General features: G+C 48.2%; 6 protein-coding genes, 1 long non-coding RNA gene and 1 pseudogene across 12 annotated transcripts in view; 5 read left to right on the top strand and 3 right to left on the bottom strand.

Annotated features, from left to right (window-relative positions):
- Positions 1-18,472, bottom strand: part of AURKA (aurora kinase A) — a 20,828-nt gene extending 2,356 nt beyond the window's left edge. Inside the window, exons 1-7 of the mRNA XM_039236899.1 lie at positions 18,406-18,472; positions 14,604-14,650; positions 10,619-10,898; positions 9,071-9,125; positions 7,819-8,010; positions 6,268-6,406; positions 1,819-1,967 (exon numbers count right to left, since the gene is read on the bottom strand). Of these exons, the coding sequence (XP_039092830.1) occupies positions 1,819-1,967; positions 6,268-6,406; positions 7,819-8,010; positions 9,071-9,125; positions 10,619-10,898; positions 14,604-14,645 (857 nt within the window). The 5' untranslated portion in view covers positions 14,646-14,650; positions 18,406-18,472. The remainder of the gene's footprint in view (positions 1-1,818; positions 1,968-6,267; positions 6,407-7,818; positions 8,011-9,070; positions 9,126-10,618; positions 10,899-14,603; positions 14,651-18,405) is intronic.
- A 116-nt stretch (positions 18,473-18,588) lies between these two features.
- Positions 18,589-29,653, top strand: CSTF1 (cleavage stimulation factor subunit 1). Of its 2 annotated transcripts, none has more exons than XM_039236898.1 (6): positions 18,589-18,790; positions 21,774-21,974; positions 23,852-24,129; positions 24,276-24,473; positions 25,513-25,903; positions 28,847-29,653. In XM_039236898.1, the coding sequence occupies exons 2-6, from the start codon at positions 21,806-21,808 to the stop codon at positions 29,104-29,106; spliced, it is 1,296 nt and encodes a 431-aa protein (XP_039092829.1). In that variant the 5' UTR covers positions 18,589-18,790; positions 21,774-21,805; the 3' UTR covers positions 29,107-29,653. The 2 variants fall into 2 exon arrangements, with proteins under 2 accessions (XP_039092829.1, XP_039092828.1); XM_039236897.1 differs by lacking the exon at positions 18,589-18,790 and adding an exon at positions 18,872-18,955.
- Positions 29,654-35,678: 6,025 nt separating this feature from the next.
- CASS4 (Cas scaffold protein family member 4) lies at positions 35,679-72,584 on the top strand. 3 transcript variants are annotated; one of them, XM_039236874.1, is made up of 8 exons: positions 35,681-36,066; positions 36,541-36,745; positions 57,423-57,845; positions 63,819-63,917; positions 64,846-64,926; positions 65,843-67,153; positions 68,811-68,888; positions 71,500-72,584. In XM_039236874.1, the coding sequence occupies exons 2-8, from the start codon at positions 36,710-36,712 to the stop codon at positions 71,908-71,910; spliced, it is 2,439 nt and encodes an 812-aa protein (XP_039092805.1). In that variant the 5' UTR covers positions 35,681-36,066; positions 36,541-36,709; the 3' UTR covers positions 71,911-72,584. The 3 variants fall into 3 exon arrangements, with proteins under 3 accessions (XP_039092806.1, XP_039092805.1, XP_039092804.1); XM_039236873.1 differs by having other exon boundaries at positions 35,681-36,084; XM_039236875.1 differs by lacking the exon at positions 68,811-68,888 and having other exon boundaries at positions 35,679-36,084.
- A 7,419-nt stretch (positions 72,585-80,003) lies between these two features.
- RTF2 (replication termination factor 2) lies at positions 80,004-119,639 on the top strand. Of its 3 annotated transcripts, none has more exons than XM_039236866.1 (9): positions 80,004-80,149; positions 83,887-83,981; positions 84,662-84,755; positions 86,475-86,614; positions 89,987-90,065; positions 115,579-115,692; positions 117,890-117,944; positions 118,059-118,148; positions 119,232-119,639. In XM_039236866.1, the coding sequence occupies exons 1-9, from the start codon at positions 80,081-80,083 to the stop codon at positions 119,408-119,410; spliced, it is 915 nt and encodes a 304-aa protein (XP_039092797.1). In that variant the 5' UTR covers positions 80,004-80,080; the 3' UTR covers positions 119,411-119,639. The 3 variants fall into 3 exon arrangements, with proteins under 3 accessions (XP_039092797.1, XP_039092796.1, XP_039092795.1); XM_039236865.1 differs by having other exon boundaries at positions 118,059-118,154; positions 119,235-119,639; XM_039236864.1 differs by having other exon boundaries at positions 118,059-118,154.
- Positions 98,638-105,340, bottom strand: LOC120234862 (beta-1,3-galactosyl-O-glycosyl-glycoprotein beta-1,6-N-acetylglucosaminyltransferase 7-like). Its single transcript, XM_039236863.1, has 4 exons — positions 105,276-105,340; positions 103,584-104,610; positions 102,322-102,417; positions 98,638-98,850 (listed from the first exon to the last, which is right to left on the bottom strand). The coding sequence occupies exons 2-4, from the start codon at positions 104,548-104,550 to the stop codon at positions 98,642-98,644; spliced, it is 1,272 nt and encodes a 423-aa protein (XP_039092794.1). The 5' UTR covers positions 104,551-104,610; positions 105,276-105,340; the 3' UTR covers positions 98,638-98,641.
- LOC120234905 lies at positions 101,951-102,086 on the bottom strand (annotated as a pseudogene).
- A 3,747-nt stretch (positions 119,640-123,386) lies between the features above and the next one.
- Positions 123,387-125,217, top strand: LOC120234889 (protein FAM209B-like). The gene is made up of 2 exons (XM_039236901.1): positions 123,387-123,702; positions 124,859-125,217. The coding sequence occupies exons 1-2, from the start codon at positions 123,454-123,456 to the stop codon at positions 125,120-125,122; spliced, it is 513 nt and encodes a 170-aa protein (XP_039092832.1). The 5' UTR covers positions 123,387-123,453; the 3' UTR covers positions 125,123-125,217.
- A 4,794-nt stretch (positions 125,218-130,011) lies between these two features.
- LOC120234848 overlaps positions 130,012-130,336 on the top strand; it is a 35,065-nt gene continuing 34,740 nt past the window's right edge. The window contains exon 1 of the long non-coding RNA XR_005529218.1: positions 130,012-130,143. This is a non-coding gene — a long non-coding RNA (uncharacterized LOC120234848). The remainder of the gene's footprint in view (positions 130,144-130,336) is intronic.

The following is a 130,336-nucleotide window of genomic DNA, read 5'->3' as shown; positions in this document are numbered from 1 at the left end:
TGTGGAAATGTGAACATGGACCAAATAGTTATTGACAAGGCTGTTAATTTTCTGAAGAGCATGAATGGCCATGATTGCAGGGACAGTGTCCTTATTTTTAGGAGATACATACTAAAGTGCTCAGAGAATGAAGCACGATGTCTGCAATTTATTTCTGAAAGTTCACCAAAAAACGGACACGGCCAGTATGGCAAAACGTTGGCGCTTATAGAACGAAGGCCCTAGACAGACAGGGGAGCAGCCAATCGCCAGTTCAGCACTTCTCTGAGTTTTTTTTTAAAATATTTTTATTTATTTCTAGGAGAGAGAGAGATAGACAGCGTGAGCAGGGGAGGGTCAGAGAGAGAGGGAGACACAGACTCTGAAACAGGCTCCAGGCTCTGAGCTGGCAGTCAGCACAGAGCCCGACGCGGGGCTCGAACCCACGAACTGCGAGATCATGACGTAAGTGAAAGTCGGACGCTCAACCGACTAAGCCACCCAGGCGCCCCTTCTCTGAGTTTTTAACGAAGGCTGGAAGTAAACTGAGGCTGGCAAACATCAACTAGGCGCACACACCACGCAGGTTTTCACTGCTCTCTTTCCTTCAGTTGTCCTTTGCCACTGGCTCTCCCATGGGGTCATGTGGGCGCTCAGCTCACCGCGCCCCGCACCCCGAGGGCACACGAGCAACCCCTCGTCACCACCTAGAGGGACCGGTGCTGGAAAGAGAGCGAGTCCGAAGGCTCCTCCAACGACAACACACCTGGGAGCTCTTCCGGTTACTGTGTTGGGGAGGTGGGGCCAGGTGACCATCAACACCCACATGGTGCACCGTCCTGAGGACACATGTCTGTCCTATCACATGACGCCATGGGACAGATTAAGGCCCAGATTAGCCCTGCAATTCCATAGAGCCTACAACTCTTCATTGTCATTTGCCTCACTAGGTGCCAACAGCTCCCACTAGTGACAGCAGCTTTTTATTAAAAATAAATAAGAGACAGGCAGAGAGAGAGAGAAACTACAGCAACAGATTCACTGTATTGCTGCGAACAGTTAGAAGTGATCTAGCAAACCTAAAGCTCCCCACCCCCACCATGTCATCTATTTTAAGGCTACACAATTTTTTTAACCGCCTTTAGTTTTTAAAGGATTATGGCTATAATTTTTGAAGTCCTTCACCAAGGTTGACAATCTTAGCAGTAAATGCAGGTTTTTAATGCCCTACCTCACATGAGGCTTCAAAATCTTAATCAGACCTAAATTAAAGTAAAACAGTAGAGAATATTTTAGCTCTTGTTTGCAAAATTAATTTCTCTGTACTAAGCGGGGACAAGAAAGGACTATGCTATGACAAAAGCAGACTACAGAGAATCTTTAACCACCACCCAGAAAGTTCCAGCCAAACCAATCTGGATAAAATTTGTTTTTTAAAAAGTCCCCAAAGAAGGACGCTCTTGGCTCTAGATCTCCGTGTGTGCTGTCCTCCGAAACTGGGCTCCTGTCCGGGAAGCAGGGGGTCTCTACCCCACCACTGCTCCAAGCATCACCCCCCCAACACAGCCTGCACTTCCCGTGTCCTTCACTTGTCCCATTCGTCGTCCCCTTGTTCGGAGGACGTTAATCATCTTCATCGCAGGCCTAGGACACAACAACCCCAAACGGTCGGAGGATCAAATATTCTCCAGAACACTTATCAGACCTAAGCTTCTCCCAAGTATGTGCGCCTGTTACCAGCCCCAGCTCCACATTTCTAACCTTAAGTATTTGACTGTTTAGTTCCTGAAAGTTCGCAAGGCTTCTGCTAAACTAAGTTCCACCTGTAAGGTTACCTACCTGGAGGACGGGGCATGTACCGACCACCCAAAATCTGCGATCTTAAGCTCTCCGGCTGATCCAAGGAGCAGGTTCTCCGGCTTAATGTCTCTATGAATGACTCTCTTCGAGTGACAGTAAGACAGGGCATCTGCCAACTCTGTGATGTACTGTAGAAACAAGGCGTGTGGACAGTCTGTTATTTATTTTTGAGAGACAGAGCACCAGCAGGAGAGAAGCAGAGAGAGAGGCAGACACCGAATCTGAAGCAGCTCCAGGCCCCGAGCTGTCAGCACAGAATCTGACGCGGGGCTCGAACCCACAAACCATGAGATTATGACCTGAGCTCAAGCCAGACACTTAACCACAGAGCCACCCAGGCGCCCCTGTATAACACAATTTTAGACGTTTCTTCTGAAAGGAAGCCCAACATCGATTTTAACATGTTTTTTAGGTTTTAAGGCAAAAGCCAGAAACAACAGAGGACTCTTAAAAAAATAAAATTGAGGGGTGCCTGGGTGGCTTAGTCGGTTAAGCGTCCGACTTTCGCTTAGGTCATGATCTCGCGGTTCGTGGGTTCGAGCCCTGCGTCGGGCTCTGTGCTGACAGCCAGCTCGGAGCCTGGAGCGCCTTTTTCAGTCTGTGACTCCCTCTCTCTCTGACCCTCCCCTGCTCACGCTGTCTCTCTCTCTCTCTCTCCTAGAAATAAATAAAAATAAATTTAAAAAAATAAAAAAATAAAAATAAAATTGAACCAAATTCATGTTTGGCATAAAATACAAGTTATTTATTTGCCAATACAACAGACAGGATATCGAAGGATGGGGTGGGGGGGGCGCTGATGAGCTAGAGCTACTAGTAGCAACGAATTATAACCGAAAAACTGGCAAACTAGGGAGTCAGACATGTAAACAATTAAAAAATTTTTCAATTTTCAAGTAAAGTCCATTCCCATTTTTTTAAATTCCCATTTTTAAGACCAAGATCAATTTATACCGCAATTATTTCTTTGAAGCTCAAGATTTACTCTAAGTGGAAAAATAATCTTGAACAAAAAAACTAAAAGCAGGTATATTTGCATGTTAAATAGCGCGTTAAATCTGGGGGCCTGTGTATTCATCAGGCAGCTTACAAAGCACAAACAGCACATCAGTCCTTTGGTTAGTTTTGTTTTCAGCTCAGCCAAAGAGACCTCTGGCAAGTCCAGAATCTGCTTTAGCATAAAGATAAGAATTGTTATTAGCGTATTCAAGGAATGTTTAGCTCTGGCTGAAGTTTTCTGGGTTTTTTTTTTTTTTTAGATTTTTTTAAAATGTTTATTTATTTTGGAGAGAGAGACAGACAGTGCAAGCCAGGGAGGGGCAGAGAGACACACACAGAATGTGAAGCAGGCTCCAGGCTCCGAGCTGTCAGCACAGAGCCCGATGTGGGGCTCGAACCCATGGACTGTGAGATCATGACCTGAGCCGAAGTCAGAAATTTATAATCGACTGAACCACCAAGGCACCCCTTGCTTAAAAAGGTTTGCCAAAGCAACCGCTGGACAGAACTGAACATATTATTTTACACCAAAAAGTTCTACTCAACAAATGGCTGTAGAAAGCAAATATCATGGTCAGAAGAAACATTTTTCTTTTCTTTTTTCCCCAAGCAAAAGCCGGAGACCAAAATCTAGACAATAACAAACTGAAAGTGGAAGCAAAGAGAGCTCTTCTACACCAAAATGAGCTACTGACACACAGATCAGACACCAGGAGTCTGGAGGGCAAGGCATTTTCTCCGCTCAGATCGAGGCAAGGAGCTAGTAGCTCAGCCAGGGCTCTCCAGCAGCCGCCTTCTTCACGCCTCCCACTCACACTGTGAATATGGGAAAAGGTCCCTAATATTTCTCTACAATTACTTTTAATTGAATTAATCAGAAAAGGGAAACAAGTGTGTGTGTGTGTGTGTGTGTGTGTGTGTGTGTATATATATGAATGAATATATATATTCATTCTAACTACTAGGGAATCGAGAGAGAACCAAGCTTTTCTTTCCAGTAACTAGCGTTTACACCAGCATAAACTCCATCTGGACTGAACAAAAAGTAGTAGTTGAAATATTAACCGCCAATTAAATAAGACAACTAATCTGGTTTGCTAATATTTTAAAAGTAAATAAGATGAATCTATTTCTACTTACCCAAAAGGTAAACATTTAACATTAAGTTTAAAATAGTACATCCATTTTCCTGAGACCAAACCAAAGGGTCATTCACTACTCATGCTGTGATTTCACAAGAACAACCACCTGAAAGAGACTATTTACATCAATGCCAGAAAGAATGATTGTAATCAAAGTAACCATCCATCATCTGCTGATTCAACCAAAAACTGCCCAAAGACTCTCAAACTTCTTCAAAGAAGTAGTTTCATCCAGATAAGGGAGAAGCACAATCCATACGGGGGAAACAAAAACCTGTCAAGATTAAATGCAAGTAAGAGAATGAAAAGACAAGCCACCAGCTGGGAGAAAATGTTTATAAAACACGTGAGATAAAGGACCTACATCCAAAATATACAAAAACTCATCAAACTCAAGATGACCAAGAACCTGATTAAAAATGGGCAAGATAGCTGAACAGGCAATGCAAAGATGACATACACATGGCAAATAAGCACATGAAGATACTTCTCATTGGTCACTAAAGAACTGCAAATTAAAACGAGCTTACCAGTACACCTAAACTCCAAAACACTGACAGTACCAATCTCTGGAGAGGAGGAATGGGGGCACGTTCATGGGTGGAAATGCAAAGATGGTGTATCTACTTTGGAAGATGGTTTAACAGTTTCTTAGAAAGTTACACATAATCGTACCACACAAGCTAGTTTTCAAATCTGTTAAAAATTTAAGCCCCACAAAAACATACATGCAGATGTTTACAGCAGCTTTATTCATAATCACCAGTAACTAGAAGCAACCAAGATACCCTTCAATAGATGAAGGGATGAACTGCACTGCAGAATGCTGCAGAATATTATTCGGCAATAGAAAATGAGCTACCGCACCCTGAAAAGATACAGGTGAACCTGCTTAAATGCATTTAGTTGTTTCCCCACAGGGGTAACTGGTTAATCATTCGGATACCACTGCACATGTACACGGGAACTGAATAAACAAATGGTTGATGGATGGCAGAATCCAGGTTTTGCAAGGCTGGAGTGGGAGGTTACAGGTAAACAAGGGGAGCTGGGTAGAATGAACCATGAGGTAATGGACTCCTGTTTTGCTTAATATAGATACAAGTGGGTAAAAATACAGATACATACGTATACATAGATTAGTCCCTGTTCTGTCAGCAGAGATCATGGAGAGAAGACATGACACCCCCCTAGCAATGAGCTCATCTTGCACCCAGATCTTGGTTTCTAATACCATATTCCGATAAAAGGAACGAGGGCTCCTTGGAGAAGAGGCATAATCTAGGACTGGGATAGAAAATCTACAAAATGAGGCGCAGCATCCTGTAGGGCCAGATGCAGGGCAGCGCTAAGACACACCACGCACACAATGGAAAGAGTAGGTCAAAACAAAAAAAAGCCCTAAAACGGGAGCCATGGGAAAGGGAGCCCAAGGGCCAAAGTTGGAGCAATTTGGGCAGCAAAATGGTGCTGGACTGTAACTCAAAGTAGAAAATATCCATGAATCCACATTAATAAATGACTGAATAAATAAGGGAGAACAGACAAATCTCTGATGCAGAAGAATTCTAAACAATTTATGTCGATAAAGGTGGGGAGTGACACATAAACCCTACTCCCTAAGTGTGGGTTGTGCATAGCGACACACTTAAGAACACAGCATGCAAGAGACAAAGAGTAACTTTATAGCAAAGAAACCTAACAAACATGACCTCAGCCAGGTGACCAAGGCCAACACCCACAGTGATGAGCCAGGTTAATAGTAGATGCCCCACACTAATGTAACATAAATAGGAGAAAATAAGTCTGCACGATCTTCACATTCTGTAAATCTAAAACTATTATAATAAAATCAGCTGGCTGTCTGACTACAGTCATGATCTCGCAGTTCGTGGGTTCCAGCCCTACAACAGGCTCTGTGCTGACAGCTGGGAGCCTGGAGCCTACTTCAGATTCTGTGTCTCCTTCTCTCTCTGCCCCTTCCCCGCTCACACTCTGTTTTTCTCTCTCAAACATAAACATTAAAATAAATAAATAAAGGGCAACTATCCATATATACCTTTCTACAGAAAACAGCTGTGGAAACATACCAGCCACAGTATTCCACCTGGTCCTTGACTTCATCTGCACGTTTGGTACAACAAAGGTATTCTGATTGTTTCATTCAAATATTTGATCTTATGAAGCAATCCTTCTTTAGATGAAACACACTGGACTATAATGAAAGGCGCGTTGCTGTGTGGGGACGGGACGGAGGGAACAGTCGGGACAGCACATGAAAACTTACGGTAGCAGTTCTCTGCTCGTCAAACTTGGACAGCTTCTGAAGCTCCCGGTAGACCGCTCCAAGAGGTGCGTATTCTAGAATTAGGTAAACTCTGGTGGCATCATGGAAATAACCATACAGTCTGAGAATATTTGGATGCCTGCAACAAAGGACGAACCCTCTGACACCTGCTTTATGGAGAGGATACAAGGATACGTACTAGGTACGTCAAGCCTCTCATGTAAAACCAGGGAAAATTAGTTCTGGTCACAGACCCCCCCCACCACACCCTTCGCCCACTTGAGAGTCTGAATCTACACCACCTATTCTGGGGGAAAAAAACAAAACCAAACATACATCCGCTTATCAGTTGACAAGCATTGCAAGGTATATATGGACCTCGGTTTTGGTTAAGACTATTTCCTTCCTTCAGGCCATCTTTATTATTAGGGGGGAAAAGTCAGCTGAATGTTAATTCTCTGCCCATTGGAGAGAGAGAGAGAGAGAAAGGCATAGCCTTCCCACAGCAGTTTGATTCCCAAGCCCTAGGAGACACAACTTAAAAGCAGTGTTTGCCAGCAGCAGACATGTGCCGCTGAGGACTTCGGGCAGCTGAGAACACAGCCCAGGATGGCAGCCCTTCGGCTCTGGCCTGCTGCAACCAGGGAAGGATGCAGGCCTGATGCAGACGGGTTTTTAAGTATTAACAAGTGATTCAAGCCTAAAATACGGAGAGCAAAAAAAAGAAAAGAAAAAGACCCATTGGTCAAAGTCAACCTGTAGGCTGCCAGTCTGCAACCTCTGCTTAGAACTCAGAAGTACCGGAGCACGTACTTCTCTGAGTACAGCTCAGGTCATGATCTCATGGCTTGTGGGATCGAGCCCCACGTGGCGCTGTGTTGACAGCTCGAAGCCTGGAGCCTGCTTTGGATTCTGTGTCTCCGTCTCTCTCTCTCTCTCTCTGCCCCTTCTCTGTTCATGCGCTCGCTCTCTCTCTCTCGCTCTCTCTCTCTCAGAATCAAATAAACATTGGGGTGCCTGGGTGGCTTAGTCGGTTAAGCGTCCGACTTTCACTTAGGTCATGATCTCGCGGTTCGTGGGTTCGAGCCCCGCGTCGGGCTCTGTGCTAACTGCCAGCTCAGAGCCTGGAGCCTGTTTCAGAGTCTGTGACTCCCTCTCTCTCTGACCCTCCCCTGCTCACGCTGTCTCTCTCTCTCCTAGAAATAAATAAAACATTAAAAAAAAAATTTTTTTAAAAAGAATCAAATAAGCATTAAAAATAAATAAGCATAAAAAAAGCTGAGAAGTATCATTTCCCTTCATCTCGTGCAAGTGTGCGTGCACGCACACACACACACGCACACACACCTGGCTCATGTAAATTATTTCATCAACACAGCATAAACCTCCAAGTGATTTTTCAGGACCACAGCACCTGTCTAGACAAATCCTTGAAAAATGACAAACTAAACCACTCTTCACAGTACCACGGAGCAGGCCCTCCATGGTTTAATTAACTCTTAGCGACTAGGTTCTGTACCACAATCTCTTGAACATCAACCTGGAACTTACCTAAGGTGGGACTGGATTTCTACTTCTCTTCTCAGCTGATGCTCGACTCCTGCTTTCTCCAGTTGAGCTTTAAATAATACTTTAAGAGCCAGGATAAACTTGCTTTGTTTTTCTCTCGCCAAATAAACATTACCAAACTTTCCTTTACCCAGTGGGCGACCAATTTCAAAATCTTCCAAAGCCCACTGCCTTCTAGGAAAAAATGTGAGTGTTTTAAAATACGAAGAAAACAAATCTTTTCTAACAATTTATTAATGAGTAGTGGATAGACCTAGAAATAATGTTATATTTAATGTTGTGTTCAGTAGGAACCCTCGGTAAGAACCAAGCTAATAACTACGCTTGGTCTCCAGAGACATTAAATCCCCCACTCCTCTACCTGACAATGACTGTAAGAGTCAGTGACAAGGAACAGTCTGGGCTTTTACAGCTGAAGCACTAATGCAAAAGTGTCCCAAGGCAGTACTACACTCTGAATTACAGACCTGTTACCAGCACCACTAAAGACCACAGGAATGGTTAAGTAAGTACTATCTGTGGGCCTCTAGCAAGCTAACCACAGCCTCCTCCTGCGGCCTAGAGGTACTAAGTCTCAGGGTGGAGAATCAGTCTGTGAAAGCAGGAGGGTTGGATCCTACGAGGCAGTGGGGGGTGAGAACTGGATTTAGATTCTCAGAAAGCCACTGTGAAGTAGCCAAACAAAAAAGCCCGTGGGTTCACTCCTGGCTCCCTCTCCGACATTCTGGACATTGCTTTCTACATTCTCGAGTCTAGACAGTTCAGAAATGGAGAGCAAGCTTTTGGAAAATATCTGGGGAAGACGTTATAAAGAATAATTTGGTGAATACTGTCAAAATATTCACATAGTCATATATACATGTGTATATATATAGTTTTCCAACACAACGCATTTTCTTGCACTTTTGTATAAGAATACAAATTAGAAACACACCCAAGCCATATGTAGTGGTTACTTTCGAGGGTAGGGAGGAACTTATTTTACCCATGTCTGTAACAGATTCATACAAGTTGTTTCTAACTTTGGAAAGCAGTAAGAAAAGCGGGGGTCACAAGTAAACATCATTAAAATTCCCTTTTTCCAAAGGTCAGATTTGGAAACATTCATATTGCCTTAGTGAAAATATAGAGCCCTTTCTTGCTTTTCAATGAGTTCTCATAATTAAACTTGCAATTAAATAGTATATTCTAACAGCATGATAGCACAGAACTCTAGAAGTAAGATAAAGCTTACTTTTTTGATTCTTCATTTTTCTGTTTTGTTGCCAGTTGCTTTTCAGAATTATTTCCTATATAGAATAAGTTAAAAACCTGTTTTTAGAATAATTATTACTTTAGAATAACTATACAGAATAAATTAAAAACCTACAAACAGAAATGAAAGAATGGTCACCAAAATCTTTAATGGTGTGCCCAGAATGGGAGCTTTTTATCTTTAGTTTTCTTTATAGAAAAAAGATCACCACACCCTAACCTGACTCCCACCAGGTGAAGTCTTTTACAGATTTCTAAAGATGAGCAGATATATATACAGCGATGCCCTCCAATGCTTTAAAGACTCAAGACTATGCAGATTCTTCTGGAAGCCTCGGTTTCCAAACGAAGACCTTCTAAGGCAGAACTGCCAATCTCTCCATCCATGATAAGCGCCCACTCACCACCTTCGCACCCCCACTAGGTGGGCCAGCCGACTCTCCAAATCCCACTTACAAACAAACAGCGTGCAACAAAACCTAAACCGGCCACCTCTCTTCATTAGTTGCCAAGGGGAAATAGAAAACTAGAAGCTCCTGATTCAGCAAGATGTACCATAAACCAATTGCACAACAGGGTACTAAAGTCATTATTTCATCAGCTGGGGCTGGACATTTCCACTCCAAACCCCGCAAACAGCAAATGTGCTCTGTCTGCTCAGGCACCTGACAGCAGTCCCAGAGTGGTTTTTTCCCTCTGCGCTTCGCCGTCTCAGTTAATGCAGTCAGTATAACCACCATCTGTATGCCCAGCTCACTGCCCAGTTCTACCCAGCGTGCAGCCGAGGTCAGCCCTCGGATTTGCCTGCACCCCTCCATCCTGTGTCTGTGGGCAAGTTAAGGTTTCGGAGGCTCTACTCCCTCGTCTGTAAAACAGAGCTGGTCACCGGCCACCTTCAGAGAGTGGCTGCGAGGACAGAGGCAGATGACGTGGGTGAAGGTGCACTGGGCACGCCAGGCTGGGAAACAAGGACTATTACCATCCTCCCTGCACCGCCCACTTCAGGTCGCTGCCTTCTCTGACCGAGCCCCCCGCAGCCTGCCTCCTGTCTGCTGCCCGAGTGCGGCTGTGCTTCTCTCCGGGTCATGCCACACATCTAGAGCAAGCTTTCTAGAAGGCCAGGCCCTCCTCTGCTGGAAAAGCTTTCAGCAACTTCCCCACACACAGGGGATGAAGGCCCACTCCTCGACAAGGCCACACCTTCCACCGTGGCCTCACCCAGCCGGCCTTGGCCCCTCAAGGTCCACCTGCTCCCCCGACCACCCTCCACACTCTGACTCTGGAAGTTTCCAGTTCCTGAATCGCACCACGAGGGTGGGAATCAGGTTCTCTATCCTGAGCACAGGGCTGGCCCACAGGAGATACCTGCTACTTCAACCGGACATCGGATTTTTCTCCCAATCCTCAATAAAAATGTCCCAGCTAGGGGATGTGTAAACGCACATCTGTCCACCACACCCACCCCCCCTTTTTTTTTTTAAGCAACTAGAAGGAATAACAATCCGATGGTCTCCGAAAGCTGCCTTACCGGGGGCCGACGGCAAGGGCTGCTCACTGTTCTGGGGATTAGTCAGCGGCCTAGAGACAGGACGAGGGCCACCGGTTGGCTGCAGTGGCTTCTGCTTCAGGTTCTGGACGGGTTTGTGGCTGGACGCAAGCCTTTGTGCTTGGGAAGGAATTCGCTGAGAGGAATTTGAAGGACACAAGACTCGCTGGGCTTGGCCGCTATTTGCAGGTAACGGATTCTGAGAAGGAAATTGCTGGCTCACCGGGACGCGTTTTGGACCATCACCAAGTGGAATCGTAGTCTAGGTGAGGAGGGAGAAAACAAAGGTCATGGTCTTCAAAAACCAAAGTGGGTCTTTTAGGCGCCTGGGCGGTTAAGCATCTGGTTTCAGCTCAGGTCATGATCTCACGGTTGGTGGGTTCGAGCCCCACATTAGGCTCTGTGCTCAACACTTGCTCAGAGTCTGGAGCTTGATTCGGATTCTGTGCCCCCTTCTCTTCCTGTCCCTCTCCTGCTCACGCGCGCGCTCTCTCTTTCTCTCTCTCAAAAATAAATAAAACATTAAAAAAAAGGGGGGGTATTTTGAGAATTCCACAAAGTCTGTTTTCTAGTGTAACAAAATAATGAAGGCCACTGAGCATACATGTAAGGGGAAGGCGATGTCCATCAGTGCTCCCAGAGGATATGGTTGGTACCCGGCTGAACGGATACCAGAATGATCCTCCTACCCACCCCAACCCCCACTCCCAAAAATCATGCTCCCATAAACAGATGTTCACTAACTAAACTTCCACCTTCCATTAAACACTTCCTAAGAATTCTCCATGACTTGGGAATTATTACTCAACAAAAAGCTATAATGCAAGAACTTTATACCAAAATCCCAATTCCATTGAAATTTCTTTGGCAATATCATACATAGGTTTAGAAAGAAGATGAAGAAATATGTCAAAATATTCAACAGTGGTTATCTGGTAAAGATTTTTGTTGTTGTTGTTGTTGTTATTGTTTTGAGAGAGAGAAACAGTGTGCAAGTGCAAGTGGGAGAGGAAGAGAGAGAGAGAAGGGGACAGAGGATCCAAACATCTGAAATGGGCTCAGTGGGGACAGAGAAATCGAACTGTGAGATCATGACCCAAGTCGAAGCAGGATGCTTAACCAACTGAGCCACCCAGGTGCCCCTCGATGAAGATGTTTTAGAAGATCATGTGGGGACACCTGGGTGGCTCAGTCGGTTAAGTGTCCGACTCTTGGTTTCGGCTCCGGTCATGATCTCACAGTTTGTGAGTTTGAGCCCACATCGGGCTCTGTGCTGACAATGTGGAGCCTGCTTGGGATTCTCTTTCTCCCTCTCTCTCTGCCCCTCCCTTGCTTGTTCTGTCTCGCAAAAATAAACCTTAAAAAAAAAAAAAAAAAAAAAAAAGATTTAAAAAAAAGATCGTCTGAATTTTTTCATTTGCCCGGTTTTCCACAAAATACTTATTACTATTAACTTTTCACTAATGTTTCTTGTCCAAGTGCTTACAACAGGGATCTCAGCCAAAAGAACGAAGGCAGCACGAACAGGCCCTTCAAAAAGCTATGCTAAAATCTATTATCTACACGCCTGTAAGCAAGGGATCATAAGCTTAAAAAGTTGTTAATTCTAAGACCCTGAACTAATCAAACTAAAACGGGTGGAAGACTTCCTCCAGCTGCATCAGAGGAAGCTTCCTCACGAGCGATGAGCGATGGAACGCTGCTGGAAAGGGGGAGTCGGACTTCATCACAAGCTCACCGGGTAGGACGCTTCACAAGAGACCGTTTCCAGCTTCCAAGTAAAAAATCAATGGCTTCTGAAATTAGCAACGTCCACAACACAGGAGGCATTCAGGCAGTGACAAACATTTTAAACAGCAGTTTCTTCAAATGGTCTTTATCATAGGAATTGGGAATCAAATACAATGACTCAAGTTAGACCGTTTTCTAACTGGTCATTTTAGACTTTCAGCCAGTAAATAAAGAAGTATCCATTTATTTGAAAATGAAAACTTCTCAAACCTCCAAAAGACAAGAAACAACAAGTGCTGGTGAGCAGGTGAAGAGAAAGGAACCCTCGTGCGCTGCTGGGGGGGGATGCAACAGGTACAGACACTGTGGAAAACAGTACGGAGGTTCCTCAAAAAGTTAAAAATAGAACCACCCTACGATCCAGTAACCACACTACTGGTTATTTACCCAAAAACACAAAAACACTAACTCAAAAGGATCTATGTACCCCTACATTTATAGTAGCATTATTTACAAGAGCCAAGTTAAAGTGGCGCCTGGGTGGCTCAGTTGGTTAAGCATCCAATTTCAGCTCAGGTCATGACCTCACTGTTTCTGAGTTCAAGCCCCGCACTGTGCTCTGTGCTGACAGCTCAGAGCCTGGAACCTGCTTCACATTGTGTCTCCCTCCCTCCCTCCCTCCCTCTCTCTCTGCCCCTTCCCTGCTCATGCTCTGTCTCTCCCTCAAAAATAAACAAACATTAAAAAAAAAAAAAAAAGACCAAATTATGGAAGCAGCCCAAGTGTCCACTGATAGATGAATGGATAAAGATGTGGTACAGATATACAAGGGATCACTACTCAGCCATAGAAAATGAAATCTTGCCGCCTGCAACGACACGGATGGAGCTAGAGAGTATAATGCTAAGCAAAATTAGTAAGAGAAAGACAAGATACTGTACGATTTCACTCATCTGTGGAATTTAAGAAACAATCAACGGGGGGAGGGGAGAGAGAGAGAGAGACAAACAAAAAGACAAACTCTTAACTATAGGGAACACACTGATGGTTCCCAGAGGTGAGGTGGGTGGGTGGGTGTGAATCAGCTGACGGGGCTGAAGGGGACCCTTATCCTTACGAGCACTCCTACAGAAGTGCTGAATCACTGTATTGTACATCTGAAACTAATGTAACATTGTGTGTTAACTACACTGGTATTAACATAAAAAACCTGACACGCCTGGGGGCTCAGTGGGTTGAGCATCTGACTCTTGATTTTAGCTCAGATCATGATCCCAGGGTCATGGGATCAAGCCCTGAGTTGGGCTCTGTGCTGAGCTTGGAGCTGCGCGTGGAGCCTGATTAGAATTCTCTCTCCCCCTCGCATGCACTCTCTCTACAATAAATTTTTAAAAACATTAAGTTAAATTTAAAACTTAAAGAAAAACTTCCAAAAACAAGATCCCTCCCCGCCCCAAACACACACAAATCAAGCAAGATTTGTATTTTTATGCTGATTTCCCGGAAGAAAGCAAATCTGGGGCTTACTTATATTAAGAGATCTTTACAGAAAGACTCATTCACCCAACTACTCCACAAATATCATAAGCCAAGGGTCCTCCCGGGTGAAGCCTTCCTGGATTCTGACCCACCCCAACCTTAAGGGAGCCCCCTCCACGGGATTACTCAGATCACACACACATACGTATTCGTGGAGGTGCAGTACCAGCTCACCTAATTCCCCACAAGGGCTAAGTTCTTTAGTCAAGGACCATGCGCTTTCCATCAGGGTTCTCCCGGCATCTGACACAGAACCTGGCTCAAAGTGGACTCGCAGACTCCCAGGAAGTGCTCACATTAAAATGCAGCCCAACATTCCGATGAGCTTACCATCCCCTGAATCGTGACTAGAACACACTATGGCAAAGCAATTTAATTTCGGCCAAGCAAGCAAATGCAGGCAAGGATCAGGCCCCTACTGTATCCGTTATTATCCTGTACACAAAGGAGGAACAGATACATGAAGAGCTACTAGAAGACAAAGCAGAACGAAATAACAGGTGACCATGAGCAACATGTTTTTGAATGCCAAGAAAGGGGACTAACTCATCCAGGAATGTAGGAGAATTTAACTTCTCCTACATGAACTTCTGAGGTTACACTCCAAGGTGAGGGTGAGAAGAACTCCAGATCTAAAACCAACGCCATTTGGGTCTGTCTTCTAAATGTGACTGAGATTACAGATTATTCGAATTACCTTCACAGGCCCCGCAATGCAGTTCTCTTTAGATTTGTCCATGATGCCTGAAAAGAAAAATAACCACCTTTAAATTCCACAAATCCTCATGCTTCAAGGTTTAGTTATACGGGGTCAGGGCTACAGCTCCTGATGAAAAAGCTCCACAACACAATTTACATTCTTTTCTTTGTCCCTGTGAGGCTGATAAGGGAGTCTTCTTTTCTCAGGTGACATGAGGGGCAGGTAGGGGGCCTCCAGCCAACTCCACTCCCAGAGTCCTCCAGCTCCATCAGTGCAGGAGCCCGCTTCAGTACCTGCTGCTTTTATTTTATTTTGTTAGTTTATGTCTGAGAGACAGAGAAACAGTGTGAGCAGGGGAGGGGCAGAGAAAGACTGAGACACAGAATCCGAAGCAGGCTCCAGGCTCAGAGCTGTCAGCACAGAGCCCGACGCGGGGCTCAAACCCACCAACCATGAGACAAGGTACCCATGAACTGCGAGATAATGACCTGAGCCAAAGTCGGATGCTCAACCGACTGAGCCACCCAGGTGCCCCCCTTTTAAAAACAGGTCCCCTCTTCCCTATAACTGACTCCACCTTCGACAGCATCTCTGCCCTCCCGTCAACAGCAAAGCTCCAGAAGAATCATGGACACTCATGGCACCCACATGTCTCTCACCCTCGGGCCCTCCCCCATCAGGATTTCACCCCACAGACTGGCCCGCTGGGGTGGCCAGCTCCTGACTGACCTCTGCTGTTCCCAAACTCAGAAGTCCATTCCACACCCTCAGCTCCCTTGCGACCCCAGCAGCATGTGACAGGGTCCCTTCTATTCCACTCCCAGCCTCACTAGCCTGCAGGCTTGTGCCCACCTCACCAGCTGTCCTGCCGCAACACCCTCTGCTGGGTCAGCCTCACTTTTGCCAACCTGAGAGTCTGGGGCGACCGAGAAGGAGTCCTTGGACCCCACTCCTCCACCCTTGCCCTTCCTAGGGCACCTCAGCCAGCACCGGAGTTCTAAACCTCTTCAGGGTGATTTCAATTTACACCTTCTACCCGAACCTCTCCTCTGACTGCCAGACTCCTACCTACCTACGTGCCCAGAATCCCCCACAAAGTCTGCCAAGCACCCCGATCCCAACACATCCAGACACACCCTCTTCTCTCCTCCTGGCTACTCTTTCCCTCTGCTCTCGGGAGCGGCCTGAGCTCAGGCCCAGAAACACGTTTCTTTCTGCAGCTCATTCCCTCTGTGCGCTCATCCGTTCTCCAGGCTCTCAATGCCATTCACGGGCTGGGACCTCCCCCTCCAGACCTCTCCCCAGGCTCCTGCCACCCACGAAACATCTCCACCTGTAATCGGAGCGGCACTGCAATTTTAAAATGTCCCCAACTGAATGCCTGCTGCCTCCCCGCCCCCACCTCCCCAACCCTGTTCTCACAGACGTCCTCCCCCGGGCTGCTGGCAAACCCATCCTGCCCGCTGCTAGGGTCCCCTCAGCTTTTAGACGGTGCCTCCTCAAACCTCGTACCTAATCCATCGGCACATCTTAGAGGTTCTACCTTCAAAACCACCGCTCACGACCTTTAATACCACCTCCTGATCCAACCCATGCTGCCCCCCCTCAATTATTTGCAACAGGCTCCCAATGGTCACCCTGCTTCCCACCCTTGCGCCATCACGGCCCATTCCTAACACTGCACCCAGGGTCCCATTAAGGAGTCAGCTATGTTGGCCCTCGGTTCGGAAGCCCCTCACGGTCCCTCAAAATCCTCCTTGCCTACGGTCTCATACAGGCGACGCTGACCCCCTTTGTGGCCTTGTTTCCTCTTCTTATCTATTGCACACCAGCCCACAGAGCTTCTTTCTCTCCTCAAAGCAGTCCTGGCCACAAGGCCTTTGTACTCTCTCTCCCTTCTCTCCTAGCCGTTTGGCTCTTCCCTCAGACGGAAGTGTAGTGTGCTCCTTCATTACATTCAGGTCTCCTTTCTGAGCGTCTCTATTTTTCTTTACGGCCCTTAACTTCTTCCAGAACATCATGTGTTTTCACATCTACCTCCCCAGACGATATCCAACTACCTGCCCAGTATCTCCAAGGAAAAGTAAGCACCATGAGGGCAAGGCCTTAGTTCCCCTGTGTTCACTGCTGCCTCCCGGAACATGCCTGGCACACAGTACGCACACCAGTGTTTGGGGAATGAGTTAACCCACTAAGGAAGCAAAATCAGTAATGAAAACCGTTTACAAACACGAGGCCCACGCTGTGAGTCAGGTGCAACACCGTGTCAAGTAAGTAGAACATAAACTCCAAGAAAACAGAAACCTTTCTGTATTCTTCTAACCCAGGTACTCTCTGAATTCTAAAATCCAATCAGAAAGCACCTCTCCACCCCTACACTTCCACATCCATTTCACAATTAAGCAAATAGCCCCACCCTGAAGACGAACCACAGCTAAGAGTCCTTAGATCAAACCACTGAGTTAGTAGAAATGACAGAAAGGAAACAGGAGTTACAAGCTGGTGTTATGCAAACATTAATTTCACACAGGCTCTAACGCTCTCGTCACTCTCCCTAACAACTACCAGCAGGAGATCAAGGAGATCACACGGGCCTAAGGACATCCAGTCAATAGTCTTCCACAGAAGCTAGAGATTGGCTCCGATGGAACACGCTTTGCCTTCTCAGGGAGAGAGAGAATAATAACCGGAATGGAATAGGAGGATCCAGAAATTCCAGGGCGAGCCCCGAAGGCTGCTTCCCCAGCGATTCCGTCTACGGCCGGTGCTAGAGCCACACAACCCGATGACCTTCACGAGACCTTGCAATTCAAACCACATCCTGCTATTCTAAATACAAATAAAAACTGTAAGGTTTTATATCATTGTGCATTTAGAAGGTTTTGTCTTCTGTCTTCTTCAAACCTGCTAGTGTCTGCATAGACTTGGAGGAGTGGAAATGAACACGTTGCTGAAAAGTGTGTAGTTCAAAGAACAGGGAAGGTGAAGGGGGAGAAGGAAGCGATACAAGTCCAGGGCACTATCTCCATCTGCAGGACACTGGCGAGACGTGGAGACTTTCGGGCCGAACCACAGACCTAACAAGTCACATCCAGCATTTTACCATCCCCAGACGACCGGTGCGCGCTGGTCTAGGTCACCGGTTGTCCGTGAAGCATCAAGAATCACCTGCGAAACTTGACAAACTACAGACACCTGAGTCCTATGCCCAAGCACTTCTGATTCATGGGGTGGGTCTCTATTTTTAACAAGGACCCTCAGAAATCCCGATAAAGGCGGTCCAAGGTCTGTGGTTTGAGAAGCGCGGAGCAAGGAAAGCCTCTTCGAGGAGGCTTTCATTTATTCCTCCGAAGTAGCCCCCGGTACACCAACCGCACACCTGTTTTCTTTTGAAAGCTGTCTCGCCAGTCCGTCGTCGGGCGCCCCACCCCCACTGGAACGTGACCTCCCCGAGGGCAAAAGCCCAATTTTTTTTTTCTTGCCCAGGTGCCGGCCGGATACGAGAGCCCCTTCCGAAGGCGCCCCCACCCCAATGCCACCGCAGCCCCATGCCCTCCGGGGGTGTACCAACCCCCAAGCGGCATCTCACGGGGCGCCCCAGGAGCAGATGGGAGGGCGCTGCGAAAGCACGGGGGGCAGAGGAGAGGGGCTGGGAGGATGCAGGGGGACAGCAAGAGGAAGACGAGGGCGGACGAAGGTGGGGACCCAGGGAGCCCCGGCCCTGCCACCCGCTCCGAGGCCACCCGGGCCCGCCGCCCTCGCCCGTCCGCCTCACAGGGCAGTCCCAGGGTCTACGAACCCGCAGGCTCCCGCCTCCGACCCAAAGGCCGCCGCGTCCTCCCGAGAGCTCAGCCGTTATGATTCAAAGTCTTCATTTTAAATAGGAGTTAAACCCTCTAAGGCGAAAGCTCATTGGCCCGGGCTAGAGAGGCACTGGCTTCTGATTGGCTCGCAGCCCCCACGGCCTGCGGCACGTCCTAGGCGGTGACAGCACGCAGGCGCGCTTGCCCCGTAAGGCCCGGAAGTGGTGGCGCCAACGGCCCGCCCGACTTCGGCCGCTCTAGCGCCTGCGGTGCCCTCCAGGACCCGACATTTGTCAGCGAAACAGCATTTCCTCGGCGCCAGTCACGTTGTCGCGCAAAAGGTAGAGTTGGAGGAGGTTAACGAACCACTCCAACGCGCCAGTAAGTAAGATGGCGAGAAGGGGGGGGCGATCGATAGCGCGGCGCTCGGCGCTTTCCCCTGTGCGCCTGCGCGGTGGACGTGCGCTCGGAGCGATCGATCGGCCTGAATTCGTGCCTCCATTTTTTGGGGGAGAGAGCGGGAGATCGAGAGAGCCGGACTAGCGGGTACTGGGGGGCTGGGATGCATGGAGAGCGGCTGGTGCGGTCGGCTGGGGTCTTCACGGGACCCCAGGAAAGACGAGCGAGGCGGGAAGGCCCGCTAGTGAGCGGGGTGGCATGCCCCCGAGTCGCCAGGCTCGGCCTGCACACCCCTTCCTCTTCCTCGAGGGCCTCGCTCCCACCCTCACTCCATCCGTGGTGCGCTTCTATGGCGGGACGGTGGCGGAACCCAGTGGGCGGGGGGGGGGGGGGGGGGGGGGTCCGTGTTCTCGCCCTGGTCCCCCTTCCAGTTCCGGGTGCAAACAGGTCTAGGCCCTGCTCTTCCTGACCTCGGGCCTCACCTGCAAACTGCGGGCGGTAGTCAGGCACTTACTAGCCCAGCGAGCGAACGCTCAGGGAGAGTGGAGAAGCGGGGCTCGTCCTTTTGTTTCTTAACCTGTGAACACCCCGTGATGCTCCTGGCATCAGTGCAGAGACGGGATCGAGCAGTGATGAAGTTCTGGGATCTGGTCTGGGCAGTCCTGGCGGCCACTTGACGAGTTACTCAGCCACGTTTTATTTTCAGTTTCCTAACTTCTTTGTGCCGGTTTCATCGTCTCTGTCGTGCCCTAGTGGTGTCTGCACAAGCACAGATTTGTGTACATTTGCTTCTACATGTGCTTAAGTACTTTGATTGAAAATCATTGATTGAATGATTTCATGCGGTGAGCTAATGCTTGTAAAGTGCTTAGCACTTAATAAATGTTAGCTGTTGTTATTAACACCCATCAGTGCAGCACAGGACTCAAGCTCTGGGGTCAAATACCCTGAGTAAAGATCCAAGCTGTGCCATTTACAAGCCCTGTGATCCCAGGTAAGTTAACCTCTCTGGGCCTCAGGTTGCCTATCTTATCTCTAAAACAGGATTAGATGCTATTCAATGAGGTAATGCATATTAGTTGCTTATGTGATGGGTGTTCTATACCGCACTGAGCGTCTCATTTTAGCTAGTTTGTCATGAAACTTTTAAGGAGCACTGCAGGGACGCATTAGGAACAACACAGTCCCTGGAGTCCAACCCTCTGTATTCTAGTCCTGGTTTCTGCAGGCACAGTCGTGAGACCTGGGTCAGGTTGTTTTCCCTCCTCGTCTTTAACAAGATCACAGGGCTTCCCTGTGAGATAAAACATAAGGAACACTCAGTGAACAGTTAACCGTTCTCATCAGTAGCTTCAGTTATTCTGAAAGAGTTAGAAAACATGGTTCCCCACGCCCCTCCTACAACACAGCCCTCCTTCCAGGATCAGTTCCTGTAAAGGACAGCAGTACTGGTGTTACCGCACACTCTGCTCCTTTCTGGTTTTCGTCTCTCCCTCCCTGTCTCTCATCCCCTTATGCTCTGACTTCTGATTTCTTGTCTGCCTTCGACTTCTGTTCTTTATTGCCGTCCCCAGGCTCCTGTGCCCTTCAGATAGCTGTCCAGACATACATACACATACGAATATTGATTTTTGAAAGTCAAATTATTTAATGTCCACCAACTGGAGTTTTGCGGGGTTTTTTTGCATAAACCAGAAACCGTCATCTACAGTTTTCATTTTACTTTTTAAGAGAGAGCTGAAAAACTCGTAAACCAATCCAAGTGCACAGTCCTTTAGATTTTTGCCCTTTTTTTTTTCCCCCGAAGTTTGTTTATTTTGAGAGAGGGAGAGCAGGAAGAGGCAGAGAGGAGGAGGGAGAGAGAATCCCAAGCGGGCTCCGCAGTGTCAGCATGGAGCCTGATGCAGGGCTGGAACCGAAACACCACGAGACCATGACCTGAGCTGAAATCAAGAGTGGGACACTTAACTGAGCCACCCAGGTGCCCTTTTCCATTTTTTATGGTTGTTTTGACCATATCCCATTTGCCAATATTTTACTAAGCAATTCATCTTTGAATCTTTCCAAAGCATTCAGCTTGATTTAGTTTTCATAGCTTAGTGGCTTCAGGGGCGCCTAGAGAGCTCAGTCAGTTAAGTGTCCGACTCTTGATCTCAGCTCAAGTCATGATCTCACAGTTGTGAAATTGTGCGCTGCATCACTCCTTGGGATTCTTTCTCCCTACCCCTCCCCTGCTGCACGCTCTCTGTCTCAAATAAATAAACATATATATATAAAGACCATATCTGTTTTTTTTAATGCTTTTTATTTATTTCTGAAGAGAGAGAGACAGTGTGAGCAGGGGAGGGTCAGAGAAAGAGGGAGACAGACTCGGAAACAGGCTCCAGGCTCTGAGCTAGCTGTCAGCACAGAGCCCGACATGGGGCTCAAACCCACGAACTGTGAGATCGTGACCTGAGCCAGATTCAGACACTTAACTGACAGAGCCACCCAGACATCCCATGAGACCATACCTGACATTCGTAAACATACAGCTTAACTGGTGGAAACAGTGTCTAGACATTCACCAATAGCCATCTTACCTGTTGCACAAAATGGTCCGTGTTTTCTTAAGAGAAGAAATAGAAGATTCTGGGATGGCAGTATAGACTAAAAATGGCAGGTGGGCCGTATGACAGAGAAGAATAGTTGATGAAAAGAAGTTCTGTAAGTAGTTGCTAACATGATTTGCATAGTGTCTGTGTGCCACTGTGCTCACTGCTCTGCATGTACCATCTTTTTTAACCTTCGCTAACTTGCCTAACAGCTGAGGAACCTGACCTCAGAGGCACAAGTTTGCTGACCAAAGATCATGGCAACTGGTAGAGCTGGGACGTAAGCCCCGCCGGTCTGCCCAGATCGCCGTGTTGCTTCTGTGATTTCTCATGCCTCTGCCCTTCACCATGCCTGTATTCTCACCTTGCAGCTGCCCAGGAAATTGCCTTCCTCTTCTCCAAGATGTACAGAACCAAAGTGGGCTTGAAGGACCGCCAGCAGCTGTACAAGCTGATCATTAGCCAGCTGCTCTACGATGGCTACATTAGCATCGCTAACGGCCTCATCAATGAAATCAAGCCACAGTCTGTGTGTGCGCCCTCGGAGCAGCTCCTGCATCTCATCAAACTAGGTAGCTTGGGGATGCAAACTCATGAATTCCTTGACGGGCTTTCACATGTTTTCACAGGCAGAGTTTTTCAAGATGATTTTTGTCCAGTTTTAGTGCCTAGTATGTGTCAGGTACAGTGCAAGGTACTGAAAGAGTAAAGCAAACCCCAGATTCTGAAGATTTCAAACCGGTGCTAGCCTTAGGCTCTTGAGAAGAATTATCTGGAGCATTCTGTCATTGTATTATTGACTTCAGATTTCAGTTCAAATGTCATCCCAGGGTCCTTTCTGCTTTTTCTAAAATAACCCACTCTCTTCCCCACACCTTCCCAGTTACTCTAGAACAACAATCCCATTTCCTTCATGGCAGAATCACTGTCTGAAATGTGCTTCACTGTTTCAGGCCGTTTCCCAAACAGTCTGCACCTCCCCAAAAACGGACAGCAGGCACAGGATCTTCGTCTTGTTCAGCAGTGTATCCTGGTTCCTGTCTGGGTCATAGGAAGCACTCTATAAAATAGAGAAGTCCCAGTATGTTTATACCGTTTGACTTAGCAATGCCAGTTTTTATGTAGGTTTTTTTTTTTTAAGTTTGTTTATTTTTGAGAGAGGGGGAGACCGTGTGAGTTGGGGAGAGGCAGAGAGAAACGGAGACACAAAATCTGAAGTAGACTCCAGTGTCTGAACTGTCAGCTCAGAGCCCGAGGAGAGGCTCCAACTTGGGAATGGTGAGATCATGAAGGCCGAAGTCAGACTCTAAACCAACTGAACCACCCAGGTGCCCCCATGGTGTTTTGTTTTAATTAAAATTTTTTTTTCATGTTTATTTTTGAGAGACAGAGAGAGACAGAATGTGAGCAGGGGAGGGGCAGAGAGAGAGGGAGACAGAATCGGAAAAAGGCTCCAGGCTCTGAGCTAGCTGTCAGCACAGAGCCCAACATGGGGCTGGAACTCACAGCAATGAGATCATATCCTGAGCCAAAGTTGGGCACCCAACCGACTGAGCTACCCAGGCTCCCCTGGCAATGCCCCGTTTTGAGAATTTGTTCTGAGGAAACAAAACAAAAACAACTGAAATACCCAACAATAAGGAATTTGTTGTGAATGTTCTTATATCCATCAAATTGGGTCCAGCCACGTGATACAGATAACTATTACACTGGCCAGATGTTTATTCTGTCTGACTAAATGAACAAGTAAGTTACAACATATCATATGGTGTGGTTCTATTTTTGTTTCAAGAATTGTAACACCTGTGCATGGAGAAAGGTCCAGAAGAATTCATTCCACCATGTTAACAGTAATTATCTCTGAGTAACCTAATCCAAGGTCATTTTTATTTTTGTGTTCATTTCTATTCCTAATTTTTCTTATATTAGTAAACATACTGTTTATATGGTATGTATAGTTCTTTTTAAATTTAAAATGCATTTTCTTGAAAAATTTGTATATTAACATTTTTTCAAATATGTTTCACTAGTGTTAATGCTAACAATGTATCCTTCTTAATGAGCCCCAAAGCTGCTACTAACAGATCTCAGCACTAACAATATGAAAATCCAGAATGAGAAAAAATGGGCAACTTAACTATAAAACTGCTTTTTAGAATTTCTGTGGTTGTAGGTAAAGTGGAAGATTTTGGAAGCAAAACTTAGGGGGAGATGAAACGACCCTATTGGAGGCTGACCTTCCCCAGTCAGTGTTACATTGCCTGCAGTGTTGTCACTTACAAGCACCCAGGTGGATATACATGATTTTGTGAGGTGTCAAGTGTCATGCGGCTCCAAGACAGAGGAAGTTGACACTGGCAAACATCTTCCCCAGTTTGAATCCAAGATTTTGCCTTGACTTTTAAAATAACATTTTTTCATGCACTTAAATGTTTTGGATTCCTTCTAGGAATGGAAAACGATGATACGGCAGTTCAGTATGCAATTGGACGTTCAGATACAGTTGCCCCAGGCACGGGAATTGACCTGGAATTTGATGCAGACGTCCAGACCATGTCCCCGGAGGCTTCAGAGTATGAAACATGCTACGTCACATCCCACAAAGGACCCTGCCGTGTAGCTACCTACAGCAGAGATGGGCAGTTAATAGCTACTGGATCTGCTGATGCTTCCATAAAGATACTTGACACAGAAAGGATGTTGGCCAAGAGCGCCATGCCAATAGAGGTAAAACTCCCTGTCACGTAGTCCTGTCTGCCTTTTGTTGTTCATTGGGAGAGTGAGAGACTACTTTAGACCTGCTTTAGCTTAGCGTGATCGGGGACTTTGACTTGGATTTTATACTTGGAGCATCTGCTTTCTCGTCGGTCTAGGTCATGATGAATGAGACGGCACAGCAGAACATGGAAAACCACCCAGTGATCCGAACGCTTTATGACCACGTGGATGAAGTCACGTGTCTCGCTTTCCACCCGACAGAACAGATCCTGGCCTCTGGTTCAAGGGATTATACTCTTAAGTTATTTGATTATTCCAAACCATCTGCAAAAAGAGCCTTCAAATACATTCAGGTTAGGAATATTTAGAAAGAAGCTGTACATTTTTTTTCTAAAAACAAAGAGTTGGTGTTGTAGGACTATTCTTGTTTTTATTTATTTCTGATTTTTTTAATGTTTTTTATTTATTTCTGAGAGAGAGAGAGGCAGCTTGAGCAGGGGAGGGTCAGAGAGAGAGGGAGACACAGAGTTGGAAGCAGGCTCCAGGCTCTGAGCTGTTAGCACAGAGCTTGACGCGGGGCTCGAACCCATGAACCGTGAGATCATGACCTGAGCCGAAGTCGGACGCTTAGCCGACTGAACCACCCAGGCCCCCTTCTTCTTGTTTTTAAAGTAGTCTCAGGGATCATCTTCTAAAACGAAGCCAGCAGCAAGGATACACGCTGCAGGCGGCTCGGGAGTCAGAGTGCACTGGCACATGGTCCCCATGCAGTCAGGCACCCACTTTCTCTCGTCACAGCTTATGCAACAAGGGGTCAGAATCTGTATCACTCTTTCAAGGTTGCAGATCCCCATTTAAAGGCAAAACACAACCACTTCACCGAAGTGTCACTTAACAGGAATCAAAAAACTATTCGGTTGAAACTATCAGACGTTTACTGGAAAAGTGACATTCGGTACTCTGTTTTGAGTATGCAGTTCAGAAATATTAATGTGTTCGTAGTGGCTTCCACCTTTTAATAATTTAACTGAGTATTTTACTCAATAGTTGGAGCCGTAGGACAGGTTGAAGCTGCTGTTCACATGCACAAGTTGTGTTTATCTGCATTCGTTAACGTGTGAAAGTATCCTAGCTTGATGTTCCATTCTGAGTTCACCCGGTGTCCGTTTGCAGATCCTGAGGCTCACTTTCCGGGTTTTCCAATACCGTCACACCAGTAAATAGTTTTTAAAATCTCTGTTCAGTAATACGTTCACATGTTTTACAAAGTTCAGTGTTCCTTCTACCTTGTAACATCTGGTCATTGTTTTATGTATTCTTTCCATCAACCAGATATTTTCCACATTTCCTCTGCATTTAATCATTCACCACTTAATGTGTGTGTTCCGACAGGAAGCTGAAATGTTACGCTCCATCTCTTTTCATCCTTCCGGAGACTTTATACTTGTTGGGACTCAGCATCCTACCCTTCGGCTTTATGATATCAACACGTTTCAATGTTTTGTCTCTTGCAATCCTCAAGATCAACACACCGATGCTATATGCTCTGTTAATTACAATCCCAGTGCCAATATGTACGTAACCGGTAGCAAGGACGGCTGCATCAAGCTGTGGGATGGCGTTTCAAATCGATGCATCACAACTTTTGAGAAAGCGCATGACGGTGCTGAGGTTTGTTCGGCCATTTTCTCCAAAAATTCCAAATACATTCTCTCCAGTGGAAAAGACTCTGTAGCTAAACTTTGGGAGATATCAACAGGACGAACGCTGGTCAGATACACAGGTACGCGAAAAGTTGCTGTTACTTCACATTTCCGTAGCATTCTTTGGTTTCCAGAACTCTTAAATCCCCACAAGAGAGCCACGCAATGAATGTCTGCATTGAGCAAGGCAGATGCTCTCCCTCTTTTAGACAGGAAACCGAGGCTGAGAGATTAAGTAGTTTAGCCCAGGCTATCGTGGTTAAGAGCTAGAACAGACCCTTGGTTTCTGAACTGTGCTTCTCAGTATGTTACAGCTTAAACTAGATGAGATCTCATTCCAGCAACATGTGAGAGTCTGGTGGTCCTTCCATAGACCAGGGGTCTGCCCTTTTCCCTCAGAAACATGAAAGGGGTCCAGAGAGAAGCCCGAGTCAGTGGATCTCAGTAAGTGTATGCATTTGGGAAGGAAGGTGGAGAGGGAAGACCTGGGCCTGTCCATAAGAGAGCACGGGCAGCCCTGACAGTTCCTAGGTAGTGACTCTTCTCAAAATATCATCTAATTCTTCTTATCTCGGAGCAGCAGAGGCTGTTGTTGGGTAGAACACCTCCAGGAAACTTCAACTAGTTTCCTGTGTTGGGAGATGTTTGTGTCATACACTAAAATCACCATGTCCAGAACTTTGAAACTCTGCAGGAACGCAGTGCCACTGTAATTGCTCTCCTGGCTGTGACGGTAATCGCTTCTCCTTCTAGAGAAGATTGAAGAGGCAGAGACCTCTGAGCCACTAGGGTGCAGCGTAACCCACCTCACAGCCGCCTTCTAGTGACAGTTTGCGGCCTGCCTTCCATCTCTGGCTTCTGAGCCAGACCGTCCATACAGCTAGCAGGTCTTTGGAGGAGACATTTTTGTCCTAATTCTTGGTGACTTTGTTGAAGCACTTTTGTAGGGAGCTAGCTAGAAAATTTGTCTCTGATTATTACTGTTAAAGGACTGTGTGCTTGTTGCAAAAAGAAGATCCAGCGCTGATCAGAGTAAAAGTGGGAGAGCCTGGTCTGTGTTCAGCAGTGACAGCCACTGTCTGGGTGTGGCGTGTGTGGAGGGCAGGCTAGACCCTCACAGGGCTTCTTACACTCCTTCTGTCCTGTGAGTGGCAGCGTGTTTTATGCTTGTACCCGGCTGCCAGGCTTGCTTTGGCCGAGAATTGGGATTTGATTTTAAAATGAGATTCTACTGAATTTATATGCAAATTCCCTCATTTTCTAATTCACAGCCTGAGACCCCATCATTTCAGCATGTTTAGGGTCTGTGTTTCCAGTTTTAATGTTGAGTTAGAATTCAGTGGGTTTTTGAAGTAAGGAAAGACAAGGAAAAGCTATCAAGCATCAGGAATTCCAGTGTTCCAGTGTAAAAATTCAGAATACTAAATAAAATGGTGAACTAGGGACACAGGGTAGCTTGTATAGCAGGCGCATGTCTGATACTGGGCAGTGAGCTTAAGGAGCGATAGGTGACCATCAGTTCTCTAAACCTAAGAAATGCCCATGGAAGTATCTTTTTGTGCTCCTCAGTTGGTAGGAGTTTAAAAGATGATATTCTCTTGTATTGAACAACAGTTGGGGAAATTACATATTTTGTTGTTAAGGGGTGTTGATTGGAAACTTTCTCAAGGGGAGGTTGGTGTCACGTATCACATTTTTCAGCATATGTATATATTTTGGACTCAGAAATTCAGCCTAAAAAGGTTGTTGGCAAGCACATCCGCGCACAAGAAAGACGTCCGTCCCACCGTTATCTAGGTAGGGGAGCGCTGCAGACGGCAGTGTGCACACTTGTCACACGTCCTTTTCACAGCGTGCGGCCTTTAGAAATAAATACAGCAACGTCTGGGAGCACGTGTGTAGCTGACGTGCCCTGTACCTCAGGCTGGTCCTCGCAGCCATCTCGTGGGCTGCGTTGTCCCCCAGGAACAGAAGAGAAAGTTAAGGCTTAAAGGTGCTACGTAGTTTGCCTGTGTTCACGTCACTAGTAAGCATTGAACCCAGATCTGGCGCCAGCGCCTGTGGTTTTATCCATCAAACCGTATTCCGTGTTTATAGATCTCTCCTACCTACTGCTGAGTAAAAGGAGCAGGTGATGTGAGCTCTGACTTCTATAAGTCACAAATGGCCTACAGGAAGGATAGTCATCAAAATACTGACTCCGGGTGTGGAATTGTCAGGAACTTTTTCTTTTTTACACTTTGTATGATACTTTAAGCATAAAATCTGGATTTTCATGGTCCTAAAAAAGCCGAGAGCTTCTTTTTGGAGGTGGATGTTCAAACACCCCAGCAGCTCTGTTCTAGGGATTCAATCCTGAGGAAACAGTGTGTCCTGTATGAAGAATCTGTCACAGCATCACTCACAGCCAGATACAAACTAAATGCCCAGCAGGAAAAGAAGTACTAAATAGCGATGGTGCTTCCAGACAGTGGTGTAGTCTGCAGCCGCTAAACACCAGGAAAAATGTACCTAACAAAAAGTTGGTTTAAACTGGAACAGAAAACACCTGTATAACGTGGTACCAATTTTCTATTTTATTATTATTTTTTTAGTGTTTTATTTATTTTTTAGAGAGCGAGAGAACACGGGCACGGGAGGGGCTGAGAGTGAGGGGGACACAGGGTCCGAGGCGGGCTGTGTGCCGAGAGCAGCGAACCCGATGTGGGGCTTGAACACCCGAACTGTGAGCGAAGTTGGACGCTCAACCAGCCAAGCCACCCGGGTGCCCCGGTATTTTTTTTTCCCTTAAGATGTTCCCAGGCCTGGAGGTACATCAGAACGTCAGCGGAGCCTGAGGTGGTAGGTCGGCGGCGATTTACTCCTGCATACTTCCCCGGAGTGTCCAAAGTTACACAATAAGTGTGTATTATGCGGTCTTTACATCGAGAGGATAACGGACGAAAGCCCGCAGTGTGAGGGTCCGAAGTGCCGCCCCGGGGAGCCGCCCTCCACCTGCCCCCTAACCTCTCGTATCTGTGCAGGTGCTGGCCTGAGCGGGCGCCAGGTGCACCGGACGCAGGCTGTGTTCAACCACACCGAGGACTACGTGCTGCTGCCGGACGAGAGGACCATCAGCCTGTGCTGCTGGGACTCCCGCACCGCCGAGCGCCGGAACCTGCTGTCCCTGGGCCACAACAACATCGTGCGCTGCATCGTGCACTCGCCCACCAACCCCGGCTTCATGACGTGCAGCGACGACTTCCGAGCCCGGTTCTGGTACCGGCGATCGACCACGGACTAGCCCGCCTCCCGTCCCTGGGCTCCCTTCCTCGGGCCTCGCCCCTGCCCCCCGCCGGGTCCCGTCACCAGCTTCGGTAGTGAGTCACTGCGCCATCTGGCGGCCGTGCTGCCACCTGTCCGTCCTCGGATTTGTACAAAAGGATCTTTTTTTACCTTGATGTAGAATCATGGTGGGAAAAGTTGGAAGCGCAGATCTGTGCGGTTGCTCGCGTTCACTGATTATTCCAGTGTGATTCTCGTCGGTTTTGTAAATACAGGACTCGCCACTTCTCTGGACTCGTGATCATTTGAGGAAGGCTAGAGCGTTAAAGTGCTTTCTAGATCTCAAGCGGACCTGTCGTGAGGGATTTTCACCCGGCGGTCCTGCCCGCCCCTGTGCCTCCTCTGCACCCTCCTTGCGTATCTCCCTTCCGAACAGTTGAGGCAGGTGAGCAGGCCTGCGGCTCGGATCCAGATCGCCGTGCCACCTTGAAACCAGTTTAGAGAATCCGCCAGCCCCAGCCTAAAATGATACCATTCTGACAATAAAGCTCAGATCTGCAACCTTAGTCTTATACCTTTTTCACTTCAATAAAATTAATGGCCACTTTTTCCTGGAGATTTCTAGGAGATGTATCTTTCATTGTACTTCCCACCTTCTTTCATTCCCGCAGTGCTTGTCTTCTGTAAAGGTCTCTGATAAGGTTCTTGCCAGTGGATGGAGCGCGTAATTGAAGATAAGCATAGTGAGCCCGCTGCTGCTCTTGGGCCATAGCTTAATTCACAGATGATTGACTTTGTTCTTACATAATTCTAAATCTTACTTCTCAGTTCTCTTCAGCATGAATTGCTCACTACTCATCGTGGATGCACGTGGCAACTATGTTCTGGGAAGATTTTTGCAATTAGCCATCTGATCGGGGTTTTCTCTTTCTTGAAATTTTATAGAAAGTGACAGTATTTCTCTGGATTCAGCTCAAGCTAGGTCAGGGAACCCTAATGTCCCTCTGAAAGATTGACTTTGGTCTGTGTTTATCCCCAAATGCAAATACCTCACACTCTGGGTAAGAATACCTAGAAATATAACCTACGATCATTTGATAAAAATATTAACTAGATTAAAGTTAAAGCAATTGTTTCATGTTACAGGAACTTTCAAGTCTTCTGAAGTTCATTGCCTGAAAATTCCGTTAGTCATCCTCCATAAGGGTCATTTCAACTCTTTGGCCTGTGGACCCGTTTGAAGCATTCTTCATGTGTTGGATCCATTTTCCTTCAGGTTTCCAAAGAGCTATGTTTTTTGGTCTATAGTGAGTTTAGACTTAATTTTGTTTGGCGTCCTGATTCTTCAGTGTTTGCACTCGGCCGTCTATGGGTGCAGCTTTTGGAGGAGAAACCTACTGAGTGGGAACAAGGATAAAGGTCCCATAAAGAAATTACCAACCAAAAGTCCTCACTTCTTTCTCTGGCTTTTGTTTTGCCTTCAGGGCACGGAAGCACAGCCGAGGCGAACAGTTCCGGTCCCTCTCCCTCTCCCCTAGCACGTGCGCCCGGAATGGCCACGTTGCATTCCTGATTTAAGTGCCACTGGGACTTTTTAACTGTTCATGAATTTAAATAATAATAATGCCTACTTTTTCCAGTTTCTGGAATAGTCTCAGCCATGGATCTGAAGTTTCAGGACTTCTGTCTACAAGATCAAGATACTTCTGTGTGTTTCCAAAACAGACACATTTTTGTCTTTTAAAAATCACACTAACATTCTGAACTGTTAAGAATGCCAGGAATTACATGGACTCGGCATCAGTATGTCATTAACTGCCCCACGTAACACCCTGGCTTTAACGGTGAATCATAGGAACGTAGAACTTCTATGTTATTTTTTAAAGATATGTAATTTCTAAAATAAACTTTTTGTATATAATGATAATTTAACACTAGTTCTTTTTTTTTTTTTTTTGGACCTTGCTTTGAATGTTTACATATTTGAACGTGTGTTTTCAAACAGCAGTCAGTCGTGACTTTGGACTGGAACCTTTCATGCTGTTCTTTTAGTGTTTCATTCTAGAAGTCGGATTTTTAGAGCAGATCCCCTTTAGCCTTGTATCTCTTCTGCTCTACGAATCTAAAAACTAAAAAATTTAAAGTATAACTCCATTTCTTTTGTTGATTCTGAGACACCAGTCTTTTGCCTTAAACTTTGGTTTCCCCTCAGAAGGGCAGTGATGTGGGGAAGTGGAGGCAGTCTCAGCTCTGTGACCGACCAGTTAGTTAAGCAAGTCATTTCCATGCTCAAGTGCTTCATCAAAATGGTCCCTAGCGTGCACTCAACCAATGAGGTGCTTTTTTTTTTTTCTTGTAAACACAGCACGATAGAAACAGATTTGGGGGAAGAGGAAGGCATTTACTTTTGAGGGACTTCTGCTTCTGAAGATACAGTGGACCAGATACTCAGAGCCCTTTCAGTATGCACCCGCATAGACTTTATTTTTAATCTCTAAATAGACGGCTGAGCCAGCAAGAAGTCCTCAGGCAATTCCTGGGAGGCAAAAACAAGCAGATAGCACAGATCTAGACGATCAGGACCGGTGGGGCATCCAGTTGAACCAAGGACTTCTGTCGCTCCCCTGGAGCCTAATGATTTCTGAGCTCTGGCCACACGGTGGGAGCTTTGGTAAGATCTAGAAAGAAAGCCCAGAACCCAAAAGGTACCCCCCTCCCCAACCCGAAAGGGTGAACTTCCCAAAAGCCCTGCCTCCGGGGAAGAGGACACCTGCCTGCCCCGGCCCTGGCTCAGGTTTGTGGGAAGGGTCTTCCGAGAATCCCGTCTACAGGCTCTCTGTCCAAGTAAGGTGGGAACGACTCTCAGCACCTATGTGGCTTGGAGAAAACCAAACTGAGAATTTAAAGCAGCTCCCATTGACGGTGGCCAAGAACACCCGAGAGAAGCCAGCAAAATTAAGGAAGAACAGCTCTTTCCCCCAGGCCTCCGTTCTCACAGATACAGCCCTATGAATCATGGGCTCATAATCGAGTATCTGAGGAAACAACCACCGTGAGGAGAAGCCATAGAAACTAGAAACGAGTCACTTGGAGACTTGGAATCCTCAGATGCACAATATGTGAGTGTGTCCGACAGGATCTCAAATGGGACCGAAGACAGAGACTTTAGGAAGTGACCAAGTGGATTTAAGCAACAAAACCTTTTGGGAAACGGTCCTTTCTGTAGCTTTCATTCCTCATGCTTTTGGCCTTTCCCTGGAGCTTTTCTCCTTTGTCTTCCGACTGCCTCGGTGGGCGTTCTAGTCTGTGAAGCCTCTCCCACTCGCCATTCGGAGAGTTTACTCTTCACATTCTGGCTGCTCACCCCACGATGACACCTTGGCGTGGGGCACCATTTTCTGCCCTGGGTTTTCTGCTCCCTTTAACACCTGGCCCTCACCCAGTGGTCCCCTCGACACCCAAAACATTTCCTTTGCATCCTGTGTCTCAAGTCTTGCACCGATTCCTTTTCCCTCTCAACCTTGGGATCGAAATTCAGGCTATGAAACTGAGTCGTCATTGACCATTATTGAAGCTGTAGAATCCCAGTCTTCCCTGTTTTATCTATGCATTAGGGAATTTAGCTGAATTTGTTGACAACTGATGAAATTCTACTTTGACCAAAAGAGCTGTACTAGAGTTATCTTCATGAGGTTACAACCTACCAGATTATCGGATAATTTTAAAGCCGCGCAGTCTGACATTTCCTGCCAAGCCTTTAATGCTCTGCACATTGTTCCCCTGGTGCCCAGCTGCACTTTAAAAGGTCAGGTATTGGGGCTCCTGGGTGGCTCAGCTGGTTAAGCATCAGACTCTTGATTTGGGCTCAAGTCATGATCTCATGGTTCACGGGATCCTGTCAGCCTCCACGGTGACCGTGCAGAGCCTGCTTGGGACTCTCCCTCTCCCTCTCTGTCCCTCCCCCACCCTCAAAATAGATAAACATTAAAAAAAAAAAGTATTGAGTGCCTAGCCTTCAAAGACTGCCCTCAGGAAGCTTCATAGCTAAAAGTCCATGTGAAAACAGTTAAGACATACCAAACGACAGTCCGTGTACAAAAGCAGTCTTTAGGAGTGAAGTGATCTTTATTAGGAGCTTTTGGTGTGAAGTGATCAGATGCCCTACATTTTGAAGAGAAAATTCATCCAAAATGCTGTGCTCAGTAGCATTCATCAAGGGGCAAAATTACCACATTAGAGTCTCTCCACCTGGGTTCCCTTGAACTCTAGCTGTTTCAGCTTTCAGTCACTGGGATATTACGAAAGCCACCCAGTTTCCTGGAATAGTGAAATCTTGCAATGTTTGTGCACAGAAGGACGCATTTGCTTTAAGAAGTAAATACAAACGTCTAAGGGCTTTCATTCAGAAAAATGACAGGACCAAATACCAAACTGAGAAGCCAAGCCCCTCATTCACAAAACACCACACTATGTGCCCAGGCAGGAGTGAGCCTGTTTCACTACAGGATCAGACCTACGGCTTTTGTGTCTTCATTGTTTTTGGGGGTTTTGGGGTTTTGTTTTTGTCTTTTTGTTTTTGTTTTGAGAAAGAGCGGTGAGGAGGAAGAGAGAGAATCTTAAGCTCCACACCCAGTGTGGAGCCCAACATGGGGCTCAATCCCGTGACCGTGAGATCATGACCTAAGCCAAAACCAAGAATCAGACACTCAACCTACTGAGCCACCCAGGTACCCCTACATTCTGGTTTTTTTTTTAACTTTAGGTTGCCCCCCCCCACCCCCCCGCCAAAAAGAGGAGGAGGCGGCGCGCAAGTCAGCATTCCAATCTGGGCTGAACCCAGGTCAGCCCTTCAGTGTGGGGAAGAATCACAGTCGGAAGTTTGCCAAGGTGGTGGGAACAGTCCAAACTGGACCAGGTGTGAAGTCTACCTTTTTTCTAAGTGACCTGAGTCCAGAGTCTGCCTCAGTCACATCACCGCATGACCTTGAGCAAGTCTGCCCATCCTTTCATTTTTGCTTTTTTTTTTTTTTCCCAGATATATGCGAGAGTCAATCACCCAGGAAAAGAGTGGTTGCCGGGGGCCAGGGGAATGAGGAGTGACCAACGGGTACGGGTTTTCTTTCTAGAGTGATGAAATATTCTCCAGTTAGATAATGGTGATGGTTACACAACTCTGAAGATACTAAAACACACTGAAGTGTACTCTTTAGAAGGATGCATTTTGTGGTATGTGACTTGTACCTTAATAAAGCTTTTATTTTTTTAATTCAATGTCCATAGCACAGTACAATGAATTTCCATGTAGCCATCACCCAGATTCCCCAATTTGCTACTTACTCCTAGCTAATCTTTTTTTTTTATTTATTTTTTTATTTTTTTTTATTTCTAGGAGAGAGAGCGTGAGCAGGGGAGGGTCAGAGAGAGAGGGAGTCACAGACTGAAACAGGCTCCAGGCTCTGAGCTGGCAGTCAGCACAGAGCCCGACACGGGGCCGGAACCCACCAACTGCGAGATCATGACCTAAGCTAAAGTCAGACGCTTAACCGACTAAGCCACCCAGGCGCCCCTACTCCTAGCTAATCTTATTTTATCTATACCTCTATCCACTTTCCCCTCTCTTGAATTCTTTTGAAGTAAATCTCAGATTTTTATCTGTAAATATTTCAGTATATATCTCTGAAGGATAAGGACTTAAAATTTTTTTATAACATTTTTTTATTTTTGAGAGAGACAGAGCATGAGCGGTGGAGGGGCAGAGAGAGAGGAAGACACAGAATCCGAAGCAGGCTTCAGGCTCTGAGCTGTCAGCACAGAGCCCGACATGGGGCTCGAACTCATGAACCGCAAGATCATGACCTGAGCCGAAGTCAGACACTTAAACCGACTGAGCCGCACAGGCGCCCCTAGGACTTTTTAAAACAGAATCATAAGATAATAACATCTAAGTATATATAGAAGCATCAAATTTCGGTTAATAGATACCCACCCTGGAAACATGAACCTCAGCCTTAGCTCAGTAGTGCCTCCATCTTCTTCATCTGCTATTTTGTAGACGCCTTTGGCTTACAGATATGACTGGCTGTATGCATCACAAGAGTATTGCGTTAATGACTTATTTGTCTTACCTATAAAGACAGCATAAAATCCTTCTGCTAGTCCACGCTGTCTGTCATTCACAACTTCAGCCCTTATGACTCATTACTCTTTCCTCTGAATCTTGCTTTCCTTAAATGGAACTTGCTAATTCCATCTCTCTTTCTCTCTCTCTCTCTCTCTCTCTCTCTCTCACTCATATTCATGCTGTTACAACTAGGAAAAAGCTTTGCCTCTATAGTGATCTGCCTCCGCCTCTCACATCTTGCCTTCCTCATGAAGACTTCCCTAAATCACTCCCCATTCTCCCATCTCTGCCTTCCCCTCTAGGGATCTCCACTTTGAACTTGGCGCAAGTCAGTTTGTCTCCATTCTGTGGGGCAAATGTTCCCTCCCTGTTATCTGCTCCCGTCAGCAACACTTCAATTACTCAGCCCCAGAAGCTAACTTCCAACAATGACAACAATTTAAAATATGGATTGTCTCGGCCAGAAATCAGTCAGCCTGCCATTTCCAGGAGTAAACCCCTTCCTGGTGCTCAGACTTGTGAGGACTGGCTACACAGCAGTGGATGCCCCACAGACCAGACAGTGAGCGCTGCACTTGCAGGAAGGCAGCGATGGGAGAGCCCACCGAGGCAGGCTCGGAAGAATGGGGACCAGTCTGTTTCAATGAAATAACAGTGGGAATGTGCTCTGCAAGGAGTCTGCCTTCCCGTGCATCTTCTCTCAACGCTGAGGACGCTGAACTGCACGAACTAGTGCCATAACTTCAAGTTCACACAGGGGGTGGATGAGATTTAAGAGAGAATATGATTGTACTGAGAGGTGCCCAGCACAGCCCTGGTACAGAGTCAGCACTCAGAAGATGTTCGCTGTGGAGTGTGGTGAGCAAAGACCAGGAGGTGGGTACGGGGTGAGAGCGCGGAGCAGTGTGCCTCCGAGGAAGGAGGAGTTGGGACTGGGTCCTTTAAGGCATTCTCCTTGACTTGTTTTCCCCCGGCTGCTTGCAGGACAAGTTGAGGAAGCAGGAAGAAAGAAACACTGACCATGGTCACAAATTTAACCCAGTGGCCTCTAATCAGGAAAATGAGCTTGGTGTGTCGGGTGGAAGTTGTTCACAGTGTTTGTGGGACGAGAATGCAGAGCGCTCGCACACCGAGCTTTGAAAGCAGGAACTTCGCCCTATAAAGCAGAAGAGTGGGTTTTTTTTCTTCGCTTGTGGTTTTGCATAGCAAATGTGTGACAATCATCTCTACTTATAGACCAACTGAGATGTCAGGCATCGAAGAGTGAGTGTGGCCTGGATTTCTGTCCCCTCTCCGTCAGCCCTTTCATTTTACTCTTATCGTGCTTTCCAGAAACTTTGCCTGCTGGGAGAATCGTTGTGACAATTTCCCGTGTTGTCAGATAGCTCCACAGAATTCAGTTTCTGAGAACCAGCCAGAGGCATGCAGTGACATTGCATAATCCCTCCTCTGAAGCCGGAGATATTAGCCGGAGAGCTCACGGGAGCTGTTTCACACCAGCATGAAAGGAGCAGAGATCATGGATGGAGCACCCAGGGTGAGTGATGGGGGCTCTTTGGATGGGCGGTTCACAAAGCAACCCGTTATGGCTAAAGACAATAACCGACTTTACTTCCAAGTTTCTAATGAAGTCGAAGGGTGAATACCAGTAACATGTAAGTTTGAGATGGAACAGTTTAATAGAAGTCTCCGTGTGGAAAAGCTGTGTGCTCTAAAGCCCCTGACCAGTTGGATTCAGAGATGGATGAAAATGACTTCCTCGCAGAAAGCAGTTTGTGGGTCTGATAACACAATCCATCCCTTTGGGTCCACTCACCTTCTTGCCAACTTCACAAGCAAGAAGCGAGTCTCGGCCTCCGAGCTCACCCTGACCTCTCCTCTCTCTGGAGCCTCAGATGCTTAGTGTCACGCCCAGGTTGATTCTGTGCTCCTTCCCCAGAGCAGAGTCCAGATCTGGCCCTTAGCCTCCCATGCTCCTACAGGGGGCATTCTGCATGCTGTTTCCCGGTAATTTTGTACTGATCCGTGTGAGTGAGGCTCAGGTCTGTGGCATGTATCAAAAAAGTTTCGCTATCTAGAAAGTTGTCATGGCTGCTTAAAAAGAAAATTAGCTCAGACAGAAAGAAACTAAAGCTCAGGATTATCTTGCTAGACCTTTTCTAAACCTTAAGTTGTACAGGAAAGAAAATGAAACAGTTACTAAATGGGAAACTTGTTTGTATGAAGTAAATATATGCTATTGATTGTTAAAGTAATAATAATGGATGTCACTAGTGGAATTTACCGCCGAGTAGCCTGTGACGCCTCTTTTATGGCTTGTGTATAAATATCTAAGCTACGCTAGAATTTTGTACCCACACTGTTTCTTTGAAAAATGTTTAAACCATTGGAACACTGCGGGGGGGGGGGGAGTAATTCAGTAACCCCCTGTGTATCTTTCACCTAGATTCACTGATTCTTGGCACTTTGTCACATTTGTCTGCATCTATTTGTGTATATTATACACACACACACACACACACACACACTTTGTTGTTGCTGTTGTTAAACCACCTGAAAACAAACTGTAAGCATAATGAGCCTTCACCCCTAAAAACAGCAACATGTGTCTCCTAAAAACAAGGACATTCTTCCACACAACCCCAATGTGATCCCACACAAGAAAATTTAACGTCGACTTAATAATGTCCTTCTAAACACTCAATCCGCATAAAGGCAGTAAGTACTAGGGCAGGAACTCACGTCTTCAACTCCTAGTCTAGAGGCCGCCTCAGCTCAGGGTTTCTCGGGTCCCCCTACAGAATGGTCAATGCCCATGTCAGATACAACACTTTTTAAAAGGCTTTATGCAAATAGGAGCAGTAACTGAACCATTGTCGGGCTTCTTGCCTTTTACAATTAACAATACATACCAGAGTTCTGTGTATGTGAGCACAATTGATCTCCTTGATTATCGCTAATTGCTGTTTTATTAAATGGTCACACACTGCTGTCAGGGGTCATCCTCTGTAAGTGGTTCTCAGCTTTGGCACATTTCACTTTGAGGCACCTTCATGTTCAACCAAGGGCACCCCGGAGCCCCTCTCATACCTTGAAGGTGGGCTGAGGACAGCAGGTGGCGACCACCAATTGCTCTGTCACGCTGTCCCGTCCGTGGCGCTGTTGCTTTTTGTCACCCGACAGTTTCATGTCGGTAGAGCATTCACCTTTGTGTAGTTGTGTGCTTTTCATTGGGTTTTCCCTGACATCTTATAAACCAAGAGAAAATGGAAAAATAAACATGATGATGTTAGTGACGGGACATGCTGGGCTCCCGCGGCGCGGTTGCAACAGACATTGAAGCCGTCACATGTGGCCAAGTAGCCAGGCTAACACCTCATTTGTTGGCTTACTGGACTGTAGCTGATTGATTCCATGTCCAACTCCATTCAAGAAAGTCAAGTCTAAAAGACCAGGTGTATAAGTGATTTTATTATATGTAAACCTTTGTTTCGGATTTTGGGTAGTTTGAAAAAGTGCCTTGTTTAGGAAAATGGAGTCTGCGTGTACTTTAGTGATGCAATCCCATTTGTTACAAAATGCGTTGACTTCTGAATATGCACGTGTGTGTGCCCACGTGTGCACACGAATGCACACCATTAGAAGTGATGTTGAAATTAGCATCTTTGTCTCACTCGGGGTAAATGTCTAGGAACTGACGGAGGATTAGAGAGTCAGAGAAGCATGGTATTTGTTTTCCTTCACTTTCCAAGAATGTCTGAAATCTGATTCTATTTTGTTATTTTTAATTTTTTTTTATAGTTTATAATGTTTATTTTTAAGAGAGAGAGAGCTTGCGCATGCACCCGCGCAAGTGGGGGAGGGGCAGAGAGGGGGTCAGAGGGTCCCAGGTGGGCTCCGCACTGACAGCAGAGAGCCTGATGCGGGGCTCCAGTTCACAAACCTCAAGAGCATGACCTGAGCCGAAGTCAGATGCTTAACCAACTGAGCCCCCCTGAAATTCTATTTTAAACCTACTTTCTCAAAGTATTTTCTGTACAACCTATACTTTCTCTTTTGTAAATACGGCTGTATGCTCACTTGCTTTTCTGAGGGAGTTTTCAAACAAGTGTCTTTCCCCTCGTTACTGAAGAGAATTTATCAAAATAATATTTATGTTTTAAGCATATTTACATATTCTCAGGTATTGTTAACAGTCCGGATTCAGTCTCAGTTAAAGAGCAAATGTCCTTTAGCCGTCGTGCATCCCAGCTCTGGGGGGAGTGGTCCTAGAGCCCTTCCGGCGGGGGGTCACAGTAAAGACTTAGAGGTAGAATCATCACCGACAGACCCAACGGCGATCGATGCGTCTGCTGGCGCAGCCTCCGCGGACTTCAGGGCTCCTGGGCAAGAGCGCTCAGGACCTCAGGGCCTTGTTTGTGGGCGGGAAGAAATCGCAGGCTCTCTTCGTGCCTTTAGCACCTCTGGGAGCAAGACATCTTAACTCAGTCCTTGTGGAAGAAGGACAAGTGGGATTGTGTGCAGAGAACTCACCAAGGCCACAAGGTGTGCCTGACCCCCTCCCCACAACCCCCACCACACTGCCTGCCCCTTCCCCCACCTTGGGACGTTTATCTAGGGGGCCGGGTCCTGTGGGTCCTCCCCACCAGCATCTTCCACACCCACTCGCTCACTCGCTTGCACGCTTGCCTCTCTGGACCGCCCACCCAAGTCACCTCCCACACCCTCCCTGGTCTTTCTCATTCTCCGTCTCGTCTTCACTTATCAACTTCATTTATCAACGGCTGAAATCATCTTTCTCAATTGTCCCCTTTATCATCACGTGTCTTCCCCTCTGGAGAGTCAGCCCCACCAGGGACAGAGCTGGCCTTTCTCATTCAGTGCTGCGTCTCTGGGGCTACGGCAGCGCCTGCACTTAGTAGGTGCTCAGCAAACACTTGGAGTGTGTGTGAATGAATGGGAGGTTACAGAGAGTGCAGACGGAGCTCTTGCGACATCACCCCGCCCTGCCACAAGGTCAGGCACGGCACTTCCTAGTTGTCACAGCACTGGGAACCGAGGCTGCCCCTGACTCTAAGCTCCCTAACCCCTACCTGGCCCCAACCTGAGCCACTCAGCCTAGATTCTTGAGAACCAACTCCCTTCCTGCTCCCATGGTCAGATGTTGCCTTATATCTGAACCTTTGCAGTTGAGGTCAAGGTCACAAGGACCTGTGGCCTCCCTCTAACCTTGCCCAGCAGCTCCATCCCTTCACCTGCCTCACAAGACAAAAGAGCCCAGACACAACAGCCAGCTGGAAAACACAATTCACTGCCCATTGTTTAGCCGTCCTTCCAGCACGTAGCTATTGGGCCCTGCGGTTCAGATGATCAACACATCGCTGATATTTGAGTGCAGTCAGGAAGTCGGTAAATGCGTAAATGGACACAATGATTTCAGGTGGTGATAACCGCCATGAAGAAAATAAAACAAGGCGATCTGATAGAGGTGATGGACAGAAAGGGCCTCTCTGGAGACCTGAATGAAGACAGAAGCAGTCAGGGCAGAGGAAATAGCAAATGCAAAAGCCCTGTGGTGGGAATTAATTCAGCATGTGGAGTAGCCATAAGAAGGCCAGTGTCGTTGGAGCACAGGGACCGAGAGAGAGAGTGAGCAGAAATGAGAGCGGAGGGGTAAGCGGGACTCTGTTCCCATAGGACTTTGTCAGTCCCGGAAGAACGCCGAAGTGCATTCTAACTGCAAAGGAAGCCACTGGCCTATTTAAAGCAGGGGATGACATGGTCTGGCTTATGTTTTAAGAGATCACTCAGCTGCTACAACAGAGGGTCTGTGGGCAAGGAGCAGAAGCAGTGCGATGTCAGGAGACCTGGGCGCGCGGCCTCTCTTTCCGTGTTAGATGCTGCCATGCTGTTCTCAATGGACACGGGCGAGCATTGCTTGCCCCTCTTTTCAAAAAGGAAAAGAAAAAAGAAACTTTTGACATTTGAGACTGTCAGGAGATGTGAACAGAAAGAATAGTAAATAAAGGTGTAAATGGTTTTGTTGAACTACGTGCGCTATACACCTTCGGTCTTTTTTTTTTTTTTTTTTGGAAAGTGATGTTTGTTTTCTACCAACCCTATTTCCATTTTCCGTTGAGACAATATACCTTTCATTCGTCCCACAAATATCGAGTGGCTGCTCTGTGCCAGGCACCGTTCTAAATGCCACAGAGAACACAGTGTCTAGGTCCCTATCTCAATAAAATAAACTGTCATTTTAATTAATAGAAATGTAATATAAAAAGCATAATATATAATATAATATAAAAACATTATATTATCACTTCTGTTTAAAAACTTTTATTTTCTTAACGTTTTAATTGCTGTAGAGCTCACTACTAAAAAAAAGCTAAGCAGACCACCATCACGACCCCCAAAGTCACCAGGCTAGGCAAAGGAAAGTGGCCTACATGATGATCAAATGGGGAAGCAGCCGTAGAAACAGAACGTGGTCATTTTGGAAATAGAATGACTAAGGGAGGAAATGACAAGTCCCTGGAGAGGAAATAACTTCAAAGGAGGAAGGTAGGAGGCTGGTAACAAAAATATGCCGTACAAGTGATATTCGACTACCCCAGCATGAGCTGTAAAAAAGGGGAAATAAGCAGCTCAGGAGCCCTTTCCAAATGCATTGCTCATAAGCCATCTGTGTATTGGATTGGAGGAGGACCCCGGTGTCCACACCATGAGAACAGTCAGCGCCAAGAAGGCAGTGTGCCCCGTACCTGGGTCAGCAGCTCAGTTTATAAGTTACTGAATGTACAGAATTGTTCTTGTTTTCTTTAAAGCGTTGCTTCTCCTGAGAATCAAGAGTGGCTTTTGTGACACACCTGTTACAGGCAGTCTGTCCTCTGGGGAGGAGAAAACGCCAGGAAAGCGATGATAAGGCAGCAGGAGCCGTTCTCCCGTGGACACGTTTGCCCTCTGGTTAACAAAAAGTACAAAGGGCTTTGTGCGATGTTCGCTTCGGGTTCAGAATTTAAACTCGCCCCGAGGTTGAAAGAGCATAGAGTCAGTTACAGATAGTGAGTACTTGAACTTGCTTCTTGACTACACACGTTGCCCCAGGTGAGGGGATCCACGAGCATTGTGAGATCATGGCCGGTCACACATACCTATCTCTAACGTTGCATGTGGTCTCCCAGGTAAGACTTTTTTTTTAATTATAAATTCTTTTTTTTAGGTTTATTTACTTTGAGAGAGAGAGAGCATGTGTGCATACGTATGGGAGCAAGTCGGGGAGGGGCAGAGAGGCAGGGGAGAGAGAGAATCCCCAGCAGGCCCCCACACTGTCAGTATGGAGCCCAATGTGGGGCTCGAACTCACACACTGTGACATCTTGACCTGAGCTGAAACCAGGAGTGGGATACTTAACCAGCTGAGTAAGACTTTTCATGGGTTTATCTGTAGCCCATTATTGACAACAACATGAATAAGCCCAGTGAGCCAGAATAGATTCATACCAGCAGAATGGGTGGACAAGAGCTTGATGTAACAGGTGGCTCCTTGCTTTGCTGACACCCCTAAAAATGACCCCAAGGAACGGAGAATTTGGTGAACAGGCATGAACCTTCACTTATTTTTCTGTGATCCATTAAATGGTTTGGACCAGCTTTGAATCCTTCCTGATCAATCAGATGGAAACAAAAAGTGGCGCCTTGCAGGGCCCTTGACTGTTGGCATATAAGATTATTTCAGGTGTGGTCCACAGAGAACATATTTCTAGTGTTGGCTGTGTATTTTATTTTTTAATGTTTCTTTAATTTTGAGAGACAGAGAAAGAGAGTGAGTGGGAGAGGGGCACAGAGGGAGGGGACAAAGGATCTCTGCAGTGACACACAGAGCCCAACATGGGGCTTGAACTCATGAACTGTCAGATCATGACCTGAGCTGAAGTCACATGCTTAACCCACTGAGCCACTTAGGCGCCCCTAGGTAATGCATTTTAATGTGCATTGGAAAAAACTAAGAGGGGCACCTGGGTGGTTCAGTCAGTTGAGTGTCCAACTCTTTTTTTTTTTTTTTTTAGTTTAATTATTTATTTTGAGAGGGTTGGGGAGAGCGTGTGAGCTGAGGAGGGGCAGAGACAGAGGGAGAAAGAGAGAGAATCCCAAGCTGACTCCAATGCAGGGCTCAATCTCACAAACTGCAAGACCATGACCAGAGCCGAAATCAAAATCCAGACACTTAACTGACCGAGCCCCTCAGGCACCCACCAACTCTTGATTTCGGCTCAGCTCACGATCTCACGGTTATGAGATCAAGCCCCGCATCAGGCTCTGAGCTGAGTGTGGAGCCTGCTTGAGATTCTCTGTCTCTCTGCCCTTCTCCTGCTCGCACGCCCCTTCTCTCTCTAAAATAAGATTAAAAATATTTTCAAAAATAATAATAATTGTCAAATTAATGAAGCACTAATAGTGCATTCTAGCAAGGTCCCCATGAATAGGGGAAGTATATTCAAACATGTTGATCCAGTTAAGACCCAAGCCTATTGGAAAACCACAGTATTCAGACATCAGGGAAGAAAATATTTCATTTCCATGGAGTGGCTTTGGAATTTTTTTCTGGCCACAGTCTCTTCCTCAAAGTCTCACAAGTAGCCACGGAAGTCCTGTGACGAGTGGCTTCTTCATCTGAACCATCAGGATGAATTCAAGGCTGGTGAAAGTTCCACGTTCCCATGGAGAAATCACTTAACCCTTGTGCTCATTCATAGCTGCTGCCATCATCCAGGGCCGTTTTCCTGGGTGTTAGGAAGACAAGGAACCGTTCTTTAAGTTTTTCTTTTTCGCTCATCTAACTTCTCATTCCCAAGGTCACCAGGGCTATTCCCTTCTTTGTCCTCGGTGCCTGTAGATAAACCCACCACAATGGTTATTTGCACCCAGAAGGATGGGAGGGAACCATGGAGCAGACCAAGGGAATGCGTTGGGTGGCCGGCCCCTTCCACACCCAGGGCTGTCGGGTCCAGCCCAGATCTGCTTGCAGAACAGCTGTAGAAAGAGCACTGTTCACGCACAAGTGTCTTAGCCCCCACCTGTCGGCACTCCGAGACAAACTCCTGCGGAAGACCTTCCCTTTGCAAGCGGCTTCTGCCGTGTTTTCCAGGACGTGGAATGATCACCTTTAAAAATAATCTCTTTAAAGGATCAAGATGAAAGGGAACGTGAGTATCTGAGTTTCTCTCTACTGACATCCATTTCTTGCAACTGCCCAACTGCCTGGGCCTCTTACTATGCGAAGGGGTCCGTTACTTGTTATTTCAAATGTTCCCCCTAAGTTAAGGAAGCCCGGAATGATGTCCCTCCAATAACGATCAGAGTAATTGAAAGGTACTCTGTGTCCCGTGTTTTGAAACCAAAAAGAGAGAATTTATATTTTGTTTAAAAAGCTGTATTCTGCTCAGTTAATTTTTTTTAAGTTTATGTGTTCCTCTAAATGTAAAAGTAGGGGCTCCTGGGGGGCTCAGTCGGTTAAGCGTCCGACTTCGGCTCAGGTCATGATCTTATGGTTCGTGGGTTCGAGCCCTGCGTCGGGCTCTGTGCTCACAGCTCAGAGCCTGGAGCCTGCTTCAGATTCTGTGTCTCCCTCTCTCTCTGACCCTCCCCTGCTCATGCTGTGTGTCTCTCTCTCTCTCTCAGAAATAAATAAAACATTAAAAAAAATTTTTTAATCTAAAAGTAATTGAAGGAGGGAGGCTGTTTCAGTATCTCACTTTCAGTTAAATGACTTCGGATCCCTTTGTCCACATTCTGGAGACTTTTCATTCGAGAACTTGTCCGCTTTTACAGAGGCTTTGCTGGAGCAGACGCTCACGGGTGCCCCAGCCTCTCTAGTGACCGACAGCAGCTTTTCCTCAGCCTTCTCTCCTTTACCCGCTTTGCTGAGTCTTTAAAAACCAGCTCCAAAAGACACAACTCTTCTCCATGTTGCAGGATGATGTAAGAAATTACTTAGCTGTCACTTCATTAAAAAAAAAAAAAAGCCTAAATATTTCCGAGACCGGAATGCGGATTATTGAACCAGAGCCGCCTCAGGCTCTACAGCACCGCAGACGAGTTCTCTCACTGCATCAGGCACGACAGAATAACTGGACCCCGTTGCAAATCTCAGGGCAAGTTCTGATTATGAAATGCACCATTTTGCCATCTTCCTGACCCTTCGTTCCCTAAGCCTGGCAGAACTGTACTCGGTTCTGTACCTGGTGGCAATGTGCTGCTGTGCAAAGCTGCTGAAATCCATGAGGGAAAAGAAAAGTTAAGGCAACGGCTTCTTTCTTGAACAACTCTTTCAAAGAGAGATTCCTTTTTTTTTAAGTTCATTTATTTATTTTGAGAGGGAGAGAGAGAGAGAGAGAGAGAGCACAAGCAGGGGAAGGCGAGAGAGAGAGAGAGAGAGAGAGAGGGAGGGAGAGAGAATCCCAAGCAGGCTCTATGCTGTCAGTGCAGAGCCCAACACGGGGCTCGATCCCACAAACTGTGAGATTGTGACCTGAGCCAAAACCAAGAGTTGGATGCTTAACAGTCTGAACCACCCAGGTGTCCCCAAAGGGCGATTCTTTAAGAGGAAGGAAAAGGAAGGCGGACAAATGGAAGACAGGAAACGAGAGGGAAAGAGAGGAGATGGGAGGCGAGGAGAGAAAAGGAAGGAGGTGGTCCCATCTCAAGAGCACCTCAGTAGACAGCCCCGTGGGGAAAGAGGCAGCAGCAGGTTTTCCTCACCGCCCCTCCCACCCCCCACCCCCCCGCGAACATTCCAGGCTCGCAACACCCGCCCCAAGCATCTTGTCACAGCTCTTCCCAGTTTCCTCCGTTGGGAGTGTGACCGTGTGTGGCAAGCTGCTTTCCGCCCCAGCGAAAACACGTACATGCTTTACAAAATTCTAACTGTACCGAGGAGTGTGGACTGAACGCATGTTTCCCTTTAGTCCCAAACCTCTATAATCTCCTGGGCTCTGGTTCCCCTGGCCAGAGGGAAAGCCCCAACCCACATGTCATCTTCCAGAAAGATGCTATGCCCATAACAACATAAATGGGGACATACCATATGCACAGTTTGTCGCCCTGATTAAATTAAGGCTGTATTTTTGGAGATTGTTTCATTTCAACTCATATAAACTCTACTTTATTCTTGTTAATGGCCGTATTTTATTCCATTATAAAAGCATATCATTATGTACCAGTATTTACATTTAAGCTATTTCCTAAATTGTTTTTTAAGTTTATTTATCTTGAGAGACCGATGGTTAGCAGGGGAGGGGCAGAGAGAGAGAGAGAGAGAGAGGGAGAAAGAGAATCCCAAGCAGGCTCCATGCTGTCAGCGTGGAGCCCGATGTGGGGCTCTATCTCACAAACCGTGAGATCATGACCTGAGCGGAAATCAAGAGCCGGACGCTTTAAGGACTGAGCCACCCTGGTGCCCCTAACTGTTTTCTGAATTCTTAGGGCAGGATCTAATTCTGATAAATGGCCACACAACTTGCACAACTGAGTTAAAATGTATTTATCGGTTTACCATTCCTCTCCCCCGGGCACACACTGTCATTCACTCATCTATGAAAATGCTCATGCCATCTTGCAGCTGAGTCAGTGCCAAGCTCTGCAGTTTGTGGGCCAAAAGGACAGACTCCAGGGTCACAACCATCTGTGTTCCATTCTCGGTTCTGTTCCCTGCTCTCTGAGCAACCTCAGGCTACTCAGTCACCCTCTCTGTGCCTTAGTTTTCTCATCTCTCAAACACGAGACTAATCACTGTCCCTGCTTCATGCAATGGTGGATATCAGGGGAGATAATCAAGGCTAATTACTTCCTGCGGCGCCTGGCGCAGAAGTTCATAAAGTGTGAGCTCTCCTCATCTGTGAGCCATTGACTAAATCATAAACCATGAACAATAACACGATGCCTGACTTAACAGGCATCCAGAAGATTAAAGGGGAGGGGGCACCTGGGTGGCTTAGTCAGTGGTTAAGCATCCAACTTCAGCTCAGGGCCTGACCTCATGGTCCGCAAGTTCAAGCCCCGGGCTGGGCTCTGTGCTGACAGCTCGGAGCCTGGAGCCTGCTTCGGACTCCGTGTCTCCCTCTTTCTCTGCCCCTCTCCTGCTCACACGCTCTCTCTCCTTCGAAAATAAATAAACAAACAAACAGAAAAAAAAGAAGATGAAGAAGAAGAAAGAGATTAAAGGGGATCTTTCTTCTCTTTGATTGATTACAGGAAGTTACTATTAGCTGACATACACCATGTGTGAGAAAGCTGCACTGCTGTGCGGGGTTTACAAACAGGGAATCCTTTCCAGGCCACCTTTGCTGTAGCTCCTTAAAAGCACTTCTCCCCTCTCTGGTCTGGCCAGAAGTTAGACACAGAATGCTGTTGCCCGTCCATGCCTCTTGCAGAGATTTTGTCTCTTCCTCAGGGTTGTCCTTCCTCTTTCTTCCCTTTTTGGAGAGTGTGGGTGGGAAAACAGAGGTGGTAAGGGGATTTTGCCTACGCTCTTGGAAACTTTTTTTTTTTTAACATAATGTGCTTTTAAAAATAATGGAAAATAAACAGGCACAAACCAACCCACAGCACCGTTCTCTCTGCTTTGATCTCTCCAAGCCTAGCTGTATATTTACATCGAATGAAATACTTCCTGTTCATCCGAGAGACGCTTGTCACTAACAAGGATCAAAGGGCTCTCTCTGCTCTGGGTCAACTTCTGAGGTTCCGAGTCTGGCTTCAGCTGCCCTGTAAAGATGTATGAGAGAAGCTTTCACTGGTCTGACAGTCAAAGCTCCTACATCCAGGGAAAGCCTTTGTGAACTTCAGGGATTCATATTTGCCATATGTCAAAGGCTTTGAAATATTTACACTGTATGCTTTTTTTAAAAAAACTGTGGTTTATGTATTATTATTCTCTCATGATCCTCAGAGGGGAAGTAGGAACGATTCTGCCACCTTCTCCTAAAGTTAAGAATTCTTGGAAACAAGTCATGGAATCTATGAGAAAGAAGCTAAAATGCTCAACGTGGGCATTTTTCAAAGAAGGAATTTAGTAGAAGACAGGTGCCCGTCTCATTAGTAAAGAGGTTCTATGATGTTGTCAGAGCCGGGGTCCTGCCTCACGTGCCATCTCTATCGTTGTCTGGGGCACTTACTTATTACTTCCTGCTGTGAGCTGGTGACCTTGGGGTACGGTTTATGCTCCCAAGGAAACGGTGATATTCTGGCCACTTTGAAGGAAACCATCTCGGGGTCTGTTGCATCCCCAGCTACGAACTTTTTAATTTTAGAAATACAAGAGTCCAGAGGGTGGGGATAGCGTGTGTATCAGCTGTGATGCTGATCTGACCCTTGTGAAGGGGGGCAGGGGGGAGGAGCAAGCAGGGAAGGGCAGAGAGAGTCTCCAGTCATGACCAGCTGGTACACAGTCTTGGCCATAACATAACGGGGCCGGGTAGATGGGGGGCGACTCAGGGCAGATCACCTGTTAAGCGGAGCCCTGCACTGAGTCAAAATGCTCTAGCCTCCTGCCCATGAACTTTGGGTTTGCAAAGGAAAACAGCGTGGGGTGTCTATGACCCCAGCAGTGGGCTGGACCCAGCAGGAGAGCACGTCGCGTGGCCCAAGAAGTTATATTCTAAAATCTGTGTGAGCGTGTGCCACCGTCTCCAGCACGGGGCCAGCCTCGCTCACATCCACTACTGCCCTGCGCCTGTAATCAGGTGAGCTTGCTGCCGCCAAGGGATTTCTTTTAAGCAGCTTCCTCTGCAAGGACATGCTTTTAGACTTTAGCAGATCAGAGCAAGAGGTTAACTTGGACTTGGAGGGGCTGTGCGTCAAGCTGGCCGGGCCGGCTGAGGAATCCGGCAGACTTGAGTCGAAATCCCCACACTGCCGCTGGCTGCTGTGGGACCTTAGGCAGGCCATGTGATCTCTCCTAGGCTCAGGCACATAACGCTCTCCGAAGACAGCATCTCCCAGGGTCCCCTGTCCGCTCTAGCGTTCTGTTTCGGCAGCTTCGCTCTTTCAAGTGAACTAAAGAAAATAAAGATGGAAAGTAAAGCAGAAAGGCGAGCTGGGCTCTTGCAGGGTCGCGAGCTGTGTCCACCTTCCTGATCCAGAGAGTGATGATCGGTGGAGAAGCATAGAAATGAAGCTTCAGGGGCGCCTGGGGGGCTCAGTCGGTTGAGCGTCCGACTTCGGCTCAGGTCATGATCTCACAGTTCGTGGGTTTGAGTCCCCCGTCGGGCTCTGTGCTGACAGCTCAGAGCCTGAGCTGCTTCAGATTCTGTGTCTCCCTCTCTCTCTCTGCCCCTTCCCTGTTCATGCTTACTCGCTCTCTCTCTCTCTCTTTCTCTCTCAAAAAATAAGTAAACATTAAAAAAAAGAAAAAAGAAATGAAGCTTCAGCAGGTGGCTCCTGACGGGCTCATCTCATCTGGTTCTGCCTAGACCGGTGGCTGCTGCTGGCTCCCAGTGCCACTGCAGAAGACGGAAAGTACGAGAACCAGCGGTCTCTGCTTCTTCCCTTCCCTGCTGCATCCTCTTCCCTCCTCCCTTCGCCGGCACTTATGCTCCTGCCCTTTTTTCTTTTTTAATTTTCTGATGGTTATTTATTTTTGAGATAGAGAAAAAGAGCACATGAGTGGGGAGGGGCAGAGCGAGGGAGACACAGAATTGGAAGCAGGCTCCAGGCTCTGAGCTGTCAGCACAGAGCCTGACATGGGGCTCGAACCCACGAACCGTGAGATCATGACCTGAGCCGAAGTCGGACGCTTAACTGACTGAGCCGCCCAGGCGCCCCATCCTGCCCTGTTTTCAAGACTCGCCTCAAAGATTGCCTGCGATCCTTCACCACCTCCTCCCTACAGCTATCCTAAATCCAGCCTGCACCCCATCTCCCACCTGGACTGGGCGATTGGCTTCGATGAGCCCCTCTGGCCTCCCCGTAGCCCCCCACCAATCCCTTCCACCCAGCTACCAGATATAAACATCAGTCAGTATAGAATCAAGCCCCAGATCCCTTGTTTACTTCTCTCCAGCCAGCCTGGTCATCTTTCAGTTCCTCCGGCTCATCACTCACTTCACACACACACCACACACACACACTCCGTCACTCCAGCCCTCACACATTTCTCTTCCCCTGCCTGGATGATCTTGATCTGACTAATTCGTACTCACCCCCAGAGCACGCCCCCTTCTCCTTACACCAATATTTCTCACAACTTCCTGTATTTTCCCTCATTGCCCTTAAGAGAAGTAGAAACCCTATACTGATTTCTGTGAAAATCTGATGGGAGCTTATCTCCGCTACTAGGACCTACATTGGCGTCAGATCAGGCACTGTTTGTTCACTGCTCTGTCCCCAGCAGAGCACTGGGCACGTAGTCAATGCTTAACACAGTCTTCGGGAACGAATGAATGAATGCATGCATAAGTGAGTGAATGAATGCATGCATGAACAACATCCCAGATTTCTCCAGTTGGAGCTGGTTACCCCCACAGCTCATTGCTGACTCCACACAGATTCACACATTGCACCGGCAGCTGTATGAAGGTCTCCCAGAAAGGCAATCCCAGTCTTTGCTTTTGCTTCTCTCTCCCAAGTGCATGTTCTGTTTTCCTGCCCCTCTTCCAGCTGTTATACGAAGAAGGGCATTTGCGAGAAATGCCCTTTTTGGAAATTAGTCAGGAGGGGCACCTGGGTGGCTTAGTCGGTTAAGCGTCCGACTTTCGCTTAGGTCATGATCTCACGGTTCGTGGGTTCGAGCCCCGCGTCGGGCTCTGTGCTGACTGCCAGCTCAGAGCCTGGAGCCTGTTTCAGTCTGTGACTCCCTCTCTCTCTGACCCTCCCCTGCTCACGCTGTCTCTCTCTCTCTCTCCCCCCTAGAAATAAAAAAAAAAAATTAAAAAAAAAAAAGGAAATTAGTCAGGAATATTTCTTCCACGGCATGCAAACTCTAACTCCCAGTGTGCCCGCGGGGAACAAAAACATAAACATATGTCCTCCTTAAAAAAAAAAAAAAAAAAATTAAAAAAAAAAAAGGAAATTAGTCAGGAATATTTCTTCCACGGCATGCAAACTCTAACTCCCAGTGTGCCCGCGGGGAACAAAAACATAAACATATGTCCTCCTTCATCTCTTAACTATCTATGCACACATTTCCAAAGTCACACCCTATTTAAAAAATACCCTGTGAGTGGCCTCGGAGATGATCGCAATTGTTGTTAGGTTGTCTCGTGGTGAGCTGCCGGCTGCTTCCATGTGTTCTCTGTAAAGAGCTTAATACAGCGCCAGGAACATGGGTGCGCGGTGAGTGTTTGCTGCTGCTGTTTCTTCTTCCCCCCACGCTGAGCCAAGTCTGGCTTGCCCTGAGTGGATCCTTTCTTCAGCGTGCCTAGAACGTCAGCATCTCAGTCCTGCATGGATGCAGAAGGAGGAGGCTAGCCTTATGTGGGTGGCCAGGGACACCTCGGCGGAAGGTGACTTAGACTAGGGACAGCCTCTGCAGGAGGTGGCTTTTGAGCGGAGACCTGAAGGAGGAGCCAGTCACACAAAGATCTGGCAGAAGCATGTTCTGGGCAAGAGGAATAGCAAGAGCAAAGGTCCTGAGGTGGACGTAAGCTTAGTGCATCTGGGAAAAGTAAAACAATGGCTGAAGGAAAATCAGTGGGCAGAGTGGTGGGCCGGGGTGGGGGGGGGGTGTTACCAGTGAGAGTGTAGGTTTTGTTCTAAGTGTATTTCTAAGTGACTGGGGATTTTTAAACCAGAAACCAACATGATCTGGTTTATGTATATAAATATTTATGTGTATCAATGTCTGGAGAACGGATGGATATGAGGAGAGCTGTTAGGAGCCAAGAGGCCTTAGACAAGTTGTTTCACCTCTCTGACCCTCAGTGTCCTCCTCTGTAAAATTGAGGACAAGAAAAATCACCTCTGAGGCTTCTAAGAATTCAGTGATATGAGCGCAGTGCCCCCAACACAGGATAAGACTTCATTCAATATAGTCTACAGGTTTCTGTTTTAAAAACATTTATTTATTTTTGAGAGAGAGAGAGAGAGGGCACAAGCAGGGGAGGGGCAGAAAGAGAGGGGAGCAGATGTTACAAAGCAGATTCCCCACAGTCATCACAGAGCCCGATCCGGAGCTCGAGCTCATAAACCATGAGATATGACCTGAGCCGTGGTTGGATGCTTCACCGACTGACCCATCCAGGTGCCCCAATATAGTCTACTGTTTTCTAGGGGAAGACCCCCCAAGATTCCTCTCTGGTGTTTAATTCTTCTTTTGGAACAGAAACTTTGACGAGCTTCGTTATTAAAACCCTGAGACATCAATGGATTGCACGAGGTGTCCGTTACAACGCCAATCATAACAAAATCCCATGTGAAAGGGAATCATGCAACAGCAACACACGCAGGACTTTATTTTGCCGGGAGGTCACGTCCTGTAAGGCATGCGCAGTTGCAGACGGCAGGCTGGAAGCACGGAGTAAGCCTTGTCTCCAGAATTAGACCGGGCCGTTCATCTTGCCCCGTGGGGTGGTTGATCGTATAAGCCCGCTGTGCTCTGAAGGATAACCCACTGCCTTTCACAATCTCACATCCATCAACTAAGCTGCTGCCAATCTGGACGCGCCCAAGCAGCTGCCATATTGCAACAGCTGCCCCGCCTGGACGTGCACACTATCTTATTTCTAGACAGATAGATGCAAGCACATCTCAGAGGCCAGCTTTCTCTTTTCCGGATGTGTTAAGTGGATTTCATGGAATTGTGAGGATGGGTTGGAGACTGTGTTTTTGTTTTCTTGCCAGTGTGGGCAGTTGAAGTATAATTTTCAGAGAGGTAAAATCATGAGTCTCATGAAAACATAAAATGAAGTCAGGTCAAAGATTTCAGTAAACAGATTAATGAGTGAGAGAACCACTGGAATGTGAAAACTAGGTCAAAGAGCATTTGAGAATCAAGGTATTTGTAGGCCATTTAATAAAGGAAAATTAAGGGGTGCCTGGGTGGCTCGGCTGATTGAGTGTCCAGTTTTGGCTCAGGTTGTGATCTCCCCGTTTGTGAGCTCAAGCCCCGCATTGGGCTCTCTGTTGTCAGCGCACAGCCTGCTTCGGGTCCTCTGTCCCCATATCTCTTTCCCCATCCCCCGAATGCCCTCTCTCTTTAAAAAAATAAACGTTAAAGAAATAAAGGATTACTAAGAAAGGATTGCAGGGCTAGTTAGAAATCTGGTGAAAGTCTGACAAAATAACACACCACAAACTTTCAAGCTCTTTTCTTACCTTACAGAGATTATTCGCCTCTTTAACAAGAAAAAAATCTGCAGAGTAGCGTGGGAACTTCACTAAGTCCTGGTCTTTAATCCATACTCATTATAAGGCTCTACAACTGTGTTCCCTCTCAATCCTTCATCTCTGCCAGATTCTCTGAGCTGAGCACCCAGTGCATTCGCTGGAAAAGCACTTACAACATATTCGAGGGACAGTAATTGAGTGTGCCGATTAGCTAGGCCCTGCAGCCCATTTTCTGGACATCTCAGTGGTCATTTTCACTGACAGCCACCTAAGGGGAGGGGCAGAGAGTCACAGAGAGCCTCCTTTTTACTCTGCTCTAGACAGAACCAGGGACTCTCATCTTGGTGCTGGGTCTCTAACTCGCAAACTTGAACACAAGCGCATTACACAGCCTATGCCCAGGCAGACGCCAAATAGATGATCACCTACTTCATGAATTCCATGTGAATGTTGTCAGTGCCAACATGGAAAAGCACCGAGCAAAACAATGGAGAGAACTAGCTTGGTCTGGGGGAGTGTGAGTGTTAAGAAATCCTTTTGTGGGACGCCTGGGTGGCTCAGTCAGTTAAGCGACCAACTTCTGCTCAGGTCATGATCTCACAGTTCAAGGGTTAGAGCCCCACATCGGGCTCTCTGCTGACAGCCCAGAGCCTGGAGCCTGCTTCGGATTCTGTGTCTCCCTCTCTTTCTCTCTCTGCCCCTCCCCTGCTCATGCTCTGTCTCTCTCTCCTCTAAAATAAATAAACATTAAAAAATTTTTTTAATCCTTTTGCAAGGAAGGGACCTCTAAGATGAGTCTAGAAAGATGCGTGGGTCTGACTAGGCGCAGAGCTGCTGTCTTGGGTGGAGGGTGTAGCCTGTGTGAAGGACTCAGGCCCCAGTAAGGGTGGTGCCCGTGCAGGGTGATGAGGAACTGATACCCTGAGCCTGGGGAACATAGGCGAGAGTGGAATCGCAAAGGGGCCTGAGGGCTTGGGCAGAGTTTGGGCTACAGGGAAGCCACAGAAGGCTCACAAAGTGGACCATCCCATGATCAAAGCTGGTATCCCCGAACTCAAGTGCGGGGAACGGTGCTGTTCCCCGTGAACATTCAGCCAAGGTTGGCTGCACTTGTGAAGGAAAAAATGGCCGACTAAGGGGACACTGCATGAGCCCCACCTCCAGAAGGTAAGCGATGTTTATTAGCCCCATCTGGGCTCTCTGCTTTTCATTGTCACTCTGTAAACTCTCCTTGTCCAGCCAGTGAGACCTGCACCACCCCTGTCAGGTGAGGGTTTCTGGTTCATCAGGGATGGGAGAGAAGACGCCCCCAGGCAGGGATGCCCTTCACAGCACACATGCCCCTAATGCTTCAAGACCATGTTCCTTCTTTTAAAAATGAGTTGGGGGGGGCACCTGGGGGATTCAGTGGGTTAAGCGTCCACCTTTGGCTCAGGTCATGAGCTCACGGTTCATGGGTTTGTGCCCCGCGTCGGGCTCTGTGCTGACAGCTCGGAGCCTGGAGCCTGCTTTGAAATCTGTTTCTCCCTCTCTCTCTCTCTCTCAAATAAATAAACATTAAAAAATAAAATTAAATAAAAAGATACTGAAGAAAGCAGTTTATTGCCACAGAAAGGTGTTCATAATCTATTATTAAGTGAAAAAAAAAAGATTGTAAAACTGTAGCATATGATCCCATTAAGTTTTAAAACACAACTGACTTGGGGGCGCCTGGGGGGCTCAGTCAGTTAATCGTCCAACTTTGGCTCAGGTCATGATCTTGCAGTTTGTGGGTTCGAGCCCCGCATTGGGCTCTGTGCTGACAGCTGAGAGCCTGAAGCCTGCTTTGGATTCTGTGTCTCCCTCTCTCTACTCCTCCCCTGCTCATGTTCTGTCTCTCAAAAATAAATAAACATTTTAAAAAATGTTTTAATTCAACTGACTCAGGACACCTGGATGGCTCAGTCAATTAAGCATCCAACTCTTGATTTTGGCTCAGGTTATGACTCACGGTTGTGGGATCAAGCCCCACATTGGGCTCCAGGGTGGGTGTGGAGCCTGAGATTCTCTCTCTCCTCTCTCTGCCCCTCCCTGTGTGCTCTCTAGACAGACAGATAGAGAGATAAAGGAAATACAACTGACCTAGGTGTATACCTGTGAACCAATGTGCACAAGATCTGAGAGGTCGTGAACCAAAGGAGTGACAGTGATTACCTGTGGCAGGCATTTCTGTTTCCTTCTATTTGCTTATCACTATTTATACTCCCTCTGTAATGACTTTTTGTTACTTTTGCAGTAAGAAGAAAGTTCCATGTACAAAAATTGTTGACAATCCCCTAGGATCTCAACTGCAGGAGATTTTATGTGGAACTTCTCAGTGCCCGTTTGTCTGCATTCTACTTAATGCTTCTCAGATACACACATCACAGTGTTTCTCTAAATCCACACTAACCCCCATGTGTTTAAGGTGATATTTTTAGCAGCTGGACATCCAGTTCCATTTTTGTCACAGAAAAACTTTATGCAAAAAAAAAAAAAAAAGGCCACACTTCTTCATAAACATGATGGATGGTTGGTTATCTTTCCTCTGTTTTATTTATAAACTGTATGTACTGGGAGCTAATAAGCATCAAAAGTATAATTAACTAAATTTAATTGAAGAAAGAAAAAAGCACCTCGAAGGCTAAATACTAAGATGGTATGAAAAGTTACCTCTGAGTGGCAGGATTATGGGTAATTTTCACTGACTTCTTTTTTCTTCCCTGCATTTCCCAATTTTTCTGTGCTAAGTGTGCACTGATATAGTAACAGGTGATTACATTAAACCCCACAGAAACAAACTGCCTTCATGTATTTCAGCAAAAAGTTCAAGTAAGAAGGAGGCTTATTTACTTACCCATTGCTGCAAGGTGATTTTCCTTTGAGGATCAGGTGGTTACAGAACGGGCGTGAGTTCTGAGAATTAGGGAGACTGACTGGGTTTGGTCTGGGCTGTGTCTGGCTTGTGACCATAGATAGACTAGTCACTAACCACCACGTCTCTGCCTCATTGCTCACCAGCTAGTGGACATTTACTGAGCATCTTGTACACACCTGAGTCTGTCCTCGATGCTGGGGACAGAGCAACAAATAGGTGAGCTGTGGTCCCGGTGGTCATGAAACTTCCCATCCAACCCAGGAGAAAGGTAACAAGGACCAGACAAAGAGCACTATTATCGATGGGACAGTAACAGCCAACCTTTACTGAGTACCTACTAAATGCCAGACCCTGTTCAGTGAGCTTTGTGTACATAACAACCCATTGAATTCTTTTTAAAATTTTTTAAACGTTGATTTTTGAGAGAGAGAAAGAGTATGAGCAGGGGAGGGGCAGAGAGCGAGGGAGACACAGAATCTGAAGCAGCTCCAGGCTCGGAGCTGTCAGCAAAGAGCCCAACGCGGTCTCAAACTCACAAATCGCAAGATCATGACCTGAGCCAAAGTCAGATGTTCAACAGACTGAGCCACCCAGGCGCCCCATAACCCACTAAATTCTCACCCCCTTAGGGAGATATTACCATTAGTCCCATTTTACAGACAAGGAAACTGAGGCCCGGAGAGAGTAGCTAATTTGCTCAAAGGCACACAGCTAGGAACTCAACTATATGCTATGCTGCACTCACATGCAGGCCGTGGTCATCACAAATTAAAACAGTGCCGCAGGAGTACGTTCGGGAGACTTGACAAATTAGACTTCTCTGAGGATATGACCTTTCACCAGAGCCCCGAAGGATGGGTAGGAATAAATCAGGCGAAGAGTGGGGTGGTGGAAACCCATGCCTGTGCTCTGGTGCTTCTAAGCCAGCGGTGTTGGTGGAAAGGTTTTTGGCAATGGTAATAACGATGAACTCTTTCTCCTCGCGCCCCCAGGCCCTCCTGGCCAGAGCACTTTATGACAACCACCCAGACTGTTCCTACGAGCTGGCTTTCTGCAGAGGAGACATCTTGACCATTCTAGAACAAAATGTGCCAGAAAGCGAGGGCTGGTGGAAGTGTTTGCTCCATGGGCGACAAGGTCTGGCCCCTGCCAACCGCCTCCAACTGCTCCCGGAGGCCCCCGCAGACAGACCCTGCGCCCTCTTCCTGAAAGGTCTGGAGGAAGCTCTCACCACCTCCGAGGAAACCTACCAGGTGCCCACCCTGCTCATGCCCCAGGCTCCAGGCCCCGTATACGAGCACATGAAGAGCTGGGTGGAGGGACCCCTGCCCACCACTGCCCAAGTCTACGAATTCCCTGACCTGCCTTCCAGAGCCAGAATCGTCTGTGAAAAGACCCTAAGCCTTCCGAAACAGGTAAGCATGCTTCCAAATGAAACAGGTGGGTCACAGGGCACACAGACCCAGGGGCTTCCCTCTCCCTTGAGTTCTTGGTGTCCTTCAGGAGATCCAGTGTGCCAAGTGGGGACCTGGACTAGGCCTGATCGGGTCACCTTGTATTTGGCCCCCACATCAGTTATCACTAATCTTCCTGACACGCCGGTGATTCCTGTGCTCTCCAAGACAGCCACACTCTGCAGGAAATCAAATGCCGCGTGGAGTTGTCCACGAAAGTACTGTGGACTTTCACGGCAGTCTTTTTGTGCGCCAGGACTCCCAGGGATGGGTTCAAGGGCAAGAAATCACTCAACAGATTTAACACCTATGTGCCTCTCAACCAAGAAACTGGACTCCCAGAACTGCTACAGAAATATACAAGAAGGCAAAGCTGTATCTGGGTGAGGAGGCCATGGCCATTATAGCATTTTTTGTTTTGGCTAAGTATCATGGACGCCTATAATGTTTGCTGATGGGGAGATGGGTTACACAAGTTTTGGCGTATTTGGCATTCGTGAAAAAAAGATGAAGTAGTTCTTGGAGGCAGAGGAGGAAAAAGAACCATTTAAACAAAAACCAACCCCAAACTCAAATGATCCGTGTGTACTTGTGTGTGCAAGCTCCTACACTGAAAGAATGCACAGCAACAGTGGTTCCCCTTCGGAAGTGGCATCGGTTAAGGGGAAAGTGAAAGAAGGCGTCCAGCAGGGACCTTTATTTCATTCACTACTGTGTCCGCAGCACCTGGGACTGTGACTTGCATGGGTTGGTACTCGGTATATACATGATGAGGAAATGGATCTGTGTGTTATATGCGGCACATATTACAACTGCGATTTAAAAAAAAAAAGTCAATTAAAAAACAGAGGAAAAGAAGCACTAGGTAAATGCAGAGCAAAAACTTTTTTAAGAAGGAAAGCAATTTAAAAATCTTTTTAATGTTTATTTTTGAGAGAGGGAGAGAGAGACTGGGAGGGGAAAGGGCAGAGAGAGAGGGAGACACAGAATCCAAAGCAGGTTCCAGGCTCTGAGCTGTCAGCACAGAGCCCGATGCGGGGCTTGAACCCAAGAACTGCAAGATCACGACTTGAGCTGAAGTCGGAGGCTCAAGCACCTGAGCCACCCAGGCGCCCCAGAATGAAAGCAATTTAAAGAAGAAAGGAGAAAAATAATGTATTGCTTTCCCCCAGGCCCAGGCCGTGAGGAGGGGCTAAGCATGCAGAAGAGATTTGCACGTCTCCGGTCACTGTGGGTGTTCCCTGCAGTGCACACTTTGCTCTCCGCTCAAAGGACACACTCCACCTGGCCAGAGCTCTGGGCCGCAGGGGTCCTGGCTAAGTGTGTGTCCAGGAAGGGCACCCCCCTTGATATACGTGCCAGGGTCCTTGAGAAGCTCCTGTTGACCCCCAGGCCTCCTCCACACCACTTCCAGTGCCTTCAAAAGGAATGGTGTTGGCGTCTTAAAATATTTCGAATACTTTAGATTTTCTAACCCCCGGGCTGCCAGGCGGAGAACCAGACGGCTGCTACACAGAACAGCTGCTACTCAGGGCGCTGGCTCCAAAGCCCAGGAGGGATGCTGCTCGAGCCTTCTGTGACAGCCCCTTTTCTGGAACAACTGGCCCACGTCGGAGCCTGGCGTGTTCAGCTGCTGTCTGAGCAGCTGACTCAGAGCAGGGCCGTGGTGGCTGTTCCTCCGAGAACGAGTGGCCTTTGCCAAAGTTAATCTGAGTCCCCAGCACCACCCAAAAGACAAACAGGTGTGATGACTGTTGTTCATCAGGTACCCCGAGCACCCAAGCCAGTCCAGGCTCCTCTGACTGTAACGTTTGCTACATGGATGAAGAGACCGGGGACAACATGGCGCCTCATAACCATGGACTTAACATCTAGACTGACATCGCGATAAACAGAAAGACCAACTTACTCTCTAAACCTAACTCAGAAAAGGGTCAGAGACTTGTCCTTGCCGTGAAGCGTGTCTGTGATTGGAGCTCGCCCGAGTGAGGCTGTGGCGGTTGACAGAAACCACAGCCACCGAAGGGGAATTCAGAAGCCACGGGCCCTTGGCCACTCGAGTAGGGCCTCTTGAGGCGGCCCCAGTAAAACACCTGGGGAACTTTCCTGCCTTTTTCTCCTGCTTCAGTTCCATCTGTGGCTGCCCCGGGTGCATTTTTGCTCCCTCTTCCCCTACTTTTTGTTTGTATGGCCTTCTCTGTGGGGGGGGTGGGCGGGTGGGGGGTCTCTCACAGCAAGAGATGCCACCTGTGGCTTGGAAATCAACAGTGCCGGGTCACCTAGCTTCTGGGGCAGCCACGGCCACACTGGGAGAGTGGACACCTCACAACAGCCCTGTTTACCTGTCTCCCTCTATCATTTCTCAATTGTCAAGTTGAGCCTTCTGGTGATTCTAATGCCACTGCTTCTTCTACCACAAGAAGGAAAGAGCTAGAAGAAATGGATGAAAACCAGTTGAGAATCTTCTGATCCAGGGAAAAGCAGACTTCTTAGCCCCGCTCACATAATCGGGGGCGGGGGGGGGGGCGGTTAGCCCCGACTCTGCCGCATCCGGGGAAATGCATTCCGGGTGGAAGCGCTCGTCTAGTGCTCTGGGACTAGGCAAGTCCAGCGCTGGCTTTGAGCTGTTTTCCAGCAGGCCTGGAACCGGCCCTAGGGGCCCACTTCACAGACTCCCCTTATCCCTGCGCTGACTGTCCCTAGATTAAGGTTGGCCAAAAATTAAAAACCAAGAAGGTGAAAAAAGATCACGTTTTCCAACCTGACTAATCCAGGATCCTACATGTCAGAATCAGACATCTCTGTAGCTGGAAGAGACCTCTGTGGGTGTTGAGAACAACTCTTCATTTTACGGATGAGGGAATTCATTTCCAGGGAGGTGAAATGACCCGTCCAGAATCCCAGGGTGTCGAATACCAGAGGCTGAAGCTTCTCTGTGCCTGTCTGTGTGTGGGGCTGTTTATGTCCCTAGACTTTGCATGCCCTTGTTCTCTGTTTTCCTGGCTCTGTGGCTGACACTCTCTGTTCTTTAGCTTTTTTTTTTTAAGTTTGTTTTTTTTTTTTAATATTTTTTATTTTATTTCTAGGAGAGAAAGAGAGAGAGACAGCGTGAGCAGGGGAGGGTCAGAGAGAGAGGGAGTCACAGACTCTGAAATAGGCTCCAGGCTCTGAGCTGGCAGTCAGCACAAAGCCCGACACGGGGCTCGAACCCACAAACCGCGAGATCATGACCTAAGCGAAAGTCGGACGCTTAACCGACTAAGCCACCCAGGTGCCCCTAAGTTTATTTGTTTTTGAGAGAGAGAGAGAGAGAGAATGATCTGGGGAAGGGCAGAAAGAGAGGGGAACAGAGGATCCGAAGCAGGGTCTGTGCCGACAGCAGAAAGCTCAAACTCACAAACCATGAGACCATGACTTGAGCCGAAGTCGGACGCATAACCGACTGAGCCACCCTGGTGCCCTCCATTAGTTTTTTATTGAGGTTTAATCCACAGCTCCTAAAGGTCATCTTAGTCACTAGTATCCAAATCAAGAAATAGAACAAAACTAGCACCTCCTGAGTCGCCCCTCCCCCACCTTCTCCAAGTCACTTCCTCCAGAGTTACCACTCTCTGGAGCTTTGTTTTACTTTTTATTCCAACTTCCTCAATATAATAGTCTAGCCTGACTTTTTTTTTTTTTCTAATCACCATATAAAGAACATATCTGATGTTGGTTCGAATTCAGAAAGCGGAATCTTTCATATTTCAAGTGGAAAGGGTCCAACTTCCTGATGGAATTCCTCTCGGACCCACTAGTTCCTGAACTGGAGTTTCTGTCGGTCCCCCCAGAGCTTTAGAAATCGGATTTCTCAGGCATGTTCCTTAACTGATTACCACCTTGAACCTATGTTTTCCAAGAAACACAAGCATTTCTGACCCAGCTTCCTCCGCCTGAAATTCTATAGGCAGGAAAGTCCCTTTGTTCTCTGTGTGTGGTCTTAAAGGCACCTATGACACGCAAAGTCAGCTACATAAATAAAATGGGGCTTGGGGCTACAGGGGGTAATAGGAAATGGAAGAGTCTGGAAAAGCTCTCTGGTAGGGGAGGGCTTGGGGTGTTAGAATAAGTAGAGGCAGGAGGAAGGGAGAGTGGAGGTGATGTCAGATGGAGTGGCTGGGGACACACCGTGCATGGTCCCTGTGGTTAGCAGGCCTGTGGAATCTTGGTTTTAACCCAAACTGCAGTGGAGAACCACTCTCCTAGACCAATCAGCCTGAGACTAGCAGGGACAGAGTCAGGTTTATTGCCCCACCGGAGAGAAAGGGGTCACAACACATAGGGACCACGGGGCACCTCACAAGCAGAATAAAGCAGATAATTAGTTATGGGGACAGGTGGGGTTTGGTGTAAACAAAGCCTGTCTTGATAGGCTCCAAGCAAAACAGGGCAGTGTCTAAAGGGTCAGCATCCGCCCAGACTGCAAAGCTGGCGGGGGCTGCTCCTTCCTTGGGAACCTCCAGATTGAGGTAGAGGTGGAACGTGGCACCTACAATCCCCCCACCCCCGTCCGAAGCTCTGCGTTGGGGCTGGAAAGCGAGCCTGCCTCTCCGAGAGGAGGATGCTTCCTTCTCGCTGCTAGAGCTTCAGACCACAGTGCTCCTGGGAGCCCAGGGCTTTACTGAACCGGGTTTCTCTGAGTAACAAACAGTTGTCGTTCAGAAGGACGTTACTTTGACAGCTGAGTGTGTCCTGGGGAGAACGGTTTGTCCCGTATGTTTTACAGCTGCTTTATCCGAATCTGTTACTCTAGCCTGATGAGTGGGGGGAGGCTTAGGACCTACTGTCTCAGGATGTACACATTCTTTCACCCAAACCGGGCAAATAAATAAGTAATTACGAGCACTTACTTCATGCCAGGCACAGAGCTGGGTCACTTTTGTCAACAAAGGGACCCTGATCTGGTCCCTCGCCAGACTGGACTGCCCTCCCAGTCACTGCAGATTCAGGTCCTAACCATCCACACGATCCAATTCGGAAAGCCCCCTTCAGCGACAGGTTCCAGGGTGCCCGATTGGAAGTGCAGTCTGCCTCTGACGGACTCTCTGGACTTGACCTTTTCCCCTCCTCAAGGCCCTGTCTCGCTTTTCAGCCTGTGTCCTGGCTCTGTCCATACCTTTTTCCCCCTTTAGACCTTGACCCTGGCAGACAGCATCCACTCCCTTGTAAAATCACCCATTCCTGGGCCCCTCCTGGGGACATTCTTTTGAGGGCTCTGACGTGGAAGCCCTGCAACTGTATTATTTTAAAGTTGGCCAGGTGACTGGTTCCCTGGGTTCCCCGGGTTCGGCCACATGACTGGTTCCCTGGCGGGGTTTGGAAGCGGCTGTCCGGGAGCAGCCAGAGGGTAGCGGGTCTAGCGTGGCCATCCTCTGGGAATCGGTGACTCCACGCCACCATTGGTCTGGTCACCTCCTGCGGCCCCATCAGCCCTCAGCTTGAGCGACACATCCTGCCACTCGTCCCTGCCCCCTCCACACCCATGACAGTCCCTTCCCTTTACACCCTTCGAGCGACTCTGCAGGTCTGGCTCATGGCTACATCCTCCGCATCATGAGATGAGCACATTAATAACCCTGGATTCGTATCACAGCCTCGGATCCCTAGGGAGTCCTCCCAGGCAGGACTCAGAGACTCAGAACAACGGAGTCAGGGCCCAGGAATCTGCATTCTAACCCGCCTCCCAGCTGAGGCTGATGCAGGCGGAAGGCTGCCCCCACCACGGTCCTCCCGCGTCCCGTCCTGGGCCCCCTGTCTGAGCAAACAGCCGCCTTAGGGGAGCAGGGAGAAGCCCCCACGCTGCGGGGGCTGCTTTGCTGAGGGAGGGTAACTCGGAAGGCGACCTGCGGACCCACGGTGACATCTCCTCCCCGCGGCTCTTCTTTTTCCCCCCAGGCCCTCTTCACGGTTCCCAGGCCTCGGGCCTCGCTGCCGGCTCTGCCTTCCGGGGTGTATGACGTGCCCACCCAGGGCCGGGGTCCCCTGATGCCAAAGGTGAGTCTCGGCTGGGTCCCTGCCCCACGCGTGACGCCCGCCCCGCACACAGACGGCCTTCCGCGTCCCCGCAGGCGCCACCGCCTCCCCTACCTGCAGGCTCCGAGGCGGGCCGGTGCCTGTTCACGGCTCCTCCCCGGGCTCCGCCTCCCAGGAGGCTCCCCCGCCCCCACTTCCGGTCCGGCTCTTGCGGCAGTTCCGGTGTGACCACCTCTGGGCCCTGGACGACGCTCGCTCCCTCCGCGTGACAGCTGCCGGAGCACGGGCAGGGCCGCGGGGCGCGAGGGCGCGGAGGCGCCGGCCTGGGCACGGAAGTCTTAGATTAAAGACCCGTGTGCAGGACTCGCTTCCCTCACTCACCTCACCCTGGCCCTCTCCACCCTCACTCCTTTTTTAATGTTTATTTATTTTTGAAAGAGAGACAGAGCACAATCGGGTGAGGGGCAGAGAGAGAGGGAGACACAGAATCCCCAGCGGGCTCCAGGCTCTGAGCTGTCAGCACAGAGCCAGTTGCGGGACTCGAACTCACGAACCGTAAGATCATGACCGGCGCTGAAGTCCGACGCTCAACCGACTGACCTCCCCCCCCCTCCCCAGGCGCCCCACGAAGTCCCAATTTCCCCTTAATGTCAAGTCTGAGGGTAACTTGCAGAACTAAACGAGCCACCGGTGTTAAGTCGGGCAACCACAGATCATTCTCTCTATAGTTTGTCCCTATCTTCGAAGGAGAAGGAGATCTTTTTAAAGCGCAAAGCCCTTTGTTGAACACATAACCAGTAAACCTCCATCTTGCAAGCATCACACCGGAAGCCCCAGAGTCTTCCGTGGTTGGTGTTTTCATTTGGAAAAAGCCCTGGAGTGGGCAGAGTCGGGGGTATACGTCCATCGGGAGGGAAAAATCCAATTCATCCTTTCCGTCTTTCCCCAGGAGCCAGAGAAGCAGCAGTTGTACGACGTACCCGCCAGCCCCAAAAGGGCAGGACTTGGGCCCCTGGCCAGCCAACTGGGTGTAAGTACGGTGAGGCGCAGAGATTCGTGGCTAAGAAAATGCGAGCATCCTCCAAGACGTTCCACCAGCCTGCTCAAAATTAGGACTGCAAGTTCCTCACAGCAGAACGTATTTCATTTGAACCCCTTGATGGCGGTTATGTCCAGGGACAGGGTGAACGCTGTGCCTCGGGCGAGTCCTCCAGTGTCTCTGTGCCTCAGTTTCTTATGACAGACAGCCTCACCCGAGATGCTCCCCTCACCCCTCCCTACTTCCCGTCTGGCTCTTGCTCCTTTGTGAGCAATTGTGAGAATTGAGGTATTCCGGCAGGGGAACCTACCACAGTGCTTGGCACGGAGCAAAAGCTCAGTAGGTCTTAGTTAAATGCTTATTATTATATACCTCACAGATGTATTAAAGTAGGTTTTTATTTATTGGACAGATGCGTTAATTTTAAAATCTGGAACTTGTGTTCACCATTGAATTCTGTCACATGTATACAGTGGATATACATATACTCAAGGTTATTGGGGAAGGTCTTATAAAATAAGGGCCATCTCTGCAGGGTCATGAGGGGATGCATAGGAGTTTGTTAGATGGAAAGGAAAGGTTTGGGAGGGCTTTTAGAACGGGACTGGTGTGGGCAAAATGAAATGTAGTGGACTAAGGGAGCACTCTGAGTCAACAGCCTGGGTGACTGGACCCACAGGCATGTTGCGGAGGCTCAAAGGCAGGTACAACCAGATTAGAAAGGGCCTTGAGCAAAACTGGCAATGGGGAGCCCGTGAAGAGGCTTGAGTTGGGGAGTTCCGATTTTTAAGAAGCACAGTTCCCAGCACTTAGTAGGTCCTCAGTGTAACACACGTTTGTCAAAGGAGTGGCTCACACCCTCTCTTTATTGCTACTAACCTGGGCAATATCGTTTGGTTCTCCCCAGGGGCAGAGTGCTCCCCTGACGTCAGCGATCACCTTGAGGCACGGTGGCTACAACACGTTACCGAGCCCTCAGAAATCTGAATGGATTTATGACACGCCAGTATCTCCAGAAAAAGCTAATACGAGAAATGCGTCTCTAAGCAGCTTCGTGGGAAGATCAGCGCCCCACACTCCCCCCACGTATACGTACGGCATCCACTGTCCTCCAGATAGCAGAGCAAGATCCCTCGATCCACACCTGCATAAAAATGTGCCCATGCAGAAAAAACTCAGCCTTCCAGAAATTCCTACCTATAAATGTCTGGCCCCGAGGGACACGTTTCCCTTGGACGAAGGTGTCGGCTACAAGGTTCCCTCCAGCTTTCTGATTCCCCAGGGGGAACAGCAGAACACCAAGCCAAACATTTATGACATCCCTAAAGCAACGCCGAGTGGCCCTCGGGCCCAGAACGAGCTGGGGAGAGCGGATGGGGCTTCAGAGAATGGCACGGACCGTGGCTCCTCGTGGCTCTCCAGACAGCCGCCTTCCCTGTCTCCGGAACCGGACAGCCTGTCTGTTTCCAGTTCCGACAGCAGAGCCAGCATTGTCTCCTCCTGCTCCTCCACGTCCACGGACTCCTCGTCCAGCGCCTGCTCAGAGGAGTCAGGAAGGGAGCTGTGCTTGGACCTGGACTTGGCCAGAGAGACAGTGGCGGCTCTGCAGCACAAGGTGGCCAGCTCTGTTGCAAGCCTGATGCTCTTTGTCAGCAGGAAGTGGAGGTTCCGAGACTACCTGGAGGCCAACATCAGTGGCATCCGCAGGGCCGCCGACCATGTGGAGGAGTCTTTGAGGGCATTCCTGGATTTTGCCCGTGCGGTCCGTGGGACCGCCTGCAACCTCAGTGACACCAACCTTCAGGCCAGAATTAGGGACCAGCTGCAGACAATCTCCAACTGCTACCAAGTCCTGCTTGGAACAAAGGAGAGCTTGGATGGCTGCAATTGGTCCTTGGAAGTCCTTGTGACGGACAAAGTCCAAAACAGCCCAGATGACCTCGAGAGATTTGTCATGGCGGCGCGGATGGTTCCGGAAGACGTCAAGAGGTTTGCCTCCATTGTCATTGCCAACGGAAAGCTCCTTTTCAGGCAGAACTGTGAAAAGGAAGATACCTTGCAAATGACCCCAAATGCACAATTTAAGTTTGCAGAATACACCCAGCTTCCCCAAAGAGAAACAGAATCATATCAAAGAAGCGCTCCTTTTAGTAAACAGAAGGAAGAGGAACAGTCCCCTGAAATACTAAAGAAAAACGGGACGAATGTCTGTGAACAGGTGAGTTCAGAGTGACAGAACACAAGGAGCTCTTCAAGTTTTATCTGGAGCGGTCACCCATCAGCTAGATGCTGAGGGTCCTTCGATAATTGTTAGCTACGGTTCAGTAATCATGTATTGAATGATGATACTCTTTCGATAATTTCTGAGAGGCATTGGTTCCACTTTCCAGAAAAGAAAATTCATGAAAGTACCTTTCTAGATGAAATCTTATTAAGAAGTAAGATAAGCATTTTAATATTAAGGCAGATAGGACGTCTTCCGGAAATGTGGTATCTTGCTGTTTATCTCTAACACTAGGGTTAGAAAGGACTTTGAAACCCTTTTGAAATCCGTTCTTTGAGCACATTTTTTAACCTCACCACTGAATTTCCTTGCATTTTTGAAAGCTGTAGATTTAATCATCGTCTCTGTGTTTCTTAGAAACAGAAGAGGAAGCGTAAACACTCTTCCGAATCATGTATGTTCTTAGCAGCCTCCAGCCTGCACTTACTGTTACAAATACTGGGCTTCGTGAATTCAGACACTATAGAGAAAGAGCCTTTGGCTCAAGGATTGTGAGTCTCAAGGGCAGCAGGTAACCTGGGGGCTGTGTCAACATGACCTGGCCCCTTTCTGCCCCAATCTTGTGTGATATTCTGTCAAAATGCCTGGTGGTTGGCAGAAGAGCTTTAACACATTCTAGAGAAGATAGAAACCTGGGTATTTTTCATTCCCTATTTTTTTAAATGTTTTATTTATTTCTTAGAGAGAGAGAGAGAGAGACAGACAGACAGACAGCATGAGCAGGGTCAAAGAGAGAGGGAGACACAGAATCTGAAACAGGCTCCAGACTCTGAGCTAGCTGTCGGCACAGAGCCTGACACGGGGCTTGAACCCACTAACCATGAGATCATGACCTGAGCCGAAGTTGGAGGCTTAACCGGCTGAGCCACCCAGGCGCCCTTCATTCCCTATTTTAAAAGTATAGATATAAAGAGGTATAAAATATGTAAGTATAAATATATATAATTTTTTTTAACTATGTGTTCTCATATCAGGCCATGTTGGTAGGCATAATTCAGCCCTTGGTCTTGCAAAGTCTCCTTTGTTGAAAAAAAAAACACATCAGGGGGCAAAACTATTAACAAAAATATAAGGAGAAATGCTCAAGTTTTTTTGTAATGTTTATTATTTTTGAGAGAGAAAGAGCATGAGAGGAGATGGCAGAGAGAGAGAGACACACAGAATCCGAATCAGGCTCCAGACTCTGAGCTGTCAGCACAGAGCCCAGTAGGGCACGGACCCACAAACTGTGAGATCGTGACCTGATGCTTAACCTACCGAGCCACCCAGGCACCCCAAAATGCTCAGATTTTATTTAAATTTTTTTAATATTTGTTTATTTTTGAGAGACAGAGCACGAGTGGGGGAGGGACAGAGAGAGAGGAAGACACGAAATCCGAAGCAGGCTCCAGGCTCTGAGCTGTCAGCACAGACCCAAATGCGAGGCTTGAATTCAGAAACCGTGAGGTTATGACCTGAGCCAAAGTCAGCCGCTTAACCAATTCAGCCACCCAAGCACCCCAAAATGCTCACATTTTAAAGTAGACTTAAACACCTCTGAACAGTGTCAAAACCACTCAAGTTGGTAATTAGAAAGGATTTTCCTTTTCAGAAGTTGCCTGATCTAGAAGAGACAGAAAACCCCATCTCAGAACAAAGGTTGGATGAAAATAAAAACCTGGAAGCCCAGGTAAGTGATAGCGCTGACTTGCCAGTGTTTCTGACTCACATGCTTTATCCCCAGAGATGCCTCCTGCTATGAACAAGTCAGCACGATAGCTACGACCCATGACCCCCTTGGGAGTAGATGTGGTTTTTGTGATGGTTTTTCCTATTTGCAGTAGAAGGAGCCTTGGAGATGAACAAGCCCAATGAACCCAGCATGTGGAGCATGATCCTTGAACCATGAGTGACAGTTCTCACTGTCCATCATGGGCGGGACTGATCCAGTGTTGGATACCATGAATACCACGGATACACATTCCCTTCTGTGTTCTCTTTCAAGGCTTTTGATTACAACAGGAAAACCGTTTTTGGTTTGGGGCTTGTCATCCACACCTCTTTGACACTTGATGTTCTTCCTTTTTAAAAAAAAACATTCAAAGATGTTATCATTGTGCTTATTTTGTTTTGTTCCTTCCTACCAGTGGCCAATGACAGTGGTTTTCCAGTTACCAATTTGAAAAGTTTCCTTTAAAGTGATAGAAGTGAACCCAGTGGGGATTCCTTTCAAGACAAAGATGAAGCAAGTCAAGGTGCCAACAGCAGGCAAACGGGGACACCTGGGTGGCTCAGTCGGTTAAGCGTCTGACTTCGGCTCAGGTCATGATCTCATGGTTCATGGGTTCGAGCCCCGCATTGGGCTCTGTGCTAACAGCTCAGAGCCTGGAGCCTGTTACAGATTCTGTGTCTCCCTCTCTCTCTGACCCTCCCCTGCTCACACTGTCTCTCTCTCAGAAATAAATAAAACATTAAAAAATAAAAATAAAAAAGGAGGCAAACAGGGAATCACCTGTGCAGGCTGTCTGCATATCTGAAGCCTGGGGAACAGCAAACTAGACCAGCTCCCTGGCNTAAAAAATAAAAATAAAAAAGGAGGCAAACAGGGAATCACCTGTGCAGGCTGTCTGCATATCTGAAGCCTGGGGAACAGCAAACTAGACCAGCTCCGGGGGGGGGGGGCGGGGGGGGGGGGAGGTGCAAGTGGAAGAGAGAAGGACAGAGATGTCTGACGACATGGACAAGATCATTTGTCATCTCGGGGGCAAACCGGGACAAGAAGCCTAGGCTGAAGTCTGAGACCAGGGTGCCAGCACGGGCACGTCCTGGTGAGGGCGCTTCTCTGACCTCATTGTGTCCTCGCAAGGCAGGGAGCAGAGAAAGGAAGCGAATCCAAGGGCACTAATCCCATCACGGGGCCCCACCCAAATGACCTCATCTAATCCCAGTTGCCTCCCAAGGGCCCATGTCCTATCTACTACCTTCACCTTAGTGGGTAGGGTTCCACATATGAAGTCGGACCCTGACACTGAGTCCTTCCAGCTGTGAGCTTTGAGATCACAGGTGGATGAGCGAGCCTGCAGTTTAATGAAAAGACTGAGACATTCAGGCTTAGCTGACTCAGCCTAGAGTTCCAGATCTTTATTTTGCTAAATGAATGAAGATGGGCAGCCCTTCTCCTTCAGGGAGCATCAATCTCCCCACCTGTAACCTAACAAAGGGGCTTTTGATTGTCCCCTCCAATGGTGGCCACTAAGTGAGAGAATCTTTTGATACTGCCTAAGCTCTGGGAAGACATTGGTTGCATATTTTAGAAACTAAAACTCATGAAAGGAAAACTCTATATGAAACCTTATTAGCAAGTTAGAGAAATATTATAATATTAGGGCAGATAGGTCAGCATATTTGGATTTCTTCCAGAAATTCTGGAGGGAATCAGGTTTATTGCTGATGCTGGTATTAAGAAGGATTTTTTTAATCCTTTAAAGTTCATTCTTTGAGTAAATTTTTAGATCTCATTATCAAGTTTTCTTGCATTTAAAAAATTTTTTTAATGTTAATTTTTGAGAGACAGAGTGTGAGTGGGGGAGAGGCAGAGAGAGAGGGAGACACAGAATCTGAACCAGCTCCAGGCTCTGAGCTGTCAGCACAGAGCCCAAGGCGGGTTTCGAACTCACAAACCATGAGATCATGACCTGAGCAGAAGTCAGATGCTTAACCAACTGAGCCACGCAGGCGCCCCCTTTCATTTTTTTACAGTTATAGATTTATTCATTGTCAATGTGGGGTTTTTTTTCTTAATTCATTTATTTAATTTGAGAGAGATGGAGATGGTGCCAGCAGGGAGAGGGGCAAAGAGAGAGGGAGAATCCCAAGCAGGCTCCACACTGTCAGCACAGAGACCGATGTGGGGCTCGAACCCACAGACTGTGGGGTCATGACCTGAGCCAAAGTCGGACGCTTAACCAACTGAGCCACCCAGGCGCACCTGTCAATTTGCTTCTTAGAATGGGCTTCTAGTGGTTTGTTGAGAATATTGAATAAGAGTTTATATATTTAACATGTAAGATTATATATACAATGCAATATATACCATTGCATATATAAATACCATACTTTGTATGTAATACTGCTTTGGAAACATTAATTTGTTAAGCAAATGGCCCGCTGTGGGGCTTCCTACCCAAAACTGTACTTTTGCTTACCCGTGTCTAGAACATTGAGCAAAACAGGAAAAGGGAGACAGCCACAGCCTGGTGATCAAATCTGCCTCTGATCAATTATTTTCTTCCCTTTTCCAGAACCTTTGCTTTCCCACAACCCGGCCTCTGAGTCAGCAGAACCCTGAGAAGAGATTCCACCTTTCCGAACACTGCCGGCTCTATTTTGGGGCCCTCTTCAAAGCCATCGGCGTATTTAACAACAGCCTGAGCAACAGCCAGCCCCCCGAGATCTTCATCACGCAGAGCAAGCTGGTCATCATGGTAGGGCAGAAGCTGGTGGACACATTGTGTCAGGAGACCCAGGAGAGGGACGCACGCAATGACATTCTCTGCGGCAGCAGCTACCTTTGCAGCCTGCTCAAGAACCTCGCGCTGGCCACCAAGAACGCTGTGCTCAAGTACCCCAGCCCGGCAGCCCTGGGGCACCTCCAGGCCGAGGCCCGGAAGCTAGAGCAGCACACTCGGCAATTCAGGGGGGCGCTGGAATGAGCCTCCTTCCTCCTCCTTCTCCCCGTTAACCTCTTAGCTTCAGCTTTGCCAGTTCACATCCGTGCAGCTCTGTCCGGAAAAAGCCAGCTGGGGGACACAGTGACGGGTAGAAACAGCCACGGTGGCCAAAGCTGGTACTATCAAGTAGCTAAGCAACCCCAGGACATTGACTTATCCCACAGAGAGCCAGGTATTAAGTAAGGACCTCGATAAGGTTTTAGCATAACATGTGGGGTCAGTGTACCAAGTGACGTTGTAGAAACCAATTTTCTGTTGGCTGAATGTATGTCTGTCTTAAAGTCATTCATTCAACACTTATTTATTGGGCATGTACTATATGTCAGATTCTAGGTGCTGGGCATATAGCAGAGAATCAGAGCCCTTGACCTCAGGGAGCTTACAATCTAGTGGGGAGAGGGACACATGATGGAGAAATACGTATACAATGTATCAGGTGCTAGGGAGAAAATAAAAGAGGAGAGACTTATTTTCAAATGATCAATTTCTATCACATCCGTTAACAAATGTTCTGTTTTTCATTTTGGACTGACTTAATTCTGTAAGCTTTGGTACAAATCAGGTATTTGCCTCTTACACTATGTATATATTTGCTTTAACCAAGCTAAAGAGTGCACGTTATATTCACAACATGACATGTTCTGTTGGGTTCCTTATTTATTTTGTATATAATAGGTACTGTGTTGATAAATTCAGCAGACTCAATTAGAAAAGGCTTATACTGCAACAGTCTCAAATCTGTTACCATTTAGAATGTTACGTAGATATAACTATGAATCAGAACATCCTTTGCAGCAACCCTTTCCTTGGAAGAGTTGTTGATCCATGTCATCCAGGCTCTGGTACCAAAGCAAAGCCTCCAACATTTACTTCTCTTATTCACATGCTTCTCCCCAAAGGGTGCAGGGAGCCGCTGTAGAGGCCAAGTGCTCGTGCACAAGGCTAGCACGGGAAACGCAAAGCTGTCCCTCGTGGTGGTACAGGCAGGTGTGGCGCGGACAGGACCCCCACTGCTGGGTGCAGATCTGAAAGTGCTGCAGAGAGCTCCTCTTAAATCAAACCACCTCCTCTTCCTCTCCTTGCAGCTGGGGCTTCAGCTCATCTTGCTATGGTTACAGCATCTCCACCTCAAGCGAAGGTCTGCATCTCCCCCTGCACATCTCAGCCACTAAATGCCTGTTGTAGCCCGGAAACAGCATCCCCAGCCTGGAAGTCACCCAAAATGTCACCAGATCCAGTTCCTGTCTGCTGCTCTGCACGTGGTCAGCACTTCTAGAGTGTTGGCTGCTAGAAGGCTGGTTATTTTCACCCAGTTACTCTTAGGGTCCCTGAAGGAGGATTGCATCTTTGTGGGGCTTTCTGGGTTCTCTACACTAGCACAGAGAGGCCCCATTCTTTGAACAGCTGTGATCTGTATCAGTTAGAACTCTTTCCTTTGGAAGCCATCAAAAACCATATCCAATCTTTCTTAAGCAATAAAGGAAATTTATTGACTCAAGTATCTTAAAGTAGCCCAGGGGCAGACTGGCTTCAAGGCTGGCTGGTGTGGGCGCCCGGTTTCTCAGTGCCACTTACTCTATGTTAACGTTCATGATTGCAAGGTGGCTTCCCAGGTTATGTCCTTGGTTTGTAGCCAAAGGAGGAGAAAGTGGTTTGATTCTGCTTGGGCTGGCTTAGAGCAGGTGCCTGCCTCTAAAACCCACGACAATCAGGACATGGAATACCCAGGCTGACCTAGATGGGATTCACCCACATGTACACACACATGCACACACACACATGCTCCCATGTGTCCAGAGAGAGGGAAAAGAATAGCTCTCCCAAGAACCATCATATGTCTGAGATCCCCCTGCTTTTAATTAACAAGTTAGTCTGTCAGTTTCATGGATGCTGAGAGAAGACACAGGCTCTGGCATCAGAGGTGATGTCTGGGGTCCCCCAAATCACCCCCAAGTCCAATGTTTCGCTAGGAGGAATTCCAAGACAGCATTATGTTGGCAGTCATGGCTACAACCCGTTGCAGTGAAAGGAGCCAGCAAAGGAAACGGCTCAGAGAGTGCGGAACAAAGGACACCAGGCTCAAGTGGCCAACAGTCCTGTCCCCGTGATCACACAGGACACTTCTCACTCCCCCAGCAACAAGTTGTGACAGCACACGTGCGATGCTGCCAGCCAGGAAAGCTCACGAGAGATTCACACCCAGGGGTTCTGCGGTCAGCAGCCTCTCCACCGCATTTCCCCCAAACCCCAGGCTCCCAGAAGGAAAGCACGTGTGCAGCATAAAGTACACTCTTTGTATGAACAGTTTAGGCAGATTGACCCGTTCCTATCAACTCTGGGGATGGTAGGGACCCTCCTCAAATGCAAGTTTTTATAAACAATCGAAGGCCAATCTCACAAGCCAGCCTTTCTAAGGATACGATTCAGGTGGGCTATGTCACCTCTTCTGCACACAAAGGAGTTTCCTCATAGCATCGCAAGCAGTTTGTGCTTCACCTTTATTTCTTCCCACCTTACCCCAAGTCCAGGGGCAAAGCAAAGGAGGGTGCAGGTGATTGTGTCAAAGCCAAAGAACTCTGAGCGTAGGCAGTCCCGGTCTTTTATAACGGCCTCTGCACAAACCTGGCCAAGTTTTGCCTCAGAGGGAAACATTACCTTTATTCTACTTTATGTCTACCAGACAAGGCTCTCTTTCTGCTCTGGAGGGAGACGTTACCTCTCTCTTCCAAGGGTGTTGGCTAAAAACCATCGAGAAGAGGTAATCCGGAACAAAATGCCGTCAGTGCCTCTGCTCAGAGGACATACAGAAACGCAAGAGAGCCTGGAAAGTTGTGTCCCAACGGGGGCCCCGACCCAAGTCAGGAATGTGGTTGGAAGAAGGAGGGGTGGTGCAGGGAGGCACCAATGGGCGTTTACGCCGGCGAGCAAGATTATTTTTGCACAATAGTAAAAACAGCAGTATGTATTTATTAAATGATTACTACATTCCAGATCCTGTTCTAATGCTTTAGATGTTTTAATTCATTCAGTCCTTCATAAGTGAGAGGCTGTAACAGGGTAATCAACAGATCCCCGTTGCTTACACAATTCTACAGACATATGTGTGCACAAGCAGAGAAACATACATGGTTGAGGCGCCTGGGTGACTCAGTCAGTTGAGCATCTGACTCTTGACTTCAGCTCAGGTCATGATCCCAGGGTCATGGGATTAAACCCCACATTGGGCTCAATGCTGAGCATGGAGCCTGCTTAGAATTCTCTCTCTCTCTCTCTCTCTCTCTCTCTCTCTCTCTCTGCCTCTTTCCCCTGTTCTCTCTCCTCTAAAATAATAAATAAATAGAAATTTAAATACATATGGAGATATATTTGTCTATTTTTGTCTGTATATGTGTGTATATAAACATACATAAATACATAATATGTATATATGTATTTATATACATATATAAATATATGTTGCTATATTTTTATATTTTATATAATTTATACATTTATATTATATCTATATATATATTTGAGATGGGTTCAAACCAAGGACTTTTGTTGACAAAGTACAAAACCATTGGTTTTAAAATAATTGAAAACTGCTGCTGTTAGCTAAATGTGTTTCCTTCCCCCTTTTTTTTTTTTAAGAGAGTTGTGGGATGAGTTTCCACTAATTCAATAGGACAATTACTTCTGAAAAACATTTAAAAGTAGAATAATATCACTTTTTTTTTTTTAACCTTTTAGCAACGTCTTGCTAAGTAGTTTTCTTTAATGCCCAGAATTCTGTACTGCTTCCTTTCAAGGTAGGAAGAGGAAACAGTGGGTGGTGTGGTGGCATCCGTGGTGACAGCAACTTGACCTCAATTAAGTTAAATTTGTTCAGGAGGATGGAAGTGGTGAGGAGCCTAGTTAAGAGGTCTTCCAGTGTGACAAGCACCGGGGAGCCGTATTTCTGGTTTGGGGGCAACTAACTGTCCTTTTTTTTTGCTTTAGATACAAAACATCTTTTTAAAATTTGATATTCTCCCCAAGTATGCATCCAGCTCTCCCAAAGCTGCCCATTTACAAAAGTCTCCCCGTTTGTGGAAGCTGATTGCTAATGCCTTTTTCCTTTCATTTATTCACGGAACAAATGTTTATTGAGCATCACCTCTTCATCAGGCCTCTGCTGAGCGCGAGCGATACCGCAGGGGACAAAACACATTCTGCACCATCGAGCAGCCTTCCTTCCCGCTGGCCCCTTCAGGGCCAGAAGAGGTGAGGTGGGTGAGGCGTTCTCCTTGAATGCAAAATGTAAGGGGGTCCCTGAAAACCTAGTAACCAAGATACATTTTATTTTGATGCAATATTTTAAAAGTCATGATCAATGCAAGAAAAATTCCTTGGTGCACAAGATGCCAAAATTTAAATTTATAACATGATGCCAGGGCGCGGGGGAGGGGGGGTGGTATGTGTGATGATGAAATTAAATCAAGGTGGGGGGAGTGGTCAGGAGAGGAGCTCCGAGGAGGGTCCTAGAGCAGACGTTGAGTCCCATGAGGGATCCTGTCTGGAAAAAGAATGTTCCTGGAGAGGCAACAGCAGGCAGGTGCCCAGAAGTAGAAGCACACTTGGAACCCTCAGAGGAGAGAAGGGGCCAGAGTGATTGGGGCCGAGAGAGAGGGCGGGGGCAGAGGGGACGGGGGCATGAGTTGGGATGGGTAGCCAGAGGGCAGTTCACAGAAGGCCTGTATATTCCTGGAATATGTTTAATATTTCCCTAAAAACGCAAATTAAGAACAATTTTTTTGTCCTGAATTATCTCAGTAATGACTTCCATTTCCCACTTTATTTTACTTCAACCCTCCTTCGGACATCCTCTTAAGTGTAACCTTGAATGATGTGGCTACAAAAGTCTTAAAGAATCCTAACACATACTTTGTTTCTTGTTGTTTCACGCCAACTCTCAAAATAAGTCACATCTGTCAGCCTTGTCCAGACAGAATTTTATTTATTTGTATTTTTTTAATTTTTTGAGATCGAGAGAGAGAGAGAGAGAGAGAGAGAGAGAGAGAGAATCTTAAGCAGGCTCCATGCTCAGCGCAGAGCCCAACATGGGGCTCGATCCCACAACCCTGGGATCATGACCTGAGCTGAAATCAAGAGTCAGACCCTCAGACTAAGCCACCCAGGCGCCCCTAGACAGAATTTTAAACTACAGCACATGGGGAGAGCTCTCAGAAAATCAAACCCTCAACAGTTCAGAAGGCTAAAACATTTGGGAACAATTACAACATGGAGCAGGAACATTTAAAATACTTGTTCCTGGGGGCGCCTGGGTGGCTTAGTCGGTTAAGCATCCGACTTTCGCTTAGGTCATGATCTCGCGGTTTGTGGGTTCGAGCCCCGTGTCGGGCTCTGTGCTGACTGCCAGCTCAGAGCCTGGAGCCTGTTTCAGTCTGTGACTCCCTCTCTCTCTGACCCTCCCCTGCTCACGCTGTCTCTCTCTCTCTCTCTCTCCTAGAAATAAATTTAAAAATTTAAAAAAAAACATTAAGATACTTTTTCCTGGTTTGGGCCTCAGGGGGTGGTGAATGAGACACATACTCTTATGAACTCTAGCAATATTTTCTATGTACTACTGGATATTTTTCCCCAGGGAATAAGTCCAAAATTTTCATCAAATTCTCCAACGGGGGTCCAAACACCCCCCAAAAGGTTACGAAATACTGGTTTTGCTAGGAGGCGATGGTTTTCTTTTTCCTGGTTTCATTCATCTCCCGCCCTTCAAATCCACAGCTTGGCTGGGGCAAAGCTGTCGTCAGAGATCCTGTGTAAGGATCCTCAAGTATCCTGCATCAGTTCATTCAGCAAAGGCAGTGGAAAGTAATGGCAGATGTCACAGATCATGTAAAGCACTGAATACAGTACCTGATATTCAGCCAGCTTCCAACACAAATTAGTTGCTCTTGGGGATATTAACTATATAAAAGTTTAAGCTGTGGATAGTCTGTAGCACAGCGTAGCCTAGAAACCAATCCTCTAAATGAGGAAGCCAAGGAGGAAGAGAAAAAGCAATTCCAGCTGCCTGAGTTTCAACGCCCACCCAGTGGACACTGCTGGGTGTCACAGCAGCTTTGAGGGAGAGGTTAAGGAACATGGCATTTGCAGTTACATGGGCCTTACTTGAGAAGGCCTCTCATCTTGACCTCCTCTTACTCACCGGCTGTGTGCCCCTGACCCAAGACACCTCGTACATCTGATTCCCAGAAAATGGAAGGCATTGTACCCCCTACCTCCTAAGTGACAAAGAGAGGAGACAACGTCTCCAAATCTTCCTGTGCACAGCCATGCTTTAATGAAGAGCAGTTATTTTTATTTTCGCTTCTCCAAATGAGCTAGGGGAGGGGCAGACTTCGTTGCCAGAAGAGAGCACTGGTTTGAGAGTCCTTCTAAATATCTTTGGGCTTATGCTATTCCGTACCTGATTTTCTATCCTTTGGGGAAGAAAACTAATCGTGGAACGCAGTTCCAGCTCTTTCTCCTACCTACTGTGGGACCTTGGGTGAGTCCTTTGATCTTTCCAGGCTTCTATTTCTGTACTTGTAAATGGATTTTCCTAGTACTTAGCAGTTTCAGGGCCTGGACTGGACTTACCACCTCCCTGAATATGTCCACACTTCCTCTTGGCTTATTGTGGAAATACGTACTGTGTTCTTTTTTTTTTTTTTAATTTTTTTATTTGTTTCTAGGAGAGAGAGAGAGAGACAGCGTGAGCAGGGTAGGGTCAGAGAGAGAGGGAGATACAGACTCTGAAATTGGCTCCAGGCTCTGAGCTGGCAGTCAGCACAGAGCCTGACGCAGGGCTCGAACCCACGAACCGCGAGATCATGACCTAAGTGAAAGTCGGATGCTTAACTGACTAAGCCACCCAGGCGCCCCACGTACTGTGTTCTTCCAGGCACTGAGGCTACAGTGGGGCCTGAAACAAAGTCCCTACCTTCACAGTTTATAATTCCTGTGATCGGCATAAAAATAAATCTCAAGGCAACAAGAGACCAACTGATTAACAGGCTTATTTTCTTTAAATTCCCATTAACTGCAGTCGCAGAGAATCCAATGTTACAGTCCTTGAAGTTTCATATCCACATATTGTTCCCAACTGGGGAATATTTCCAGGGTTTTGTTTTTATTTTATGTTATTTTTATTTATTTTGATTTTTTACATCTCACTGTGGTCAGCAAGGTAAGATCCAATCGCATGGGCCCTCCTTATTCGCTGTGGTTAGCCTTTCCCCTCATATTTATAATAATTAAAGGAAAAACTGGAAAGCTAGTCAAGAGCCTGAAAGCAGTCAGTCATGGATTTTAGCCGGGGTTTTGCAAGGGATTTTGGGGTCTCGTTATAGACCTAATACAACCTGTCTCTTGCAAAAGGCAAGTAAATATCAGCGTAGCTTTTATAGCTGCCTCTGTTCCCTATACCTGCTTTTTTATAACTACATAAAAAGGGCTGTGAATCAAATACATGCCGGACAAACTCTGCAACACTCCATCTACAGGCGGTCCACACGGCGGTATCAAAGTTTCAGGCCTAGAGAATCTTCCTCTCCGAGAATCTCTATAACACTACTTCACAGGATTTGTTGACAGTGTTAAAGTCACACTGGTGCTCAATTATAAGTTCTCCTTTAAACACGCAATGCTTATCTGACACAACAGACGTCATTCACACGCATCATTAATTGCATTTAAGAAACTGCACCCCTTTCCCACCAGGCGCCCCCAGTCCCAGGATGTGCCGGACCCTCAGGCAGACGTGCTGGGGTGGGACGGGGCCCCAGGACCGGGGCTGCTCCTGAGTCGCCCCTGCTCCCGAATCGCGGCGAGCGATCGTCACAGCGCGGCAGGAACCCAGCGCCCACCGGGAGGCGGAAGGACGCTCCGCCTGGCCCTGGGCGCCCGAGGCTTCGCGTGCGCTCCCGCGGCCCTCCCCGCGGGGCCTCGCCCAGCGCCTAGCGACGCTCTCCATGGCAACCAGGGCTTGGCAACGGATCCGCCCCACTGAGCCGCGTCGGGCGTAGTGCGTCATCCAGGCGCGCCGGAAGTGCCTGCCGCGGTCGCCAGGGACCCCCGGAAGTAGCCGCTGCTGGGTATTCCTGGTGTCTCCGAGTCCTGGTTTGCGATGGGTTGCGACGGAGGAACAATCCCCAAGAGACACGAACTGGTGAAGGGGCCGAAGAAAGTTGAGAAGGTCAGTGACCGTGGGCCCGTGGGTTGTGGGGTCCCCAGGGAGCGAGGGGAGGTGATGGTGCGTGAGCCAGCGGGGTTCTTGACGCTGACGTGCTCATTTGAACTCAGAATTAACGACAGTATTAATATTGGACCTTTACTGAGTGCTTGCTGCTGCCATTCACCTGGGAGTACGCTTTATATGGGGTGGCTCGGCCAGTTCTTACTGTCATTGTCCGCGTTTTTCAGACCTAGAAACTGAGGGCCAAGAAGACAAAGTTCCAGCGCGAGTTCAGTGCCAGGCCCAGGATTTAAAGCCTGTCTGCCGTTAGTAACAGTGATACAAATGGCTGCTGTTCATTGAGCTTTGTACACACTAACTTCATTTTCTGCGGGGCTTCTTCGCAGAGGTTCCCTTATTCACATGAGAGCAGGCCCTTTTCCTAAAAAACAATCTTGCCACTCTGTGCACTGCCTTCGTGGTTGATGAGTGTCAGTCACAGAGGAAGGTAAGCTCCCTGTGGCAGAGGCTTTGCCTCCCCCCCCCCCCTACGGCTAGCACAGTTCCTAGCACAGTAAATATGGTGAGTAAATGAATGAGTGTTAGTTTTTAATTCTCCTAGGTAACTGAGAACGTTGTGTATAATGATTTCCGTGCCACTAACAGGAAAACTGAGTCAGCAACATGACCAGGATCACATAACTGATAGGTAATGAAGCCGGGATTTCCAGCCATTTATTCAGGAATTCAAAAGTAGCATTGGTAATTATTTTTTTCCTAAACGCTTTATTTTTAAAAAATTTATGCCCATCAGGGGGCACCAACTCACAACCTCAGGATCAAGAGTCACATGCTGTAGCGACTAAGCTAGGCGCCCCAAAGTATTAGTAATTCCGTTTTAATAACAGAAGGCATGTAAAGCCCCTGATTTAGCGCCTGGCACGCATGGGTGCTGCCTATATATTCTCCATTCAGCAGCCGGAGAAAGCTTTTTGAAGGGTAAATCTCATATATCACTACCGTGTTTTAAACCCTCAAGCAGCTTTTTGTCATATTCAGAGTAAAATCCCACCAGGTCCTGTGTGATCAGATGCCTTGTCTCTCTTACCCCGTTGTCTTCTACCCGCCCCCCCCCCCCCATGTCTTTCATTCTGTTTCAGCTACACAGGCCTTAGTTCTTCAGCCTGGGGTGTAATGTCCACATTCTGATATATTGTTTGCTGAGATATCATTCATTTCTTTACTTCATTCAGTTCCTTCCTCCAGTGTCATTTCAGTCCACTGTTGCCAAAATGCATTCGCTCCCTATCCGCTTCTGCTGCTTTACTTTTCTTTATAGTACTTAATCACAGTTTTTATTTATTTATTGTCTGTGTTTGTTTTACATGAACAGAGACCTTGTATGTCTTACCTTTGTCTGCCACACAGTCAACCCCTGGTAAATATGTGTTGACTGCAAGAATGAGTGAGCACTCGCAAGGAGGGAGGGTGCCTTCTGATCACACCTACATGTGCATAGACTAAGGCTGGATAGTTAACACTCATGAGAGCTTTTGCCAAAAAAGCATTCAGCTAGTTTTGTTAAATTACGGCCAGGGCTGAAGAGGAGCAGCTCAATGGAAAGCGTGGCAGGGGGTCAGAAGGGGATAGAAAAGAAAAAACGGGGGATCAGAGATAGCCCGAGTGCTCAGACAGGATGGATTTTTGTTATCCTTAGTTATTCAACAAATACTTTATTGAATGCTTACCATAGACACCATTCTAGGTCCTGGGGACACAGCAGTGAACAGAGTCCAGCCTTTGCATTGCTTATTCAGATAGACGTATAGCAGTTTTTTAAAAAGCATTTTAATGTTTATTTATTTTGGGGACGGGGAGGGGCAGAGAGAAAGGGAGACACAGAATCCAAAGCAGGCTCCAGGCTCCGAGCTGTCAGCACAGAGCCGGACGTGGGGCTCAAACCCACGAATCGTGAGATCATGACCTGAGCCGAAGTCGGACTTAACCGACTGAGTTACCCAGGTGCCCCAGATATATAGTAATTCAATATTTTTGATCACTCATATGGTGTGTTTGGTCTGTAATTTAAGACCTTGCCCTGAAAAGAAGACAGTCTTTGGAAAAAAATGTTTTCAGAAGTTTTTGGGGGTTACCAATTTTTAGATCCTTGGGTAAGGATTAGTTTGTCGCTTTTCTCCCTGTCCCCAACTCCCCCAATATATGTTTAATCAGCTAAGGACTATGGGAAAAGAAGGTGAGGGGTCCAGAAAGTAGATCCTGGACTAGCTGAGTGGCTTTTTTGAATCTGAAGACAGTATAGTAAATTGACTTCAGTGATGGCAGGTTTTTCTTGGGGCTCAGCTGCAATGTGAATTTTGATAAAAGCCATTTAAGCTGCCAAAGTGTGGCTCTTGAATCTGGGGTATGGATAGAATCGCAGTTGCAGTAATGTGGGTTGTTCTGTTTGAAGTAATAGAAAGGCAGTAGAAAGTAACAATTAGAAGCATGGTCTCTGGAGCCAGCCTGCTTGGGTTCTTATCTTAGCTCCCTCATCTAATGGCTGTGTGACCTTGGACATGTAACCTAACCTCTTGGTACCCCAGTCCCTCAAAAACAAAGTAAAAATACTAAGTTAGGGGTTTTCTGAGGGCTAAGATTAAGTCAGAGAAACTGCTTAACATAGCGCTTGGCACCCAGGAAACACTTAAGCAGTTGTTACTGCAGAAATTAAGTTGAAGGGAATTTTTCCTCGTGTTTGTCTTTTCCTCTTTTCTCCCTCTCATGCCATCCCATTATATTATTCAGGTTTGGCATTTTAGAAGGGGGAAAGAGTGGGACATGCAATATTCTATGGCCGAAATAGCATTTGAGGGCAATGGAAGGTCTTATGTTTGGATTTTCATAATGTGGTTAGGGATTTGATATGCTTCCTAAGGAATAGTGTTGAACTGGTGATTTTTGTTAAGAATCCTATGGTCTTGGGGCTCCTGGCTGGCTCCGTCGGGTAAGTGTCCGCCTTTGGCTCAGGTTATAATCTCGCAGTCTGTGAGTTCAAGCCCCGCGTCGGGCTCTGTGGTGACAGCTCAGAGCCTGGAGCCTGCTTTGGATTCTGTGTCTCTTCTCTCTCTGCCCCTCCCCCGCTCGCACTCACTCGCTTTCTTTCCCTCTCTCAAAATTAAATAAATATTAAAAACATTTTTTAAACTAAATTAAAAGAGTTCTATAGTCTTTGTGCTGCACTTTTAAAAAATACCTATTTTCTAAGTTCTTAGTACTCTAAATTCTGCTAAAGCCTTGGAGCCTTTCCCATTGATAGAAATTAACCAGTACTGCTTATTGTTTTCTTTATGGCTTCTCTAACTTTACTGTTAAGAAACAAATCCTAGGGCTGCCTGGCTCGCTCGGTTGGAAGAGTGTGTGACTCTTGATTTCGGGGTTGTGAGTTCGAGCCCCACGTTGAGTGTAGAGATTACTAAAAAAAATAAATTAAAAAACTTGTAAAGATACAAATGCTAATATTCATATGCAGCTTGCATAAGCACTTTAGTGACTTGATGTGAATGTTTTGTTGTAGGTGTCCCGTTTAGAGGGAACTTTACTTGACATGGTGTTGATTCTTCATATGTTGCTATCTTTGATTTAAAAGACAAAAATCATCACGTGTGTGGTAACACTGAATAAGCCTTTATATGTAGAACTGTGGACCGTATGTCTCTCAGAGGTGAAGTTAATTGGAAGGATTTTTTTTTTTCCCTTAGGTTGACAAAGATGCTGAACTAGTGGCCCAGTGGAACTACTGTACTTTAAGTCAGGAGATACTAAGGCGACCCATAGTTGCCTGTGAACTTGGCAGGTATGGTTCCTTTATTTAATTGAGATGAGTTTTTATTCAGTGATTTTTAGAAGAATGTTAATGTGTAAGTGCTGTTCTTGATTCATGAAATGTGAATTAGCTCAAACAAATGTGTGAAGTCTCGGTTATCGTTCCCTGTCGCTGGCCATACTTCTGCATTTTTCTATTCAGTTTGATTTATTTAATCCATGATCTGAAAATTCAAGGGCAATAGGAGCTCAGTTATAAACGTAAACGCGTGAAGGAGCCACGTGGGGCCGTAAGGCACAGTGGGGCCTGGAGGAAACTGGAGAGCCCGGGTCCTGTCTGAAAGGGTAGCTGCTACTCCTTTCCAGTCAGCTGTTGCAGTTCAAGAATGTGGGCCAAGCGGTTCCAGAACTTCTGATTTTTTTTTTCCAGGAAAAGTTGAAAATGTGTACTTTTATATTAAATTTCCATACTGTTCAGATCCCATTCAGCCCTCAGATTGCCAGGTTGCAACCCTTGATTTAAACTACTTCCTTTCTTTGTATGTTCTGGAAATAGTTGAAACAGGATTTAATTTACTTTTTTTTAGGGATGCAAGGCATTTCTGTTATCCAATGTAGATGACTTTGGATTGAGCTCAGTTTAGTTCTTCCTCCTTTGAGTGGAGGCTGATTGTCACCACGGTGTTTGGACTATAACCCTTATTGTTGCAGACTTTACAACAAAGATGCCGTCATTGAATTTCTTTTGGACAAATCTTCCGAAAAGGCTCTTGGGAAGGCAGCATCTCACATTAAAAGCATTAAGGTAAGACAGGTGATTCTGAAGTGCTCCAAGGGTGTCAGTGGTTAAGATTTATTTTATGCAGTTCATGCACATTATAGACTGAACTCGGGGATTTGGAATTCCAGTCCCTCCCAGCCACCAAGGAAAAGTGTGATTTGGGGCAGGTCCCTTAAAGCTCAAGCCAGACATTCCCACACCTGTCCTTCCTGCATTATAAATCTGTTATAAATTAATATATGCAAAAGAACTTTGGAAATTCTTAAAGTGATGTATAAATGTTTAGAGACATCAGTTTTGTATGTAAAACTTAGCTACTCAGATTTTTTATTCAATTCTGTAATTCTTCTAGAACCAGAGACTTCTCTAGGTAGATCACTGTGAAATCAGTGTGGTATCTCTTGCTAATTAGACATTCTGATTGGCAGTTAAAGTTCTTTCATAAAAATGGAAAAACGAGTTACTTAGTAAAGGAGTTGGTTGAGAGGACAAAAATCTTTCATATCTGGTCAATGGGAGAAAAATCAGAAAAGTGGCAGAGAATTCTCATTATCCATGACTTTTTGAGGCCACACAGCGAATGAGGCATCTAACTCAGAATCAGAGTCCCTGGCTTCCCATAATAAGGCTTTGGGTTTTTCTTTTCTTTTTCTTTTTAATATTTTTATTATTATATTAGGCTTTTTGTTTGAATTCTTGGGGTGATTACAGGATACAAGAAAAGTTAATTTCAGGCACATTAGTAATTCTGATGTAGCTAAAGTAGTGCTTTAAAAATAACCATGTTGGTTTTTGTCACCTTTTATCTTGGGAAGAGAATTCATTTCTCCTTAAAAGACCCATGGTAGCATAATGATCTTATCTTGATATGATTATCATTGAAATTAATTTATACAGTTTTATATTTAAAGTAATATTCAAGGTGCATGGTTGAACTTTTAATGCAAAAAAGAAAATATTCCAAGAAATCAGAACTGTAAAAGCAGAAGGATTCAGATTAAATGATGCAGATATGCAAGATTATCATTACCGTCATTTACTAGTCCACACATACTTAGCAGAGAACTGGAGGAGACACATGGAAGCATTAACAAGGAAGCCGAGCCAGTGCATGGCGGCTTTGCTTCAGAGGCACTTGGCTGCTGTCCATAGTGCTGAAACCAAAATGGTGGGTTAAATGTCCGATGCCCAAGTGGAGCCATTAGATCACTCCTTGTGAAGGTGAGTTTTTGAAAACCTGAATGGCCAGATCTTGGACTATAATAGTATTCCCTGGCTAATATTCTGCTTGGGACTCATTAGACCATGGCCTCATAGTTTTTACTGTCTATTCAGTTATGAAATAAACATGGGCAGCCAGTAATATGGAACACCTCAGGGAGGATTGATCTGCAGAGAAAGAAAATGTTCCATTCTGGATGAAACTAATACAGAGCTCTCTCTTACTGGTGTAGTTTTTCATGTCCAGAGTTCCTTTTTCCTAAATAGCAAAATATTTGTAAAATAGAAATTAACTAATTCACTTGCCAGTCAGTGAGTTTAAAATCTCTTGTTGTCTCTCATAATTTATGGTCTCATTTTTTGTATTCATATTATAAGTGATGGCTAAAGGAAAGTAGGAAGAGGAGGCTTGGATGGAAAAGGACTGTAGTAACCATTTCTCTGTTGATTGAGGTGGTTCTTGAGGCCAAGGATGATCCACATACCAGATGAAGTCTTAAAATATTGATTTTTTTTTCACAGAATGTGACAGAACTAAGGCTTTCTGATAATCCCGCCTGGGAAGGGGATAAAGGAAACACAAAAGGTGACAAACACGATGACCTCCAGCGGGCACGTTTCATCTGTCCCGTTGTGGGCTTGGAGATGAATGGCCGGCACAGGTCAGTGATGGAGGTGGGACAGCTGACGCGGAGTCTGGTTAGATAGTACTGGTACTGTTAGGATTGGCGCTGTGGCCTTAGAATCGCACAGACTTCTCAAAGGTGCCCTTTGGTTTGGGTGGTGCCTCAGAGGCAGCAGAGCTGGCCCAAGACTGTGTTCATTTCCTGGCAGCCATTTGTAATTTGGCGTCCAAGTCCACTCAAGTTCGGTTCCTGTACCTTCTGTTCTTTTTTTTTAAGCCTTTATTTATTTTTGAGAGAGAGAGAGCACAAGCAGGAGAGGTAGACACAGGATCTGAATCAGGCTCCAGGCTCTGAGCTGTCAGCACAGAGCCTGATGTGGGGCTCGAACCCACTAACTGCGGGATCATGACCTGAGCCAAAGTCAGACGCGTAACTGACTGAGCCACCCAGGCGCCCACCCCCTGTGCCTTCTGTTCTTGAGAGTAGGAGAGCCTGAAGTAGACAGGGATTTTTAAAATTTCTCGTTTGACACTGGATGTGCATTATTTGGCCTTTTCCTCTGGGAGAGGAAGCAAGGGACAAATGTGCCTGTCAGACAACTTCCACTTCCTTATAATTGCTGAAGACCAGGCAGCGTAAAATCGTTCTACCGAATGTGTGGTCATGACATCAGCTAAAGACCTAGCTGAGAAGATAACTTGCTGTGAGTTTGGAGTGAACAAGCCCTCTGACTAGAGCACAGGGAATGTTAAGGTTGACATTTGTAGCAAACGTAACCGACCTGTACCCTTCCGCCTTAAAAAATATGAATGTTGAATGGCTTAGTAGGTGCCTTTTTATAGGATTTCTCAGTGTAAGGCAAGGCTGTAAACTCTTTCCCCACCATTTAGAAATAACTTTAAAAGCTAGTAAGTCCCCACTGTCATCTGGAATCTTCCGTCTAATGCATTACATGTTGAAGGTAGTAACTTTTTACCATTTACATTCAGGAAATGGGTTAGACTTGGGAGCAGAGGTATCTCACATAAGTAAAAACTTCCAGTGATCTGTAAACAACCACATTTAACCTGGAGTATTCCGGCACATTTGACGCATCCTCTTAACAGATGTGTTTGTGCCGTGCAGGGCAAACTGCCAGAGGGAGGAACCACCATGTTCTAAAATGGAATAACCTGTGGCTTTATGGATTTGGAGAAAAGTAAAATTTTAGGCCCAAGGAGCTTTTAAAGATTATATTCTTCAGAAAGTCTGAAGTGAAGCCATTTAAACCTCTCAGAGTTTACCATGTAGTGGTAACTGAGATGGTGGGTATGTTAGTTGGCTTGATGATCATTCCACAATGTGAGTACATACCAGATCATCAAGTTGTACACCCTGAATATATACAATCTGTGTTTGTCAAGTATACCTAAATAAAGCTGAAAGAAAAAATTAATTATAAAGCTGAAGTTCACTGTAGGGTCAAGCAGGCGGGATTCCAGGGAAGCCCACTCGCCTACCTAACCTCGTCCCACTTTTGTGTGTGTTTCTGTCCGCGGTGTCCGTACATGTTATTTCAAAATGAAAGTCGTAACATAAAAGTCACCGCCTCCATCTGGTTCCTTCCTCCATTTCCCCCAACCACAAAGGAAAACCCCCTGGCCATGGAGCAGCCCCTCCCCACTCCCCAGCCCCCCGGCCCCCGGCCACCTCATCTGCTGTCTGTCTTCAGGGATTTGCCTCTTCTAGAAATTGCCTTCATATCAGTGTTTGACCTTTTGGGTCTGGCTACCCACTTCTTTTTAAGAAAACCGTGGTTCACTCCAGAAGAGGAACTTAGCAGAAACAGACTCAACTCTGGGGTCCTGAGCAGGGGTTACATATAGCTCTTGCTCCAATTGTGGCTTCCCTAGTTTCTCCCTCTCACTCGCTGCCTAATCGCCTTTTTCTCTTCCCAGTGAATTGAGCTTCGTGTATTTTGGCTTTGCCCTCCTGCTACTAATAGGGCCTCCACACTAGAAAATTGATTTGAGGTTTAGCTTGTACATTTATTAAATTTTATATAATAAAGATTCAAATATAGAGGAAAAATAGAAATAAATGATTAGTGTAATGAAAACATTGAGCCTTTGTTTAAAGAAAAATAATTTTCTAAATTACTAGTAGTTAGTAAGCATCCATAAAGTAGAATTTTTTTTTTTGGTTCTAAACAACAGTAAGTGAATTTGGTAGTGTTGTTAGTTGAGTTTTTGTTGAGGCATTCTCAGCCACTACAGTCCCTAGGGAATTGGAAAGCCCTTCTATTGCAGCATTTTTAGAGGAACATGTAAAGTGTACACTTGATGATTTTTGCCCCTTTCCCCCAATCCCCTCCCTCAGTGGCAGCGTTCTTAGTTGTTTGGAGTGTAACAGACCCCCCAGCCCCAGTGCACATGCACCATCCTAAGCCTCTGCCAGTAGAAACATTAACGTGCGTTCTTCCCACAGTCATGGAAACACACTGTGCATATCTCGTAACCTCTTTTTTCCTCACTTCCCTAATTTGAGCATATTTTCATGGCCTTGCATATACACTTACCTTACTCTTTTTAACAGCTGTGTGAGCATTCCTGATTTCCGTAACTAACCGTTCCTCTGTTCACGAACATTTAAGCTCTTTCTTCTTTTTCCTTGTTCCAAGCAGCGCGGTCCCACACAACTTACACATTTGCACACTTGTGGGCAGGTTTTATAGGAGATGTTGCAAAAGGTGATTCTTGTGCTTAACACTGCCAAATTGTCCTTCCAAGATCCCTGTGCTGTGCCCCCCCCACCCCCCACCCCAGTCAGGCCTATTTCCTCAGACAGTTTCCTGCTGGACACCTCGGTCTCTTTCGTCGTTGCTGTTGCTGGTTACGTAAAACGTTCCATGATGTTGTTTGCAGTGAATTTCTTTAACAGTTGAGGTTAAGTATCTTTTATGTTTTGGCCAATTATAGTTCTTTTGCGAATAGCATGTGAATGCCTTTTGCCCATTTTTCTAACACACTTTATTTTTGCTTTTAAAGACCATTTTGAATATTCATAAACACACAATCTCATATATTTTTAAAATATTCTCTCCTTGAGTTCCTATTCTGCCTTTTGACTTTTTATGCTTGTAACTTTATTTTTAATGTATTTATTTTATTTGTAGGAGAGACTTGATTCTAAAGGATTGTTGCAAGGGATCAGGAATGGAACTATGGCCTTTGTTTCTCTGTTTCTGTCTCTACATAGAAATGTGTGTATAGGATGTACTAATTTTTTCCCTTAATGGAATCAAACGTGACCATTTTTCTCTTTGTAGTTCTTGGCCTTTGTCTAAACTGAACAAATGTTAACTGATGATCTGGGTGTGATTTTTAAATTATTATTTAAGTCATCTTCCATTTTGGATTATTTCTCCAGGTTTTGCTTCCTGCGGTGCTGTGGTTGTGTATTTTCTGAACGAGCCTTGAAAGAGATAAAAGCAGAAGTTTGTCACACAGTGAGTTATTGACACCTGTCATTTGTTCCTTCTTGGTAGCTGAGGAAATCGGACGGTTTAGGGTCCCCCCTCCATGTGTCATTTCCTCAGGTTTCAGTTCTTTCTGAAACAGATCTGATTCGTTGTTTCTCTGCTTCAAACCCTTCCGTGGCTCCTCTTTTCCAGAAACAGACTCAGAGAGCCTTTGGTGACCTGTCCCTGCTGGCCTGTCCAGCTCAGGCCAGGCTTGGGCTGCTCCCTGTGTGCGTTTGTTCCGTGTACGTGACCCGCCAGCCAGGGGAGGTCATGTCCCCTGTGATCCTTGCTGTGCAGCCTCCTTCCCCGGTCCCTGGGCACCTTGTTAGCTCGCTCACCTCATCAGAACATAATTGGTAGTTCCGTATTCCGTGGCGGGTTCCCCACAGGACTTGGGTGATTCGTGGTTTTTTCCCCTTTTCTCTCCCCCTCCCCCCCGTCCCGCCCCATAAGACTTTACTTCTTTAGAATAGCATTAGGTTCACAGCAAAATTAAGAGGAAAGCAAGGGATTTCCCCTATTCCTTCTGCCCCCCCAACACACAGCACCCCCCCATTATCAACATCCCCACCAAGGAGTACATTTGTTATAACTGATGACCCTGCCTTCACTCACCATCACCCGCAACCTCCGGTTTGCGTGAAGGTTCGCTTGCACATCCCATGGGTGTGGACGAATGTGTGATGACACGTGCCCACCATTATAGCAGCACAGGCGGTGTTTCCGCTGCCCCTGAAAATCCTCTGTGCTTCTCCTGTTGAGTGTCCGAGAGCAGGAGCGAGGCTTGTGCATCTCCTCAGCCCCGGAGTTGCCGCTCTGCAGGGCACGTATGTGTCTTCAGTACGTGCTCAGGCGAGAGGGCAGACACGTGATGTAGGAGCGCACCTGCTCGGGTCACGTGACAAAAATGCCCGTGGCCCCCAGACGTTTGTGTCTCTCGTGTTCTGTTCGCCCGCGGAAAACTTGCCATTTACTTGAATGTTGTGAATGCCAACAGCTCCTGATTGTCCTTTCCCCCGTGTCAGCTCTGCTTGCATTTCATTAGGCCCCTCGTTCTGCTTCCCCCTCTTGTGAATTACTCTCTCATTGAAAGAGTGCAGCTTTCACTGAGCACCTGGCGGGCCCAGCCCGTGTGCCGGGCACTGTATGGTGGGAGCCTGGTGGGTGAGATCTCCACAGTCCCTGCCTTCATGGAGCCCCCATCCCAGTTGGAGAGGCGCTCCGGTAACAGGGAAGGAGGCTCAGGGCAGTTGCGGCTGTGACAGGTGGCGGGAAGGAAACACAGGGGGTGACGTCCCAGAAGTGGCTGGCACGGTGGTGGCTGACAGAGGCACCTCTGGAGGTTAGGGCTGACCTGAAGGACCCAGAGGAGCCAGCCAAGCAGAGTTGGAGTGACAGCTGAGAAGTGACAGGATGTGGCTAGAGTGAGAACGGAAGGAGGGTGGGGAGAAGTGGAAGAAACTCACAGGTAGGGGTCACTTCATAGAGGGCGCGGCCACCCACCTTGGGGCTTTTGGACCTTACTGAGTGCGGTGGGAAGCCAGGGGCAGCTGTAAACTGGGCCGTGTGTACTGCAGTTTCACAGCAGTCCCTCTGCGCGAGAAGCCAGACACGGAGGACACCCTGCGTGATTCCGTGTGCTTGGGACTCAAAGATGGGCAGAGGGTAGTTGCTGGTGAAGAAGTCCCTGGGGGGCATGGAGTTGTTTCCAGTTTGGGGTGACTGAATAACACCATCACAGGATTTGGAGTCTGTCCCGTTAAGCTTTTACAAAAGAGAAGACATTCACAGTATGCTTTCGGAAATTGATTTATGTCATTTACTCACGTGTGCTCAGAACATCTTGTGTTAAAGGTGGGGCGATAGGCGCTCCGGGGGAGGAGAAGGCACGGTCTGCACTCCAGGAGACCGCAGTCCTGCCGGAAGCATAAGTCAGATGAAGAATCCTCTTCTTTCTTAAATGTTTATTTTTTAGAGAGTGTGCACGCGTGGGGGAGGGGCAGAGAGGTGGGGAAGGGTATCCGAGGCAGGCTCTGCACTGACAGCAGAGAGCCTGACGCGGGGCTCAAACTCATGAACCATGAGATCATGACCTGAGTGGAAGTTGGATGCAAAACCGACTGAGCCACCCAGGTGCTCCTGTTCTCTTTTTTTTTTTTGAATCCAGCTACCAAGTGGATGATAAAGATGTTGTTAGAGCTCAGGGGCCAGAGAACTTTCTTTTGACTGTGCCGGTGAGCAGTGGCTTTATGAAGGAGGAGACGTTTGTTCTAAGCCTCGAAGGCAGAGCATGGTTCTCAGTCAGACCTTCCCAGAGGTCGGGACGTGGCCCCCAGTGGTACAAGGGCCCGTGGGGGCGGTGTGCAGAGAGGACCCCAGACGTGTCTGCGAGACTTCAGATGGTGACCTGGGGACTCCCATTTCAGCTCCTTCAGACTTCTTGCTTACCTTGACGGGAAGGGCTCTGAGTAGGTGTTCACTGGCTCTCTGACCCCTGCAGGGCTCCTCCGGGGTGTGTGGGGGGCGGCAGGGGGGAGGGCTGTGTGCCCGGAGCTCCGGCTAGCGGGTCCGGCACGGCTCGTCTTGTGTTGTGCTTGGAAAGTTTGACTGGATGCTAGTAAACTTTTAATTTTTTTTTAAAGTTTGTTTATTTTAAGAGAGAAAACACAAGTTGGGGAGGGGCAGAGAAAGAGGGAGAGAGAATCCCAAGCAGGTGCTGTGCTGTCAGCGCAGAGCTAGACACGGGGTTTGAACTTATGAATCGTGAGATCTTTAGCTGAGCTGAAATCAAGAGTCAGACGCTTAACCGACTGAGCCCCCCCGGCAGCCCTGGATGCTAGTAAACATTTAAACGTCAGTACCTTGACCACTTCAGGGGAAGGGAAGGAAGCAGGAGAAAGGGGAACCGAGGGCAGTGAGAACCAGGAGAGCTGGCGCTTCCTGTTCCGTAGGGGCGGCCCCCACGGCTGTCAGACCCTCCGGATCATTCAGGAATACCTCAGGGAGAGAATTTTCTTTTTTTTTTTTTTAACTTTTTTTTAATGCTTATTTTTGAGAGAGAGAGAATGGGTGGGGGGAAGGACAGAGAGAGAGGGAGGCACAGTATCCGAAGCAGCTCCAGGCTTTAAGCTGTCAGCATGGAGCCCGATGTGGGGCTCAAACCCATAAACCGCAAGATCATGACATGGGTCGAAGTCAGACACTCAACCAACTGAGCCCCCCAGGTGCCCCAAGAATTTTCTCTTTTTTTTTTTTTGGGAATTTTCTTAAGAAGAAAGAAAACTGGGGCACCTGGGTGGCTTAGTCGGTTAAGCGTCCGACTTTCGCTTAGGTCATGATCTCACGTTCGTGGGTTCGGGCCCCACGTCGGGCTCTGTGCTGACTGCCAGCTCAGAGCCTGGAGCCTGTTTCAGTCTGTGACTCCCTCTCTCTCTGACCCTCCCCTGCTCACGCTGTCTCTCTCTCTCTCTCCTAGAAATAATAAATTAAAAAAAAAAAAAAAAAAGAAGAAAGAAAACTGTTGCCAGAAAAGCCAGATAGTGAGCACTTTTAGCTTCCAGGACTCATGTGAAAACTGCCCCTGCAGAGTGAGGTTGAATATTCTATGTATCAGCTCCCCAGGGCCACCTTAACAAGGCACAACCTGGGTGACTCATCAGGAATTACTGTTCTCGAGGCCACAAAGTCTGAAATCACAGTGTGGGCAAGGCTGGTTCATCCTAAGGGCTGTGAGATGCCATCTTCTCCCCTCGAGTCTTCATACAGTGTTCTCTCCATGAAGTCTGTCTATGTCCAAATGCATTGGCTTAGGGCCCAGCATCGTGACTGCATGTTAACTCATTACATCTACGGTGACCTGATTTCCACAGAAGGTCCTATTCTGACGTATGGAGGGCTAGGACTTCAACTTTTTGTGGGGGACACATTCAGCACATAACACTGCCTTTTAGAAAATGAAAGAGCCTGGACATTCAGTGCCCATGTGAGTGGGAGCCATTTGTCCACACAGCGAATGGTGGGAGCCTGGTGTGCTGACGCTTTGGGTCCCACACCAGCACTGGCTCGGGAGCATCGCTTCAGCCTCTGGGCTTCAGATTCTAACACGTGACGGGACGGATTATAGTACGTTCTTAGATCCTCTCGATGGAGATTTCAGACCATAGCGTTTTAAAATAATAAACTGAATGCCAAATTTGTATACTGTTTACAGGAATCAAACTCATACTTGTAATTTTTTTTAAATATTTTTAATGTTTATTTTTGAGAGAGAGACAGAGCACGAGCTGGGGAGGGGCAGAGAGGGAGACACAGAATCAGAAACAGGCTCCAGGCTCTGAGCTGTCAGCACAGAGCCAACGTGGGGCTTGAACCCACAAACTGTGAGATCGTGACCTGAGCTGAAGTTGGACGCTTAACTGACTTAGCCACCCAGGTGCCCCTTACTTGTAATTTAAAGTCTCCGAAGTTCAGTAATACTAAGTATGTCAGTCAAGGCTGTCTGACCCCTAAGGCAGACAGCCCTCAAGTTCCAGTGGCTAATACAGCGAAAGTTCCTGGCTGGGCAGCCTTCTTCCTGGGCAAAGTCAGGGACTCGGGCTCCTGCTGTCTTACGGCTCAGACCTCCTCTGGGTTTGGGAGTGTTCTGCATCCCGGCGACGAGAGCAGCGGGGGAGCACGCAGCGGAGGAGGTTTTCGTGGCCCAGGCCTGGAAGCAGTGCCCAGACTTCCAGACTTAACGCTGCCCGGGACAGCACCTGACGTAGCGGCAGGGAAGCCTGGGGAAGGGGGCGCAGCTGGTGCCCAGGGAGACGTGAACCCCAGCCGTTTCGCCACAGTGCCAACAGGAAGAATGATGGAGGACTTTCAGCTGCAGCACACCGTGGACACGCCAGCGAAGGGAGATAAAGCGACAGCGTCCAAGTCTGAAACAGATATTTTCCCTTTTTAAAATAACATCTGGGGGCGCCTGGGTGGCTTAGTCGGTTAAGCGTCCGACTTTCGCTTAGGTCATGATCTCGCGGTTCGTGGGTTCGGGCCCCGCGTCGGGCTCTGTGCTGACTGCCAGCTCAGAGCCTGGAGCCTGTTTCAGTCTGTGACTCCCTCTCTCTCTGACCCTCCCCTGCTCATGCTGTCTCTCTCTCTCTCTCCTAGAAATAAATAAAACATAAAAAAATAAAATAAAATAAAATAACATCTGAAATTTAGAGAAACCGGCTTTGTAAGAGTGATTCAGGAGCCTCAGGGCGCTTCAGGGCATATGTTTTCTCTACTCTTCACTCTGTAGTTTCATTCACATTTGGTTTTTCAGTCACTAGAGGAGACCCGAGGGTTTCAGATCGCTCTGGTTCCGTGCTCTCAGACGTGCGGTGTGCACACTTGATTTCAGCCAGCAGGGTCCAAAGAGGTGTAGTTGCTAGGTTTTTTTGTTTGTTTTCACTGTAAACAAGTCAGTAGCCAAAAACCTAATTGTATTCCCCACTGTGTTCTTCCCTTCTTGTAACAAGGAGAAACACATTGGAGTAATTACAGTTTGTAAAATAAACCCTGTGCTCGTTACTCAGAGCATGATCCATGGTCCTGCAATATTGACATCACCTGGGAGGTTTTTTGTTTTTCTCTTTTTAAGATCTGCAGGCTCCCAGATCCCTCCCCAGACCCGTGGAACCAAATCTGCATTTTAACAAGATGCCCTGGGGATTTGCACACACAATGAAGTGTAAGAATCCCTAATTTAGATGTTAGAAGTGTGATCGGTAGCTTGTCCCTTTCTGGCTTCATTTATTTAGACTTTGTGGTAGGCGAGTGGGGTGCTGTGGATATTTTAAAGCTAGAAGTGGAATAAAAACTTATACTCATGCTGGTTCTTTTTTTAAAATTATTATCATTTTTTAAGTAAGCTCTGCATTCAGTGTGGGGCTTGAACTCAAGACCCTGAGATCAAGAGTCTCATGTTCCAACGACTGAGCCAGTCAGGAGCCCCTCTTTTGCGTCCTTCTGTGGAGAGGTAGAATGGAAAGGGGAGAAAATGTTAGGGCAGGGGTATCTTCAAAAGTGGTCTGCAAATGTTGATTTTTTTTTTCCAGGCTCCGCCCTCCTTAGGGCTATCTTAGCTCTCTGCCGTCTTCATGGTCTTTGGAAGTATTAGGCCTCAGGGAACCACATGATACACATCACCTTAAACTTTTTCATGTGTAAGAAAAATCCAGTAGAAAAATTGAACAGTAGAGTCTGCATATTAGCGAGAAGATTCTACTCCCCGAAAGAGAAATTATCTCAAGATCCCTATTGATGCATCACCTTTAAGATACGGTCTGGAGGGGCACCTGGGTGGCTCAGTGAGTTACGCGTCTGACTTCGGCTCAGGTCATGATCTCATGGTTCATGCGTTCGAGCCCCGCGTCGGGCTCTGTGCTGACTGCCAGCTCAGAGCCTGGAGCCTGTTTCAGACTCTGTATCTCCCTCTCTCTCTGACTCTCCCCTGCTCATTCTCTCTCTCTCTCTCTCAGAAATAAATTAAAAAAAAAAATTTAAAAAAGATACGGTCTGGAGCAGCATATTTCAGACATTTTTTGCGTGTGATTTAATTTTGTTCTTACAAATGAATACAGTGAGAGTCTGACTCCCGAGTGAGCAGCAGTTTCCGGTTAGTTCTAACGCTGGCGGAGGCTGCTGCTCCATGTTGGCCTGGCCCGCCTGGCCCAGCCTTGGGGGAGGCCTGCACGTCAGCCCCCACCGCTCCCGGTGCTTCCTCTCCCACTGCAACCCAGCCCGCCCTTCCCTGGACCTCCTGTTGCTGCGCTCCACCCTGCCTTTGAGTGACTTTTGTTGTTACTCTTTTACCTACTGCTCAAGTCAGATGTTGAGGAAGCTGCTGCTGTGCCGTCTGATCCTCTGTCGGAGGAGTTCGTGTGTTTCTTTGCACGGGGTGAGGCGGTGTAGTAAAGGCTTGGGCTCTGGGGCCAGACTGCCAGCTCGGGTCCAAATCCCAGCTCCGCTTGCTTGGCCGTGTGCTCCCGGAAAGCCCCATTGTTGCCCTGTGCCTCGGTTTCCTCATCTGAGAGACATGTCAGACATTAGAATTCTAAGTGCTTCATCCTCAGAGCAAATCTGTTAAATAGACACCTCTATTGGACCCTCTCCTGGCAATGTGACTGTGCTGTGAATGGACATCGAAATGAAAACTGGTTTTTGCACCTAACTTGCTAGTGAGTTGTTATAAAATACAGGGACACAGTCATGGTGAATTTGAGCTTTCCAAACAGCCAGTCAGAACATAGCCCGTTGGTACCCTCCGTGAGCGCTGTGTTTGCCTGTAAAAGTGTGGGCTCCTATATTCTTGTCTCTGATGGTCTTAACATGTTCGCTGTGTGCTTGGAATTAGGTGTCGAGGTGGAAGAAATGCTCATTGCAGTGGTGATGTTCATGTTCTGTGGGCAGTTACATTTGACTTGTGCTTTGGGAGGCTCTTTTCCTTCTACCGAGCTCTGTGCTCTCCAAGGGCTGCATTTGTTGATGAAGCAGATTTGATTCCGTTTCATTGCAAAACTTCAGCTTCTTGAGGCTTCAGACTTTGCCTTTGAACTGTACGTGTATTTCCTTATTTTAGTTGTTTTACGTGGTGCCACTTACAGGTTGTACGTTCTTAGTCTTGTACAGTGCCGTGAACTCTTTTAGCCCAAGAGGATAGACAGAATGTCCTCAACAGAACAATGACAAGGTCATGGACTCTTTAGACACCCAAGTCCGTGGAGTAGGGAGATTTAAGATCATTCCTGCTTTTGACCTATGCTGTTCAATGTGGTAACCACCAGCTACATGGGAATATTAAAATTTTAGTTCATTACAATATTTTTAAATTAAATAAAGATTAAAAGTCACTTGATCAGGCACACAGTCCACATTTCAAATGCCCCAAAGCCCCCCCATGGTTGTGGTTGGTGTTGAACAGACCAGACGTAGTATGTAGCCATCAGGGCAGAAGGTACGATTAATACCTCGAGCCTACAGAAGCTTACAGCAGCCCTTTTAAGAAAGTGTGCCTCAACTCTGGATTAGTTTCATTTTACCCAAAAGAAGTAGACTCTTCTGTATTTTTCTAGGGTTACCAGAACACAATCACATAGTTCCCAGCCAAAGAGCACCATTTTAGGTAAGCAGAATTCTGTTTTCAGTGGGAGTTTGCTCTTTATTAGAATCTCACAGACAGCCGTATCTTCAAAACAAGATCTGCTCTTATTCTAACTTGCGGCTTAGCTTGGCAGCAACTGTTTAGGGAGGTGGTCAGGCCCCGCTTGGCCTATCCGTGCGCCCCTGCGGTGCCCTGAGCAGTACCTTTCCTCTCATGATTTCTTCCTCGAAGCTCTAAGAGTGGTCTCTGCTTAATAAGGAAGTCTCGTCCGTGGCATATTTCTAAATTCACTTCAGGGCTAGCTTGTATCGAGGAATCAGTTGTCGTTCTTTCTTCTTTGGTTAAATGTTCTCTTATCACAAGCCAGGGAAACAGCTATACGTGTAAGAGCACAGACGCCCCCACACGCCCAGCTCAGCGGCTCCAGTTCGTGTTAAAATGACTCTCCCTCCTGTTGCAAGTGCCAGTGAGGCTCCGCGGGAACCTCGGCCTGACGCAGCGCCTGCAGCCTGTGCCGCCTCTCCAGGCACGTGGCCACCAGAGGGGCTGTCGAGTCCACTCTGTTGGCGAACAGCAAAGGTGACCGAATGATCCATGACAGGTCTCCTGGTCCGTACACGCAGCTCCCGTGGACGTAGCGCCCTATAGAAAGAAGCACAAAAACTAGTGTGTTTGTCTCATTGGTTTACGTTCACACCTGAAAAGTGATGCTCTTCCAAGGTCACCAGGAAGGCCCCTGCCTCACGGAGGCCAGACCACACACAGCCTCCGCGATGGCTCTGACAGGACGCTTGCATTCCTTCTGCTCGTGGTCTCCGACATGCGTGACGGCTACTTTAAGGGGACGCTGTGGAGTGTCATTAGCCACGAGCACGGGGGAGATGTCACAGCATGCATTTGCCTGGCCAGCTCTAAATTCTGAATTGAGCTCCACGAATTTTGGTTTTTTACCTTGGTCGTGGGGAGTTTGCAAGAATTGCCTCGGTGTTAACACAGCATTGCCCCGGCCCTCTTTTGCTCTTGCGGGGTGAGCACTGATACAGATAGAAGTAACTGACATCGAAATGGTAGTTAGAATCCAGGGCCAGATTCCTTCACGACGAGCTCAGTGGCTCACGTTACGTGCCTGACGCTGTGCTCGGCTCTTCCTTCTCTCTCTCTCTGTTAACCCTCCGGCCAGCGCTGCAAGGTGCTTCCCATCCCCACCCCCGGTTCACAGAAGAGCCAGCGCTCAGTCTGCGCGTGAGGGAAGGGTCCATCCTCTCTCTCTGCTCAGCTCCACCCTGCTTCTCTCTCCAGGCCAGCCCATTGATCCTACTTCTAAGAACCTATCTCAGGGAAATATAGAAAAGGGGCTGACCTGCACGTATAGAACTGTCCAGTGTTGTTTGTAAGACAGGACCGAGGTGGAAAGACCCTTCTGCCGGTGAGCAGGCGTTCATCCAGGAAAGGGCCAAGCAGCTGGCACAGGGCAAGCGCCCCATAAGCGGTGGCTCTTGTCACAATTGACATATTTTTAACTGATAGACATTCTTGGTACAGTGTCATCGATTGTCAGTAGAATTACACTGAACCAGTTGGAAAGTATGAACATGAAAACAAGCTGCATGAACAACTTAGGACGTAGCGAAGAGAGAATCGGCTGCCCTATGACTGTAACTGGATAATCCCTACTGTGTGCACACGTGAACTTGAACCAGGAAGGGGACACAGGCACGTGGCAAGTCCTCAGCGTGAGGTTAATGCCGTTTGGGTGATCACAAGTAAACAATACTCTTGGTTGCTGGTAACAGCAGGGTGACTTGCTCTGTGGGTACTTATTCACTGGAGGGGCAGCAGACAGCTTAGGGACCCAGCTCTGCCACTTCCTGTGCCGCTGCCTGTGACATTGGGAGTGACCTCACCTGTCTGAGCCTGGGGTTCCTCATCTGTAAAGTGTGAATAACTGAGAGCCATTGTGAGGATTGCCTGTGGGTGCAGAGCGGGGCTCCGAAGGGGTCTACGGTCACTGCCAGTGCTCAGCCTGAGGCGGGGGCTGACTCAGCACCGGCCGTCGGTGGCCACTTGTCCCGCTGCTTTCCTAGTACACAGTTCGCAGTCTGAAGTGAGCGATGGCAAGAACTTGCTGCAGTGTTTACTTTGGGGCAGTGATGATTTTTTGGTAAGGTTTACAGTAATTGGGCTTTTGTGGCAAATATTGAAATATTCAGGTTGTCGTTATAAGAATTCTGAATTCTGACTTCGTTATGGGTAGCAGCAAGCCTTCATGACTTCTTACTCTGTGAATGAATCATGTTTTGGGGAGGAGTCTGAGCCCCCACCCTCCCCTCCGCCTTTCCTGAATATTTACTTACTGGTCTTGTCCCCAGTGTGTGATGGCAGGGAGCTCCTGCTTTCTGAAGAAAGGCCAGGGTTGCTTCTTAGCCTATCTAACCATCACCACCTTATTGTGTGAAGAGCTCCCTAATTGAATCATGGCTCAAATATTTATTGAACACGCTAGAAAAGTATTCCAGCCCTTCTGACCTGGTACCTGTCAGGAGAGTGGCTGTGCACACGGCTCCAGAAGTTGCTGGTCTTTGAATTATTCTCTGGTATTGGGTTTACATTTTTTAATTTGTCTACAACCTGTTTCTCTTAGGTCAGTCTTTTAAACGGCTGGGAAACTGGGTGAACCAGGCTGATTTTGTGCATCAAGCCCGAGTGCCACACCCAAATGCACTATTAAAATTGGTGGCTGTGTCTGTGCGGTGGTTTCTGCGGTTGTTGGGACACTGTTGTGTAGAAGAGAGGCCAGGCCGGATGCCCGGGGAGGGAGGATTGCTATGCACCCCCCGCTCTTCCTGCCGTCTCTGTCCAACAGTTTGCGGCCCCCAGAAGGTCAGACACCTCACTTTTCTTTCCCTTGTGGGCTCCCAGAGCATTCGCCCCACTATACCTGTCCATATGGCGCCATGACGACTGTCCCCTCACCTCTGCTGCTCTCAGGCAGCTGCCTCACCCTGCGCTGCAGGTGGCGGGGGAGAGCGGTGCCCCGACACTGGGCGTGAATGGTGGCGGGACAGGAGCCCGATTCCGGGTCCCTCGCTGCCTAGGCATTTCCGCCCGAGGCTGTGCCCTTGTCTGCGGCCAGCCGCTGCTTTTCCAGCCTTTTAGCCAAAGAAGGACACCAACGTCCCTACCCCAGGTCTTACTCTTCTGTATTGTCCTGGTAACTAAAACCTCTGGACACCAGGCAAAGGGGAAAAAGGATTCACAGCTCCCAGGGAGAGTCTCCTGGGGCCCAAGCGGAAAGACCTTACTTCCCTTCAGCAAGAACTTAGTGCCACCCGCACTCTGGAACGTCTGCCTGCGTTCCTCACTCGCCTGCTCTGGTAGAGACCAGGGGGACACAGAGCTGTTTTTAAATAAATGTTTGAGGGGCGCCTGGGTGGCTTAGTTGGTTAAGCGTCCGACTTTCGCTTAGGTCATGATCTCGTGGTTCGTGGGTTCGGGCCCCGCGTCGGGCTCTGTGCTGACTGCCAGCTCAGAGCCTGGAGCCTGTTTCAGTCTGTGACTCCCTCTCTCTGTGACCCTCCCCTGCTCACGCTGTCTCTCTCTCTCTCTCTCCTAGAAATAAATAAAACATTAAAAAAAAATTTTTTTTAATAATAAATAAATGAGTTTGAATTCTAGGAGCAGGTGGAAGAATCCCGCTAGCTTCTGTATTTTTATCTTAAACCATTTATTTGTTTGTTTATTTTAAAACACAGAACGCTTCCCAACTTTGCATGTCATCCTTGCACAGGGGCCATGCCAACCGTCTCTCATATCCACTGAAAATTCTATTTTCAAATCCCCTCTTTCAGTTTTAGTACACGTGCTGCCGAAGCAAGCGCCGTAGACCTTTTAGAGTTGCAGCTGAGTTGTGTGTTCGCTTTGTGAAAATTTATTTATCTACCCAAATATGATTTGTGCGCTTTTCTGTCTAGATATTATAAATAAGTTTTTCTAAAAAAAATTGACCTCATGTAGTTGGGACCTCACGAATCCCATCACTACTTCTGCTAACGATCATCTTTGGATAGTTTTTGTAAAATTGGAAGGCTTCTCTTGATTTGGTTCGATTTTTACCTTTACATCCATCGTGAACACTTCCCTCCTCGTTTCTCCATTTAATGGCTCGAATGGCTCCTTCCCAGCCGACGTCTGGCGTGGCTCCCGGGGCATCTAAGGGGGAAAGAACAAGCATCGCAGTGGACAGGCAGCTGCTCAGCCTTTAGGCACCAGCTCTTCCACGCCGCGCTCCCCCTCTCCCCAGAGGCCACAGTCGGGGAGGAAGGTGGAGGGGAAGTCCAGCCTCGCTTCAAGTGCTTGCTTGTCAGCTGATGGAAGGCTACGCTTTGGGGTGGGCAGTGTGCATGGCAGCGGCAGTGGGGTTGACCAAATCTTGTGTTCGGCTTTCATTTTCGTCCCTGTCTCCATCCCTAGTAACTCACTGTGCACGTATAGCGTGCCGTTGGCATGATGGTGTTGGGTTTCTTTGGATTGTGTTTTCTGCGTAACAGCTGGCCCTCAGAGGGGATTTGAAAATAGAATTTTCAGTGGATATGAGAGACTATAATAAAATCCTAATCGATTTCTGCTGGATTCAGTGTTTGCCTGGTCATCTGGACCGATTATAGCCATTCAGACTTGAAGCCACATCCCTTATAGGAGCGAATCAGCTTTATACAAAGACAAAGTAAGGCCACTTAAAGGAGGGAGGACATCAGGTTTCCCTCCACCTCTTAGAAAACCTACCTGAGGTATCGTGTTTGCCACCCCCAGAATTACTACTTTTAATGTTTTCCATTGTTTTTTTAAATGTTTAATTTTGACACAGCACACGTGGGGAAGGGGGCAGAGAAAGGGGGACAGAAGATCCAAAGCGGGTTCTGTGCCAACAGCAGAGTGCCCTGCGGCTTGAACTCATGAACCGCGAGGTCATGACCTGAGCCGAAGGTGAGCACTCCACTGACTGAGCCCCCCGGGCACCCCTAATGTTTTCCATTCTTACTGGCACAACGTCTGGCCCTTGTATATACCCAGTAATAGTATTTAATGAGTGAATGAAGAAATGAAGAAGTTTCTGAAGATTTGTGCTCTGCTATTGGTCATACTTCTTTCTGGAGAGGGAACAAAAGCAGCCGGGCTGGTTTGGGCACATGGCCTTCTCTCAGCAAACTTGAGACCCCTAAAGACCCTCCCGTACTCCCCAGAGTGGAAGAAGGTTTTGCAAAATGTAGAGCTCTTCACCAAGCCCTGGCAAATAGTGAAATACAATTTTCCCTTAAGAATAAACTTCTGTTGTTGCCTCTGATCTGAACAGACACTGTATTGCTGGGTGTTCTTACCTTTCAGTCGGTTCAGGGTCACCCAGTAGTGCTGTTCGGGGCTCGGGACGCCTCTGCACCACTGCAGCAGGTCTCTTGCGCGGATGTCCGTCAGTACAAATTCTACAAACTTCCTCGTTAGTACATAGTAAGTGCTTCCAAAATAGATTGTTAAGTTATGGGGGGGTTCCTCTTTGAATCTTCCTTCTGGAGCTCCATGGATACTTCCTTCAGGGGTCAATTCAGGATGACGTCCACTTGTCCTGGAGGTAACGTTTGGTAGTTGGATCACCCCAGGAGTGATGTTTTTGTCAGCCCATTTGCTCCTGATGTAGCCTATGATTTCTTTGTTGGTTTTGATTGGGAAGTCTTGTCCACAAAGGTTGATGACATAGTTCCACTGAAATTTGGAACGGACCAGCTCTTTCATGCAAGTAATATCTGCCTGCAGTCTTGTAAAGCCAGTGCGGGCCACTCTTCCTCCCTTGGATGAAATAAAAATATTTTCAAAACAGTTCACCAGGGTTTGCACAGCACTCTTATACTTCTTTGGGGCCTTTTTGTCAACATGAATGCAGTAAACGTTTTGAGGCATGTAAATAGCTCTGAGCAGCTGCACAAACATAGTCAGGTCCTTGTGAGTAGATACAATATATGCCAAAGAGAAGTTGGCCTCTTCTGCAGACAGGGGTCTGGTTATGAAATGCACCTTCTGGGAGACCTGAGAGCAGTTTCCTGCCCTGTGCATGTGGGCAAGTATTTGGGAACCATGAGGGTTTTTGCAAAATTTTGCAATTTGGGGGGCGGCCTCTTTCCCTTCAAACAAAGCCAAACACAGTTCATCTGGATAAAAGCTGCATTCCACTGCTGCGGGGTCGGTGGGCTCCGTCAGCTCCTCTGGAGCTGGGTCCCTTAAATAAAGGAAAACGCACACGCACACGGCTGTGCACACGAGGAGTCCGGGCTTCGTGGCCCGCAGCTGGCTCATGTCTTCAGCTCCCGGTGCCTTCTTATCACCGTGGTCGGAACTTCTTTCCCTCTAGGCTCCCTAGGAGAACAACAGAGAGGGTTCAGGGTGGCAGCACGCACCCCCAGCCTGCAGCTTCGCCGAAGCGCAGCGCACGTGTAGAAAGCATCGTGTGTGCTCAGCTTCGTGGATGTGTGTGCCCGCAGAACCATCACCGCTGTCATCAGGACAGCCGTCCCCGCCCCCCGAGAGATTTCCTGTGCCCCTTTCACCCCACCCGCCTCGCACCATGTCTCTGGTACTCCCTGTGTCGCTGTACCTTAGCTGCGTGCTCTCGAACTGTATAAACGGAGTCGGATGCTGTGTACTGTCTGCCTGGCTTTTTTCACTTTGGATAATAGTTTTGAGATTTTATGCACCTTAGATTTGTGACCACTGTTTCTTTCTTATTGCCGCGCAGCACACTGTGCCGTGGGCAGGCCACAGTGCGTGCATCTGGTCCTCTGTGGACAGACCCTGAACTCGCACCCGGTGCTGGGTGTGCCGAGATGCTGTAAGCGTTCTCGCACGGGTCTTATGTGGACCTTGTGCCCGTGCTTAGATAGCTCTACCAAAGCGGATGGTCCTCAGTGCGGAACCATGCTGGTAGTTGGTTAGGTGGCCTCGGCCCACACAGAATTAACACCAGTGCGTCCAGGTTATCGAAATGTATCAGCCTTGGGAAAACTGAACAAAACAGGGCTTACGGAAGCAGAAGGTCTACCGTGGTTCTGGGGTTCGTCGGCCAGCGCGCACTCCCCCTTCCCCTGACGTCAGAACGGAGTGCTGCCACCCCGCAGGGGCTTGGGCCTCACGCTGCCCTCACCCAGTAGCCATGTGCTGTACTGACATGGCTGCCGACCTCTTCACGTTTACTGACTTCGCAGAAAATCCTGATCACTGCTTCAGCAACCTCGTGATTACGAAGCTGCTTGCTAAAGACTTTATTTTGGCACAGTAGGGGCGATGAACTTTGAAACACAATTCTAAATGAGGAGCAGTGGCAGTTGTACAAAAAATAGCCCTTAGTAAAAACTTCTGGAATGTTAAACAGCAGGCTTTCAGGGTGATGTTAACAGGACCTACGTTTTTGTTTCTCTGCGGGTAAATACCTAAGAGTGGAACTGCCAGCTGTTTTCCAAAGTGCTTGTGCCATTTTACTTTCCCGCAGCAGTGGGGGGAGCTCCAGGGACCTGATAGCCACCCCCCCGCCCCCCTGTGCTTGGTGTGGTCAGATTTATTCGTTCTAGCCATTCTGATAGGTGTGTGAGGCTGATTCACTCCAGCTTCACTTTGCATTCCCCTGGTGTCTAAGGGTGTTGGGCGTGTTTTCACATGTTACCTCCCTTCCCTTGACAGGTAAAAAAAAAAAATCTCAAATACTTATTTTGGACATGAATGCTGTCCTGTTGTACATCATGCAGACTTCATTTTATGCTCTTATCCTGTATCATTTTATAATTCTTCCCAGTAAAGAAAGCAATAAATCAAGAGAACCTTTGTTCATCACAGAATTTGGTTTGTTGAAATGAGTTTATGAATTTTTTAGAGAAGGCTTCATTGATTAAAGACGATTAAAGGCTTCATTGTCTCACCGGATAAAATTATTTGGTAATAATTTAGTTGCCTTTCTGGAGTCCTATAGAAATGAATGAATAGGTTTAAGAGGAGCAAAGATGACCAACCCAAGGCGTTTTGATTATTATTTTTACTTAATAACGCATGCAGGGATCATCCTTTAGAATTTAGGAAGAAAACCGATCCAGTAAAATGGCTACATTATCAGTAAATTTTCTTTCTTGTTTAGAAATCCTGGCTCCTGATTTCTATAAAAAGTCATGTCTCCGCCTGTTGCTATTTCTTGTTTATAAGAAGCCCATTTGCTTTTGAGCCGTGTTTTATCTCGGATTTGACCCTCGTCCCTTGCCCTTCCACATCATTAGTTCCAATGCTGTTTGGATAAAGCACTGACTAGGCAGCATCCTGAGCTAGCTATCCTTCTCTTAAGCTATGAGCTAAAACTGTAAATGGATTGTGAATTTAAAGAATGTACTCATTTTTCTTGTAGAGTTTCGTTTTCACCCACCCTGCTTCAAAAATAGAAAGCAGCCACTGGCTCACTATGCCAAGTTTTTTGTGCCAGTTTGGCAAATGTTCATTGATTGCCCCAAACATGAGACATTAGCTGCATAATTTTAACGATGTTTTTATAAATTCCATAATACATTTTGTAAAGTATTCACCGTAATTGACACATTTCGTATCTCATCTCTAACATACACAAAACCTATATCATAGTAGTAGAAATTCACTAGGGAGGAAATACCTTCTTGAAATGAAATTAAAATAAAGCTTTTAACTACTTTTAATAATTTTGCTTGGGGCGCCTGGGTCAGCATCCAATGCTTGATTGCAGCTCAGGTCATGATCCCAGTGTCATGGGATTGAGCCGCATGTCAGGCTCCTCACTGAGCATAAAGCCTGTTTGAGGTTCTCTGTCTCTTTCTCCTCCTCCCTCTCCTTCTGCTCTCCCCCCCCCCCCTTTGTTTTTTTGGTTAAAGGGAAACCATGTGCCATAGTTTATTATGTTTAGTGTGGAAAGGAGGTTTTGGGGGTTTTTTGGCTTTTGCCATCTTTGGTTTTCTTTCTAGGCTTGTGGTTAAAGTCACACATTCTGGTTTCATCATAGAAATGTTGTTAGCCTCACTCTGCCGACAGATTACGCCCCGTGTAGACTGTGGCTCTGCCACAGGGAGTTAGATGTGTTCAACAGTTTATGATAATTGAAGGAAGACAGGTCCTGTGTGGAATCCCTTGTGCTTTGGGTGACACCAGGCTAAGTGGCTATGTCCCCTCTCCAGAGACAGGGACGGTGGCCGGCCTGTGTTCGTCTGCCACCTTTCCTGCCTCCTGGTGCTAGTGCTGTGTTCACAGGGGTCCAGTTAGATCCGCCTTCCCGCTCGCCGTCCCACCGGGCCTGAGAGATCACTGTGCTCGAGGTGCCCCGTGCAGCGGGGCCAGGGTCCCCAGCAGATGGCTGTGTTGTCACCGCTTCACCACAAGCTCTTTGAGGCAGTCAGGCCAGCCTCCCAGGTGGAGGCCTGGGAACCCACTGCTGTGGCTCCAACACAGCACCCAGCAGAGGGGGGGACCCTGGAAATCCCCATCAGCTCTTTGGGGGGGGGGGGGCGGTGCCAGCGGTTCCTCTTTAAGTGGGGGCTTGCCTCGTCAGTTTGGCTAACATTTCCCAGCCTCAATTCTTGGCAGCTTGTAGCGGTTTTGTCTTTAACGTGGAGTCCACTTTTGTTGCCATAATGAAAATGTAATTGTTAACATGTGACTTTTCTCCCACTGAACTAATTTCCAAGACATGTAAGTGGTGCTTTTCAAGTGTGGGTAACATGCAGCTCATTAAAAAGTGCAGTCTCACTGCTTTCTGAACCACTTTTTTTCTCCACACAAAATTATATTTAAGATATTTATTTATTTGGGGGCACCTGAGTGGCTCAGTTGGTTAAGTATCCAACTTCAGCTCAGGTCATGATTTCACAGTTCATGAATTCAATCCCTGCATCGGGCTCTGTGCTGACAGCTCGGAGCCTGGAGCCTGTTCAGATTCTGTGTCTGCCGCTCTCTCTGCCCCTCCCCGCTCACGCTCTGTCTCTGTCTCTCTCAAAAATAAATACACTTTTGACAATAAACTATTTGTAAAAAAAAAAAATTAAATTAAAAAAATAAAAATAAAAAGGAAATAGTAAATTAAAAATAAATACACTTTAAAAAATGTTTTTATAATATGTATTTATTTTAAAGGCTTTAAGAAAGAGTGGCAGTTACCCTTGCATTTTCTGGAGTGGACACAAAGGTTCTTTGTTGAGACCAGACCCATGTTTAGTGTCCGGTACTGTTTCCTCATGTGTCACTAAAGTCACGGGCGGCTCCTAAACTTACTGTCATGTGTGTAGAAAGAGCTCCCTGTCGGTTACTTAAATCCTCCTTCCTGAGCCCTCCGTACCCTCAGCCCCTCAGCCCTCCGTCACTAGAGCCCGTGGCAGGCAGCGTCAGCAGAACGTGCTCAGGGTGCACATTCTGGAATAGCTCGCACACCGTGGTGTTGTGAAGATCACACACTGAGCTGACTGAAAACATACAACATCCAACGGGTAGTGGCGAGGCTCCCCTGTAGAAGTCATTACCAAAGTTGTGGTCAAGGACAGGGTTTACACGGTTTTCCCTTACACAGTGCTAGAAGCTACGTGATAACGGGATTTTTAGTCCCAGTTCTCAGACGGACTTGTGTTGCTGTTTATGTTTTTGCCCGAGCATAGAATACATCCAAGGGATTGTTTCAAAACACATTACTCCCCTAATTACTGGGCCAGGAGGGTACATTTTTTTTCTTCTCTTCTTTGTTCATCCACAGTCCCCCCTTCCCCACCCCACAGTGAGCCTTAACAGCCAGAAACAAAAGTCAGCAGCATGGGTCTGGTGTCCTGTGTTAGAACTGGAGCACCTCCTGTAAGGGGAGTCATTTTGAATTTGTTAGGACAAGATTCAATTTGTTATAAAGACTTTTCAGGGAGGGGGTGGTGCCTGGGGGCGCAGTCGGTTGAGCATTGACTTCGGCTCAGGTCATGATCTCGCTGTTCGTGGGTTCGAGCCCCGCGTCGGGCTCTGTGCTGACTGCCAGCTCAGAGCCTGGAGCCTGTTTCAGTCTGTGACTCCCTCTCTCTCTGACCCTCCCCTGCTCACACTGTCTCTCTCTCTCTCTCTCTGCTAGAAATAAATAAAACATTTAAAAAAAAAACTTAAAAAGATAATAACAAAGACTTTTCTTTGTTGAAAAGTTGACACCCTGTATAAACTAAGTCTTTTATGCTTTTTTTTTTTTTTAAGAGTTCATTTCTGTGAGTGAACAGATAATGAATGGGCATGTTTAAAGATGCACTTAAAGTAGTTTGCTGTGTGTTCTAGAATATTACTGTTTTAGAGCACTAACATTAGCGTACACAGGTTAAATGACTTGGTCTCCATTTGCTGGACTCACGATGGGGTCCTGGGGGCGGGGTGTGGGATCAGATGGACTGAGTTCCCCACCGAGCCTAGCCAGGGGAGGGGCTCTGCCTGAGTAGGAATGGGGTGCTCAGCGCTGACCCCCAAGACCATGGATGCTCCGCACTCTCCATTTACTGCAGGTTTGTCTTCAAAAAGTCACTCGAGCCACAGCAGTGAGAATATGCTGTCTGTTATTTATTTTTGTTGGGCTCAGAATGATGCCTACACCCAAGTTAGAGTGTTCGGTTTCTTAGACGGTCCCAGCTTATGATACTAGGCCGACTTTGAATTCGAATACCATCCGACCCGCCAGTAATGTAGGTGTCTGAGTCACAACACGCACACCCTTTTCAGCCGCTTTGCTACAAAGAGGAAAACTCCATCATAGGGCACCCTACTCAGAACCACAACAGAAGTATCATTAGTATGTTTGGGTACAGGATGAGGCCTGAGAATTTGGACGTGGCCTTGAGGCTTACTCACTTCTTACCTCCCGCATGAGGAAAGAGCAGGTGGTGGCATCTTAAATTTAAAAATCTCATCTCATTCTGGAAAATATTCCACTTTTGCTGTCTTTGGCTGAACCAAAGAGTAAGGACTGTTTGCGGGAAAAAGATGCCTGCTACATCTGCACTGAAGACTGCGACTGAGGGGCGCCTGGGGGTCTCAGGCAGTTGAGCGCCCAACTCTTGATTTTGGCTCAGGTCATGATCTCACAGTTGTGTTTGAGCCCTGTGTCAGCTCCACGCTGTGAGTGTAGAGCCTTCTGGGATTCTCTGTCTCTGTCTCTCTCTCTCTCTGCCCCTCTCCGCTGCTCACACATTCTCTCAAAAAGTAGGGGCACCTGGGTGGCTTAGTCGGTTAAGCGTCCGACTTTCGCTTAGGTCATGATCTCGCGGTTCGTGGGTTCGAGCCCCGCGTCGGGCTCTGTGCTGACTGCCAGCTAAGAGTCTGGAGCCTGTTTCAGTCTGTGACTCCCTCTCTCTCTGACCCTCCCCTGCTCACGCTGTGTGTCTCTCTCTCTCCTAGAAATAAAAAAACAAAACAAAAAAAAGTAAAAATAATACTGATATTCCTTTTTTTTTTTTTTTTTTAAGAAAGTTCCACACCCAACATGGGGCTTGAACTCATGAGCCTGAGATCGAGTCACACGCTCTAATGATGAGCCCACTGGGTGCCCCTAAAAAGGTTACTGATGTTCCAGTCTTTCTGTTTTAAAACCATAAAAGAGGCAAAGAAAAACATTTTAAGAATGTACCTGCTCAGCGTCTGCCATCCGTGACCCGTGCGGAGCTAATGCAGTGTTTCCCAGAAGCTGTGCTCCTTTTCCAAGGAGACCCGCCTGGGTTTTCTCTTCCCGTGGCTCCCGCTTAAATCACACGAACAGAGTTGCTTGGCAGGTTTTATTAGCCTTTCGTCCCTGGAGGATTTTTATTCTTATTGGTTCTGAGCTGTAGATTGGAAAAGAGTCACTTTTGCTTCAGGACTGGGTCGCCGCCTGAGACCACAGCCGTCAGCGCCTGGTCCCAGAGAAGGGCAGCAGTGATGCTGGTTCTGAGAGCCCGATGGAGTCCTGGCTGTCATGGGTCAGAGTCCACAAAGGCTTTTAAAAACAGGAGGCCAAGTTTAGTTAGCTGATCCTTTTTCATCAAAGAGATAAATGAAAGTCATTTAAAAACCTTGTTTGCTTCCTGAGTAGCACTGGTGTTTCAGCCCCGCCCTCCAGGGGGCCTGAGTTCAGGGACACAAGTGCGCTGTGCGACCTGTCCTCCAGGGGCGGGGCTGCTCACAGTGACACCTCTGTTCTCATCGCAGCTGCTGGGGACGCGCCCTTAGCGCCTTTGCCTTCTCTGGTGTAAAGGCCCCTCTCACTCGCTGCTCGCTCTCAGGCTAACTGCGGACAGACAGACTTATTAAGAGTAGGGAAGCCGAGGCACCTGGGCGGCTCAGTTAGGCGTCCGCCTTCGGCTCAGGTCATGGTCTCGAAGTTCGTGAGCTCCAGCCCTGCATCGGTCTCTCTGCTGTCAGCACAGAGTCCGCTTCAGATCCTCTGTCCGCGCCCCCCTCCCCACCCAGTAATGAAGGAATGACTTCTACTGGGGGAGACTCGCCACTGTCCCTTGGATGTCGCATGTCTTCAGTCAGCTCAGTGTGTGAAAAAGAAACAGTAAAAAAAAGTGACACCGAGAGATACAAACCGTGCACCGTAGCTCCTTCTCCTCTTGCACGTATCCCGACATTTGAGCTTGACACTCAGTCAGAAGTGAATATTTAAAAGTCAGCGTACACACACAGGCACATGTTCATTTATTGCATGCACTGAAGTATGCCTGCGCAGGAGACAGGCTTCTGTGCTGGAGGCCAAGCAAGCCCCGCAGTGGGGTTTCTGGGCCAGACGCCCGCTGTCGGCTGTTGGGTGCAAATGCTGTTTGAAGACCAGTGACTGAGAAACCACTCTTCCGGGGCGCCTGGGTGGCTTAGTCGGTTAAGCGGCCGACTTTCGCTTGGGTCATGATCTCGCGGTTCGTGGGTTCGAGCCCCGCGTCGGGCTCTGGGCTGACTGCCAGCTCAGAGCCTGGAGCCTATTTCAGAGTCTGTATCTCCCTCTCTCTCTGACCCTCCCCTGCTCACGCTGTCTCGATCTCTCTCTCTCCTAGAAATAAAAATATTTAAAAAAAAAAAAAAAAGAAACCACTCTTCCATTTGTTCACGACCTAATCATACAGGTAGAGGAGCATGTTGCCTGTGATTCCACTACCGCTCCCTTGGCGCTTCCATACTGGCTTTTTTCCCCAGTCCTGTTAAAAAAAAAAAAAAATCTGTCATCTGGTTATACAATTTGTAGTCTTTTTCTTGTAGCACAAAGCACTTTCTACATTGTCAGAAACTCTATCTGCTCTTCTTTCTGAGAATGCATTAAGATTCATTTAACCATTTTCCCCCATTTTTTGGACACCTAAGTTATAAGTGATAAAAGCAAGCAGATTTAAGATAAATACATCATTGGGGCGCCTGGGTGGCTCAGTCAGTTGAGCATCCCACTCTCAGTTTTGGCTCAGGTCATGATCCCACAGTTTGTGAGTTCGAGCCCCATTTTGGGCTCTGTACTGACAGTGCAGAGCCTGCTTGAGATTTTCTTTCTCTCCCTCCCTCTCTGGCCCTCCTCTGCTCTCTCTCTTTCTCTCTCAAAATAAACAAACTTAAAAAAATAAAATACATGATTTCAGCTGTGCAGTAGATGTACACATAGAAAAATGCATTTGCAGGGGCACCTGGGTGGCTCAGTCGATTAAGCATCTGACTTCAGTTCAGGTCATGATCTCATGGTTCACGAGTTCAGGCCCCACGTCGGGCTCTGTGCTGACGACAGGGAGCCTGGAGCCTGCTTCTGATTCTCTGTCTCCCTCTCTCTCTGCCCCTCCCCAGCTTGTGCTCTGTCTGTCTCTCTCAAAAAAACAAAAAACAAAAAACAAAAAGAAAACTGCATTTGCAGGAAGATATGGGAGCTTTTTACTTACAGTATGTGTTACTTTATAAGCAGAGAGTGAGTCAGTCCCTTTGGGCCAGCTGTGTCGTTGCAACTCCCCCCCCTTTTGAAAGTGACCCTCCCTCACCCCTTCAGTCCCCAGAGAAGAGCCACAGCCACAGTGGATGGAAATCTCTTTGTTCTGGCTTCACTTGCCCCCAGGGCATAGACAACTTGCCCAAGTTCCTGGGGTCAGGCAGGAGCCTGCCAGGGTCAGGCATGCACCAAGAGCCAGTGACAGGGCCTGTAGCCCATGGAGGGTCACGTGCCTGGCTCCAGGGGGCAGCCCTGCTCGGTCCCAGCAGTTGAGGCCTTGAGAGGATGGGTTTGGTGTTAGTGGATATTTTGGATTTGGGAGAGAAAGCAAGGTTTTTAGTACGAGAGGTTCTCTACTTTCTGTTGTTAGCGGCTAATTCAACTTTAAAAATACAACTCTGGGCACCCCCCCCCCAACTGTTTGCACATGGGGTCCCAGTCCTATCTAGACAACCGGTCACATGTGAAAGAAAGAGATGGTTAACTGCCAGCGCGCCAGGAGAGGGGGTGCCGAGGAATGGTGGAGAGCAGCTGCACGAAGCCCGGAGCAGGGCGGGCGGGGGGGGGGGGCGAGGGGCAGGCCAGACGGGGACTCCCTTCTGCCTCCTTTGTGCTCTCGCAAGGGTTATTGACACCCCAGCCCCACTGGGCCGCACCTGCCGCCTGATTCTTCCTGTGGCTCCCTTTTCATTCCCCACCCAAGGAGGAGACCCCCCACGAGAAGGCTCTCCCCAAATCTCCCACGGTGTGGGGCTTCCCGGGGGCTCCTGCAGAGCCTGGAGGCCTCCCTGCAACGATGGCGGAAAGCAAGCCCCTGCCCTTCCGAGGCCGCTGTGACTTCTCCGCGGCCTCCACCTCACGACTTGGGGGCCAGTGGAGGGTCTCCTCAGTCCTGACATTTCCCAGGCTCCTGTGCGGTGGGCTTGGGAGGGGGCAGCACATGCGTGAGCAGCTCGGGCGGCGGAGGGCTCGGCACGGGCTGACTGGCCCCTGGGTGTCGGGAGGTGCCGGGAGGGCTGGCAGCTTCTAAGAAGGGCGCTTCGTGTCGTGTCTTGTGCGGAGGGCGTGTGCCCTGAAAGAGATTCTGGGCGCAGCAGGGCGGCCGTTGCTCCTGTTCCGGCAGGAGCTCCAGGTCAGCACAGGCTCGTGCGCACGGCTCACACACCCGCCGGCCGGCCGGTAAAGTGGCTTCACCAGGCGGTAAGGGACAGAGACTCAGGCAGAGTCGGGAGGAGCCCGTGCTGTCCCCTCCGTGAGAGGGCACCTTCCCCAGCAAAGCGGATGCAGCCACACCCGTGCAAGGTTTCTCCCAGGGAAGCTCGTTAGAGACGGACACGCGTCCTGGGACGGGGCGGGGTCTGCGCGGGCGGCTGTCCCGCAGGAGGACACGCAGCTGCGGCCGCGGCTGAGCTGATGGTGGCTGACTGTTGGGTGCCCAGCCCTGTGCTAAATGCCCTGCGTTGTTACCCCCAACTCCTGCCTCAGCCCGGAGCGCGGTGGGAGTTCGTTCTACTCCCCATTTAACAGATGTGGCACCTGAGGCCCAGAGAAGCCACCGGCGTGTCTCAGCCTCCTGGGGACCCACAGTAAGGGGAAGAGGACACAGCAGAGCCCATGCTGGCTGGGACCCTCGCCCGAGCAGGGCGGGCTCCCCAGCAGACCCCCTGTGGGGACAACAGTGGGCAGCGGCCTGTGCCTCCAGACAGGTCCCTCCCCTCCTGCTGGGACCGAGCCGTTTCCCCTCTTCCTGGCCCTCTTCCTGGACCCTAGAGCAGGCTTCTCACAGCAGGGTTCCCACAGGCAGCAGCGCATCACCTGAGAAAACATGAGAAATGCGGGTTATTGGGCCCCACCCTAGACCTCCTGAATAGGACACCGGCCTGGGGTCCCATCAGGCCCGGAGATGCTGATGCAAGGTCAGGTTCACAGCCCTCGGCTCCGTCTGGGAGGGAAGCTGCGGGCTTCTTCCCTTCCGGGCAGTGCTCAGCCCCGCGCGGCCCGTCACGGGCTCTTAGGAAATTAGTCATCGTGAGACGAACCGGCAGCAGGTGCGCAATAAATAGTGCTGGTGATTCCTTACACAGACGTTTCCTGAATGCCCACCGCGGGCTGGTGTCTGTGATCGCGGCCTTCCCGCACACCCAGATTGGGCCTGCGGGGAAGACAGACAGCCTGACACAGGAGGTGGTGGGGACCTTAACTGAAATCTGGGGTCCCAGACACTGGCCCTCCTGGGCCCACCACGCTGGCTCCACATGCAGGACTTGCCAGGGCAGAGCTTGGACTCAAAGACACTTTGGGAATTTCCCGAGTGTTTGCAGAGCGGCTGTTGGGCAAGGGAGAGCTGGCCTCCGCGGGGTGACAGAAGGTTCTCTGTTCTTCGCCCTCCGCAGTGCGGGGCCGCCTTCCAGGACGACGACATCATCGTGCTCAACGGCACCAAGGAGGATGTGGAGACGCTGAAGGGAAGGATGGAGGAGAGGAGGCTGAGGGCGAAGCTGGGAAAGGTAATTTCCCCTCGTGTCTGCCCCTCACCGTCCGGAGGCTTCGGCCGCCTCGGCTCCGGGCCCCGTTGCAACCCCCCGAGCTGTGTTGCTGGCCCCTGGCGGGCGGGCGGGGGTCAAGGTGGCTCCTGTCAGGGCTCACAGTGCAGGCGGGGCGTCTCTGCTCTCCGTCACCCAGCTTCCTCGGCGACCTGGGGTGGCGAGAGCTCCTTTGTAAGACAGGCGTCGCCGAGAGGGGCAAGGGCCCACAAGGTCATGCCCGAGGTGGGGGCAGCCACACAGCCCCTGAGCTGGCACTGATGGAAGAGTCGTGCTGGGTGTTCAGAGCTTATAAACTAGAAGCAGAAAATCACCATTACCGCACGTCGGGAGAGCCCGTGCTGCCCAGGTGTGCAGGTCCCAGGAGTCCCCCAGAGGTACTGGGCGGGGGGCCCGGCCCTGGGAGCCTGCCATCCGCCCCCCCGCAGGACGCAGGGAACTAAGCAGCCTCCTCACAACCGGAGCCCCCCGACCTCCCTGTGCCCTTGGTGGGGGGACTGGGCGGGAGTGGCACTGCGGCTCTGCAGTGGCATCTGGAGCCCTGGCTGGATGTGCCCTGTGAAGGCTCGGTTTCGTGGCCCTGGGCTAGAATCACGTTCCGCCAGCAGCGGACTCCTTGCTTGCGGACCTGCCGTAAAGGACTGGGCTGAAAGCAGTTCATCAGCTCCGAGGTCCCCAAGGCGCCGGCCGTGCCACAGCCACCAGTACATGGCATCATGTCACAAGGTGTTTGCCATGATCCCCACTGCTGCTCGCCAATAGCAAGTTTCATTCTTTACAGAAAATAAGCGGGGGACACCTGGCTGGCCCGGTTGGTGGTGCATGTGGCTCTTGATCTCGAGGTCATGAGCTCAAGCCGCACGCTGGGTGGAGAGATTACTAAAAAAATAAAAATAAACTTTAAAAAATTGTTAATTAAAAGGTTAAAAATAAAACAATGAAAAACTAAGGTTCATGGTAAGTGCGGGAGAACTTTTGTGATTAGAACTCAGAGGAATGCTTGAAGGGTTAAGAGAATTAGCGCCGTCCTGAGTGCATAGAATCACGGGGAAACCCCTGTGTGGTGGCATTTACCAGTGATGCGGTCACAACAGATTTCTCAGAGCCGTTTTCATCCCGGTGGAGGACGGGGCTCTGGGCATGTGTGCTGCATTGGTGTCTGAATTACTGGGGTTTCGTTATCAAGGGAGCAAAGCGAGAATGCAGAAGCCTGGAGACGGCTTTGACGGGCTTTGACGGTTACCAGACATTTTTACATTTTGCACAAGCATTATAAGTCCCTCTGCCTGTGTATATTACAGGTTCAAGGCCGGTGCCCGAGGAAGGTCTTTTTTTCACGTTTTCTACTGATGGGAGCCTTCTGAAGTAATTAGGTAGTGTGCCTGTGGTGCCACCTTCTGGATACTCAGGACAATGGCATTTGAGATTCTCAGTAAACAGTTCTGTTTGTGTTTTCTGTCACCGAGTCAGTTCTCACACACCTGTGTGATTTTAGAATGGTCACTTTCCTTTTTTAAATTCCTGTTGACCAATATAGTTATTTTAAGGGACAGAACTTTAGTGCCTAAAAATCTGACGTAATCCAGAGTTTAGGAGATTTGGCCAACGTGCCTTTTAGTATAGCCTCAAGTCTTTTTTTAAGTGTATTTACTTTAGTAATCTCTACACCCAGTATGGGCTCGAACCCATGACCCCAAGACCGAAAGTCTTAGTCTCTGACTGAGCCAGCCAGGTGCCCTCAGCCTCAAGTCTTCATAGTTAAACAAACAACTATCAAAGCAGGTTGACAGCTTTGATGAAGTCACTGGTACGGGTTAGATCCAGTCTGTGTTTCTGTTGCGGGGACATGAGGTCCCATCTCTACTTTGTTATTTGTAGTCACCCTTAGCGGTGTCATCGCTAAAACCTGGGTCTAAGACTTGTGAGAATGTGATTTCTGGAATATTATAAGTCGAGAACTAGGCAGGTGTCTTCAGCTGCGTTCCCGAACGAGGCAGGAGCACATAGCTGGAAACTCGCGGAACGGATATGGTTTCCGACACATCTCCGGGGTGCGCACCGCCCCTCCATGACTTGCAGTGGCCTGTCCGGCGCACAACCACACATCTGCCAGAATGCAGGGAGTCTGCGCACAGCTCTCGTCTGCCCTTTCTCTTTACAGAAAGCAAAGAAACCCAAAGCGGTAGAGTCTGTCTCAAAACCAGATGTCAGTGAAGGTAAGACCCTTGAAAACGTCCTTACTTGGGCAAAAAGCTGTTCCTTTAAAATACTTTTGTTTTTTATTTTGTCTGACCTTTTTTTTCTTTTTCTTTTTTCTTCTTTTTTAATAGAATCCCCAGGACCATCGAAAGTGAAGACCGGGAAACCTGAAGAAACCAGCCTAGATTCCAGAGAGAAGAAAGCCAGCTCGGCTCCCAGAGGTACAGGTGGGTCCTGGTGAGACAGTGGGGAGCCGTGCAGGAAGCTGCTCACTGGCTGCTTAGGTCACTGTCTTCACTGGAGCAAATGGGAAGCTCAAGGGCGTACCGGGTCATGTTTCTGAGTAGTTCATTGAGCTTCTCCTAGAGGCGAAGAGACAGCCCCTCTAGCCCGGGCTCTGCCCGATGGAGGCTGGTGTACTTGCCAATTGTCTTCTTGTTCAGTGTGCCTTTGGTGCCACAGTACCGAGGCTGCACAGGGAGCAGCCCGACTGCAGACGCTGGGTCGTGTCCTGGGGCTCAGGGGGTAGAGACAGAGGGAGCCACAGAACCCGAAGCAGGCTCCAGGCTCCGAGCTGTCAGCACAGAGCCCGACCTGGGGCTCGAACTCACAAACTGCAAGATCATGACCTGAGCCAAAGTCGTACACTCAACCCGCTGAGCCCCCCAGGCGCCCCCAGGCTCGGGTTTTATGTGCACCAAGTGTGATGTTCAGAGCCAGCTCGTCCCCTGCCTCTTGGCCAAATCTCAAAGGGCTATTTGGCACATAGTCCGGAATTCAGTGCGTTTCTCCTCGCTACCTTTAAGAGAAAATACTTATTCCACAAAAAAAGAAACGCCGATTGATTACTAGGTAAAAGAATGTGTCATCTTGTGCTGTAAGTGGCATCCACAGCGGTTCCTGGATCCCAGTCCCCACTTACACGTAGTGGCCACCTGGCCTGCCGTAGGTGGCCCAGCCCGTTGGCACTTCCGTTCCTGCCCCCGTGAAAGCTGCGGATGGCGCCCCCTGGTGAGGATGATCTCTTATGCATCATTCACGGGGCTGGGCCAGAGCTGAGCAGCAGCCATGGTCATGGTGTGGTGCCACATGACAGATGTAAGTCTGGTAGCTCCGTCTGTCTAGGAGCGGGCAGTCGTGCTTCCACATTTATCCCCAGAGAGGCGGCGGCAGATTCCCCAGATGAACAGACTCCTTTCCTTTTTAAGAGTGTGGTGCGGATTTGTAAAAAAAAAAAAAAGAGTGTGGTGCGGGAAGTGACCTGTAGTTCCGACCCTGACGAATCTGACTTTTCGTTCTTGCAGCAGCAAACGGGAGCTCTTCTGGAAAAGTCAAGAAGCCTGTGTGTGGAGCCACAAAGAGGCGCATTGCGGACAGTGAAGAGTCCGAGGCGTACAAGTCCCTTTTCACCTCCCACAGCTCTGCCAAGCGCCCCAAGGAGGAGTCGGCCCACTGGGTCACCCACACGTCCTACTGCTTCTGAGTCCCGGGGTCCCCTGGGCTCTGCCGGCCCCCCGTGTGCCCGTGGTTGTGAGGTCACCCTCGCTTGTGCGGCACCCGGATTCGCAGAGTGGCCGCAGCCGCACCTGCCCGCCCCTCCCACAGGCCCCGCGCTCGCTCCCCCTGCAGATGCGCCTGGCCCCCCACTGCCCAGAGAGACACGTGGGCTGCGCCTTCCGTGCTGAACATGATTAAAGACTCCAGATCCCTGACGGGTGTGTGCTTGGCTCATTTTGACTAAAGTGGCTAATAGTTAGTGGTTAAACAGGCCAGTGAAACGGACCTTTATAAGGAAGAGGCAAGTTGTAACGCACTGTACCCGCAGCCGTGTTTGCGGGTGCTGGTCAGTGCGGGCCTCACCCTGCAGGGTTTGGGGCAGGTTCAGACAGAAGGGAGTTGGTAGGACACCGGACGCTTTGCCGGCCAGGTGACAAGTCTGCCCTTCCTCTCTGCTGCGTTCTCTCTCCTCTGTCTGCACGGTTCTGGTGGGGACGCTGCAGCCTTTCTGCTGATGGTGATCAGAGTGACCCCATGTCCTACGAATTCCTTTCCCTCAGAGGAAGACGGGAATTCTGTGTAAAATTGGTGCCTTTTACCTTGTACCTGTGCTCTGTGTTGACTGCTGTCACTGAACCTTCCCCTGAGACCGCGGGTGAGGAGAGGGCTGTCCCTCTGGGTCTCGGCGCGGCCTTCTGGAGCTGGTTGTGGTGTGGGTGCCATTGGCTGGCTCCTCACAGCCGACCCAGGGCCTGGCTTCCATTAAAAAGCAGAGAACCGAGCTGGGGGAGGAAGCTGATGGAGGCCCGGGGAGGGGGTTCTGTCCCCAAGTTCTCAGCCTCTGCGTAGTGGCAAGTTCGGCCCCTGGCGCATCCATTCTATGAACAGAGAAGCATTTTCCGCAGAATCCATTAACGTCGGTGAGTTTTTGTCGCGGACTTTTCTAGAACAAACGTGCATTTCCCGTCTTCTTTGCCTTTCCCGTGCTCCCTAGAGCCCAGGTAATAATCCATTTCCTAGTTATTTATGGCTTGTTCTCCTTCTGCTACTATAACAATCAGCACCTTTTTTATTTGGCAAAGACTTCTTTATCACGAGGCGTTTTCTCATCTCACGAGGAAAACTTGTCCATTGGTCTTTTTAGTCAAGTGTCACTAATTACGGCCTCACTCATCACGAGGCGTTTTACATTGACGGCCGTTATTTTTGCCAACTTGGGTTCCCCTCATTTCAGCCTTAATTTTATTCTGCAGCGATTATTTTGACTATGTCCAGTTTTTCCCAGTGACCCGGTCACAGTGTCCCCGGCATCAGAACTCGAGCATCTTAGCCTGCTGCCCCTCCATCAGGGTCCCATCCCAGCTCTGCAGGTCATTCCCTCCCGCCCTCCACCCCCCCCCCCCCCCCCCGCCCCTCGGGGCCTCGGCCTCTCCCCCCACCTGCCTCTGGCCTCTGCCTACTCAGCAGCTCCTCCCTGAGCCATCCCCGCATCCCCCTCCCAGGGAGCCCTGCAGCCCCCAGAGAAGAGCCTGGAGCTTCCTTGAATGTCCGGCAAGGCATTGAGTCCTCGTAGGCCCGAGGAGCGGCCCTTGCCCCTGCTTGAGGCGGGGAACAGTGTGACCAGGTCCCCCTGGGCCCAGCTGGACGCAGGCTCCCTGCTCGGGGCCACCGTGGTCCTGAGCGCTCACCTGAAGAGCTGAGCACCTGATGGTCTTAATCTCCTGGGACTCGGTGACCCACAGAGAGGGGCTGGTGACCACGGTGCCTTCCCACAGCACTGCACACGTGGCCACAGCTTGCGAATCAGTTCCTTTGTCTCCCACGAATAAGTCATCAGGAGCCTCCCGCCCCCCGCCCCCCCAGGCCAGGGCCGGCGGCCAGAGAGGGAGGGACAGAGAGGGAGGGACGTCTGCAGGTTCCTCATGCCTCTGCCTGACCCTGACCCGGCCACTTTTCTAGCCAGGAGGGACCTGGGAGGGGAAATCTCCAAGTTCTTTAACTCTTCTATTTCCAAGAACTAAAGTTAAAGCCTCCCCCAGAGTGAACTGAGAAGACCGCCAGTCAACACCATGAACCTCCTCCTGCCTTCTGACCCAGAGAGCATTTGGGCTCAAAGATCTGAGGGCGCCTGGGGGGCTCAGTCTGTTCAGCATCTGACTTCGGCTCAGATCATGATCTCGCGGTTCATGGGTTCGAGCCCCGTGTCGGGCTCTGTGCTGACAGCTCAGAGCCTGGAGCCTGTTTCAGATTCTGTGGCTTCTCTCTCTGTCTGCCCCTCCTCCACTCGTGCTCTGTCTCCTTCTCTCTCAAAAATAAATAAACGTTAAAGATCTTATATCTCGTCTGCTTGCCTACTGAAAAGTGCTTTAGACTTTGACCAGGAGACAAACCAAAACCGTGTGATTCCTGTCAGCAAACATCCAGAAGTATTTCCATGTAACAGAAGCAGCACGGGACAAAACTGGTGGACGCTCCCATGGTTTGGGGTCATCTGTGTAAACCACGTCTGTGCCCCTCGCTGCGTCACACCACAAGATTTTTAGGGGATGCCTTAGAATACAGGGCGCATGCAGACACGGGGCCACCCCAGGACTCTGCAGCTGTAGCTGAGCAATGGGGTGACCCCCACAGGAGCCACGTGAGGCTGCTCAGGAGACGCAGGACGGAGTGTCTGACCCGAGGACGGGCCCCTGATGGTCATAGGGCACACCCTCTACCTCACGGCCAGACGCCGGCCGCTGCCTCCCAGAGGAGCCCCCCACCCCCGTGAGGAGGGAACCCCCTGCTTTCTAATCAGCCCTTTGGATTTGCATCTCTGCCGGCCCAGCGCAGACCGCCTCCTGCAGGAAGGCCCCCGCCTCTCCAGCGAGCTATGCACCGTCTTCCCCTGTGGTTTCGAATCGTCTTACAAAACTCGGTCGCTGCCCGGGGTTCAACCCGGTCGGAGGCCCAGGGAGGCTTCCCAGGGGATCCCTTGATTATATTCAGCAGAACGTTTCATTCCCAGGCAGTCTGTGAGGCAGGTGACAGGGGTGGGGGGGGGGGGGCAGCTTCATGTGTCATTACATGAGATTTGGGGGATTCCTGTCATCTTAGAAACTGACGCTTTCAAACAGCGGCCAGGGAACCCTACCCCACTCCACTCCCGGCACTGGCCTTCGTCATCACACAGGCTGCGTCCTTCTCACGTCAGGGTCTTCAGCCCCCTACCCGTTTACCCGGCCACCCCCTCCCCATCCCTCAACCTACCTGACCATCCGTCTGGGGAGAGGCTTCCAGCATAACCTAAGCTGTGCCGTCCCCTTCTTCTGGTCTCGTAAAGCACCCTGTTCTTCACCACGATTAGAATGAAGTACTTCATACCCTTGGTTGACCCAGGCGGTGTGCACTCAGGGACGATCATGAGCAGAGGTGGGAGGCGAGGGACACGGGGTGGGGGGGACCGAGTGCAGCCACTAGAAGGCCAGCTCCCGTCTGACTCCAGCCTCGAGCGGCCCGGTGTTAGCAGACCACCCCTATTTTCAAAGGGAGCCGGAAATCTTGGTTCTAAACGTGGAGCCCCTCCCAACATTGAAATCTTGGCAAAGAATTATTTCTAGAAACACTGTAGAGGCCCAACAAAACACACCAGTTAGTGGCCTCTGGTTTAGTATCTGCCCCACTCGCCTCTCCGTTCCACAGCTCCACGTGCTGGGTCCACCCTGCTCACCACAGCGTCAGGATTCAACGGGTGAGACACAGAAATAGGTGATGGCCTCTCCCGGCGGAGCCCAGGGCCCGGAAAGAATATTCTGGCCGGGAGCTGGTGGCCCGTCTTCTCGCTCTTACCGAGCCTTGGAAATTTCTCCACCTCCTTCGGGCCTCGCACCCGGGCAACCACCAGGAGCCTAGCCTGGAACCCTCACAATGGCCAGAGCTGGCCCTGCCTCGCAGCCTCTGTGACATCACCAACCGCCCAGGCCTAGGCAACCGGGCCCCAGGTGCAGACAGACCCACCATGAGCTACTCCCCCCCCCATCTCTGCTCACCATGCGGACGCTGACCTGGGTCTTGTTTCTGCTACTGTGCCTCTCCTGTGGCTATGCCTTTATGTTTACTTCCCTGAGAGAGAAAGCCAAAGAACCCCAGGGGAAGGTGCCCTGCGGAGGGCACTTCCGGATTAGGCAGAATCTACCAGAGCACGCCCAAGGCTGGCTTGGGAGCAAGTGGCTCTGGCTTTTTTTTGTTGTCCTGCTGTATGTGATACTGAAGTTTCGAGGAGATAGCGAGAAGAGTAAGGTAAGGACTGCTCTCCATTTTTCACACCGACTCCCATCTCAGCCCCGCCGGACGCGGAGAAGCGGATGTTCTAGTAGGTTATGCTCAGGGTCGTGAAGTGAAACCAAGTAGGAGGCAAGGCACCCACCTCACGGTCCCGAGAGACACGGGCACATTCATTTCCTGACGTCTCCTCGGGGAAGACAGTAGTCCCCGGATCCACAGGGATCCGGGCTAACGATCGAAGTTGACCTTCTGTTTATTGGGCGAATAAAAGCTTGGCTTGACATTTATCCTATTAAGTGAGTCTTTTCAAAGTAAGGATAGGTTCAAGAACTTGGTGTGTTTCAGGTCAAAGTTACTTATAGTTAGGGCTCCTGGGTGGCTCAGTCGGTGAAGCGTCCGACTTTGGCTCAGGTCATGACCTCACGATTTGTGGGTTCGAGCCCCATGTCGGGCTCTGTGCTGACAGCTCAGAGCCTGGATCCTGCTTTAGATTCTGTGTCTGCATCTCTCACTGACCTTCCCCTGCTTACATTGTCTTTTCTCTCTCTCTCTCCCCTGCTTACATTGTCTTTTCTCTCTCTCTCTCTCAGAAATAAATAAAAGATTAAAAAAAAAGTTACTCACAGACACAGTCACTGCCCTTGATTCTTAATCTCCCTAGAATTTGACTTCTGACAAGTTACTGAACTGAATGGAAACGGTATCAATAAGGATAAATGTGTAAAGAAGTAACAGCTCCTTCCTAAAGTGGCTGGACAAGTGTCAGTCGGTGAAAGGGAGACAAATATGGCATGTTCTAGACAGCCCAACGCTTCATGATACCGTGTCCAAACCAGTAGAGCAGCGGTTGGCAAACCTTTTCTGGAAAGGACCAGATGGTAGATATTTTCAGCTCTGCAGCCTGGATAGTCTCTGTTGTAACTACCCAACGCTGCTGTTTTAGCCTGAAAGCAGCCTTACGTAATACACCACTAAATTAGCAAGGCTGTGTTCCAATAAAGTTTTATTTACAAAATCAACATGGGGGCCAGATTGGTCCGTAGTTTGCCAATCCCTGGCCTAGAGCGCAATGCGAGAACCATCTTTTCTTAGATGAGCCCAACTCTTTTGGAACTGTGTCAAAACCAGTAAAGTCAACAAAATTATTCACCCTGATAATCTTTCTTGACAGGAGCAGAATCCTTCTGGGCTTCGAGGCTGTTCATTTCGCTCTCCGCTAAAGAAAAATCAAAATACTTCCCCCAACAAAGACTATGCATTCAATACCTTAACCAAGCTCGAGGTGGACCTTGCGAAATTTATGTCCAACGTGCGCAACCTGAAAGTCACCATGGCAGCTGGCGGCAGCCCCAAGTTTCAGAACTTTGAGATGCCTGCAGATCCTCACAATGGCATCACCATCTATGAGATATGGGGTGAAGAAGACTCTGAATGAATAGATTTATGTGTCAGAGTAAGAGAGAAAAAGTTGAGCACTGACAAACCCTATGCAAACTAATAAAACTATTCTGAAGAAAAAGAATTCTCAAATGTGACACCTTTTTTCTGCCCCCTCTTTCTTTCTTTCTTTCTTTCTTTTTTTTTTTTAATATTTTTATTTATTTCTAGGAGAGAGAGGGAGAGAGAGACAGCGTGAGCAGGGGAGGGTCAGAGAGAGAGGGAGATACAGAATCTGAAGCAGGCTCCAGGCTCTGACTAGCTGTCAGCACAGAGCCCGACGCGGGGCTCGAACCCACGAACCGTGAGGTCATGACCTAAGCGAAAGTCGGACGCTTAACCGACTAAGCCACCCAGGCGCCCCTGCCCCCTCTTTCTTTTTTTAAACTGGGAGAAAAATAAATAACTGTGAGACCAGGGGCCGCCGCAGTTACTGGTTTGTTTTTGCCTCCCTCGTCTCCTCCTGAGCAGTGAGCAGGGAGAAGAACACAGACAGTGACGTAGTGGCAGAGGGTGGCACGCGTGGCCACAATGCCAGATTCCTCATAGGACGATGAGGCTTGGGAAATTTGGGATACGTGGCCGCTACCGTTTTCAGACTAGCTGTGTTTACAGGAGGTGTTGGCACAAAAGAGGGAACCAGTTTTTTTCTTTCTAATGTATTACGAAGTCCAGCTTTAATTGCAGATATAAAAAAAAGTGACGGAGGGGCCCCTGGGTGGCTCAGTCTGTTGAGTGTCCAAGTCTTAATTTCAGCTCAGGTCATGATCTCACGGTTCGTGGGTTTGAGCCCCACGTGGGGCTCTGCGCTGACAGCGTGGAACCTGCTTGGGATTCTTTCTGCCTCTCTCCCTGCCCCTCCCCCACTTGCAATCTCTAAATAAATAAATATTTTTTAAAAAGAGGAAGTGATTGAATTAAGAGAGGTGTGTGTGTGTGTGTGTGTGTGTGTGTGTGTACGCACACGTACATATGTCAGGGGGATGGTGGATTCTAGAATCATTTGATTTTCTTAACACCAGAAAAGTCTTTTTATTCACTGCATCTCGTAGATTACATGTATTGACTTTTTCTTCTACCAAACTAGCAGTTGTATCTGTCTAATTGGATTTAAAAAAACAAAGAATTAAAATAAAATAAAATAAAATAAAATAAAATAAAATAAAATAAAATAAAATAAAATACAATAAAAATAAAAAAACAAAGAATTGATCTATATTTTCCGTGTAATTTGGATATAGGTGAGCCAAGCCGGGCTTCCCAAATTGGTTGATATGAATGTTGATAATACTTATTAAAAATATGGATATTTTTGAGGGCGCCAGGTGGCTCAGTCGGTTAAGTGTCCAACTTCGGCTCAGGTCATGATCTTACAGTTCATGGGCTTGAGCCCCGCTTCAGGATCTGTGCTGATAGCTGAGAGCCTGGAGCTGCTTTGGATTCTGTGTCTCCCTCTCTTTCTGCCCCTCCCCCATTCACACTCTGTCTTTTACTCTCAAAAATAACCATTAAAAATTTTAATTAATAAATAAAAATTTTAAAATATGGCTATTTTGGCATGTTAGTATGGCTGATGGAAACTTACTCGAGGCTGTTAAATCAGCTTACTGACCCCCTAATCTAGGTCAGTGGGTCGTTTTATGGACGGGCAGGTGCAGGCCAGGAGAGAGAAGCTAGCCGGGGAAGATCATGGAAGTTGCTTATTTCTAGTTCAGTCCAGATTCATGTGTCCCTGACAGAGGAGTCCTGCATCAGTGACTTCCCGCCATTTGGGCGAAGTCTTCAGGCTCCGCCCCGTGTGTGAGAGTCATACCTCCAATGAAAGCCGCCCACCCATCTCTTCCCATCTGGTCCTTCCCAGCACTTACTTCTCATCTTCACCAAGCAGGATGGGGAAAAGTGGAAAGAGCTGAGATGACTCCTTTGTGCCTCCAGTATTCTGAGTTTTTCAAGTAAATGGGCCTATGCGAGTTATTTTCATGGCTCTCTGAGGACATGCAGATAAGCAAAGCACATTTTGGTTTTAACCTGTGGCCTCAGCGTGGTGCAGATTGTAGATTGATGGAGGGGATCCAAAAGCCAGAGGTCAACGAACCATGGTCCACAGGCCAAATCCGGCCCACTGCCTGTTCTCATACTACCTATGAGTTAATGATGGCTCTTATTTATTTATTGCTATTTTTAAAAGAAAAAAAAACTTTCCTTTTGTTCGGGGTGGGGGGGAGTTTGTTTTGTTTCACTTTTTCACACAAGCATGGAGCCCAGTGCGGGGCTTGAACTTACAATCCTGAGATCAAGACCTGAGCTTAACTGACTCAGCCACCAAGGTGCCCCTGGCTTTCATATTTTTTTTAACTTTTTTATTTGTGGAGAGAGAGTGAGAGAGAGAGCATGCTCAAGTGGAGCAGGGGCAGAGGGAGAGAATCTCAAGCAGGCACCACACTCAGTGCAGAGCCAGATGCGGGGCTCCATCCCACGACCCTGGGGTCATGACCTGAGCTGAAATCGAGAGTCAGATGCTCAACTGACTGAGCCACCCAGGTGCCTTTGGCTTTTATATTTTTAAACGATTGAAAAAAAGATAAATGTCCCCTGGCGAACAGGATGGAGGTCTGCTGTGGTTCCTGCTGTGTCCTCGGCATCTGGGACAGAGCCTGGCGCATCATGGGCACTCTGCACAGATTTCAAAAGAGCTCTTTGGCATTCATTTCAGATTTACAGATAACAACAGCACCGAAAGTTCCCCCTCCCCCAGCTGCCCCGAACCTTGGCCTCTTAGGTGATCGTGGGAGAATTGTGACAACCAAAAATGGTAATATAGGTGCAATACTGCTCCTTAACTAGTGTGAAGTTCATTTCATTTCTGTCTGTTCTGGGATCCCGGCCAGCAGCCCACAGCGCACACAGCCAGCCTGCCTTACTCTCCTTCTAAATGGAACAGGCTGGCTGTGACCTTGGCGATTTTGAAGAATAGTGATCAACTGTGCTGTAGAATATCCATTTGGGTTGAATGACGTTTGCTTTCTCGCGCTAGGAATAAGGTTGTGCGTTTTTGGCAAGAACACCAGTGACATGGGGCACCTGGGGGGCTCAGGCAGCTTAACGTCTGACTCGATTTTGGCTCAGGTCCTGATCTCATGGTTCGTGGGTTTGAGCCCTGCGTTGGGTCCTGTGCTTACAGTAAGGAGCCTGCTTGAGATTCTCTCTTTCTCCCTCTCTCTCTCTCTCTGTCCCTCCCCTCTCCAAATAAATAAGTAAACTTAAAACAAAACAAAACAAAGAACTGGAGATGTGATGTGGTGTCCTGGTGATACAACACTTTTGATATTGACTTTCATGGCTTGATTAAGGTGGTATCTGCTGGCTTCTTCTCGGTAACAAAGAAATATCTTAGAGAATACTCTATAGTCTATACCAATCTGCCCCTCAAACTTTCACCTGCTAGTGTGAGCATCTACAAGTGGGTCTTTTCTGCAATAATTATTTCAGTGGTGTTGGTATTTGCCTGATGCTGATTTTCCTGTTTCCTTCTACTGTTATTAACCGGAGTTCTACTGTAAGGAAGGCCTGTCCTTTCTCCCCCGTTTATTTGATTATTTACTTATATCAGGATAGACACACAGATATTTATTTTGTCGTATTAAAGTCCAATATTTTTGGTATTTATTTTCTTGCTCGAACTTTGCCAGCTCCCGCAGGTGGGCTCCACTGTACTTGAACAAGCCCCACCCTCTTCTGAGCCGCTTCTTACTGTCTGGAAACCCAAGACGGTCCAGGACAGTCTTGTTTATCCTCAGGGAATCAACCACTTCTCCGAAGAGCCCTGGCTCCTTGGATGGAGAAAGGCACTTAGCGGCCAGGCTCCGGATGCTGGGCAGCTGGTCTGCCCCATCCGTCACGGCTCCCAGACCCCCTCGGTGAGAGCCTCTTTGGTTTGTTTTACCCTTTCTGTATTTCTCTTGCACAAATGAACAGATACGTGTGTTTTCTTATAGCCCCTCTTTCCCATGTGAAGGATACCCTGCTATCAATATGCTTTGGGGCTTTTGCTTTTCGTTTGTTTGATTAACAGCGAGTCCTGGACATGACTCCGCGTTGGCTCACATCTCATCCTTTTTTCCACGTACAGAGTACTCCGCTGTGTGGATGTGCCCGGGGTGTGCCACGATGGAGAGTGGTCCATCCAGCTCTTACACAAGAGCATTCAAGTGGTTTCCAGTAGTTGGAAGAGACAAATAATGGTGCAACGAATAACCTTGTGCACGTTAAGTGTTTCGTGTTGTCGGAGGTTTATCTGGGCATGGATGCCCAGGTGTGGGATTGCTGGGTCGAAAGGCGGTGCACACGTGGTTTTGTGAGGTATTGCCAAATTTCCCTCAGGTGGGTAGTGCCAGTGGGCCACCTCGCCAGGGGCACCAATAGATTTAAAAACAAATGTGGGCATAGCTTGCACTTCCAGAGACAACCACCAGGTGGAAGACAACGCCCACCTCAGAGAACCGGCTGCCCGTTGCCAAGATTTTGTTTCCAAGGGCCCTTGACAATAGCGCGAAGGGGACGCAGGGGTAGCCACGGTGTGTTCATTACTAAGAGCAACCAGCTTTCATAGTACTGGCAGCAATAATGCCACTACTTTATCAACAACGACTCACTCACTCCAGGGTTTATCCTGTCCACTGTCGTGAGCGCTGGGGCTGAGAAGGTGGAAAACAAGTCAAACATCCCTTCTGGGCAGCGAGGCAGTAAATACACAGGAAGTCCTACTACAGCCTGTCAGGGGCTCGCGCGCACTGAGGACACGGATCGGTCAGGGAAGAGGTATGCGTGCAGGTGTGGGGTCCGCGGGCGGGGTGCTTGGCTTACCGTCACGCAGTATAATTGGGGAAGAACTCGGTGAGGACGTCCTGGCGGAAGAGTGTGGAAGACAGACATGATGGGAAGTGCAAAGGCCCTGAGACAGGAGCCTGCGGCATGATGGGGGGGTGCTCAGTGTCCTTGGGGCCCAGTGAGTGAGAAGAGGTAAGAGGCAGGGAGCGGGGTGCCACCCACGGGATTTGGACTTTCCCTCCCTAAGAGATGAGGGCGGTGGGCGAGAGTATCAGATCCGCAGGGTCCTGGAGAGAGGGCTTCCTCCTCCCCGCTCCCCAAACCTGCAGCTCACGCCTCCCCAGATACCTGCGGGACCCCGATGCCGCCGGGGGGGGGGGGGGGG

The sequence above is a fragment of the Hyaena hyaena genome, unplaced genomic scaffold (assembly GCF_003009895.1).
Source record: "Hyaena hyaena isolate Hyena2069 unplaced genomic scaffold, ASM300989v1 scaffold_119, whole genome shotgun sequence".
Classification (NCBI taxonomy): domain Eukaryota; kingdom Metazoa; phylum Chordata; class Mammalia; order Carnivora; family Hyaenidae; genus Hyaena; species Hyaena hyaena.
The sequence above is the reverse complement of the archived record's forward strand: the minus strand, read 5'-3'. Positions and strand labels throughout refer to the sequence as shown.

Coding starts and splice junctions, on each gene's coding strand:
- CSTF1 (XM_039236898.1), top strand. CDS start 21,806: ATGTACAGAACCAAAGTGGGCTTGAAGGACCGCCAGCAGCTGTACAAG. Junction 24,130..24,275: donor AGAGCGCCATGCCAATAGAG/GTAAAACTCCCT, acceptor TCGTCGGTCTAG/GTCATGATGAATGAGACGGC. Junction 25,904..28,846: donor AACGCTGGTCAGATACACAG/GTACGCGAAAAG, acceptor GTATCTGTGCAG/GTGCTGGCCTGAGCGGGCGC.
- CASS4 (XM_039236874.1), top strand. CDS start 36,710: ATGAAAGGAGCAGAGATCATGGATGGAGCACCCAGG. Junction 63,918..64,845: donor GGGGTCCCCTGATGCCAAAG/GTGAGTCTCGGC, acceptor GTCTTTCCCCAG/GAGCCAGAGAAGCAGCAGTT. Junction 64,927..65,842: donor CCCTGGCCAGCCAACTGGGT/GTAAGTACGGTG, acceptor GGTTCTCCCCAG/GGGCAGAGTGCTCCCCTGAC.
- RTF2 (XM_039236864.1), top strand. CDS start 80,081: ATGGGTTGCGACGGAGGAACAATCCCCAAGAGACACGAACTGGTGAAG. Junction 84,756..86,474: donor CTCACATTAAAAGCATTAAG/GTAAGACAGGTG, acceptor TTTTTTTCACAG/AATGTGACAGAACTAAGGCT. Junction 117,945..118,058: donor AAAACCAGATGTCAGTGAAG/GTAAGACCCTTG, acceptor CTTTTTTAATAG/AATCCCCAGGACCATCGAAA.
- LOC120234862 (XM_039236863.1), bottom strand. CDS start 104,550: ATGAGCCAGCTGCGGGCCACGAAGCCCGGACTCCTCGTGTGCACAGCC. Junction 102,418..103,583: donor GACCCTGAACCGACTGAAAG/GTAAGAACACCC, acceptor TTTCCCCCTTAG/ATGCCCCGGGAGCCACGCCA. Junction 98,851..102,321: donor TGTTCACGATGGATGTAAAG/GTAAAAATCGAA, acceptor TTCTTTCTATAG/GGCGCTACGTCCACGGGAGC.
- LOC120234889 (XM_039236901.1), top strand. CDS start 123,454: ATGCGGACGCTGACCTGGGTCTTGTTTCTGCTACTGTGCCTCTCCTGT. Junction 123,703..124,858: donor GAGATAGCGAGAAGAGTAAG/GTAAGGACTGCT, acceptor CTTTCTTGACAG/GAGCAGAATCCTTCTGGGCT.